At 36.2% G+C, this 144,179-nt stretch overlaps 5 protein-coding genes and 1 long non-coding RNA gene across 9 annotated transcripts; 2 read left to right on the top strand and 4 right to left on the bottom strand.

The window, feature by feature from the left end:
- Positions 1–25,997: 25,997 nt before the first annotated feature.
- LOC310909048 (uncharacterized protein C12orf50 homolog) lies at positions 25,998–39,268 on the bottom strand (the record flags this gene model as incomplete). The annotated part of the gene is made up of 8 exons (XM_083860611.1): positions 25,998–26,060; positions 26,663–26,754; positions 27,327–27,413; positions 32,889–32,901; positions 33,390–33,643; positions 34,841–35,017; positions 37,083–37,206; positions 39,179–39,268. 8 exons carry the CDS (start codon positions 39,266–39,268, stop codon positions 25,998–26,000), a joined length of 900 nt encoding a protein of 299 aa, XP_083716737.1.
- LOC310908885 lies at positions 28,858–32,089 on the bottom strand. Its single transcript, XR_014589966.1, has 4 exons — positions 31,984–32,089; positions 30,676–30,783; positions 29,274–29,381; positions 28,858–29,047 (listed from the first exon to the last, which is right to left on the bottom strand). It is a non-coding gene; the product is annotated as an uncharacterized lncRNA (long non-coding RNA).
- On the top strand, positions 39,252–46,201 carry RLIG1 (RNA 5'-phosphate and 3'-OH ligase 1). Of its 2 annotated transcripts, XM_083858895.1 has the most exons (7): positions 39,495–39,627; positions 41,497–41,614; positions 42,215–42,310; positions 42,683–42,799; positions 43,171–43,365; positions 44,479–44,648; positions 45,214–46,201. In XM_083858895.1, the coding sequence occupies exons 1-7, from the start codon at positions 39,538–39,540 to the stop codon at positions 45,400–45,402; spliced, it is 975 nt and encodes a 324-aa protein (XP_083715021.1). In that variant the 5' UTR covers positions 39,495–39,537; the 3' UTR covers positions 45,403–46,201. The 2 variants fall into 2 exon arrangements, with proteins under 2 accessions (XP_083715020.1, XP_083715021.1); XM_083858894.1 differs by lacking the exon at positions 41,497–41,614 and having other exon boundaries at positions 39,252–39,627.
- Positions 46,202–46,321: 120 nt separating this feature from the next.
- CEP290 (centrosomal protein 290) lies at positions 46,322–99,017 on the bottom strand. 2 transcript variants are annotated; one of them, XM_083858892.1, is made up of 54 exons: positions 98,929–99,017; positions 96,922–96,978; positions 96,343–96,468; positions 96,127–96,204; positions 95,716–95,785; positions 95,446–95,492; positions 95,018–95,161; positions 94,771–94,824; positions 93,961–94,113; positions 93,419–93,601; positions 92,973–93,062; positions 92,775–92,897; positions 90,814–90,937; positions 90,106–90,278; positions 89,547–89,709; positions 88,826–88,926; positions 88,640–88,727; positions 88,066–88,178; positions 87,191–87,275; positions 85,924–86,066; positions 85,589–85,753; positions 84,461–84,610; positions 83,351–83,466; positions 77,557–77,659; positions 75,856–76,086; positions 74,542–74,715; positions 73,262–73,373; positions 72,257–72,462; positions 70,054–70,205; positions 68,955–69,066; positions 67,705–68,160; positions 66,488–66,652; positions 66,155–66,262; positions 65,942–66,076; positions 65,040–65,300; positions 63,850–63,957; positions 63,101–63,291; positions 62,266–62,479; positions 60,973–61,110; positions 60,674–60,895; positions 59,993–60,109; positions 58,380–58,525; positions 57,374–57,529; positions 56,663–56,786; positions 54,301–54,435; positions 53,938–54,024; positions 52,072–52,236; positions 51,625–51,747; positions 51,166–51,326; positions 49,431–49,572; positions 48,437–48,510; positions 48,191–48,294; positions 47,267–47,373; positions 46,322–46,983 (listed from the first exon to the last, which is right to left on the bottom strand). In XM_083858892.1, the coding sequence occupies exons 3-54, from the start codon at positions 96,442–96,444 to the stop codon at positions 46,807–46,809; spliced, it is 7,371 nt and encodes a 2,456-aa protein (XP_083715018.1). In that variant the 5' UTR covers positions 96,445–96,468; positions 96,922–96,978; positions 98,929–99,017; the 3' UTR covers positions 46,322–46,806. The 2 variants fall into 2 exon arrangements, with proteins under 2 accessions (XP_083715018.1, XP_083715019.1); XM_083858893.1 differs by having other exon boundaries at positions 95,018–95,149.
- Positions 55,453–56,316, bottom strand: LOC310908162 (uncharacterized protein; the record flags this gene model as incomplete). The annotated part of the gene is made up of 1 exon (XM_083858897.1): positions 55,453–56,316. The coding sequence occupies exon 1, from the start codon at positions 56,287–56,289 to the stop codon at positions 55,453–55,455; it is 837 nt and encodes a 278-aa protein (XP_083715023.1). The 5' UTR covers positions 56,290–56,316.
- Positions 99,018–99,268: 251 nt separating the features above from the next.
- TMTC3 (transmembrane O-mannosyltransferase targeting cadherins 3) lies at positions 99,269–130,690 on the top strand. Of its 2 annotated transcripts, XM_083859423.1 has the most exons (15): positions 99,269–99,340; positions 106,860–106,965; positions 107,543–107,759; positions 108,796–109,014; positions 112,801–112,900; positions 113,386–113,501; positions 115,184–115,356; positions 116,218–116,470; positions 119,184–119,332; positions 120,921–121,041; positions 121,640–121,751; positions 122,455–122,558; positions 123,754–123,923; positions 124,722–124,948; positions 126,431–130,690. In XM_083859423.1, the coding sequence occupies exons 3-15, from the start codon at positions 107,571–107,573 to the stop codon at positions 127,240–127,242; spliced, it is 2,745 nt and encodes a 914-aa protein (XP_083715549.1). In that variant the 5' UTR covers positions 99,269–99,340; positions 106,860–106,965; positions 107,543–107,570; the 3' UTR covers positions 127,243–130,690. The 2 variants fall into 2 exon arrangements, with proteins under 2 accessions (XP_083715549.1, XP_083715550.1); XM_083859424.1 differs by lacking the exons at positions 99,269–99,340; positions 106,860–106,965; positions 107,543–107,759; positions 108,796–109,014 and adding an exon at positions 111,322–111,338.
- Positions 130,691–144,179: the final 13,489 nt, after the last annotated feature.

Below are 144,179 nucleotides of genomic sequence, written 5' to 3'. Positions count from 1 at the left end.
GTTTAATGTTTAATGCTAAACTTACTTATTTGAAGATATTTCATGCTACACTGGATTTTGATTTAGCAGAGGGATATGACAGAGCAGTGAAATCACAATGCAAGCAGAACATAGCAATTCAGCATACAGTAGGATCACAATGCAAATATGATTCTTATTACTGGGCCTTATATGTTTGTTATGATGGCACTGGGTATCCCCAGTCACCAGGAGAGAATATTTATATTGAATCCAGCTCAAGCCTGTTTCTACCTAAGTTCATTTTATTGCCTGCCTGTTTTTATACCCTATTGAACAAATTACACCTTTCCTCCATGCTAGTCAGGCTAGCTCAAGAAAACATCCACATTCTTCATTAACTTATTAATTAACCTATTACTTCATTAACTTGAGAAGTAAATAAAATAAAATAATCAATTACACAACCAGTTGATCCTCTCAACAGGTAAAGCCAGGTGATCTAAACCAAAGTCCACTCTCCAGTCCTTCTCGTGCTGATCTAAAATCAGCTTTATTTGAAATAGCTGTTGTCACTCCTTGCTTTTCTCCCTGAGCTATATGAGCCAATTGCCTGCACCCACCTGGTCTGAGCAGTCTTCCACAGCAGCATGACTGTTGTTCAGTCACCCCACCATCTCTTTTTCCTTGCCTTCATCAGGAGGGGACCCTGCAGGGGCAGATTTCCAATTATGTCCAAGCTGTGCTCAGATACTGCGAGAAGGTCAGGAGATCACCTGAAACAACAGTTTTCTCTCTTTCATCTCAAGACATGCAACATAATACATGCAATAGATACAAAGGCCAGGAGAAGTTTCTCATTTGCATAAGTTTCTTAAAATTGGATATCTTGGCTGTAAAAAAAACCCCAAAACCCAAAGGCAATAACACCCCACAACAACAACAAAACCCCCACAAAAACAGATATTTAAAAATATTTCCTCATTTCAAAAATCAAAAATTTTATATGAATAGTGATTGCCTCTCTGGAGCTTTTATGGCTTGTTTCATCTATTTAAACTCCACATGCAGCTTTCCAGTAAGCTTCCTCAGTTGTCTTCCTTAAGGCTTTCTCCCTTTCAGCTGAGCAGATTCATCTGTCAAATTGTTTTTCCTTTCCTCATTTCTGTCAAAGGCCACATGAAGAAAAACAGGCAAGCAATCTGGCTAAGCCTTCGTTACACTGAGCAAAATCCCGTTGTTCCCAGAGATGCACCATACAAGGATGTTTTACTTGCTCCTCACAGAATTCTTGGCACTAAGTTTTTTCCTATACTTTATTTGATGGCACATTCTGGATGCCAAAAACTTTGACATTCTGATTATTAATATTTTACTACTCAGAAGCCTAATGCTCTAGCCTTGTAATTGTAACGCTAATCCACAAATGCCAGCTTTAACTAGGTTTATTGGGATGGGGGTGTTTTTTGGATGGTTGGTTGGTTTTTGGGGTTTTTTTTTTACATACATATATCCAGCAGCAAGCAATATCTCCACACCATCTCCACTGGGCTGTGCAGATCCTGAACAGAGTCTTCAAGGCAGGTAATAGGCAGTGCAGCTCCTCTCTAGAGAACTGGAGAAGCACAGAAACTTTGGATTTTCCATGGGACTACAACACAGTTTTATCATGCTTTGGAAAAGACAAGGTAATTTACAGTCTAAATCCAAATACATATCTATCTTTTGATCCTGTACAGGTGCCTCATGGGGTCTACCTCCAGAAGTCAAATCCTTCCCCAGGACTCAGTTACCACTGCCCAGCAGCCATGGAGTTGTGACTGTTCAATCTGCTCCTCACAAGAAAGAAAGGCCACTGATCCTACTATCCTCAATGACCTCACGTAGCTCAGTCACCAACATCATTTTGACTAACAACTCTTATCAGTTGGATCTCATTATCAGCTACAGAGAAAGTTCACTGAACTCATTACAGATAGCAGATAGCAATCACTTGTTCATCTTTCTGTCAGGATACAGAAATGCTGTACAACTCCGTTGCTGTATTATAAGTTTCTCTCTCCATAAAACTACACATTTTGACATGTCTCACTTAAGCTAGGAATTTTTTTTATGTACAGAAATGGATTCTTTTGTTCAAATTATTCCATCAAAACTATCTGTCACCATTACACCGAAGCATTATAAAATAAGAATAAAATAGCCCAGAGCGAACTGTGCTTTGAATCTCTGGTGTATAGTCTCGCAACTTTAGGACTTTTCTAGAAAAACTAACTGCATTAAAGAGTGCTTAAAGAGCCAGTCTTTTCCAGCCTACATTAGGAGAGCATAAGTGAGTAAACCTATTAACATAAACAAACACAAGCAGAGGTTAGTCAATTAGTCAACCTGACTTTCAGTGTTTATACAGCTGTAAGGCAGTAATTTCCATGCATGGATGAAATAATTAAGATATGCTCAGCCAGAGAGGAATGGCCATAAATGTAAAAAAACCAAATATTTGTGTGAAGATTTTGCTATAGTTTATATATGTAAAGACACTGCATTGCCTCATCTGTAGCAATGAAACTACTTTTATTGTATCAGTTTTATAGTGCTGAAAAAATAGCATTACTCTCAAAGTGACCTGAAAAATACTTTCTGTACAGATAAAGTATTAGAATTATTTCTTTTCCAGACTACTTGAATCACAGGGATATCATTTCACAATGGCAACAGAAAAGGGAAGTATAATTTTACCTATTATGATGTGCAAGTGTGGAAAAAATCACAGGAAATGAAAATTATAAAACAGATGAACTTAGAAAATTTACTGACATACCACAGAAATCCAAATGTATCTACAGGGTCTCTATCCAGTATTGCTAAAAATTGTTTTGTCATTTTCATCTTTTCATCTTTATTTGTCCATATCTAGATATCTTTTCTCTGTTTAAGTGATGTATCTTCTATCTACCCTCTGTATTGTCCTCATGCTATAGCCTTATCATTTCAATACAGAAAGCACGCAAGATAAAGTTGATTTTCACCACCCAAAACTAGGATACCATGATTTTTGATGACCAGAAATAAAGAACACATCCTGGAAAGACTTATTTTCAGCACTGAGGAGTTATTCTGGAGCATTCATTCACACATGCACCAGGTTATGTCCTAAAATGCCCTCAAACAGATAGAACTTCACTTTTCTCTCATGAACACTCATCCATATTTATTGCTATTCCAGAAAGTCCGGCAAAGTTCACCCATATCACAACGTAATAAATACTCTCCAGGTTAGGGAACTTGTCCATCTAGCACAGCATTCTGTTTCAGACAATGGCAGCAGGATATTTCAGAGAAGGAGGCAGGCCTGAAAACTTTCTTATGTTTGCTTCCCTTCTACTTTCCCAGAACCTGCAACTACTATATTTATGATACTAGAGGGTGCATCCTTACCTAATCTCTTATTTTCCATTAGAATATCTCTTTTCTATAAATCTGCTAATTTTTTTTTTTTTTAAGCTGGTGATACCCTCCGCTTCTACAGCCTTCTGTAGTAGCAACATTTAGAACACCACTGCCTCATGTATAAAGAATTGGTTTCTTCTACCAGTTCAAATCAACATTTTCTAGTTTAAATGCCATCTAATTCGTTTATTGTGGGTCATAGAGAATAACATCTCCAAATTCAACTTTTTCTCAGCCTTCTCTGAACTTCTCTAAATGGAGGTCCTGGAGGTCCCTGTCTTTCCTCATTGCCTTTTTCTTACTCTTCTTGTCCCCTTACAGAACTTCATTTTTGTCTCAATCTTCATGTATTCCTTGATGCTACTCAAGATCTTGCTGACCCTTTTGATTGCTGCTGCATTTTAAGAAAAATTATTTCAGATAACAGTCCAAAATGACCCTAAGATGCTTTTCCTTAATTGTAAGCATCAAGTCAAAATTTGATACTGTGTCAACCTGGATGGGTTCCTTATATTACTTACTTTAAAGTAGTTCAAAGTGAACCTCAGCTGCCACATTTTGTCTAATGTCCCAGTTTTGTAACATCTTACTTGAAGCCCTCTCCACTGACACAGCATTTGGCTGTCCAGCAAAGTATCTACTGCACTTTGTACAATAAATCTAGCAGCCTTCATTCTGCTGGGGAATTTTTAACTGCTTATGAGTTAAAAATGTATTAGGTTTCAGAATTTCCTATTAATTTAATTTCTCTTTTGAGGCTATGCTTAGGATTACCATGCTTTTACCCAGCTCTACACTGTTTAGGTTAGCTATTAATACATGGGTCATGTCTGATCACATCAAGACAAAAAGAAAAGGCTGAGACCTGAGACATTCTGGACCTTCAACAATACATTTTCCCAGTGCAAACTGCCCATTTTGTGGATCTTTGTTCTCACCTGGGCATAGGAAGGCTTCACCCCTTTATAAAAGTCTTTCTAAGCCTGTTCATACCTTTTTTGCATAGCCTTGAGAGGCAGGCACACAGCAAGCCTTCAGATATTTGCCTCTAGCAAATTTGCCAACTGCTCTTCCAAAGTTTAGGACTGCTACCAAAGAATCATCCTGTGCTCCCAGGAAGTATATACTCCCTGAGTTCTCCTGTACTTCAGGGAGCTCTTCCTTCTGTCCTTGCTGAGCAAAGCTGCTGTGCAGATGGCCTGGTCAGCTATGGTTCCATCATCACTCAGCTACTGCTTTTTATCATTGTCTGAACAAGCTTAATATTTCCCCTTCATTAACTCAGAGACAGGGGAGCCTAGTTCCAGCTATCACTCCTTACTTAAACATCTGCCAAAAATTGATCACAGCTTTGCCATTTAAACTAATTATCATTAAACATTTAACATAATTAACAGAGATATAAGCAATCTACAGCCTGAGGATGAGCTGAAATTTCAGTTTCTAAACCTTCCTTTCTGGGCTGGGTTAAGCAGTGCTCACAATCAGCCTGCTCCACTTCGAAATGTCTTTCAGACTAACATGGTTCACTCAGCAAGGTTTGTCTACGTGATCTTAAAATAAGTGTTGAAAGTTTTCTCAGGATTTATGTCAACCAGGGGCCAGCCATCAGTTTCTGGCTTCCCTTCTCCCACCAACACAGACCTTTTCTAATCAGTAAATACCTGAAATCCATCAGCCTACAAGTCTGCCTACCTGTGTGACACATTGTCTTCTTATAGCACCTTTTCCTTCTGGCACTGTGCATGTAGAAAAGGCCAGGATGTGAGATGCAGAAAGTGAATTTCCAAAGATAAAGGAGTATTATTTCAGGGAAGAAGTAGTGAATGTGCACTAGGATCCCTTTGATTTAAGCACATTGTGAGAGAATAGGTAGGGTCACAGAAAGCTGCTCTCAATGGTGCAACCTGAGAGCAGAAAATGAAAACTCCTAACAAAAGATATTATCCTGAGGAAGTTTTTGTAAATGCAGACCAATGGAAGATTACAAAACTGACACAGACATGTTTTACTAGAAGAGGATTAGAAATATCAGGTTGGCCAAAGCCCATACATCCAGAGGAGAAAAGTCTGCAGTCCGCCATTGCAAAGATGTGTCAGACAGAGGAAGAACATACTTCCAGTTTCTTTCTCATAATCTGTTTCTGTCAAAAACTTGAACACCCAGATGGATAGTTACTGGGTTGCAAATGAAGACAAAATAACAAAAGTTGCCTAAATTTTAAATCACCTGACCTGTTCCCAGAACACATTTTATAAAATTAATGTGACATTTTCTGTTGACTAAATTTTTCACTGAATTTTTCTGACCCACTGAAAGGAAAGTAATCTGCCATGAGAAAGTAAAGGTAAAATACTGATCCCTAGGTCCTTAATTTGTTGATATTTAACTCCATCCCTTACATGTTTCCTAACTGTAGAACTGAGAATTACTAAAAATTATACAGTTAAATATGTACATGTAATATTAGATTTGTGCCATTGTTTGAAACATTTAAAGTCTAATTGAAATTATATTATGCATAGATGTTAAAAGAGAAACATATAATCTTAATTTGAAAGTGCTTTAGGAAAAAAATCTGCCATCTTAAGAATTTGTTTTTCACTAATTTAGGTGAAGAGAGAAGCAGGAAGTGAAGAAAAATAAGTGGTTGTTTTTTCCAGTAAACATTATGTTTTTGAGGAAAAATAAATCAACCAGGTTTAAGCTTTTTTAAAAAACAGTAAAAAATAGATTACTTCATTTTGTTTTCAACTGATTGTGAAATTGATTGATTGATTATCAAAATCTTACAGTTTATTTTGTTCAAATATCTAATTTCATCATGAAACAAAACTTATTAACAAAGCCCTGGATCCTGCAAAGATTTATGTACACACTTATGGTTACAATATTTGGCTATTCACATTGACTTTGATAAACCTTTTCAATATCCAGGATTTTCTGTGTTTACACACAATATATATCTCAGTGTGTGAATGTGAATCTTCTTATATTTTTAAATTTTCTACCTCTCTCCAATGTTTATCTTTCCAATTCTGAAGCTGGATAAGTGTGTGCATCACTTTTGTCCTGCCCCCTAAAACGTTTCCAGAAGAACTAATGTAAATCAGACAAGTAGCAGACAAACAAAAGATAATTTCTCTAGCACTGACAATGATTCAAGAACACTGCTAGCAATAACTATAGGATTAAACAATGCCTTTGTGAGTAAATTCAGCAGCCTAATCATTCTGTCTCAGACACAAAGCTGCAGTCTCCTTAAACTATTAAAAGTAGTATTTATAAAACAACTGCAAACACAAAGATTTTTGTCCTTACTTTTGCAGTGAGATATGGATCTATGGCAGTTAAATATATCTATTATATGTACCTTATAAAATCAGTAGATTTTAGTTCAATTTAAGTCAAATCAATTAAGACTGGATTACAAGATTGGATTTCAGGAAGCGTTTGGACAATGCTCTCAGGCACATGGTGTGATTCCTGGAGTGTCCTGTGCAGGGCCAGGAGCTGGACTCGATGATCCAGAGTACTCAGGAACTCAGTACATTCTATGTCTCTACATTTCTATTTTTTTCTAATTCTTAGTCTGACATGCAAATTCCTTATTTTTTATGCAAAGTACACAGAACTTCTCATATAGAACAGATAAGGCAGAAAAAAGATTCTTTCTTTAAATGTGCAAGATCAAAATTATAAAGGTTTAACAGCAAAAATATGAATTATTTTTAAATATTACCTTAATGAAGATTCATTTAAAGACTTTTTACCACTCCTGTATTGAGAAGTCTGCTTTTGTCTAGTTTTTAAGTGGCCAGCACAAAAATACAATCAGTTGAAAATAAACCCAGATTTTATAATACAGTACCTCTTGTATGCTTTGCTATTCAAGGTATCATTCTGTACCTTACCTTCTCATCATTTAAGCATCTTCTGCATAACACACAAAGATCCACCTAAAGATCCACACAAATAGTTGGACTTGTCTTCTATTTAGATGAAGACGTTTTCTTTTTTTTATTTTCATACTGTATTTTATTTCATTCACAATGAGCAATTTCTGGCAGACATTATCTTCTTCAAGAAAGAAGAGATACTATAACTGAGTCATTTCTGCCAGTGAAAACCTTCTAAGAGATGGTCTGCTCACTAGCCATTTATCTTATTAACATTCTTTGTGGGGTACTTAGAGATGAGGAAAGTCAGACAGAACCACAGATGTCACTGTAACTACCTTCAGCCACTGCAGTGGATCTCATTACAGTACTAGTTAAACTAATTTTTAGGAATATGCACAGCTGCAGTGAGTTTTGGTCGACTTTAGGCTGCAACACAATGATAATTAGATGCTTATTTCAATCACTAGCCCTATATACACACTATGGGATCTGAGCATGAACTACAGCGGAGTAAGAACAGCTGAAATTCACTCCAACAAGATGGACAGTCATAGTAGCAGTAGTCATAGTAATATCAGTAGTTCTCCAGAGCTTTGATGTCTATTTATGTCTGTTTTTTGTCTAATATGTCAAATTATTTTCAGTAGATATTCAGGCTGAATTATAGCAAATTGAAATGAACTGACAGTTGTCTTGCTCTGTAAGTTGCCCTTTAAATGCTTTGAACATGGCCTCTGATGCCAGTTAGAAAGCAATACTAATGCCCAAACAGGAAGACATCCAAAACAGTCAGTGCTACATTCTCAGTATCATAGCTCAGGCACCTTGGACATAATGAAGAGACTTAACCTCTAAGAAGTTATGATTATTACTAGCATCTGCAGGGAAGAGACAAGAGTCACAGCTCTTCATTTGCTGTATGAAAAATTGAAATGATATAAACACTTCTAAAATAGTAAATTATTGCTTCTCTTTTTTTTTTTTTCCAAATTGTTTTGCAGTGACTTAGCGATATAAGAAATCATTCTGCTTCGGGATGCTGGTTTATAACCATCTATTTTATCTGGAGTATTGTATCTGTGAAGTAATTGTAAGAGAATAAAGGAGGAGTAAAGGGCCAGGGGTTTCTTTTTATTTACTTCAGTAGCATTTGGCATTCACTGGGCTGCTTTTTTATGTACTAGACTTTGCAGACCATGTCAAGGCAGCTTGCAAACATCTCATTTTTTATTTACGCAATGTATGCTTAATGACTTTAGTGTCTGAAGTTTCATCTGAATTAAATTTTGTGTAATGCCAGCCTTGGTTTCATTTCATTTGGAATCTGACAGAAAAGTTGCAGAGGGGAAAACAACAAAACCCCACGTTCTTGGTTTATGTCCTTTCTCCCAGCCACATTTGAAGCAGACTATGAATTAATTATGAGTCCATATGAAGCCAATAACTTGGTGACTGAGGTTTTTACATGTTCTGATGTTTTATTACAATATTATACTCTGTGATTGTATTTCCCTTGTTCTTGCTTACATTCAGAGTTGCAAAGATCTATGTGCATTCTCAGGTTTTTTTTAAACACATGAGTTATCTTACTGTAGTTAATTTTAGTGCTAAATATGTCCATTTGGTACACATTCAAGCACTTGCTCTGAAAAAACAAAATTAATAATACCAAAGGGGAATGCTGAATAGCTTATTTAGATCTAAAAATTGCTATTCCCCTGCAGGTCCAAATGAGCTGTGGGAATTAATACTTTTTTATCTCTGGAAATAAATAGAGACCTGTGACATTAATTATGGATATGTCTTTATGGAAAGTATGGATCAAAAGAGAGTATATACAAATAATTATACAGCAAATGTATTCAATACCATCCCAGAAAAAAATGTTAATCACACTGTAACTTCACAAGACAGCAGTAAATAGTAAGAAAGTTATTGTTAAAAAAAGAACATAAATGATTGAATAAATCATCACAGTGCTACAATGTTTGCTACAATACAGAGAAATACTGGAGACCTGTGTCCAAAAACTCAGATGCAGGTTACGTGCTCAGTATACAAGTCTATTTACTCAGAAGGGTTTCAACAATCTTATAAGTAACTTTCTCATTACCAAGACATCTTCTAAAAGAGGTAGCAACAACATTATAAAATCTAACAAGAAGAATATTGAGTTTACATGGGATATCATCATGTCTGCAAAATCAGACACTACTCAGATCCAGTACCTTGTCTCACAGTCAGCTCCTCCTAGGTGAACCGTGATACTGCAGCCCTGCACAGAGCTTCAGCTGATAGAGCACAGCGATGGGGCCAAGGCTTAGGTCTGACAAAAATACTATTGTTAAGATGAAAGAAAGCTAGTGAGCTAAATTCACTTCAGATAATAAAATTTAAAAAAGGAGTGAACTTATTGTGATACTGAGTGGCTCAAGGATTCGAGAGGAAAAATACACACATGAAAGGAGAGATTAGATGTACTTAATGTTTCCTGCCAGCTCTAGATTTGGGCTCCAACTAAACTTGTAATTTTTTAATTTACTTTCTTAAGTTCTTAAGTCCCAACTCTCCCAACACATGCTATAAAGATACCCATCAGCTTTCACAATGTGCTCCAAGACCATGCACCCTACAGTTCAGGATTTTAAGTGTGTGAAATTACTGACATGTGCAGACTGGTTTACTGGGGAGCTGTATGAGGGGAGGCTGAGGTCCCTTGATCTGTTCAGCCTGGAGAAGAGGAGACTGAGGGGAGACTTCATTTTACAACTTCCTTGTGAGAGGACAAGGAGGGGCAGACACTGATCTCTGTGATGCTACAGGACCTAAGGGAATGGCCTGAAATTGTGTCAGGGGAGGTTTAGGTTGGATATTTGAAAAAGGTTCTTCCCTCAGAGGTTGGTTGGGCACTGAACAGGCTCCCCAGGGACATTGCTGGTCACAGCACCAGCCTGATAGAGTTCAAGAAGCATTTGGACAATACCATTGGACACATGGTTGAGTCTTGGGGATGGGCCTTGGGGATGGGTCAGGAGCTGGACTCAAAGATCCTTGTGGGTCCCTTCCAGCTTGGTATATTCTGCAATTCTATGATTCTTTTGGACACAGAACAACTGATGGGTTTTGCTAATTCCAAGGACAAGCTATCAACACTAAGACAAATATATATAGTACACATTAAAATACACATAGATAAAAATGTCTTGAGTAGTATTAAAAGTCTTCTTACTTCAAATTACAAAACCATGAAGGTAAAATTAACAAACAAACAAAAAAAAACCCTGCGGAAAAAAAAAACAACCAAACAAAAACAAACAAACAAGTCAACCCTCTTTATTTCATAGAAATCTTAGATATTTATTACAAATTGGTAAGGTTGAATCACTTGGGGAATTAATAATTAATTAGTAGAAATGTTTCAGATCTCTTATAAATATCAAAGGCTTTTAATAATTACTTTACAAATCCAGATTCGCAGAAATCATGAGGGCTTTAAACATTGTGGGAGGTGGAAACAAGCTAAGAAGTTGAGAACTATATTAATTATCAAAAAATGAATTGAATACTTTTTGATCTTATGCTGTAGCTTTGTTACGGTGGAGATTAATACTAAAAGCAGATCCGGCATGGATCTTTTGACACTTACTGCAATTAACAACAAAGCTTCTCCCAGCTCTAATGATTCAGAACCAGAGATGACACAGTATCGATCAAATACAGTTCAATTATCAATAATAGCACTTCAAAGTAAGGAAGCCAGGAGTTGCCATGAAAAGTAAACTTGCTTTTGAATCTTACAAGAAAACACTTTAATGATTTTCAAAGTACCATTTTATGTAAGCAAATTAATACAACTCTGGAGAACTAAGTTCAACTCTAAAAAATAAAAACCACCCCACTCCATCCCAGGACACAAAAAAGAAACACAATAAACCTCACCATGTATTCTTAAAGAAAAGCCCACTGTTTAAAAAGCCCAACTTTAGAGCTAATGTTGGCCATTTCTAACTGTGAAAAAAAAGACATAAAAAAGGCATTTAAATTAGACAACATTACTGATTTCCTGACAGCTGTTCTGCAGGCACAGTATATCAATGAAGATTTTTTTTTAACTCTGTGAAAAATCAGAGTTTTTCTTTTAATTCAACTACTGTATAAATGCTGTAAAATTTTCTGTTGCATGTATCGATACTGATGCTTACATGATGAAAAACAAAAGTCCCCAAACATTGGAATTGAAAGTCTTTTTCAAACTTTAATCGTTTTATTAAAAACCAAAACTAAATGATCTTTAAAGTCCTCAACCCAACCTATTCCATGTTTCCATGAAAAATAAGCATATATAGCCCCATTACTCTCTCATCAGCAGAAGACAGAATAAATTGCAAATTAGTTCATTGTCAAGGATGTGATTTCTTGTATAATATAGACATGAACAAATTCCTGTGAATCTGTAATGGCAAGAATTGATAATAGATGGATTTACACCAGAACCAGATGACAAACAGATCCTGAAGAGCCAAAGGCATTGTCATCAACTATCCCTCACAAGATATTAAAATCCTATACTCGATCTCAAGTCAAACAAAACACAAGGATATAACTTTCCTGATGTTTTGTGATACTTGCATTTTTTTTGGACATCCAAGAGCATAGGTTATGAGACTTCTGAAAAGGCAGGTATTCCTCAGATAAATCATACACACTAGTAAGTTCAGCGCTAAGTTCACCTTTGATCTGTGCATACTTGGCAAACCTGAAGCATCAGACATACTCAGCATGCAATAAAGAATCTCTAAGAAGATGTGTAGTATATCTATCCCAGCATATAAACATCTTCAGTCAGTAGTCAAAAGGATTAAAATAGCTGGGAGAACAGAAAGGGGCTGGTAACAAGTGCAGTGAGCTGCAGATATACATAAGTGTGAGCATTTATTCTAACCTGGACAATTCAGTCTATTTGTTGCTTTATTCAGTTGCCAAAAAACCTCATTACTATCAAAACACATCTTGTTACAAAAGCATGCAATTATATATCACTTCTTTGCTTGCAAGAGGAGAAGGCAAAAGCATTTTTCTCTACCACATACTGTTACACCTCACTAGTTTCAATTTACACCTAATATTTGGAGTTTATCTACATTTCTTCATGCAAAATTTGTAAGGTGTTAATAAATGGAAATAAAATTTGGACTGCATGCTGTAGTCTGACATGTTTAGTTGAGAAGTGAATGAAATTAACTATAGTATTTGGCATAGATTCATCCTGTGTATTTATTAGGAGGAGGAAGAAGAGAAAATAGAGCTAAACTAAAGTGGCTGGATAGAAAGAAAAATCAATCCTGGTCATATTACAGCAGCAGTACAGGATGCCTCTAACTCTGATTATTCAGGAAAGCCACAGTCTGTGGCCTATCCTAATTCACCATCGATACTGATGGACAAAAGAGCACACTGAGACTTTCACTGAATCAATGGATTTAAGAGGCAGCATTTGGCAGCAGAGTTCATGCTGGTGTCCCCCCACAGCTACTATTTCTGGAAAAGAAAAGGTCACTCTGTTGTAGTCCTGGTTCACAGGAATATGTGGGTTGTCCCTACCTGGTATAGCATGAACTGAATTCTTCACCTGACCTGTCTCTATTTCACCAAAAAGGATGTATTGTATTGATCACCTATTCACTAGATGGTTTTGGTTTTCTTCACTCTGACTGATTTCCACTTTTATTTTCTCTCCATCTGTATTTTGGAACAGGTCAAACACAAGTACCCTACTTTTTTATTTCCCCATAATTCATTAATGCCAACACTTTTATTTCCAGTACATTCCTTTGCCCACTGTGAATACCATGAAATGAAAATTAGAGTCTTAATCTTCTTAAACTCTCAAGCTGACATTATATAACAGCATTCTGGTCATGAGTGATTCATTCATAGAGCAAAGGCTGGCTGGACAGAAAGTAATATAATTGCAATGATTGCCTGTGAGACCTCAAGAGGCAGAACCTCACAAGACCTGAGATTTTAAACTCATAAAAGATAAAGCTGAGTCTTACAGGAGAAGATCAGGCAAGGCCAGAGAGGATTGACCACAAAAGAAATGTCCTGACTGTTGTTGAACAGTTTTCTTTTGGCAAAATGAATATTATTTCTCATTTATTAAGTTCTGAAGAAATGGTGACAGCAGAAATTTGCCAAAAGTTGGGTGCAATAATACTTTCTCTATGTCAGTACAGAGTATCAAGGGCAGAGCATTGTGAGAAAAACTTTGACCACTACTTAGCATCTCAAAGTAAGTGATTATAATAGCAGGATTTGTTTGCATTCAATGACCACAAATTATTAAAAAAATAGTTATGTTTATTCTGTTTCATTTTTTAGCTATTCTCTATGATTTGTTCTAGATTTTAATCCTCTTTCAGAAAGAAACCAGCTTCCAAAAGAAATGGACACATATATTTTGGGATTTTTGCTACCATCTTGTATGAAATACTGTTTTGACTGCCAATAAAACTTGTAAAAGAAAGGAAGAACAAAAGTCTGACAAAATATCAAAGTTCTTTTAAATGCTGTGAAAAAATAGGCAAGCAACTACAAGGGAAAAAAAGATCCAAACTCCTTTGTCTAATTCTATCTCCTGTTCCTAAGTACTTATTATTTCCAAAGAACTCACAGAGCTCCGCAATCTCAGAATGCATTTCCAGGAAAAGCTCTTTAAAACCTCAAGTTGATCTGAAAGCTGAATACAAAAGGCAATCCACAGTACCAAGAAAGAGAAGATACTTCTGGCTTCTGTAATAGGTACAGAAATTCTGCTGCTTTCAGAACATTTCATGCCTAACCAGATTTCCATCCAGCTGCTCCTGAGGACTTCCCCCAATATATTTTCACTGCATCTACATGATAACTCACATGCCTGCTCATGCTTGGGGTATGTATAAAGCAGATATTGCCAAAGGGTCAGGCAGTACATAACTCAATATGAGTTGAGTTATCCTCTGGATTTTCCCCCCAAGGCAAGTCTTCTCCAGCTATTTTGATTCCAGCATTTCCCAAATAGTTTCTGTGCTTCATGCTTGGTCTCTACCTGGCTCACACCTCTCATTTCGGTTATCTTGGTTACATTTCGATTAAAAGGACTATGTTGTGTTTTTGTTTCAGAAATGAGGCTGAATTTTCATGACTTCTGTCCTCAGGTGACTTTCTGATTCTTGTACCCCCAATTGTCTGCTCTGTATGTGCTCTGTGTTGACTTCTGTACCTTTCAGACTGGTTCTGAGAGCAAAGGGGGGGAAAGAAGAAGCACACAGTTTGTTTGCAGAAACTGCACTCACTCCTCCTCACTCCTCTCTGGACTGTGTTGTCTGCAGCACGGACAGACAGTGGGACAGAGATATCCTGTGTTTTTAGTTAATTATAGCTAGCTGAAGCAGAGAAGCTCCCTGAACTGTTTTTTTTTTGTTTGTTTTTGTTTGTTTGTTTGGGGTTTTTTGTGGGTTGTTTGTTTGTTTGTTTGTTTGTTTGTTTGTTTGTTTGTGGGTTTTTTTTTTTTGTTTTTCTTGGGACTCAAGTTTAACCCTGCTCTGGACTGAAACCCAGAAGAGCACCAGGAGCTCACAACTGCAGCCCACCAGGCCCCAGGACAGCATTTTCTAGCACTGGAGGGACTGATAAGAGACTGGGAGAACTGAGCTACACCTATGGCAAGGACTTTCTCAATTTTGCCATCTCTCTTCAGAGCAGTGAGAGGTTTTGTTGTTTCATGCTATTAATTTTTTGTGCTTGTGAACACTTCGTTGAATAAATAGTTTTTTCCACTATGCTCTGATGACGTTTTTTTCCCAGACCAGCTGGGGAAGGCACCATTTGGGTTTGCTTTTCCAAAGGGACCTGATTCGGAGGTTTCCTCCCAAATTTGCCCTAAGCCAGAACACTCCTCATAGTTTGTGGGAGGTTACACTGAGACGTCCCTTCTTTCCCATCAGCCTGAACAGCCCCGTTGGGTACCTCCACATCACCATCCTTGGATCGTGCTCAGAGAGTGACTGTCAGCTGCTGAAGCCTTTGCCCTACCCGGACTTTTCACTTTGTCTAATTTACAGCTCACATTGTAAAGAAAACCCTTAAGACCTGGACAAAAGCAACTGTCCTCTCCCTGATTTCCCTGAGAGTGGTATATCTGTTCTACAGTTCTAAGGGAAATTCCTGGGGCCAGGTGAGAGAGGAGAAACCAGAGAGTAAAGTGTCACTTTACAAGGAAGGTACCATTTACTGTATCACATTTCTACAGTAAATTCCATTAGATAGAGAAAACTAAGCAAAATAAGGAAGTCTCATGCATTTACAACACAGCAGAGAGGCTGAGCAGGATGCTGCCACTTCTCATGCTTTATTAACAAGCTTATTTTTTAAATTCAGCTAAGGTACACCTCAACAATCCTGACTGTACACCCTGGATTAGCCATGGTGCTGTCAATAAATTAACCAGAAGAATGGAGTTTTCACAGGCGTAAGAGAGAAGTTAATTTGATTCCTTCTCACTTTTGAATATTGGTCATTCCTGGGGAAAGTAAAATAAAACAAAAACAGCTGGTAAGATGGGGGAGGAGGGGGTGTTTTTAAATGGGTTGACCATTATTATATTATTCAGTGGTAACAGTTACACTGTATTTACTTCCTTTTGCAAGAGTATCCAGCAGGATGTGTAATCAGGAAGAAGAGTCTCTTGTGACACTTGCTTTTAATCCTTATAGGGCATGACTGAGCAAGTTATAATGAGCAGGCTCTCTCCTGGACAGTACTCCTCCAGGAAGTAATTGAAAGTTAAATTGCAAGTATAACTTGTGTTACTATTGTGTTATAAACGTATGCAAAGAATCATTTCTAGTTCAATGCTTCAGTAGCTGACAAATTTCTTTTATGAACAAGCACTGGCAAGAAGTATTGAGCAGGGAACCAGATAGAAGACAGGTGCTTAATCTGCCAGAAAAAAAATTAATCTGTTTTAATCCTTGTTATTTGTTTTACAAGCAGCAAAATATTATACTACTAAAGCCCAAGAGGGTAAATGATCTCTTAGCAGTTACCTACTAAAGGTAGAAAACTTTTGTCCATGAAATCTAGATAATTTGTTCATTTAAATATCTTTCCAAGCTGACCACTCTAATATTAAACTTTCTCTTCATTTTGGTGGGAAAAAAAATAAATTAAAAATCTCCATGTTACGACACATTTTGCATTTTTTCCCCCTGTGTGTTATTTTCTCTTTATATTTGCCTGTACCAGACAGCCTGTATTGGTTGTTCAGTGTGCTCAGCTCCCCAGTGTGGTGTGCTCAGGTCACAGGATAGTTTGCAGAGAGGAACACCAATTAAAAGGCCATATTAAAGAATAACAAAATCCCAAAACATTGAGCATTTTGACAACAGCCGTGAGGTTAGTTTTTCAGGAAGCCTTCAGTTCCCTTAAAAATAGAATATTTAAGCAAAGTCCACAGAAAATTTTATAGGGCTGAGATAGCAACTTAAATTAAGGCAGTTATCTTGCCAGTTCTTATCCTAAATCATAGTGCTCCCCAGCTATGTATCTGATGATTTTTAGGGTCCTACTAATATTACTTCATGTAATAATTCTTTCGTACATCATAATCTGCAGTAAAAGCTAGTAAAAGCTAGGCTTCTGAGACCTTTTTCTTTGAGAGAGCTAAGGACATGTCACCTCCTCAGTATTCTCTCCTCTGATAACCTGCAGCTGGAATGAGTAATTGTGAGAGCAAGAGTAGGGAGTCACACTGATGATAAAGAGGACAGGCCTCTGTGGGGAAGGCATTCTATCCACGCCTGTGCTGGTGCAGTGTGCTGGCAGAGTCCCAGATCAAATTTCAAGCTGTGCACCTTAGGGGAAGCCTGATTGCAACGCCACTGCCTGCCTGTCTTGCAGGGTTCAGAAATAAAAGCTGGTGATAGACATTGGGAAGAATAATCTGACCTACTAACGTGCCTTATAGGACTCTAAATTATCTGCAGTTGCAGAGGGGAATAAAGGACTTGGATTCTTCTGTGAACAAATCAGTAACAGTCTCTGCTCAATACATGGCATTGATCAAAAGAATGAATGTTAGGATGCAGAATGATGTTAAAAACGGTATTGAAAGTGAACACCATCATAAAAATCAATGGGAGACTTTCCTTTGAACTACTGTTCAGTGCTAACCACTTCATCAAATAGGGATGTAGCAAACTGTTTACAAACAGACAACAAAAATGAAGAGATGCTTGGGCAAACATCGATTATGTAGTGAATGAAATGACTGGGACAGTTCAGCTTTGAGAGGTACTATTTAGGGTGCCACAAATAATGCATTCATTAAATTGAACTTACAGAGAGCTGGGAATTTTCTACTGACCTGCTTCCAGTAGAAAATATGTATTTGTCAAAAAAGTATTCTGTCAGAACATACCATTTCAAAAAAACATTTCAAAGGAATAACAGCCAAGGTTATTCCTTGTCAAGGACTTCCTCCCTTTAGAAAACTGATTTGTTTCCTTCAAGTGGATTATCTGGGATCCCAACTTTCTGTGGCAGAAGTGTGTCACAGATCTCCTCAGGGAAGAGATAATTGAAGCTAAATTATCACTTGTTCTGTGTGAACCTTGCACACAGAGTAAGTGATAATTCAGCTTCAAGACTCCAGGACAAAGCCACTGTAGGGACAACTAAGAATTTCAAACTCAACATTTCCAATGCTCTTGAAGGTCTAGATGCAATAACACCAAGGCTCATAGAAACACAGCAATAACACTGGGCTCGTAGAAAGGAAGATCTTAAATCTCCCCAAGTTAAATTGCTCTGGATTTCATGAGTATGAGTTAACTTCACAATGTCCTTTTTTTTTTTATTTAGCATGCCCCTCTTCATAAAGGAAATCAAGAGGCACACAGAGACCATTATCCATAAGGGGAACCAAAGTATACAGGCACTGGGACTGCATCCTGAACAGTCACTCCTGAAAAGCATTTCAGTTGATCAATGACAAAGTCATGGGGCTAATTTTTGGCACTGTGCCCTTCCACATCCAAAGGTCTTCCTGTATTCATTGCAGGTCATCCCCTCTCCTTAGGAAAATGTTGCCTTACATTTGGGTGTTGCATCACATACTAGACATGATCAACTAGGTGGGATACCCCATCACAGGATAAAACAAGCTTCAACAGATAGGAACTTCCACCTCATGAAGCTGTGCTGGCTGTGACTAATGACTGTGTTGTCCTCCAGGTGTTTTTTCAATACTTCCCAGAATAATATTTTCCATGGTTTTACCAGGCACTGAAATGAGACTAACAGGCCTGTCATTTGTGAGGTTCTTCTTCTTGCCCTTCTTGAAAATCAGGACATTTTCCACCCTTCTGTCAGCTAGGACCTCTCCAGATTTCCAAGATCACTTAAAAATCATTATTTCTCCAGCTCAGGGCATTGAGACTCCCTTGGTCCATCATCCATGTTGAAGACAGAGGCAAAGAATGCATTAAACACCTCTGCCTTGTCTCTGTCCCTGCTTGTAAGACAACCATCCTCATCCTGTAATAGGATGATTATTTTCACACTGCTTTTTGCCACTAATATATTTGCTAAAAAACCTCTTTTTATTGTCCACCACAGCTCTGGCCAGCTTCGTCTCCAACTGAACTTTGGGTGTGCAATCTTTTTTCCCTACAGTGGCAAGCAGCATCTCTATATTTGTGCCATGTCACCTGACCTGGCTTCCCCTGGGTGTTCACCTTCTTTCATTTCCAAATGAAATCCCTGCTCTGTCAAGCTGGCCTTCTGCCTCATCTGCTTGACTTACAACACTTGGGAATTGCCTGCTCCTGTGTTTCTAAGAGGTGATGTTTAAAAACTGAAGAACACTGATAAATGCCAGCACCTGAAAAAAAACATTTTCCCAAGGGATTTCACTCACTAGTCCCCTGAGCAGCCTGAAGTCAGTTCTCCTCATGCCCAAGTCCAGAGTTGAAGTTTTGCTGACACTTTTCCTCCTGTCAACAGAGATTTTAATCTCAATCACTTTGTGGTCGCTGTGGCCAAGAGGGCTGCCAATCTCCATTTTGTTTATGAGATCCACTCTGTTGACAAGCAGTAGATGAAGAAGGGTGTCTTTCTGAGTCAGCTCCCTCAAGACCTGTTCTATAAAGTTGTCATCCAGGTGTTTTAGGAATCTTCTGGCCCAGGATGTGCTTCCAGCTGATTTCTGGCAAGTTGAAGTCCTCCATAAGGACAAGGGCAGTTGCATTGCAAGTGTTCCTTACTTCCTCAAAAAAATAACTTGTCAGTGTCATTGTCCTGGCTGGAAGGTCTATAGCAGACTTCCACAGTGACATCTGCATTATCTGTTTGCCCCTTGATTCTTACCCAGAGGATCTCAACTGTGCCATTGCCAACCGTGAGCTCAATACTTCCTATCCCATCTATTACATACAAGGTCACCCCTGCCTCTTCGGCCCTGCCTATCCCTCTTGAAGAGCTTTTAACCATCCAACAGGGCACTCCTGTCACAGGACTCATCCTACCAGATTTCAATTATTAATATCAAATCTCTGGGACTGGGCCAAAGCATCCTATTTTTTTCTTCATGCCATGTGCGTTACTGTAGCACATATTACGTGTGGTACACTGTACCCAACACCACCTGAAGCAGATTGAGAGATCCCATTAGAAGTAGTTTCCTTCAGCTCCTCAGGTTTTGACACACTATTGCATTGTTCATCACTGGGAAGCCTGGTTTTCTCTCTTTCCCTCCCAAGATAGTTTAAAGTCATGTCAACAAACTCCAGTGGCTCCTGTGTGCACTTTAAAGAAATTTATCCCTCCATCCATCCATCCATCCATCCATCTATATATACATACATACATACATACGTGTATATATACACACAATTAGGAAGCAGTCTTTTCAGGACGTTAGCTCTTTGCTACCACCTACCTGGAGTTTACATAGGAAAGAGGGGGCTTTTCTCAGGTTCTGTTGAGAGGCACATTTAAAATTCTTCAGAGAAGCATGATATGATCTGCTAAGCAAAATTTCTATTTCTATTATGTAATTTAAAAAGTGGCCACTAGTCTAAAATAAATATTAGGTGCTGCTATTCCTTGGCTTTTAAATAAAGATAATGTGTATCATTCTGAGGATTTAAAAATAATGGCTTTAAAACAGCTTTTTTCAGCAAACCAAATGTTGGATCAGTCATTTTAAAATAAGGGGAGGAGAGCCTACTGTGAAACCCTGAGGTGTGTCACTTTAAAATAGTGCAGGGCACTCCAGGGCAAATAAAACAATAGTAAATCAAAAGAGTTCATCTATTGTGGTTACTTATTCTACAGCAATGTTGGTTCAAGCCATGCTGGTAGCTTTTCTAGTGCCTTAAATCAAACAGCAGGTATCTGTGGCCTGAAGTTAAGAAATGCTAAACATCTGCCAGTTTCCAAACTTGAAACATTGCAGCTGCCTTACCTGAAGGATATTTTACTGTTAATGTACCCGGAATTTCTGCTACTGTCATGTGGCATTTTCACTATGAAATACATCATTGTCATTTCACAAAATGTTAAAAAATTCCCTCTCCCAAGGATCAAGTTTTAAGTAAATTGCAAAATATTTTAATTATCATATTTTTCAATTCCTTATATTGGACACAAAAATACAGCAGCATACAATTCAGTTTTACTTTTTAACAGACTCAAGACTTCTCTTGACAGCTGGTAGCATCAGTGAGTAGTTCAGCTGTTCATTCATCCAAACTGTACTGGAACTATTCTTGCTGACATGTGCTTTGGCCAATGAGAAAGACCTACAGATGTACACATAATACAATAAAACTAACAATCCCTCAAAACAAATATTTAATTTCTGAATGTTAATGGTCTGGTACTCAAGAGCACAAACTGTTTAAGACTTCTGTCTTCCCTTCATCATCAGGTACTCCCAATGCCAAAGAGAACAAAGGTTTTGACTGGTACTGGATACATGAAAGAGCTGGTGCAAATCACGTTTTATGTAACTTGCAACTGATTGTTGCATTTCCATGATTTATTGTTCTTCCTACAATTCTCTACTATATTTGCCCAGTTCGCAAATTTTTCTTCTGAAGTTAAAGTCCTGCAGCAGTTCACAATCTCATCCGTCTCCAGGAGCAATATCAATTTGGCAGGCTGCAATGCATAAGGCAATGAAAAGTTTGGAAGACATTCTGTTGTGATCAATCAAAATACACTTGAATCTATGAATATCACTAATTGTGCAGAAGTCATAAGAATTACTGTGGATCATATTAGAGTATGTTGTACTTGGTGCATATTCAGTGAGGCACTATAATCTTCAAAAGGTGGTCTGAAGATTGTCCTGGGGGACAGAATAAGTTGTGAAAACATAAGAAACACATTCTATCCCTAGATTGGAAATTCATTAATAAACTTTGGACTCGGTGATCTTAGTGGTCTTTTAGAACCTTTATGGTTCCATGATCATGGATGAACAGCAACAACAAGCATACCAATCTCTGAAGACATTACTTTTGCCCAGGGAAGGCAAAATGTTCCATAAACCCCCCAAAGTGTCTTTTGTGTATGTTCTCAAACAAACTAAGGAGTGTTGGATATTCACCTTACCTTCTCAAATGGCCCTAACAATTTAGTATCTAGTCTTGTCTAGCAGACTTTTCCTTAGGAAGTAAAAAAATGAAAGAGGGAGCATGATAGTTGTGCTCTCAGGTGCCTCAAATCTTACATATCACAGTAGCATGTTTCTATCATTTTTTCCACTTGCAAAAGATCCCAAATATGAAAAGCAAAGACATTAAAAATATCTAAAATATTTCCAGACTGGAAAGATTAAAGGAGAAAGGAGACTCTCAGTCTGGAAACACCTCTTTACAAAGACTTCTCAGTTTCCCTGAGAAGAAGCTTGTGGTGAGAGCTATCCAGAACAGGAGATAGCAGAAAACACCCTTTGGAAAGTGTGTAGTATGAGAGAGAAGTAGGGTTATATCACCACCCGGTTTTATGATTAAAAAAAAAAAAAAAAAAAAAAGCTATTTAGCAATTTTGAATGTATGTTGTCGTAGTTCTCCCCCGAGCTGGCCATAAGAAGACTATTGTGGTCTTTTCTGTGAATGTAAAGCCTTTGCATAACCCCGCGGAGAGGCTGTAGCTCCGGGGAGGGGACCCCGGCGCACGCCGAGGAAGGGAGGGAGGGTCCTGCTGGGCGTTGTTCAAACCCATTCCTGGGACTGCACCGCCGCCTGGTGGCCGCTGACACAGTGAAATAACTGACAGACTCGGCTGGTTTTTAAATAAATTTATATATTTACATAATGAATTGTTGTACAAGGGAGGTTTTATCAGAAAATATCTTTATTAGGGGAAAACTGTAAAAAATTCTTCTTTTTAAACAATGTCTACAATTCCCAGGGACATTTTATTCCATTTTTATTTTACAACAACCAGTGATTTTCTTGTTCAGGTTCACTTGAGATGGACTTTCCTACCTTAATTAATAAACAAAAATGCGTACAATATCAGTGCTGATGAGATGCTGGGAGTTAATGGTATTAATTTCACCCTACAGCTTTGTCAAGGAATGCAGGATCTCAGACTGGAAGGTTTGCAAACTTTTGTCAAAATGCGGGGGTAGCACTGTTTTTCTATTTACTAAGGAATATGATTCGCCTAGATTAGATGTCTGATGTGCTTTTAGAAGTACCATTTGGAAAAACATTAGCATATTTGAACACGTCCAGGGTGAAAGCAACAAATCACTTATTTCCCCTGGGCCTTCCAATTCAGAAGCAGATTATGGCCATGCATACTTAATACCAGAGCAAGTTCAACTCGGCTTCCGTGGGCCTCTGCCTCTGATCTTTGGCTCATTATCTCAGAGCATATTTTCAAGTACTATAAGTGTAAATCAGTGAGGGGGTCTATCATGCAGTGATTATCTGAAAGTACAGAAATGCAATCAATCTTTAAGGCCTCACTGCATGCATTGCTGAATATTCTCAGCTTCTTTTGTCTCCTCTCTGGGGCTTTAATGAGAGAAAACCAGGCAAGATTAAAAAGTATAGCAGTGAAAGTGTCTTTGATCTGGAAAACAAACAGGTATTTTTATTATTTTAGAGAATCTTAGGAAAAAATGAAGCTGTGAAAGGGAAATCTTAATTAAGGATTTTATCACACAAAGCACTTAATCACTTAATGTTCCTCTGATTTCTGTCAAGAACAGCTAACACCTCATAGGAACTGTAAATATCTTATTGAGCCATATATTTAATGTGCAATGTTGAAGTGTTTTTTTGGTATCTGTGAATTCCTGGGTTGAGCAAGTGATGACTAAAAGAACAGTATTTGTAAAATCTCTACAGGAAGCTCCAGTGAAAAGAGTACTGAAGCTGTGATTTCACAAAAATTGAGGATCAGCTGATTCTCATTTACCTTCATGACCACATCCTTTTCTTCCTGCATTTCCTTGTCATTCCCTTGAGAACAGCCTGACACTTAGCCCAACCATCTGCTGGGATATTCACATCTTAAGATGCTGGGAAATTATTTTCCTTTGTCTTTGGTTTGTTTGGTTCCTTTTTCAGGGTGGGGAGGTGGGTTAAATTGTATCAGGAGATGCCTTGTTCTTTATGATCCCAGTCAGAAAGGTGTTCAGATTCTATAAAAGACCTCTTAAGATCCTGATTTTTTGAGACAACACTAAAAAGAAAAGGAGGAGAGAGTTAACCCTATGATCCTTCAGATGCTGGGAGCCCTAAGCCGAATGGGCCTCTGACAACAGCCCAGCACACCCTGCAGATTCCATCCATGGGAAATTACCCCATTTTGGTCACAGGAACTCTTACAGGATTTTCCCAAAGAAGCCAACTCTATTCCTCATTTCTACTGTCAAACAGAAAGGATGTCCACCTGAGAACTTGTTGCATTGCTAAATAAAAGTGAGGCCCAGCAAGGAGTGAAATCACCTGTACCAAGCAGGAGCTGCTGATTTTCTCCTGTGGTAAGGGATCTGTGTGGCACAAGCCAGCAGGCAGCACGTGCGGCACGGCACAGCCTGCACTTATGCATCCATATAGTAACAATATTAACCACTTGTCCAAATTAATATTGTAATCCTTTTTAACAGAATGCTAAAATCGGACCAGCACAACAACATTTGCCCATGCCCCTTTTATGGTCTCATCAAATTTAATACTATAATTGTGGAGACATTGGACAAATAGGAAATGTAAAATTTATAATTCTTTTATGTGAAAAACAAAAAGGGAATTTAAAGCCTTTATCAAGATACTGAAAAATAACTTGATACAACAGCCCTCTGAATTGAGATTTTAAATCACCTCAGGCAGACAATATGTGAAATGTTGCTGCAAGGCATCATGTGCTACAACTTGAAATACCAATGTCTAATTAGAGGTAGTGGGAACATTTCCAATACACCTAGTCTTTGGTTTTAAAAGGATGCTTCTTGTTTTTTACATTTTCACTTAGCTAAACCAGATCCTCTAGGTTTTTCTACTCTTCTTCAGTTATGAAAAATGATGCATAACTACATACATGTCTATAATCAGTACAGCATGTTCTAACTTAAATGATTAAAAATTAAATTTCAAAATAAAAATTACACCACTATTGAGATAATCAAGTAGGGCAGAGAAACATATGACTATATTTCTCACAGAACAATAGAATCATTTCAGCTAGAAATACCTTGGAAGGTATCTGACCCAGCCTGATGTTATAAGCAGTCACAGAAGAAAAGGTTCCAATATGGCAAAATGCTTTCATTCCTACAGTTACAGGTGCCACTGAGATAATTACTGGATCCTAGCATTACAGAAAGAAGTTTGAAGGGTTCTTTTCAAAAACTGATTATGTTCTAAGAAGGTCAGGTAAATGGAAAAAAAAAAAAAAACAAAAAAAAAAAACACAAAAAAAACACCTGAGAAAAAGATATGAAGTCATGTATATGTAACACTTCAATATGAGGTTTGTTTCTCCAGAAAGCACTGTAAAAGTATCCTTCTCATCAGTCTTCCTCTCAGTCTTTATACAACATATTTTAGTTTGAAACTCATGTAAATACATATCTCAGTTAATTCTGAGAGTTTTCTTGTGAAGTTCATTTAGTTCATAACACAGTTTTTCTGGTTTGCTAAAACTGCAAAATTTCAAGATCAAATTCAGACTGAGTTCCCAGACATCTGGCAAAACAGCTAAACCATCTAGAAATCTGGCTTTTGTACCAGCAAACCACATTCTAGAATGCATTACACTATTGCTGTTTACATTAAAAGTCCTCTGAAACTGCTAAGTATAACTAATAGTATTTATTCATATTAGGAATTATGCCTTAAAACATCTATCAAATAAAATAGAGGAAGACTCTGGTTAGGGATTTTTTTGCTATGAACTATTACTATCAGTCAGAGCCGTAGTCTGTAAAAATAACTTCAACTGCCAAATTTTTATAGTAGATTAAACTTAGTGAATATAGATCTTTATATGTCACCATGCAGAGCATACATTTAAGATTTTTTAACCAATTTTGAAACACTACAGTGTGCTTCCTTCCTGAACCTTCTTTTGGGAATTTGCAGTTCCTTCATCTTTGGACATTCCAGGTGATAATTTTCTTATTTCCCTTTAGATGTTTCTTTTTCTCCTTTTCTATTCACTTCCATGTCTTCTTTACTCTGCTGTCAAAAAAGATATACACAAAATTCTTTGCATAATTTCTTAGAGTAAAACTATATGCTCCATCAGAAACACTTTAAGAAGTAAAACTTCAACATGAAACACGAGATAGAGGTTCTAATCTCAGCTTTCAAGGCAGCTGTAAAATGTATGAACAATCTTTAGGGTATCTTGCAAACCTTTTGTAGCCTGAGTCCTTTCATGGATTCAGACCTCAGCTGGTTATTGTTCAGCCACTGCTGAAGCTTCACGAACAATCCAGCAGAGAAACTACAGATCAAACTCATATGGTCTCTACTGTGTTTGTCTGGTGCCAAAATCCAAAACCTGTCTTATATAGCACTTTACTTTAGAGTACACATTTTGCTTTCATATAAGTATTATTGTAAAAAAAAAAATAGAAATCACAGGTTAGTTATTCAGGCAAATGTACATGAGTGAAAACAAATAAAACTATTAACTGCTCTTTCAGCCACTCAGCATTGATCAGAATCTTGCAGGTTTTGAATGAGGAAGCTTTACAAGCACTTTTACATTTTCTAGGTGGGGAGAGACATGCCAATTCTCCTAAAAAGGTTGAACTGTAACTATTTCTATTAGTTACCTGAGTGGTTGTTTTAAATTTAGAGAACGGTTTTGCTTGTGAATTTCTTTTCCTCCAAGCTGGTGAATTAGAAGATCCTGAAGTATATTTGCCTGTAGGAAAAAACATACACATTGTTTCATAATTTCAGCCACAACTTCAGGAAAGATTTCTTTAGTTTGATATGTGAATTAAATATTGCATTAGCTGAAGTTTCAATGAATGCATTAAATGAGTCAGACATTGCCTCTGAAACACAAGCTAGTATTAAAGGCAATCTCTAGAACTTTAGTTCTCTTCCAGAACTTTAAAGATAATTTGCAATATGGTAGCATTTCCATGAGGCTCATATGATCTTCCAAAGAAGGAGATTCTGCTATGGACATTCTTGGTTTTAACAAAGGGAATGTTCCTGGGCTGAAGACTCTCCCAAAGACCTCAACAGCTTCTGTTTTATCCCTGCTTGTGAAAGCTCTATATAGAAAGCTATATTATGTTTTTGTGCTAGACAGCTGATTGTGCCTCAGAATATGCTGCCTAATCACAAACCATTTTCTAAAAAAATTCATTAAAAATGAATATTATTAATATTCTTATTTAATTCCATCTAAGTGTGATTAATTAAAATTATTAATTTCTTAATAATCCTACAATATTCAGTTTATACACAATGTGTGAATATTACCATGGTTTTCTGTTTGTGTCCAAAATCTCCTATTGGTGTCAGGCTGATGCTTTTGTTTGGAGCCTTTCTGACCATAGGACTCGGGTACTGTGGGAAAGAAAGGCAGCAAAAATGTTAATGATTGTTCTTACGACAAAATTCTCATTCCCATTTTTTCAAAAATGTTCTATCCTTTTTTAACCTGGAATTTTAATAAAATGAATTCTTCACATAAAGGATGTTCTCTCTATAATCCCTATACCACCTTGTTCACATTTAATGAAAGCAAACATTCAAAGAAAATAGAAAAAAGACCTATTTGTCCTCAAGACAAAGCACCAATGTTGGAATTCGTTTCACTTTACTTTATTCACCTTAAAGTAGACATCACTCTGTCTGAAGGAGGTCTCTGTTATTAGAAATTAAGACAGGGAAACATCTCAAAATGGAGAATGAACCCAGCTTAAGAGAGATGACTGAAACCGGCAAGATGAAATCACTTTTATGATTCCTGATTATTTAAATTATTTAAATCTAAATCTAAATCTGTTGACAAAGTGACAAATGAAAAAAACAAATTATCCAGAGAAACCACGGACACGGAAACTGAAAATTCAAATAAAGCCCAAATTATGTACTAGATTAGGTGAGGCTACATATATTAGCAAGATAAAAATAAAGCAAAAGAAGCAATAAATCTGAAGCAGATTGCCAGAAATAAAGATTCAAGACTCAGAATCCCACCTGTAGGTTTCTTGTCAATAATGACATAGCATGTACCATCAATAAGACAGTAGAGTAAGATGAAGGAATGTATCATCCTTTATGAACAGCAGAAAGAATAGATTCAGTCCTCTGTCCAACACAAATAATGTGAAAAAAATAATACTCATGTTAAACACAAAGATTTACACTGCATTTAAATTGATAACAGAAGTGTGAATAAAACCCAAACCCTTGTTTATTCAAGACAAAAAATAATCCTAGATAATGAAAATAAATACAAATCCACAAAAATGAAACTCCAGTGAAATCCCAGTTATGGAAATATATGCTGCAAAGCAAGGTAATTCTTTCATGCCCTACTGGGAAAAATAAGGTTGAACAAGAAACATTTCTTGAGACACAACTGAAATTCTACTACAAAAATACTTCTACTGTAAGTAGTTAGATTAAAATAAGAGCTTAAAGGTGAAGTTTTCAAGGTTTATTAAATATTTGAAAAGAATAAGTCAGATGCTATAACAAGTTGGGATCACTGAATTTGTGCACATCACCACTTCATTGCATCCATGAATTCCTGCTGTAAAGATGGCTCAGTTATTGTTTGTGAATATTCCATCTGACAAATTGTAAAGCTTTATAAATCTTTACGTTCCTGTCTATGGATATGGCGAAAATCTACTTGTGAAAGTTATGCTTGATCAAACTTACTCATGCCTGTATTTAGGCATAAATAACTTATTATTCACCATCAGGGACCCAGTTGTATGTGGCACAATATAGACAGGCATTTTAAGAATTCTGTGTACACAGGAACCCACCTGTAGGTCCATTGAATTTCGGTTTTTGAGTGACAGTCCGGTAGACTACATAAGCTGATCGCCGAGGTTCTGGAGAATTTAAATGAGTGTATCTTCCAGTTTCTCTCCCATACGGACTCGAAGAAACAGTTTCATCATCCTTACTTTGACCCCTTTGTTGATAATTTGGTTTTATTTTGGGGTCTGGAGTGTGAATTCCTAAACATGAAAATACAACCAAAAAGGTTGTCCCATTATTCAAAATTTCACATAGTGCAGGCAACTGGAGACTGAACAAGATTTAAAAAAAAATTCTTTGTAGATAGATCAATGCAAGTATGGGCTGTCCATATTTGACACTAAGAACAAAAATTTACTAGATAGTGTTAAATCATCTCACAGCTTAGTAAATAGAAATGAATAAGTTGATGATTTTTTCAAATACCTTTGCCAGTTACTGCATTAGCTGAATGTCTTCGCTCCTCAGAAATCCTTTTATTTTCCTTTGCTTCCTTACAATGGTGGTTCTTTACCTGTTCACTGTGGTTTGTTTCTGAGGGATTAAAATAACACATATTCACTTGTTTAGAAGGCATAAAAAATGTTCATAGCCAAAAATACTGTGGTATTTTGAAAACGTATTCTCCTGCTTCATAAATAAGTCCCTTTGGGTGGAACATGGTTTCACATGTCAACTATTCTAAAAGTCTCACTCCCCAGAAGGAAAGCAAAAGTGTCTGTATTTTCTCTATCAGAAGAAATCTTGAAGGCAAACTAAAAAACTAACTCTAAATGAAAAAATCAGATCATCCTTTCTCTATATTGCATAGGTGTGGACCTCTGGAACACCCATGGCTGAGCCCATGGAGACCAATCCATGCACTTCAAAGGGTGGCTGGCTGAACTGTGAATGAATTCTGCCTGTAGCATCTGGATACACCCTGGACATGTGCAGTGCATGAACATAACAAAATACTACAAATGATGGAGATAAATTTGCAAAAGCACTGGTTGCATAAGTAAGCCCACTTAAAAACACAAACAGAACTTCACAGGGAAAGTTGCATTTTAAAGTAACCACAGCATTCTTCTATTGGCCCTGCTACTCTTTGGGGAGATGGGGCTCTGTTCTCCCTTTTCCCCTGCTAACAAAAATAAGCACTTTTGGTTCCTCTCATTTCAGGCCAAAATGTGGCAGAAACGCTCTACTTCTGCTTCACTTTATCAGGTAGTTTAAAGACAAAAATCTGTCCTTTTTTTCCCTGTTATTCTAAAAACTGCAAAGAAATAACTGGATAAGCGTCTACTCACAATAACATTTTCTACAATGACAAATTGACAAATATATTCTGGAACTCTCCTGTGAAAAGGGTGAAACTTTAAGGTACTTGGATGTAGGTATTTTAATTTGCTGTATGTGACTAGTTTTTGATAAACAAACTTTATCACAAGTGTTATGCTCTTTCCTTAACTATATTTTTAGTGTTTTTTTAAACTCCTGTGCTCTGTGAGATACTACCTACAATCAAATCTGTTTTACTTGTCTGAAGTGGAAAGTGCACAGCACTCCCCATGATCTAATGTGAGCATCAAAGACTTTGGCAACTCAGGCACTCGTAACTGAATCTATCAGAGAATGCAAACTGGCTGAAAGAAGCAGAATTAAACCATAACATACAACAATTGCTGTCATCTTGGAGTGAAAGAAATCATACTGTTAATGGAAAGTTCACTTCAGATTGGTTTTACACAAAATATTTATATATTCACCACATTTGTTCACCACACTTGCAGAGGAACAAAAGTAATCTAATCTAAGAATTTGCAAATATATAATAATGAAGTACCTTTCACATTGGAATACTTGGATGTAATTGGTTCTTTTTCCCGAGGCAGTGTCTCAAATCTGTTCCCATCAATAAATGTGTTCCTCTGAATCACAGAACCACCACCTCCTGCAAGAAAGGAGTCTCACAAAGTTATCTGTACTCAAGAGCACCCTGAGAAAGGTGAGCAGTGCGAAGAGTGTCCTTTTTAAATTGCATGTTTTTAGCTGGAGTAGAAAAATAAAATTAAAGCAATGAAACCAAATAGCTGATTTAATAAGGCCCACAAATTTAGAGGAAATAATCTGTTAAACAGAGCTGTTAAATAATCTATTAAAAGCTTTAAATGCATATAATTTTGAAGACAGATTCAATTATTGAATTGTGGCTCATTGGTAACTGTTTATACAGACATAAATATCTAAAAAGAAAGATACTTTTGCACATAAAGTTCACAGGAAAAGATATAGAATGTAAGATACATTTTTACTGTGCAATAGAGATAGAAGACACACACCAACTTGCTCCAAGATAGAGCAACCAGCCCTAGCATGGTGTTGCACAATTTTGCATTCATAAACTAAGGGGGAAGAAAATACTACAATTTTTACTATTTTTATCATTCATAAATATTTATGAAAAAAGGGATCGAATACCAATAAGTATTATGCAAATTCAAGGAGAATGGGGCATTCTTCAGCTTTAATGACATGATTCAATATTGAACTCAATTGGTCAAAACTGTGTGTCTCCATTATAGTCAACCAAGTTTATGCAGAAGGATTGGATCCTGTTACACAAGTTGCAGGATCGCAGGATAGCTGAAAAATACAAAGCTTATTCATCTTAACTATGGATAGTCTTATAAAAGTAACAGTTTTTGAAAGCATTTTGACTTCAGACAGTCACAGAATCACAGCCACAGAATATTCTGAGCTGGAAGAGACTCATAAGGATCATGAAGTGCAGCTCTTAAACAAATGGCCCATACAGGGATCAAACCCACGTCCTTGGCATTAGTAGCACGAGGCTCTAACCAACTTGTCTGCATCTCTACACTTATTTTTTCACAGAACCTTTTCTTTCCCCAAACCAACTGTAATCTACATATTTTTTTTCCAGTGCAATCCTAAAATAAGCATAATATATAATCATAAACAATGAGTTTTATTGTCAAAATTAATGGTTCAGCATGAGAAAGAGTGTGTAGAACATAAAGAACATATAATATCTCAAATGCAAAATGGGGAAGTTTAATGCATGCATATTTAGTTATTTTATTTACCACATGACATTCAGCAATGAGAAGCTGATGCTACAGTATATTACCTCCATTGTCAAAGGATTTATGATCTGTTCTGGGAATAGTCTCTATTGATACTCTCCTTTCGGAATTCTCTTTTTCTTTCCTTGTATTATTAAATCTTGTCGGAATTGTGTTACTGTCACCTGGAAAGGCAACAGAAAGAATGTTTAGCTGTATGCAAGCACAGGTAGTGGCACTGACTTTCTCCTCCTCCCACCCCTGTGAGCCATTGATTAGTTTAGTGCAATTTCTCTTAACCTCTCATTTCATAACCTTCTGTCTCTTTTATTAATTATTTGAATCCTGTCTAGTGTGACCGATGTCTCTCTTTCATGCTCTGTAAGAAAATATAGTAATTCATAGACTAAAGAAGACTATGGCTCCAAAGTAAAGACCCAGCTATCAATTACCTGCTTATTCATGAGCTTTTCACTACTCATGAATTATATTTATTAATCCTATCTAATTGAATTCATGGCGTTTTCAGGATGCATGTCATCATAGTACCTGAAGCCTTGGAGAACTCAATTGAAAAACTGTTTTGTGGAAACATAGCTATCTTTTTCTCTTAACATGTCTAATGATAAATAAAGACACTTCTTAAAAGGTATGTTCATACATTTGTCACCGAGTCTCTCATCTCGAATTCAGAAATTAGAAGACAATAATAAATTACGAACCATAAGAACTGGGGAAAATATTTATAAATTTGTATTCCTTTGACCTTAATTATGTTGGGTAATCCAGAATTCAAAACAAAATGTAACTCTTTTGATCTTCTATTTTAAAAGACAATGGAATGAGGTGTTTAATCTAAATTTAGTTATAGAAAAGATTGATTTAACACTATATTTTGGCACCAAGACACCCAAGATAGCCAGCAGAAGTCATAGTGGAAAAGTGGCTCTGGAAAAGCGACTCATCCCACCCTTCGGCACTGCCTGGTGATTCAATAAAAAGGAGATTCATCGGAGTTCTTGTTTCTCTCTATTTTCACCAGAGAGCCTAGATGAGAAACTTTAAACTACATTCCTAACCTTAGGATGGTTAAAATTAGATTGTATAAATCTTTATCATGAAATTATATGAAATACCTATGTTGTGTATGTCAGGAAAGTACAGATTGGGTTAATAGCCCATTTCTACCTTTTTCATCCACAACCGATGCAGGTCATCAGCACAAGTGTGACTATATACATGGCAAGAAAAGAACGAAGTGTTTTTGCAATTTGCTGACACATACAAATATTTTTTTTGTAATTTTTTTTTCACTAAATTTAAAAAGTGAGGAGGAAGTGCAAACTATGCAATAACAGTTTCTCCCTGTCACAGCAATTTTAGAAGTGGTAAATACAGTCCAAAGAAATCACAATACTTGCCTTTCTGCAAGTTTTGTTCACTAGTTTCCAAGGGTATTAACTCATCTTGCCATGGTGAAGACACGGTTTTTGTTGATTGGTGTTTGTAAGGGTTCTGAATCCCATAATACTCTCCTACACATGCCCCAAGAGGGAAAAAAAAAAAAAAAAAAAAAAAAAAAAGCTCTAAAGTTTACTGTATTGGAAGCTTTGCTTCTAAGGAAAGAATGATAAATTTCATATTTACCAGATATATAGCATATATCCCTTATTGCTCTCTCCTCTTCAATATCTAAAACAGTCTTAGGCATCCAGTCAGAAACATCTACAAGAAATAATTGTAAAAGATTACAAGATAACTATAAAAGCACCTTCAATAATTCTTAACAATAAAACATGATAATTACTTTAATTTTTGTCATTGGTTATTTTGGGTTTTGACTGCAACCTGTGCTTCTGGACTGAAAAATGATTAATAACTATTAGGTATTTTCAAGTGTGATGGAATTGCAGTTAAAACACATTTTAGTAAGCAAATGTTTGTTAATTCAAAACTATTCAAAAATATATATCTCCAATATTCATTTTCAAAATAATCTTTCATTTATACCAACCAGAGAGTGCTTGTCACAAAGCTTCTGCACAAAGTTACTATCCTGTAACGTCTGTTGGCAGAGCTGGTGAGGTGAGTATGCCTGATCTGTCTCAGATAAGGCTATGAAGATTAGCAAAGCCCTACTTTCTATATTGTTTAAGTGACATACTCAGGCTGAAACCAAGTTAGGAAGCACTGACAGGCTGGTCTACCAGCCAACCTGATGGGCAGTGGGCAAGTGAAAAGTGGGTTGGGGCAGCACAGCAATTTGCTGAATGCATGCCTGAAAATAGGTCATTCTCTGACTTTTCACTTTCCAGGAATGTGTCATTTGTTCCATCCCTATGAATCTCTTGTCTCTAAGTGAGATACAGTCAATGGCTTTACTGTATTAACATATATGTGTATATATATGTAAATATATAATAAAAACATTCAGTTAAACTAGTGGAGAGTTTCGCATCAATTCTCTTTGCTGGATTTAAGAATAACTTTCTCTAAAAAATAAGACTGCCTACAGAGTTTGGTAAATCAGCTGAAAAATTACTTAAGTTAAAGTCACACAACAATCTTTTGTAAAAAAACTTGTGACTACATGTTCTCTGATAAGTGCATATAGCCCTGGTTCAAAAATTTGTTTCCCATAAGCAAAGTACCTCTTAAACTTGTAATTTCATCCCAAAATTTTGAAGAGTTTTTGATGGCCATTTGAATTAGATCACAGGCATTAGAAAATACTGCATTGCTCACATCTGGTGACTACCAGTCCCAACACTTTAAAGATTAGATAAAAACTATTTCAAAAAACTTTTCAACAGCTCTTTTCTAAAAATGAAATGGTTATTATAACAAATCAGTTGTGAAGTACATTGCAAGAGCTGACAAAACCCATTAAACTTGCTTTTAAAAGAAAACAAAACTGTTTACAGTTGTTTTCCTCGTCATCATCCTCTTCATCGTCCTCTTCATCATCCTCTTCATCACTGAGGTTTATAATCAGAGGAGGGTGAATTGGTACTAAAAGATTCTCTTGATTTCTGAGTGAGTCCTGACGATGGGCTGGGTGCAGAATGCCTCCTTGGACATCCTGTTTCAATGGGACATCTGCAGACAAGAACATTAGATTTACTTTGTTAGAAGGAAACTGAAGTAACACATCCAGGTTGACACCAGCAGGCATACTTCTGAAAACATTTTCAGGATTAGGAATTATCTTGTGCAGAGGTCACCAAGAGAGTACCTTTCAACTCCAGAAAGTATGAAAAACACAGGTGCCAGCTCCTCTGAATGGACACAGGCACTGTTGAATACAGACTTTTGAAAAGAGAAACATTTTCATCATTGTGCTATTTTAAAAAGTTGCAAACATGCTGTATCAACCCCTACAGCATCCATTTTGAAGAATTTAGCAATGCTAAGCACCAGATTGTTCATTTAAAATTTTAAGATTTTTTTACATCAAACAATCTCAACTCTCATAACTAGGTATAAAATGTAGATTTTGTGAGAGAATGTGATGTTCAAGAAAATAATTTACACTTAATCAGAAAAAAAATATTATTTTCCTAAGTAATTTATCTCCACACATAATATTTTCAGCAAAATGGCTTTAGTACCGAGATAACACATTCCAAGAGCCAGGAAATACAATGGACTAAAAAGAAAAATGAAGAAAGATGGCGAGTCTTTGGGTATTGTTCAAGCTGACTGATTTGCAACTATAGTACTCTGTGCACTATATTAAAAATATTGAAGTTTGATATATTTTCCAGTCAAAAATAAAGTGTGAGCATTTTTCTATTATTCTGGTTGTTTTTATTCTTGTGCATCTCTTGCTTGCCTTGTAGCAGCATGTATATCATGTTAAACCTTTTCTCATAACCTGACTGCAAATCAGATTTGTTGTATCTCATGTAAGAGATGTTTAAGATACAACACTAACTTGATGGAGCCTTTTTCACTGTTCAGAACAGGCTATTTTTAGCTCCAGGTAGAATAAGCCAAATCAAACTTAAATTAGTTTAACAAGATTTTTAAGTATAAGAACAAAAAAAAAATGCAGGTTCATTATCTGCAATACTATTGTGGTGCACAGAGGCTTTGAACTTGTACATATTTCAGTAAAAAGTAAAGGATTTAGTCTGTTTTCCAGCTGTGGTTGTGGTTTTCATTGCTCTTACACAGGATACCCTTGCCCACAGTGGCTTTTGGGTACAGTCTCTGACTTGCTCCACAGCCAAAAAGGTGCCTGTGCTCTGTAAGTGGGAGCTGTGTGAAGGCATTATGGGCACTCAGAAAAACAGCACTCCAGGCCTTGCCTTGATCCTGTGGGCTTAGTTAGGCTCCACATGCCCAGATACGGCAGGCTACATTTTCCTGGGGCAATTTCAGGAACACCAGGTTTCATGGTGACTTGCTCTCCTCACTCCTGCCTCTGACATCTGTCTTTGTTCTTTGCTCTGGACTCTTACTTATCCTGTTTCCAAGTTCCAGATGTATACCGGGATTTCGGATAGTCAAGAGCTCCTCTTAGAAATGGATGAGGGAAAAAACACAACTTGTAACAGTGGAGTTTTCCACAAGTAAGAGTGCTGTCTTACACACTATTACTGCACTTCAGGAACATGTAACCAATGCTCAAGACCAAATTTTTATTCAAAACAACAAACTGGAAATATATCTGCACAAACAGCTCTGGAATCTGATGTTCTCTCTCCAAGGGGCACCTCATCCATACATTCTGCTCTATCAACAAATATCAGTGTCCTACCAACCTCCTCCTCCCACCACACACACACATTACTTTTGATTTTTCTTAAATTATTACCTGCATACCAACCATTTGAACTACTAGAGAGATTTAATCCATCAGAAATTCAAGTTAAGCAACATTTTTATTCCATGGATCTCAGCAACCTAAATGTGACTTCAACTTTTATACCAGTAGTAGATATGAAGATTCATAATATGGCAGCTAAAATAATTCATGTGGCAATCTTATTCAAATACATTTTTTTCCCTTAAACTTGCTGGGATAGAAGATCGTACCTGATCGATTTGCCATGATGCATTTCTTGACCTCACTATATATTACATAAGCACTGGAAGGACATTTTTGTCTATTTCATTACTCTAACATACAAATTGTTGAGAAAATATTTTTACTCACTGTTACTAGGTGGCAAATAAAGTCCATTTATATTACGGGGTTTTCTGTGAAAGAAGTCACAGCTTATCCTCCTACAGCCTACGGGCTCTGTCTCCCAGAAACAGGAGAACTTGCTGTAGTTTTGCTGCAGGAGAAAATAGTTTTCAGGTGTTGTAAATATAACAATCAAAATGCAATAAATGGATTAGTACATGCTGTGTGGACATATTGAATTTATGACAGTTCACAGTGCTATAAATATATGACCAAGATTTTGTGGGACCACATTCCTATAGTTTACAACATTTCAAATTATCTTTTATGACTGTTATCATAAGCTTTAAATAGCTCTAAAGTTATTGAGTCAGGTCAGTGGTGTCTGGTGATGTAAAATTGTTTAGAAATTAGAATAGGGTAAGACAGTTTACTTAGTTTACTGCAGACTTTTCATGAGCTGCTGGGAAGGAAAAAAAAAATCTCGTAAGTCATTTAACTGACTTGGCTGAGTTTACTTTTCTGTACAATGGGAAAATCAAATCAATCTCCAACAAAATGTGCTGTAAAAATACAAATCTTGCACTAGTACTGCCTTACTATTAAAGGACATGAATCTATGGGAAAACATGGGCTAAGAAACAAAATCCAGAAAGATTCCCAAAAAAACTGAAAAAAAAATTGGGACTCGATGTTGGCACTGCTACCATTACACTCCTCACACCATCTTTCAGCTGTTTTAAAAGATGACAAACAAAAACCTAATGGGAATAATAGACTGTCTACATGGATTTGCTTAATTATTGTTTCTTTACTCATACTCCTACTGCTGCTATCCCTCTACTGATCAATGTGGCACCAGCTAAAAACTCTGTACAATATTGCAGAGATGGTACTTTCCCAACACAAGTCACTTCTGTTAGTCATACATAAAATTATCGTTCTGCATCTCTGTCTTATCAGAGTTCACAGTTTTTAGCATCATCTCTGATGATGCAATTCACTTATACCTTATAACCTGAGGTATCTTTCTCAAACATATAATAAACTTGTAATTCCAAAGAGGCAAGTGCTCACAAGCTTTACCCTGAATACAAAACTCAAGTTTACATCCTGGATGTGAATGGCATCCCACCTGAGATCTGTAAATGCCAGGTTGAGGCTTATTTCTGAATGAGTTTCTAAGTAATTTTTTAAATGAAAACAAGGCCATACTTGAAAATACTGGACTATTTGGAAGCAGGTTTCTCCCAGTTACAGAAATTAACTGCTATTTCTAAGAGCAGCATCTCCAAAAGCTTTTGGATTGTAGTCACTACAATTGGGCCACCCCTGAGACACAAAGTCCATCTCCCAGGCATTAACCCCTAACTCCCTGACCCTTAAAAATGGATTGAATAACCAAGAGCCCTAAACCCATCCCTGGACTTTTACCAGATGGAGTGTAAGTACTTCTTTGAATTAAAGCTATCAGCAGTCAGGCAAATCATCTTATCCTGAGAGCAGTTTTCTTCCAAATACCAAACCTTCAGAAGAAATTAAACTCAGTGGATAGTGTAGCCAGAACAAAAAATAGCTGAATGAAACATGTGGTACCTTCTCCATGTGGTTGGACTGTTGAACTGAACGGAGAGCAGTTGTTAGCCAGGATGGAATGCTGCATTTTAACAGTTGCCAACTGCTCCTCCAGCTTGGGACATCAGCGTGATGCTGCTACATGACCAGTCCAGGCTGAGCATCCTCCTTTCTCTCCAGTGCATCCAAGTGAAATACAGAGTATCAGATTGTTTCAGAGAGTCATCCATTCTGGTGCTTTTAACGTGAAATGGAATAAACCAATTTAATGAAGCTTAAATAATACCAAACTTCTTGGTGATGCAACTGTGGCCTTAAAAACAAGTCTCGGATACCACAAAGATACCACAGCCTGCTGGGCAACAACAGTCAGCGGGAGAAGTGAGAATATGTGTGGGAGAAAGAACCCTCGGGCACCAAGGTCAGGAAAACAGCAGGGGGAGAAGGTGCTCCATACGCCGGGGCAGGGAGTGTCTCCTGCAGCCCGTGGGGAGGGCCATGGTGAGGCAGCTGTGCCCCTGAGGTCGCTCGGTGCAGCAGAGAGGGACCTGCAGCCCTGGAGGGCCGCACGCCAGGCGGGCGGCTGCACCCAAAGCGGGCCGTGACCCCATGAGAAACCCGCGCTGGAGCAGGGTCATGGCAGGACCTAGAGATCCAGGAGTCTATGGGAGCCTACTCCGGCAGGAGCCGGCGCTGGGGAGAGCTCAGCCGCCCCCGGTCGGGCCGGGCCAGGCCGGCCGAGCGGAGCCACCCCGCCGCTGGGCCCGGTGTTGGGCGGAGGCGGCCCCGCCCCGCGCAGCGGCAGCAGTGGCGGCAGGGGCGGCGGCGGACTCCATTTCCCGTGGCGCAGCGCGGCGGGCCGGCGCAGGCGCGGTAGCGGTGGCGGCGGGCGCGGGCGGCCGGGGCCATGAGGCGGCGGGGCGCGGTGCAGCGCAAGGTGCCGTGTCTGTTCGTCACCGAGGTGAAGGACGAGCCCTCGGCCAAGCGGGAGCGACAGGTGACTGGGGCAGCGCCGGGACGGGAGGGCGGGGGGCAGGCAGGTGGGGCTGGGCCCGTACCCGAGCCCGGGGGAGCTCGCTGGGCCGCGGCTCGGAGCAGCACGAACCGTGTCCGAGCCCCCGGGCGCGGCCGAGGGCCGAGAGGGTCGGCTGTGGATTGACGGGAAGCTCACGGGAGGGGTTTGCAGAGGGTTTTCCCGCTGAAATGCAGGGAAGAAAGGCCGTCTGAGTGCCGTGTCAGCTCAGCCCCACGCTTTTCCTGGCAGGTGCGTACAGGTGTTCACCCCGATGCTGTGTTTGCTTTTTCTGAGTGAAGGCCAGTCCAGCGTGACCGCACGGGGAGCCTGTGAGAAACCAGCCTGCCAATCCTGCCTGCCCTCCTCGTAGGAAGAAAAGAGGGGTTCTATCCCTTTGGGTGGTTTTTTAGTTTTCTTTGGGTTTTTGTTGCGGTTGGTTGTTTTGGGGTTTTTTTCCCCATTCGTTGTTGTTTTCTTTTTTGAAATATCAGTCCTGTGACAGAAGAAAAATGAGGCTGTGAGATGCGGACAGACTGGGGCGGCGCTCACCCGTCTGCTCATGCCGACCTCCAGTTCCCTGGTTTTAATAGCAGCTGCAAAGTGAACTTGAATGCAGCTCTGGGTCACCTTCTTCCATTGGTCATTGGTTTCTGGATAAAAGAGCTGAAATCGTAGCCAAAATGATAGTAACATAATTGTATAACTCAGAGTTAAACCATCTCAGTAACAGTGATGTAAAGATACCTCCTGCACCGGTGATTCTTCGCACAGAAAAACCTGACAGGGTATTAGATCTGGAACTGACACATGCTATTTTTGTTTGGTTGTTTTTGGTTTCAGTTCTTTTGTATTTTTTCGTTGTTGCTTTGATTTGGTTTTTGTTTTGGTTTTTAAAGTTCAGGCAAGGATAAAACGTGGTTATGACTGGTAGGGAACAAAAGGGGTGGTGATGGTGGTAAAACCAATGGGAATGTTTTCTCACTAGTGTGAAATTTTTAATGTAATCTTCATATATGCTGTTTGCTATGGCTACACATCTTATAACTGTAATATGAAACAGTCATGTCACACAAGTTCTCATTTTATGAATTTCACATTCTATTTCAAGACTTCTACAAGACAAGGACGTGCTTTGTGTTTTCCTAGGAGAAAGAGTCCAGATTAAAAGACAGAGTTGACTGGGGAAAGAAGAGGGAGGTATGATGATTATAGAGAGAAAGATTTGAATCCAAACACAACTCATTGCATGTTTGCAGTGAAACTGTTAAAGAAGCTGTACAGAAGTCCTAGAAATTTGTACTAGTTGGCTGTTTAAGATCCTCAGATCCTTTCTTTGCTCTTTTGAAGCACAAAAGTGTTCAGCTGACATTGCTGATACTAAGTGATACCAAGATGCTTTTGCATCCTTTTTGATACCAGGATACCAATTCCAGGATGTTTTTGCTACCTTGCCAAAGCACACCTGCTCTGTGTATTGCACTAACATGGCTCTGTTGACTTTCATCTCCAAACTGAAAGCTGGGGAAAGCTACTTGTGAGGAATTTCTATTGCCACCCTAATGCAGGAAGGTTGATCTCAAAATGCTGCAGTGGAACAGTTCTAGTTTGTAGTGGAAAGCAAAGTCAGCTCTAAATAATAAAGAATAGGAAAGACAGAGAGGCTTTACAAACAGGTTGCTCTGGTAATTCTGTCTTAGAGTACTTAGCAAACTATCAAAGTTTGAAGAAAGTATTAGAAATCAGCTCTATAATGTGTAATACTTCAAGAGCTGGATTTATAGAGGCCAGCTGGAAGGAGCAAGAACCTGTATGAGAGCAAGGCAGTAACACAGCCACTTGTCTTCTTTTCAGCCATTTAAAGTTTTGGCAACTGACACTATAACTGGAAAGGCATTAGAGGCAGATGTACACAATGCAGTTCCTACTGAAAAGGTGGATGGAACCTGTTGTTATGTAACAACATATAAAGGTAATAAGGAGGATGCATTTTCAGATTTCTCGTGCTGACTAGAACTTGTTTTGCTTAGTTTTCCCTTTTTTGTATGATTTATATACAGCTGTTGTGAATTAAAGTGTCATTAAGCATCTTCACCACAAAGTAATAGTTACCATAGTCTTCGAAGGTGTTTCTAAAGTTGTTCTAGTACCTATTCTCTAAAATACATGCAGTATTATTTAAGTGAATATGAATATCCAGGAACTATCCCAGTTTTTAGTAGGTCTTCCTTGCAAACTGGGTCATGTATAATAGAGTGTCTAATTTCCTTGGGGAAGATTTATAGAAGTCCAGAGGTTGGGAGGAGATGGGAAGACTGGTTCATTGACTCACTGGGGCTCATGCCTTCACCTGCAGTTGTAAGGAAACTGTGTTATGCTAGGCAAGACTGTACAAAATAGATTTGGAAATTCACATAGTGTACTTTGAATTTAAATGGGGGGTGGCTTTGCTTATAAAATTTCTGTAGTGGCAGATGGGGATTCCTCTCTTGCCTGTTATGTAGTGGATTTCAGTACTCTGCGGGGTATGGGCACCTCAGTAAAGTGCTGGTTTGTCTTTGGAAACTCCTAGGACAACCCTACCTATGGGCCAGGTTGGATCGAAAACCCACCAAACAAGGTGAAAAAAGGTTCAAACAATTCTTGTATTCACTGGAAGACTGCAAAGGTTAGTGAAGATTTCTTTCCTTCTTTCTGACAATGGAAGTTATCCAGTTAGAAAAACAACTAGGCTAACATGAGAAATATCAGTGATCCTGCTTCAGTTTTTTTTTAACATCACCCTTTGAAGAGCTTTAAATTGGAATAAGTAGCTAATTTTTTAATCTTAATTTTTGAACCTTTAAATGCATCTTTAAACTATCCTAATTGTAGACCCCTTGAGTGTGACAGATGTTGGTGTTTGTACAAAGTAACTGGGACTACTGTCTGTAAAACAGGGTTTAGATCAATGGTATTTTGATAATTGCATTGGAAGACAACTAAAGCAAAGTTGGTTAACAGTTTGCCAAAAAACAAAGTGTTGCATTTATATGTCTAGAATTTGTTTGGAATATTGAAGAGGATTTCAAGCCTGTTCCAGACACCTGGATTCCAGCGAAGGACATAGAGTTTTCTAATGGCAATCCTCTGCCCGATGAAAATGGACATATGCCAGGTACCTATGATGCAGCACAGTAAAACTGGGGAAAGGTGTGTGAATTTCTGAAGTGAATTAGAATTCTAGAGTTAAAAATAGTAGTTAACATATTCAGAAAAAAAAAATTGGAATGTCATTCATTCACTATTCAGAAAAGCTTTGTTCTTCTGACACATGGAAATAATTTCAGTTTGCTGTACACACTTACAGGGCTTCAGCTGAAGGCATAATTACCATGTTTGTATTCTTCTGAGATACAACAGTTTTTCTTTTTACTCTTTCTGTTTGTAGTTAACTGTAGGGGTTTTTTTAAATGCATGTCACAGCTTCTAGTATGCATTTCATAACTTCAGGTATTTAGTTTGGTAAAATGTACTGTTCTCTCATAGGTTGGGTGCCCGTGGAGAAGAACAGTAAGCAATATTGCTGGCACTCATCTGTTGTAAATTATGAGGCTGGAATAGCACTGGTATTGAAACACCATGCTGACCCAGGGCTTCTGGAAATCAGTCCCGTGCCATTATCAGAAATTTTAGAACAAACATTGGAGCTTATTGGGACTAATATCAATGCAAATCCATACGGTAAGTTTATATGGTCTGTTCTTAAATACTTTTTTTCTTTAGTGGTATTTTTGAGTGAAATCAGTGCATTTTCTTTGTGTAAGTTTTTTTAAAAGAGCTTTCCAATAGCAACCTTCTTAGAAAGGAGAAAAAGGGCTGGCTGAAGGAACTCTGACCCAAAAATACTCACCTTAGAAAGCTGAGTTGTCATGGGACTAGTTATGTTTGTGAAACTTCAGTTACTATAAAAATGCATTGTTTTGGTCTTTGAAAAATATTTTGAACTGGAAAAACTGTTGTAAATATTACTATTAAAATACTAGTAATTTTTTTTAAGTTTGTTTCTTGGAGCCTTCACATTTTTTACATACTCTTTTAATGACTTGAAGTAGAAAACTTTATTCAACCATTTCTTGGAGCCCCTAAAGTTAGTCACAAGTTGCAATTTTTCAATTATGAAACAGGAATTTTTTTAAGGAGATGTAGTTTAGGCTAAATTTCAGTTGTGGCTTCTTCCTTTAAAGGCCTTATAACAAGAAACCAATTACATATGAGCACAAGTAAGTTCTAACTTCCGTGCTTTGTTGTTAGGATAACTTGCAAGGATGGATAGGAAAAATAATCCTACCTGGTCTTGAGCATTTCCTCAGGGTGTACAGGAATTGCAACAAAAAGTTCTAATAGCTGTGTTCTTAAATGAAGACTTATGTTAACATAAAAAGGCAATGCAGTTGTTAACAGCCCAGCTCTAAGTGTTCATGAGAAGATATGCCAGATTTTCAGGCACTAAGGTGTTCCTGCCATTGATTGTGATCTGAAGTGTGAAGGATTTAGCTGGTAGCTTTATGGTGACAGAGGAGGTGACCACAAGGAAAAAACAGACAACTGTATAAATCTCTCAGTCATGTTTATTTTATACAAAGGAAGAGGAAGTTTTAATAAATATAAATTAAAATGTGAGGAGACACAATTGCATTTGGTACTTAAAAATGTAATTAACTGTTCTGTTAAAGACAGGACAGTGTTGTAGTATAATAGAAGCTTACCTTTGCAGAGTGCTTTTAAGATGTCTGCAATAAGAAAAGTGAGGAAAGACAGTAACTAGGAGGAAGGTATTTGTTTCTTTAAACATAGGATTAGGAAGCAAGAAGCACCCTGTACATCTTCTGGTCCCACATGGAGCATTTGAAATAAAGAATCCACCTGCTTTGAAGCAAAATGACATACTGTCTTGGTTTGAAAGCTGCATGGAGGGTAAAGTTGAAGGAATTGTGTGGCACTGCCATGATGGGTGTTTAATCAAGGTAAGTATGTAGATGGACATGGGGAAAGCACTGTAATAATTCATAAAATGTGAAGTACTGTATTCATATTTTGTCTTTTTTTCCAAATTCTTTAATAGTAAATGTTCTCTAACAAATGCGATGACAGTAGAATTAATAAAACCACTGAATCATTACAAGGACAACATAACATATTGAACTTTTTCGTTCCCAACATGCCAGTAAAGTAATTGAGAACATATTTTCTTGCCTCTCTCATTAGTTTTAAAGCTTAATTCTTGTATTTAAAAATTAAGTTCTCATAATGTTGGCTAATAGGAAAAGTGTTATTAATAAGAATGTGATTTTTGATTCATTAGTATACAAACAGTAAGCTTGTATTATTTCTGAAGCTGTGGAGGGCACCATGGTTCTAGTTTGCATTTTGCACTTTGTTGTTGTTCATGTAATAGAGATAACGTATTAATAGTTTTAAGTGCCCTGATGGAGAGGATCCTAGAATCCACAGCCACACACTTCCCAAGCTGGGAATTGTTGTGCTGCTCTATCAAAATGGCTGAACTGATCGTCTTTCCTTTTCTTTTAGCTCCATCGACACCATCTTGGTTTACCTTGGCCCCTTGCAGAGACGTACCTGAATTCTCAGCCTGTTGTAATTTCTTTTAACAGAACTAAATATGACTATGACTTTGAACCAAAGAGTTTGTTTCACCGTTTTTCAGTGTTGGATGGACAAAGATTTGACAGACTCAAAGATATCAAGTTTGATGCATGAAATGTTTTTTTTTTTCTTTTAAGTTAACTGTTGCATTCCTGCATTCCTCTTACTTGTGTCTACCGCAGAATTCTTCATGAATACTCTTCTAGCTTAGGCAACAGCCCAGGTACTTACTCTATCATTTTAACTTTATCCTAAATGACTCACGTTAAATAACAGAGATCTGACAGCCAGAGCAGAGATCTAGCTTCTAGCATGTTTATTTAATGAAAAAGCCTTAACTTTTGAACCCATTCCTGGAAACTGTTTGCATTAAGTGTAGGAAGTATGTTTTCTACCACTGTCTGGTCCTAAAAGCTTTACTAATGAATGCAATCAACTAGAAAAGTTACATAGGTTGTGCTTCTACAAATGTAATTATTATGACACTATTGTATGTAGGTTTGAGACTTAGCATCAAGTTACTTAACAGTAAAAGGATATATTTCAGGTGGGACCAGAGTTAGTCCTAAAATTTGACTTTTTTTTTTTAAAGTTGTAACAGTTTCTTACGGGGGAAGACTGGTATCATTTTTTCTTTCTGATATCATTTAACTGTACATTTGCAGCATTATGCTATTATTTAAAAACCCAATTTATCTGTATCCTATAGGCACTTGCACTATTTTGGGACAAAAATAGTAAATAATAGAAAATATGCTGGTTTTATTTTGGAGAAAAAAAGGAGAGCCTTTTAAGTGCAAAGGGACATGACTTGGCCTAGTAATTCCCATCTACAAGTGTGTCTCAATTAGGAAACTTCATCAAGGGCATATTAAGTAAGATAAGGTATATAAATAATAAAGGTGAGACTGAATGATCATTTGAGTTGCCTTTATTTAATCTCTGCTAGAAAAGTATACATCCAGCAATATAAAATAAACAAAATGAAAAATCAATTATCTACAAAAACACCAGCGGTTTGGCTGAAATACCATAGCTTCATTTTCAGTTCTTTGTTCTTGAATGTTTTAACATTGAGGTAAAAATATCCCGGGATGTAAGAACAGACATCCAGCACACTGACCCTGAGTTCAGAGTTAAACATTATGGTTGCACAAGACAACAAGAGCAAATTACATATTCTTACTGTCCTGGGACTTAGCATACTTAGTATGCTGACAGTTTAAAGGTTTATTAACTCTTAAAAGAAGCCCAAGGTTTCAATTTCAGTTACACCTTATTACCCAAATTAACTGTTCTAAATTAAAATATGTTATTGCACAGGAGCTGGGAGAGGTAAAACTCACTTCTCTTTTGACTATTGTGTATAAATACTGACCATGAACTATTGAATAATCTAATTCTGCACTCTTGGTGTGTGCAAACTAACATAACTTTAAGAGACTTGTATAATTCCAAGATAAACACAGACAATTTTATTTTTTGTATCAGTGATGAGGATACTGAATGCTACCCTAATCAACAGAAATGTTGCCTATCTTGAATGCCAAACTCTTCATAAAGCTGCTTCAGTCTCTCTTCTAAGATAATATTTTTTTTTACTTCTTCCTTGTAGTTATATTTTAGATCCTCAAGTTCTTCAAAAAAGGAAGGATTATAGGTTTCTAGTTCTCTTCTCAGCTCTTTTGTCTCTTCCTATTGAAAAGAATGAAGGACTATCACCTTAGCCAGAACTTTGTTAATACCACACAACACTTTTTGCCTTTTTCTTGAGGGATTATATAAGAGAATTAGGATCTTGTCTAGAAACAAAAAACTCTACCCATAAACAGCACCTTCACTAAAAACAAAATAGGCTTTGCAGACAATGTTTAGAAATTGACTGTGTCATTAAATATTAATTTAGCTATTAAACAGCTCTTTCTAGCTAACCATAATTTTGCTTATTATCTTGCCTAGGATGATACTTGCAGCTCACCTTTAATTGCTGTTTTTCGAGCTCTGAAACTTCCAGCTGTGACTGGAGGTCAGCCATTTCTGTCATTAGTCTGTCAATTTTATCCTTCTCAACAGTTTCATTATGTCCTGCAAAAATAATGATTTTTTAATGAAATTTAAGTAGTGAAAATCCATGGCACAAATAATCTTGTTTCAATAATTCAGCATCTCCTGAAAGCTGAAACAAAATAAAACCAATTAACTGGGGTCATCAAACATTGAAGTCACCTAGGCTTTTTCTTAGTTCTTATACAAATTGGGCAGTGGTGTCTAGTTCCTGTGATTGAATGCAGTAGCCAGTGGCCAGTCTGTTAGCAGACCTTTGAGAAATACAACACGTACACTTCCTCTGAATTAAATGCAGGAAGTTGGATATACTGTAAGGATCTTGATGTATTTATTCATAATTTCTATTGGGTTAGCTTGGGGGTTTTTTCCTCCAATCATATGGCATTGTGCTGCTCCATAGTGCTCTGCTTTTCCCATGGGACTGATGCCTGCTAGGTCTTAAATCCTTCACAGAGCTGGTATTCTCTAACATCTTGGAACCCAAAGCAAAAGGTGTAGGAAAGAGGATTTCAATGAATGACTGGCATCTTACAGTTAATAAAGCACGTGGTGGCAAGAACTACACACCTTCTTGTGAGGAGAAAATCATACAAAGTTTACAGCCTCCTGCTCAAAATAATTGATTATGGAGATTTTTACTGAAAATTCTCTTCAAAAACTTGTATATTTACTCAGAAATCCAAGACCGTAATCTGCTTCAGTTTACACTATTTTGGCATTAATCTGCTTCAAATAATTCTGTGGATTTATTATAACTGCACACACGTATTAAGTAAATGTCATTTTAGACCCTAAATACAAGATGATCTTTATTTTTAGGTATTGAAAATTTTACCAGCTGCAGGGCCTTCACTTGTGGAGGTGTGTCTTTCCTGCTTATAATCTTCCATCTGGTGCATGAGTTCTGCTTTTTCTTTCTCTAATTGATTATTAGTTAATCTGGAATATTAAAAAAAATAGAGTATTTTTTAATAAATAAAATATATTAAAACTTAAAATATTTAAGTAAAAATTGCAATGACCAGTTCCTGATCTCATTTCATGTATATTGGCCAAGGTATTTAGTTTAGAATTACACTACCTTAAAAGCTGAAGCTCCTTTATAATGTTTTGCTCTGTCTCTGCACCTTCAGGAAGATGTTTGAGATGCTCAATCTTAAAAGAAAAATTAAAGAAGTTTTATTCTTGAAAACAGTATCCATGACAATGCAGTTCAGATAGACTTCTCTTGGATACAAGATTAAAAAAAGAATGAAAATAATACTAAGGATGTAACCAAACATGAAAAGCTATATATAAAAAAAAAACCCTAAAAAACAAACCAAACCAAACAAAAAACCACAAAAACAAACAAAAACAAACAAAAACCTGCTCACATACACTTTCCACACACAAAGCTAATGCTTGACAGCATTTCTTTCTAGAGTTAGTAAAGATCATTGCTATGTATTTCATGAAGGGTTTATAAGTTAGATTTACAAAGAAAGTTGGATGTATAGCTACACCAACATACTGTATACATATGCTTAAGGAATTGATATGCCTAAGTAATTTAAATGCTTTAAAAATATTACTGATGTGCTTATTTGCATACCCGGGTGTTCTAGTTCTTTTTGAAAGATGGTGTGAAAACCCTGTGAGTTTGCAATGACAGCCCCAGGGAGGGTACACTGACTAGGGGTCAGCTGCAAGTTAAGTTCAAAGAGGTCCCTGACCAGAGAGGGAGGGAGCGTCTGAAAGAGATGCCTGGTAAAGCTGCAGGAGCTCAACAGTGGTTTAAATATGTTATATATATTATATATACATTAATATACAGTTAATGAATGCAGTGACAGTTCATGAATTTGCATGACACTACTGGCAATGAGAGGTTTTGTTCTGTTTCTACATATATATATATATATATAGATAATATGTGTTAAGCCTCATTAATTGGCTAAAATATGTAAATATAGCAACTATGACTGTAAAAAAACTGTAAAAGAAAAAAAAAAACAAGTATTCTGCCACTACAGACATTACAAAGACAAAATCAGCATTCTATTTTCAGAGTTACCTAGCTAAATTTTACTCACTTGTTCTTTTAGATCTTGTAAATTTTTATCAGCGTTGTGTTCACGTTCTGTTGCTTCCTGAAGCAGCCGTTTAAGGTTAGCAATGCTTTGGGTTTTTTTAGCAATATCTGTTTCCATTTCCTTCAGCTTAGTTTCCTGCATTCTGGCAGTATTTTTATTTAGAGAAAAATAAGAGCAAAAGTTAATACGTATGCAGAAACAGATTAAAATATCTTTAGGGAGAATAAATGCTGTAAAATACACCCTAAAATATGTTTGGGGCATTGGCCTTGAAATAACCACTGGCCTTATAAATACAGTTTGCTGAAAGAAGCATAATGAGAAACACATCTTTAATCTTGGAATAAAGGCTTTTCTAGATAATACACTTCTGTGGTTTTCTTTTTGTATCTACACTTTATTAAAAGGGAACAGGAATCTTTTTATGCTATTGCACATAAAACCCAAACACCTGCTGCTGAAAGGATCCATGTTACTGATGCAGGATGTACACTGATTGGATCATACTTCAGTGTTATACCTTTGAAAGTGTTTTTCTAATGATTTAGTAATTTATGGAAAAATAATGTACTGAGAAAAGGGCTAATACAGATGCAGAAGATGAAGACTCCAAGGCCAAAATTATCTGCAGTAAACTGTTTACCCTGGATGGAGAGCAGTCTGAGGAAGATTCTGTTTTGCTTTGAGCTTTACAAGGCTACAAAAAGGTTTGTGTAGAATCTGAAATGTTGGAAGGTACCTCTGGAGGTCACGTAGCCCAGTCTCCCATCTGAATCCATATGGATTTTCAGATAGCAATACAGTGTCCAACACCTTGCTACCTGCCAAAGAGTCTTCTGAAGGGTCACTGCGATGACACCCCTTTGCCCTATGAAACACTTTCTGTTGCCATGTATATGCATTGCTAGATGTGCTGGTGAGGTGGTTTGCATGTTAAAGTAAATGCAAATAGAAGGCTTTATTCACATGAGTTGAAATAGGCAAGGTACAATTAAACATGACCATGGATTTTGTATCTATACAGAACTATGTAGCTCTATCAACTAAACAGAACCAAGTAGAAATGTTTTTCAAAAGAGGTGAACAAAAAGAATAAATGTAAGACTACTACTGAGCTGATATGGCAGCTGTTAAGGGCCTACCATCTGCACTGCATGCTCATATCCTCTCTCTGCTGTGGCCATCAGCTACTTCCGTCCTGTCCTGCAGTCGGGTTTGCCCTCCTTCCTTAGACAAATTATGGTCGCCATCTGACCTTGCATAGAGACATTTTACCTCACTGGACAGTTCGGGGGAAGGTTAAAAGAAAACAAATGGCTTTTTGAAGTCTCAAGCAATGTTTCAGCAAGTATCAGAGTAGCAACAGACTCCTCAAGGGATCCTGTGGGAGTCCAAGACCAGGAATGAAGTAAAATCTTGGACATCAACATGATCTGACCTAAGATGAAATTAGGCAAGTCACTCTCCTGTCCAGCTGATTTTCTGCCCTAATAAGTTTACTGTCAGAGGTTCTGATTTTGTAGATACCTTCCATTTCTATTTATCACTATTAAAGCGTGCTTTGCAACACATCAACTTATTTCACCCTAAAGTAATCCAGGAGTCCAGGAGTAAGTATCTCTTACTACAGGTTTGCTCTCTGCCATCCTTACACAGGACACAGATTGTTTATTTCTCTTAATAGCATAAGCATTGTATCATTTTTCTGTCCCTTTATTACATTCTCAATTCCTACCTTGTTACAATGGACTTCCAGCTTCTGCTGTCAGCTCCATCAAGTTGGCTCTCAGCCAAATTTAGCTTCTTAATTGTTTCCTCCAGCTGTACATTTAACTTCTCATTTAGTATCTCCAAGTTATTCTTCTCTATTCGTAGCTTCTCTCCCCTGTCAGCTTCCTATTGTTCAATAAAAGCAAAGCCTTATGGAATACTTAACCTCACATGAAACATGGTATTATCACAAATGATGGTGAGATAGGGTCTTCTGATGTAGAGGAAAACTGCATCCAAGACTAATAACACTACAACTTCCAAATTTCATCTTGGGCTAGTCCTTGGGTATCTCCTCTCTGCATATAGTGAAAAAAATCTGTCATGGAAGTGTTATATCAATCATTAAGAAAATAAAAACCATATACCATATACCATAAGCAGTGCCTAGCGGAAATAAAAGGATGCACTAAAATGATTATACCTTTTTCAGTTCTTTACGCAGTCTCTCATTTTCAGCAATGAGTTTTTCCATTCCTTTGGTTTTAGATTCATAACGCACACTCAGCTGGCCCTCCAGATCAAGTTTCATTTTTTCCATTTCAGACTAAAGATCAAACAGTTTGTTAAAACACACTTACATTGCTTAGTAGAAGATCTCAGATTTCCATTTTTAAAGCACAGCGTAGTTACAGCTACTTAGCACAGTGAACATTTCATCACATAGTTAAATATATCCTTAAGGTACAAAGTTACCTTAACCCATGCAGTATGTTATGCTAAAATGAAGTTTTGCCTTTCTGTTCTATATATTTCATATCTGGCATTTTCAAAACGGTTTTGTGCCAATCAGTATCAACAGGCCTCCATTTTGTTACTAACTTGCGTATAAACTGTTACCTAAATATAGTTACTGGAGATAAATCCATACCTTTAGCCTCTCATTTTCCTGCTCAAGACCAAGTAATTTCTCATTAGAAACCACAGCTGGAGCTTTTTTCAGTTCTTCATTTTCTCTTTGGACTCTCTCTACAACCTTTTTCATCAATCCAATTGTTTTTTCCAGTTCTGGGACTGTCTTTCCACTTCTACCAGCCTACAGAGCGTGGAAGGAAAAAAGTAAAAGTGAGCAAAGTTCATCTTAGCGTTCTGAGATACTCCGAAGCTTACTTTATTGCTTATTTTACCATTGCAATTCACATTTATAAAATAAAAAAGATGCTTTATTGTGATATGACATGAACCTTAGAATTTCTTGCATACTTATCTCTCCAAAATATCTAATGATTTATTAATCCCCCAAGTCAACAAATCAATTCCTTCATTTTCTATGTTACCCTAAAGAGCTGCAGTTAAGTCTCAAACTCTGCTCAAACTCTACTCGTGAACTAAATGAAAACATTAGGAAAAGAAATCAAATTACTTCTTCATTTATATAGCTTTTCTTGTAGAAAAATTCCCTAATCCAACAGACCATGCAATTGCTTAAATGCTAATACTGTAGGCATGGGGGAAAAATGTCTGGGAGCTTAAGGGAAGAAAAGAGGGCCCATTTTTAGCAACACTTCTGCTAAATTCAAGTGACAGAAGAACTATATATTAAAGTATAAGTAGATGTCCCTTTCCAAAGGCATATATTCTTGCAAAATGATAAATAAATGTGGGGGGAAATATTGTAATTTCCCTATTTTTCTTCTTTCACTACATTAATTAATGAGTTAGAAAATCTTTTAGGGAGTCTTCAAATCCATTTATTTTCTCATCCTCTTTTTCGCAATTTCCTCTGCAATCATAATTTAAAGATGCTGCTGATTTTAGTTCTGGGGCCCTAAGGTACTCCATAAGGAAAATGGGGAGGATTTTACTCCCTGGACTTCTACATATATGTATATAGCAACCAAATTTCAGGAGTAAAAACTACTTATTTTTCTTCTCTAAAATAACTGGAGGGATTAGGAGGTTTGTGTTGGTACACAGCAGAGTTAAAGAAAAACCTGTCACATCTTGCTGCCTGTGAATGGAGAAAGATAAAGAATTTTCTGTCTCTTCGGAACCTTTGCGTGAAACAGTTGTATAAACTGAATTTTCTTGTCCAAGAATGCCACTGCATGAGAGACAGGTACACAAGCAGTCCATGCAAAGCATGAGTAAAAGAATGAAAAATATCTGATCTTTTGCAGGTACCCAGAAGCAGAACTCATTCTCCTTGCATACTGAGCTACAAAGAGCTACAAAGGCACTTAGGAGCTTTTATTAGTTCAGCTTTCTTTAGAAGGTCACACAAACAGTTTGATAAGTGAGCAGCAGGAGACACACTGTTGAATACTTTCTTCTCTTTAACTTTGGAAATATTGTTCTATTAAGGTAGCCGACATTAGCTAGGGTAAAATTTAGTTGTGTCACCTTCCACAGTAGAACAAACTGAAACCTTCCCTAACAGTAACTTAACCTTTCTATATCTGGATCAAATAATTTATGTTAATACATGAATATAATTTTCATTATTATGGCTGTAACTGCTATTTATGGTACAAATATGCTTCTGAAGGTAACTAATCCAAATGACAAAACGAGGCCATGATAGTGCAAATATTTAATAGTTTAGCTCTAGTCTTTCTAATGGTTCTGTTAACTTAATGTCATTAATTCATTATAGCATTTTGTCAATAAAATAAAAAAGAAAAATTCATGGTTGGTTTTGGTTGATTCTAAACGATTTCACTTCAATAATACTTTGCCTTTTTTTTGTATTTTATTTTAATTTACCTATGATGAGAAGTGCTGTTAGAATACTCACACCTCTAATGCTGCCCCGCTTTCGTTCAGCTTCTGCTTTCTCTTTTTTGAGAAGTTCACACATTTCTTTTAAGTCATCTACTTGGTCCTACAAGAAAAAAAAAAAAAAAAAGACACAGTAATAATTTAGATCTCAAACTGAGGTGAAAAACTGGTCAACAAAATTACCGTGGTTTTACTTTGAAAAATTTAAGAGAAAGCAATTTCTCATCTCATTGACTTTTTCCATTATTCCTACCAGCTATTCAACCTCATCTTCTGTAAAAACATGGAAAATTTATAGTATGTAAAGAAAAAATATCCATTTCTTTTTAAGCAATTCCCTGATCTGTGTGAGGGCAAAGGAACTAAAGTAAGATCTTACCTTCAGTCTTGGCAAATCTTTATTGGCCTGCTCTAGCTGGAATCTTAGCTCAATGTTTTCAGATGACAATCTTAAATTTTCCTTTAAAACTTCTTGTTCTCTTCGATACTGATCACTTGATCCTATTCCTGATGTCTTGAGAAAAGAGGGGAAAGATTATTATTAAGTGGTAATGTACGAATTCAATACAATTATGAGTTGTAGCTGATTAAGAGCAATAGAGAATTAGTATTTTTCACCGAAATGAAACAAGACAGTATTATTACCAGTTTTGATCTAATCTGCTTTCATTCTAACACCTCTTACATTTCTTAAACTTGCTTAAACTTTAAGAGAAGTTTACAAATTAGTATAAACCAGTAAAAATTTCATTAAACCTAAACTACTCCACAAACTATTCCATAGAAGTAAACCTCAAAGACTAAAAGATAAAGAAGCTACTGAATGAAGTAAGCTGTGACACTGTGCCTGGGAACAGCATCTAATTTTAAGGGCATACTCTGATAGTTTTTTAAGTAGCACATACATCATAAGAAATTTCAATTATGTCAAACAGATCAAAGAGCAAGCCAGAAACAGTAGTATGTAACTCTCATTTAATCTGTTAGTTCTCAAAATCTTAAGTCTTTATCCATGGAGGATAGTGATTTCAACTACACAAAGATGGTTTTGCATACTTTATAGTGCCAATTGAAATCATAGTGATACAGTAAATTATTATGCCTGACTAGTAAAGAGTATTCCCAAATTACATCAGTAAAAAACCACTGATGTAATTTGGGAATTAAGTGTATGATTCATTACTTTATCACTCATTAGAGGAATCAAGTATTTGCTTCATTAAAGCTTTTTTTTTTTTTTTTTTTTTTTGGTGCAAATAATGACATATAAGTCTCTTAAAGAATGAAGGACATCAATTAGCTCCACGTATCTTTGGGGTTATCTGTAAACTTTCTGGATCAAAATTTTAGAATTCACAGTAGCTTACTTGTGAGCTGACATGCATGTCTATCATGAAAGTAAAAGGTCTGCTCTATGGACCACCTGGCAAATACTTCAATATCCCTGCAGGAAAGCACTGCTTTATCAAGATCAAACTATTCTACTTCTACATGATTTGTACTGAAGAAATGCTAGAGGGCCACTACAGTATCAAACCTCGGGCATTTCAGAAAATTCTGGGGTAGTTTCAACCCCTTCTGTACAGCTTCGGTCATTTTCCTGTTTATTTTCTGCAGTATGTTGATTCATTTCATTATTCATATTTATTTTCTTTGCTTCACAGTCATCAGCTTGATTAGGAGGTTCCCCTGAATCAAACTGATTGCAGCTTATTTTGTCAATATCAGGCTCTTCTACACATTCTTCTTCATCCACATTTGATTGCTTGAAGATTTCTTGCTTCTTCTCTTCTTCTTCGTATTTCTCATTAACTTTTCCATTTTCAGGTTGGGTTATATTTTCTCCTTTTTCACTGCAGTTCTCTTTACCAGCTTCAGCTATAATTTTGGTTTTCAGTCCTTCCCTAGAAATATCTGTGTCCTTGCATTCCTCACTATCTTCAGGGTGCTGTTCAGGAGACATTTCTCCGCTTGCATCTGCAGCAGCCTCCTGGCCTTCATTATGCATGATGCATGTGTGCATGTCTGTCTCCTCATCTACTTCACTGCCATCAATAACTCTATTATTAGTCTGATGTTTGGTTTTATCCCTATTTGAAATAGATTTCTTGTGAAGGAAATTCAGATACTTTTGTCTACTGACAGTGATAGGAACAGACTTGGTCAATTCCATTTGGTCACATGTACTCTGAGTCAAGTTGAAGATAGAGTGAAGCATGAAAGAAAAGCAGAACACAGTAAAAGAAAACAGGAAATAAAGGAAACTAGAATGTACTGTTAAGTCAATTCTTGAAAGATTAAGAAAACATAATAATGCAAAATTTGTAATATAATCAACCTTGTAAAAATCAAAGCGCAACAAAAACATCTAATGTAACTGAAATGAAGCTCAGTATTTCCCCAAACTCTGTGCATCTTGAATTTTTAATCATAGAAGTAGTCTCTCAGTTGCAGACTCATATTTAAAAATATTTTTCCTCATTTCTCCCCATATGCTAGGATGCTGAATATTCCAGCTTCTACCTGTAGAACACAGAAACTTTATATTTTGGGGGTTTGGGGTTTTTTTGTGTTTGGTTTGTTGGATTTTTTTTTAAACTACTAAAAGCTGAGTATTTCATATCCTGCTGTAGAATACTGTCACTTAAATAAAACCAGCTAAGGAACATAGAATACCAAACAGAAAACAAATACTTTTCCTAAGTATTATTTTACATAATATGGTTACATTATTAACTTACTAAGGGTCTTGAAAATGTCTCTCTTGAACATTGTTTCTGCAATGCATGAAGCTTTTCCTGGAGGTACTGATTTTTGAAGTGTAAATCTTCGATAACAGAGTCTCGTGGGATTGCTTGCAGTGTTCTACATCAAAAAACAAAGCCACAAACAAATGGCTATTAATGCACAAAAACATCCCTTAAGGTAAAAGTAACATGAATTCTGGATTTCTACACTGGATTTTTCTAAGTGTTTCTAAGCTAGTCATTCTAAATCAACATTTGCCAAATTTCAACTAATCCCACTGAATGGAAGATACTTGCTTTGGCAAAAGGAATCCACTCTTTTCAGATGTGTACAACTTCCATGACTCAGTTACATTATCCACTGTGATAGTGGATACATTGGTTAAGAATACACTTCCTAACTGCACTTAGCACTTCCAGTAACTTTCACCAACTCTAAACTGTAGTTAAAATTTTTCACAAAGGGAGCCATAAGTCTTTCATATTATTTAGCTTTTTAGAATAATGAACCAATGCTGCACATTCTCTGAACATGCACAACTGTTCCCAAGTTGTTTGCTCATCACAGACTCTAAGAAGAAATTTTAAAATTCCTGTTTTTTTCCTTCTTGAATTATAGTTTGCCTATTAGAGACTATCACATTCCATTTATTTTTTACCAATTTAGATTTCTGACTTTCTGTATGCTTTTAAAAAGTCTCTGACCTCATGTGTGCAACTTCATTTTCTAACTCTAGATTCCGTTTTCTTAGTTCTTCCAATTCTTTTTCAGTTTCTGTGGCTCTTACTCCAACAACACGGTCAACAGTGACACCAGTAGTTTTCAGTCTCTTCTGCAGAGCAATTTTCTCTTTTTCAATCCTGCAACATCCAGTACATTTACATTTTAAAGCTTATTTGATAACTTGCTTTCTTGAGGAGAAAATATTTTCTTTCTTAAATAATTCACATTTGCATTTTATCTGCTCACTGAACCACACACCCTCTTTTCTGTTTAATAAGGTTACTGTATAGACAGTAAAGCCTACCAAAATTGCAACTCAAAGCTCAAAAAAACCCAATGAACATTAAGTCAGTGTCATGCACATTATAAACCACTTGTTAGTCTTGCATGTGTTCTATATGAAATTCAGGCAAGGCTTGCTAAGAATAAAAGGCATTCTGAAGCAGTTTCAAATCACAATTTAGTAATAGCTACAATAATCACCACATCTTTCATCAGTAACATCTTGCCATTACTTCACTAAAGTAAACATAATATCTGCAGAGGGTATGGACATATCGTTGTTTCCTGAAAAGGCTTCCAACTCATAATCCCAGAACTGTCATTACTGCAGTAACACTACAAGTCCTAGTAAACGGATTAAATAACACCATTACGAGAAACAGCCTGTCTTCATAAAGCTGTTATTTGCTTTATAAGAATAAGAGAATGCTAAACCAGGAAGCATATTAAAGGACTTAAATTCATTTTATCTCGAGACACTTTCTTCAAATAAAGGTAGTTGACTTCCACAAGGGAAAGGATACTGGAGGAGTTAGTAGCCCGCTGCTGGAAAATTAACTAATCCTTTTAATCTTAATAGCAATGTCAAATTCTTGCCATCAATCTTATAAACATAACAAACTACAATAATTACTATATGTCAAACATATCTGGATTTCCCTTATTGTCATCATTTTGTAACTGAATCAATTAAAACCAACTCACTTTGTATAAATTTCCTTCAATGTATTCAACTGTTTGGATAAAGCATCTGCTTCTTTTTCCTTTTCCCTTAGTTTGTTCCGCAAGCCTTCCATTTTGATTTGCCATTTTTTACCTTCATCCCATCTAATTATTTCCTCCTTGGAGGACTGTGAAGAACATAAATAGGTTTTATATTTCCCTTTGATTTCTTCTCTTAAAGCAAAAAAAGCAAACACAATAGAGAACTAAGAATGATTTATCCTTCATTTATCAATTTAAACCAGGAAGCCACAGCAGGCATATATTATTTGCCATAGCTAAGTAGCACTTTCTTCACACTTTTTCCCAAGTTCACTTTCCAATTTTTAATTTTTTTTTTCTGAAGCACATCTATCAGATTTTGTTTATCAGCTTTGCTCTAAAAAATTCAGCTAGACACACAGCTGTGATAGGTGGATAAAGCAAATGCAGTTGATTGCTCCTACCAAATTTGTCCTTAGCTTTTAATATTCACTTTACAAAAAAAAGAAGTAAAGCATTTTATGAAATTAGAGGTGCTAATGCAATGTGTCCTTTTACTTCAAATTACACTAGATTCAAATTACATTAGATTTAAGACAAAGTAGGGGTTTTGTATAGGCAATTTACAACAGATCTGTCTTCTACCACTCACCAGGGGCTTGCATGCCCCTGCTGCACAGCTTCTTTTCCCATAAGAAATTAAATCTCTACTTAGAGTTAATAACTCAGCAACTATAAATCATACATTGGTTAAAACCTGTAACTACAGGATCACAAGTGGCTACTGACAAATCACAGTCAGTATTCCTGTAAGAAATTTTTGGTTTGGTTGGGGGTTTTCTTTGTTTATTTTTAGTCGGAATTTTTCTTTTTCTGATTATTCCCTGTACTTAATTTTCTGGTTTTGTTCTAAACAGTTATTGCTGTAAACAATGGAATGAAATGAAAAATGCATGCCAGACATAAAGCAACAGGTATTTAAAACATTTCAAATTAATTGAAAGCATAAGTGCAGTCCTAGAATAGTATTTAACATCATACAAAAAATAGTCTGACTCTCATTACAGAAGTATGCTATAATATTCCAGCATACTTTATAATTAATATGAGAAGCCACTAATTAGTTACTGACATAGAAACACACAAGAAACCAGCAACACTTATAAATTAACACGACTCTGATCACTCAGAACTTCTTCTATATGGAGATCACAATTGTCAAGAATAATCACTTATAGAGACATCATCCCTTTTAAGACTCCCTCTTGCTCCTCAGTATTTTGTGCTGCTACTATTTCATTGATTTCACAAAAGCACATTTGGCAGAACTTATGGAATCAATTTCACTGCTACCTAAAATAAAAAAATCTTTGTTTTTTAAGATTTTGTAGAATTAAAGTCTATTGGAAAAAGGCAGGAAAACATTAAGATACCAGTACTAATAAAAGGAACAGTAAAAAAGAGCATGAGAAACATATGAGAAGTTGCAGCCATGAAACTGCTTTTTTTCTGATCAAGTTTGGCTGGTAGGTTTTAGAAGAAACAAGGAGAGGTGAACAACCTTGGCCTCAACTGATGAGCTCTTTCAAAGCCATGATACAAATACCACATACCTTTTCTTCTCTTAGGCCCTTTTTTTCTGTTTCTTCACACTTTTTCTCAAGTTCACTTTCCAACTTTTTTATTTTTTTCTGAAGCACATCAATCAGATTTTGTTCATCAGCTTTGCTCTGAAAAATTACAAATTTTTACAGCTTCAAATTTAGTGACTACTGAGAGTTTTTTCTCCAGTCAAAAAATAAGGATTTTAATTCCAAATTGGTAAAATTAGTTTAAAACCTAAAGGATCTTTCAAAAATTCTCTTCAAATTGTTATAGTATTGGAATGTAACATTTCCCTCTGAACTGAATAATCAGCAGCAAGTACCTGAATTTTAAAAAATAGATAGATAGATAGACAGACAGACAGATAGATGATTCTTCTGTAAATCCCTTACTTTTCTTCTAAAAGACGAAATAAGGACAGCCAGGAAGAAGACAATTTCAAGAAACTATGAAAGTGGTTATTTGACTACTCAGATTCTTTCAAGCTTATTTTAAGAAGCACGTAATTGTTGGGTTTTTTTAGCTGAGGCAAAGAAACAAGCTAATAGCTTACATGTAACCCAGGCAATGAGGAAAAAATGAATTTTTTAATCAAGTGTAAGATACTTAAATCTTACATCCCCCCCAAACCAGCTCATCTATACAGAAACTTGACCAAGATCAAACATAGTTTGAAAAGTCACTTCTACCTGAATGTTACTGCTTAGCCTCCTAATCCGGTTCTTCAGTTCTTCATTTTCTTTTTCTATTTCATTTTTTTCCCTCGATATTTTAGCAAATGCTTTTTCTTTCTTCTGAAGCTCTTGGTTTAACTCATCCCTTTCATCAGACAATGAAGTTTCCTTGGTTTTACTTATTTTAAGGTTATCTCTAAGTTTTGTAATCTGATTATTCAAATCCTCTATCTGTGTCTAGAAGAAAACAAAAGAGTCAGCAAAGGCCCCAACTCAGGTTGATCAGCAATACAATTGAATTACCTAGTACTCACCGTAAGCCCCTTCGTTTGTCTGTCAACAATCTCTTGGACATTCATATATGCCTCTTTTTGTGATGCAGCAGAAATAATTTGCTGTTCAGCATTGGCAGTCATTTCTGCTCGGAGTTCTAGAAGTGCTTTACTCAAAGCCTGAAAATAATTAATTCAATTTTTTTGTAAGTGAAGATGCTGCTACAAAACAAGTGTCATAGTTTAACATAGCTGCAGAACTCTATAAAAACTCTTTCAATTGATAAAGCTTGAGAACAAATGAACCTATAGACACGAATTCTCTCCTGAATCAGGAAAAAAGAAAAGGAAAAGACATGTTAAAAAACCAACATGGCATACTCAGGTCAGTGAAGAAGTCAAATTTTAGATGGGAAGAGATTGAGGAGATGCCTTAGTTTTGGGCTGAAATTCTCTTCTAAGGCTATGGTGAAGGGATAATTGATCATCATCAGACTTTTTTTCCCTGTAACTCATGGAATGCATTGGGGGGATGTAGTGTTCTAACCACAGCCATGAACAGAGGCAGCCATGCTGAAGCAAGCAGATGTTGAAGTAGCTTGAACAGAAGGAGATGAGAGAAATAAAACATCTTGCCAAGGGAGAGAAGAAAACCTTTGTTCCTAGAGATAAGAGAACTTTTGTTTCTATATTAGAAGAGCTCATCCTTAAAATTGCACCCCAATAAGTTGAAATGGCCAATGTTGGTAGTTGTGGGAAAGCTACCAAATACAAGGAGGGACTTTCACACTGTGAACAGATTTTCCTTTCCCAGGTGGCTGATTCACTGTGACATTGAAGCCACGAGATAACTGTTTCTTGTGGAGAAGTCACCATGGCATGGCAGGAGAGACTCCTCTCCCTAAGAGAACCAAAGAAAAACTATTTTTAATGGTGGTAAATGGACTGAAAATCCCAGGTTTTGTCTCTTTCTGTTCTCAGTAGGAAAGAAAAAAAGGTATGGAGAGAGAAGTGTTCTGAAGGTTTATTCTGATTTCTTACTATTTTTCTTTTAATTCTGTTAAGAAAGTTTTCTTTATACCCTTTTAAGTTGGAGCCTGCTTTGCTCCTCCTCCTAATCCTCATCTCACAGCAAGAAAATGAGTAAATAATTCTAGAAGGTTCACTGGCATTTAGGCAGCACTAGACCCACTACAATGAGAAAAGGCAGTTATATTTTACTTTGGCATGTTATGCAGTTAGATTGTACCTCCTGCTCAGCTATACAAAGAATTCTTAAGCATTACAAAAGATTTGGTATATAAACGACATAGAGATGAATTCTTATTGACTAACTTTGTGCTGGTTCTCTTTTATGGCTAACTGGCTCTTCAGCTGTGCCACCAGATTTTTCATTGTTGCTGTGGGTGCTCTATTATTTGCTTCTTTTTGAACCTCCAGTTCAGCTTTAACATTTGCTAATTCCTTCTCCTTCTGAGATAGTATTTTCCTCAGTTCATTTGCTTCTTCTTTAATTTGTTCCACATCAACTGTGTGCTTTTCTTGAAGCCTAATAAAAAAATAAGCATTAATAGAATACAGTGTAATAATTAAGTAAGCAAAGTCTAAATAAATCACAAAGGACACAATATTTTATTTTAAAAATATTTGGAAACAGCAAAGAAAGACTGACGCAACAAAGGCAGCCCCCATTTAATAAGAGAATTACTCATGGAAGTCAGCAAAATTACATTAGAGCATTGTTTATTTTCATTCCTGGCCCTTACAGGTAAAGAAAGCATCATATTTTTTCCTTTTAGACATGGGTTAAACTTTCATGAGTTTGAACTTGTTCAGCAGGAAACTCAGATGGATGTGTTGTGATGAGAAAAATAACAGAACACAAGCCAGCAAGTAATACAGTAACTTAAAAACAACTTTCTTTTTCATTAAATAGCACAAAGCTAACAACTAAACAGCATTTTTCCAAGCCACAGTATTAGCCCCAGTGAATGGCTACAGATTAAAAATAACTTACAACTACTATACTAATGCTTTCAAGATTTTTTTTCAGCTAAATCTCAAAGTCAGCAAAAACATGTTCAATTTGATAGATCAGTCCTGTAGCAGCAATACATAATTGACTTGAACTGTTCCAATTGTGACTTATTTTAATAGTTTAAAAACTTACTGGGCTCTGATTGTCTCAAACTCATTGATTTTCGATACAGTAATTTGTTTTTGTTTCTCCAAATCAGATGATGTTTTCTTTAATTTTCCAACAAGTGAAGCAAGAGAATTATCCTGTTCTGCTACAGTTTGCTCTAAGTGATGAAAATATTTGCTGAGGGATAGGGACATAGAAGTCTTTCTCCCTAACTCCTGTAAAACACAACAAATGCAAGTTAAACATTTTAAGCTTTAAGCAAAAGATAAGCATTACTGATGCATTTTTACCTCATTCCTACATATAATCAAGCATTAATAGCTACCATTTATTTACTGAGATGTGATTCTTAGATCACAAAGAAACTGGTCAGGCTGGTTTGAAAAGAGTTTTGTACATCTAATGGTCAACAGAATACAGCAGAATACCAGTTTCACCTTATCATAAAGCACGGAGATAAATTTTAATTGAAATGTGTTGGCTTAATTAAGAAAGTAACATACAACTCTCTCCCCAGAATTCTCCATAAATTAGGATGATATGCAAAATGCCCATATATACTGAGGTGGTAATTCTGTTTTTATTACACTTGACTTCTAATGCCTCTCATGTAAAATCTCTCAAAAACAATACAACAATTATATATCAACTACCACTTTATTTTTCCTGTCATCAGTTATTACTCACTTTTGACTGCAAAACTATTCTTTCCAACAACAAAGTAAAAAAATATAGGAGCAACTTCACGAATTCTACAAATACATATGACTCACCAAAGCAGTCTCTTTGAATTTATTAAGGGAATTGTCACTGTACAAATCTAACTTCTGGTGTAGAACTCTTATGTCTTCCTCATGCTTCTTTGCTATTTCCTCTTGTTCCTGTTCAAAATAAAACTCTAGTGATGCACCCTATCACAGAAAGTCATGAAACTGCAGTGCCTTCAAGTTGTTTGTTCACTCATTGCTCAGTATTACTCCCCAGATTATCCTCTAATTCTGTAAGTTTTTCAAATTCTTTTCTTCTAGCTATAATCACCAATTTCCTTTTTACATTACTGGGGGGGAAAATATCAACTTCTGCAGTTTTAAGCTATGTAGCAAGCAGTATGGTGTAACAGCACAGAAGCTGGAGACAAAACAGTTGGTGTTGGTCTTCACCGACAGCGACTATCAGTATGGACAGTAATATCCACACCAGGTACATTTCCAGTTTATGTACTTTGGGCTACAGTGTGATCCCATAGATGGAATGCTAGTACACAGAACACAACAGGCTCATTTTAAGACTGCATTTTCTGGGGTTTTTTCCAAACAAAATCCCTTGATTTCTCCCAAAAGAAATAGCTACATGAGTTAAGCAAAGCACACTAAGTGAAGATAATATAAAGTCTGCTTTGGAAATGTGCTTCTGATCCACACTGAAACAGATGCATATTTGGTCTTGAAGTATCTCTTTGACAAAATGTTTATGCTTTAAAATATACTTTATGGATATAAAGAAAGAAACAATATGAATTATGCTTAAATAATATAAAGTATGCTTAGACACACTGTTTATGCTTTAAAAAATGCTTTAAGAAGAATGTTATCCATAAATGAATGTCTTTCTTGTACCTTCCAAATTCACTACCACATGCAATCCAGAGATCTGCTGCAAATAGAGAAAAATCGCAAAGAAATATACAAAATATACTGAGACCACTGCAGGAGAATTTTCATTTTCTTCATGTCACACTACTTTCATTCCTGGACAGACAGTGTATACATAACCTCTAGAATAAGCAAATCTGCTCTAAAAAGCAAATAAATTCTATATGAACTTTCCACATATAAAGTAAGTAATTGTCTCTCTTCTGTGTGAGATCAGAAACGTTTCTTTTTTCACTAGTAATGAGAAAACAAAGAATCAACTAAAAACAACTTGAAAATGGAAGAAATTTCAGAAAAAAAAGTTTAACTACCTCTCTTGCTTTAGCAAGCATATGTTGGTATCTTTTTAACACTTCTTCCTTTTGATTTAATCTTGCTTGCATATTTGCAATGGTTTGATGAGCAATTTTAATGGCATGATGGTACTCTGAGTCATCTTGTTTGCTTAATTCAGCCATTATTTTCTCTCCTGATGTTGCAGGTAATCGAAGTCTTAATTCATTTATAACTTTGTCTCTTGATATAACATTTTGTTCAGCTTTCCACAGAGCGGTCTCCTTTTCTTTTAATTTCTACAACAAAAGGCAATTTCTGCATTTACAGAATTCAAATACTGCAAAAAGATCTTACTTTTCAAGAAACGTACTAGAAAAATTTGTCTAAATGTACTTATAAACACAAACCACTTTGTACTGAGTTCTGTCTGCATGGGATTACTATTAGATGAAAATGTCCCAGAATATCATTACTGTGTCTTTATATATTATTTTCTTGACCCAAGACACTTAACAATTCATTTTCTCCTACCAAATGAAGAAGATGGTGTTTTACAAATTATTTAAGACCCACAAATTATCTTCTGTAGCAGAGTAGCAATTTAATAACCAAAGATAAAAGTATTTTGTAGCAATTGGTAAATTTAACTAGCTATAAGTCAACTGAATTTTGTACAGCAAGAGGCATCTTACACCATTAAATGGATGACTAAAAACATTACAAAATTCTCCTCTATGATTTGTTCAAATGGAAAAAAATTTTCATCTTATTCATGGTCTGATTATATTATTTAGATTTTCTGAGTGTTAAATATGTATAATTGACATTTAAACCAGGATATTTTTCATGGGAAAAAAAGGTAAAAGAGCATGGAAACACAAACTATAATTTAAAGTGACTTTTGTCACTTTAAATTACAACTTATACATTAAATTACCTCCTCCAGTGATCTGCAGGTTGCCCTAGTTTCCAGGATTATTCGAATATTTTCCCGAATCTTCCTTAAAGCCAACTCAAGTTGTTGTGGGATTGGCAAACTAGGGTCTGGAACTGAGCCTGTAGCCTCTTCTAACTGCACAGAAAGATTCATATTCATGTAATCTGACAGCTCTGAAAAATATCCTTATGTATCTACTTTTAGTGCACGTACCTTTAAAGCTGTGCTAAGTATTTCAGTTTGTTGATGATCATACTGGTCTAACTGGCGCTGCAGTTCTACTTCTCTCTGGTCCCAAGCCATTTCTCTTTCTTCATGAAGCTGTAAAAAATGTTTGATAGAAGTAGTTTATTTATTGAAGGCAATGGGAATTCTATAGACAACTTCAACTGAGAAAAATAGTTACCAAAAAGTAAAACACTCAAATAAGCTATTAAAAATTATTATGAAACCAAGATATAAACATTTGTGTTAAAAAGTTATTAGAAAATCACTTAGTAAAATAATGAATAGGATAATTTTTCAATAGCATGGAGTAATGCATACCTTGTTCTGCTGTACATTTTCTTCTTCCAGGTTACTGATTGTACATTCATATTCAGAAATTATATTACGCAAATACTTCACCTCTTCCTTTTGCTTGACTAATTCTCGACTGAGTTTAAGTTCCTGCAGATGGAGTTCCTCCATTTTCGTGTGCCATTCCATTACCTTGCAATGAATAACACACAGTATATTATAATTTACCACAGGCCAACCAGATGTGGTTTCACTCTTTGGCTTTGAGGCAGGATGGAACTTCTCTAAATAACTGGAAGACAGATATTCTGCCTTTTTAAGCTTCTTCACTTTTCCTGAGTGAAAAAGCATGACCAGAGTATGAAACTGCAAGGGGAATGACTGGTAAGTGCAGCTGTCAACAGGAGAGGCAACAGGTTTCCCTTATACTGGAAAAAGTGTATTGCAAACAATTTTGAAATTACCCAAGTTATACCTTATGTATCTGCCCAGACTGAACAAAAAAAGTATGCAAAAAGTTTGGTATGTATTTTCTAAAAGAGCAAGAGAATTCAAAACCATTAAAAACTGTATGTACTCAAAAAAAAAAAACAATGCACATGTACTAAGAATAACAGACATACTTATATGAAAATGCTCTATAAAAATATTTGAAAACTGACTTAAAACTAAAATGTGCCCAGAGCATTACAACATTGCTTACCTGCAGACAACTTTAGTCACAACATATTATCTAACATACAGTGATCTTGAAGAGAAGTGAGAAAGCTTTCTTAAGATTTCAGGGCGACATTGCTTATGGGTGCAAAATATGCTTAAGCAGAATTACATGAGCATAGTAACATTTGCTGTCTAAATTACTGCCCCTGGATTTTTTTTTTAAAGACATGGATCTGGAGTGAAAATTTCACCACAATCTCACGGAATAAAACTTCAGAATGCTGCTCTGTATTTAATTTAATTTATTATTTAATTAGATTCACAATTTAATTTAATTTAATATAATATAACTGCATTTATAGTTAGCTTCTAGTTTCTATGTGCTTTAATTGGGCAAAAAAGAAGATAATTAGTACATATAAATGCACTGACTTTTACTGAAAACAAAATGTGATAGCTGCCATATTCTAACAGTGCATTTTGAAATCAGTAAGTTGTACATTAAAACATATATTTCGAGGAAAAACTGAACTGAAACTTAATTTAAATGCAGATCAGATAAGCAAAGCTATAAAATCACAAACCTTTTGAGCTCCTCTTGTATCTTTCAATGCACTTACTAATTCTTCTAAACTTTTCAGTTTCAGCTCCAGCTCTAATGCTCTGTTTTCTGCATTTCGACGCTCTTGCTGGGCATGCTGAACTTCTTCCAAGATTTTCAGTTTGTCATTCTGTAGCTGAATCATTGTTTTAGAGAATTTTTCTTGCTGTGCTAAAGGCAGAGCGCCACTAAACTGTCGCCTCAAAGACTGAACCGTCTGTTGTAGATGTTTGGCTCTATTTCTTCCTTCAAGGCGGGCAAAATATAAGGCCTGATCTCTCTCATCAAGCTTCTGCTCTAAACGTAGATTGTCTATCTCCATCTTCTGTAGTTTCAATTTAAACTTCTCCAACTTCCCTACAGCAACAGATTCACTACCTTGAAGGGCTACAATATCTTGATGCAGTTTTGCAATAATTGCTTTTTCATCTGACTGTGCCTAAGAACAAAATTGATAGAACAAATTTATTTTTCATTTTGACACAGAATGTTACCACAGTTTATATGTAAACATAAACAAGTTATGTACACATATATATATATATATATATATATATATATATATATATGTGTATTATACATTGAATGTATTTTATTCCACAGAGTAAGAATCAGCCTCTAACAGGCTTTTAATTTTTCCACTATTACTTCTGCAGCCACATTTTAGAAGTACACCTTTTCAGATGTCTGATATTAAAAATGGTCTCTTTCCAAAATAACAGAAACTGAGGAAGAAATGTGTACTTAAACTTAGAAAATATGGTAATGTAAAAGCTGGCAGAAGTGTTGTTCTCAAACCTTTCTATACTGTGAAACCAAATTCCAATAAATCGTTTTAGCAAATAACAAAACAAAATAGTAAACCTATTGCAAATCTTCATTATTTACAAGTATTTTCTTGCCTTGTAAAAAACTATCAGATTTTCCTCACCATGAGTTTTTCCTTGACCATGAGCTGTTAATGATATAGGAATGATATTATGTAAACAACATATTATGGAAAAAAATCAGGATCTGTAATAGCTGCACAGCTAGAAATGGAATAAATGGAGAAGGGAATAATTAATGTAATGCAGAACTTTTGAAAGGATATGGGCACTACAAGGACTAGCTTGCTAAGATTCTTCTGAAATACTTCTGCAGTTTTTTAATTTATTGCAAAATTACTTCATTTCTTCTCACTCTGGGGAAAAAAGAATCCAAACTGAAGTTTTAATAAAGACTGAATTTTACCTGATAATCTAAAATTTGCCTTCTAAGATATTCCACTTCTTTATCTCTGTATTGCTGGCGTGCCTCCAGAGCTTCAACTTGTGTTTGTGCCACATGAGACAGTTCTCTTAACCTTCCAGGGAAAACAAGAGTATTGTGTCACTTGAAACCACTGAATAACCTATAAAGTTTTTCTACATAGAAGATACTAAGAAAAAAAAAAAACAAAACTTAGTGTGTTTTCTCAAATCAAAACATTTGGATTTCATTCTTTTCAGCACACTCTTCTCTACTACTTAAGAGTTCTCGTTAAGAAAATTCCTCTGTATTGCCTCTCAACTTTTTCACAGGACATTTTCCTACACATTATACAGAAGTTTGCTAGCAGTAAGCTACTCCAGGAAAACAATACTGTGGGTTTTTTTACCTGAACTAAGCATCTCTCTTCTCAATTTCTCCCCTATTTCAGGATATAAATACTCAACATTTTCTAAATGCTCAAAACATTTCATTCTCCATTCCTCTCTCTGCTCCCTCAAAATCTAGTAACTTATTTGCAGTGCCAAAAATCACTGCAAGTATCCCTATAGATTTTGCCGGTTTAGGCATATAAAAGGATTACATTAATTACTCAGATGTTCATATCAACATATCTAAAAAGCTCAGTTTTCCAGTTTATGCAAAGTCAATCTAAGTAAATGGAAAACCTCCCTCCTACTGTACCTTAATCTTTGAGATATGAGTCTTTCAAAGACAGAACTGCTTTTCAATTAATTCTGTGAGATTTTCATACACAGAATGGGGATTGTGGCACAAAAACAAAATCAACCTCAATTAGTGTAAAAATATTACTCCAAGTATCTAATTGCATACTTACCCTATCTATCCAGGCCAGCACTTAATCTCTTGTTCAAATTAAAATGAAACAAATTGCATTCTTTATAGTCAGGAATTAAATGCTTCATTTTCAATGCCAAATTTGGCAAGTATATATGCTCAAAAAAACAGGCATTGAAAATTGGATGTTAGTGATACATGAGTATTGTGTAAGACTAGCATGCCTGGATTTTCACAGATTTCTGAACATAGTGAATTCAAAATTTGTAACTTCAAGACTTACTTTGATACTTCAATCTTGAGCTCCATCTCACGCTTCTCTAGGTCCATAATTTGTCGTCTATCTGCATCACTTACTGCCTTACTTACACTCTGTGACAGTTCATCTCTTAATTCCTGTTCCACTTTCTGTGCCTCAAGATTGATTTTGGTGAGCTTAAAAAAATCAAAACAAAACAAACAAAATGATATCCTAAGCACATAACCGCTCAAACTCTACAATGAAATAGCAGCACCAAAAGTATTTTTTCTTTTTTAGTCATTACAAAACAGTTCAGCTGTGATGAGGTTGTGTTCAAAAATAACTTTCCTTTACTCTCCTTAAACATCTTTTTTTTACAGGATTCCATGCACACAGGAATGGATACACAATTGGACACAGAAAAGGATTCTAAACTAAACACAAATGTTTTTAGTGCATTTTCTTAAAACTATTACTGCAATAACTTGCTCCTAAACTAAAATGAAAAATAAAAAATAAATTTAAAAGACTGTAAACACTTTAGGAAACGAAGTGTCTTACGTATTTATATACTACTTTTATATTGGCATTGGAACACAAACAGAGTGCCAAGACTGACAATAATATTGTTCTTTTATTCTTTCTTAAAAAAATATTTCTTAATTAATTTTTTAAGCAGCCTGATTTTTCAAGTTAATTATCAAACACTGAGTAACCAATATTTCAATTCAAACCAAAAAGCATTAAAATAGATAATCTTTATCTTAATCCTAATACAGAGAAGTCTCAGGACTTAATTAGTACATACAGTTGTGGCCCATTATTCTGATACCACTTCTTCTAAATAAAATAACTAATTTCCTAAACAAACAAGAAGTGCAGGGCATCCTCATGTATCTGGAAAACTAAAAGTAGAATGCTGAAGTTGATTTATGACTTAAGAAGATGTATGGTAGACTTCCAGTTATCAATTCTTAAGCTGGTATCACTTACAACTTTCATTAATTACATCTGCACAATCTTGTTATCTCTTTCTCAAACAAAAGAAGCAATTATACCATGTTAGGAGGTATTGACAGCAGGGCTATATGAAACAGAAAATGTATGTCCTGAAACTACAGAAATGAGGCAAAAATGGATACAGAGGCTCTATTAAGAAAACATGGCATCAGCAGTTCATCAAATCAGAATGAAAGAAGACCATCAGACCTAAAAGTATCACAAGACAAATAATATATACAAAAGAGAATATGAAAAATGTGACACTAGGGTGCATCACCTAAAGCATTTCTTATAGAAATAAAAGAACCCATCCCATCAGAAAAGGCTTTAGCAGTATTGCTGCTGAAAAGCTTTATATTCAGTTACTCCATCTCCCAGACTAAACAAAATCAAAACAATGTAACAAACATTACTAAGACAACAGAGAAACAAGAAGTCACACAACAGCAATCTAAAATAGTTAGATTACACTCTAGCAAAGGACAAGGAGTGGAAATTAATACAATCCATCAGCATTCCTATTGATTACTCTCTTTCTGCCCTTGTGCTTAAATTATAGGCCAGCAGTCACAAGAACAAATCTCTGCAATTCCTATAAATAAATTTATTGTAGAAATTATAATAAAGCCTAAAGTTAGAGTAAAAAATAAATTTCTATAAAAAATTCAAATATGAATAGTATGGACAAAAAACCCTAACAAGTTTAAGACTGATAGGACAGGAATACTATGGTGCATCAGCTTCAATGGCACATGACTTCTATTTCTGTACTATAGACAATGTGTGGCATAGGACACAGCCAGTCTGTAACAGTCATGACAATATCATTCACACAGGGGATGTAAAGTTTGAACCTTTTTTTGAATAATTTGTAATTATAAAGAAAATATTATAAGGAAAAGAGATCATATGGATTAGAAAAAAGAAATAACAAGTTTGGGACTGACTTTTGTTGCAGTCTGCTGACAAAACTAGGAAACTATCTCTAAAGATGCCCATCATATGTTTTACTACTAATTAACTTTTTAAATAAACTACTGTCAAATTAATTAATTCTGTTTTTACCAATGCATATGCAGAATTGCAGCTCTTAAAAGCTGCAAAACTATTTCTTGCATCATAAGCTTATTTATACACTTATTTATTGACACAAATTGATATTATTGATATAAATAATTTTTGAAAAGCTCAAAAATATGCTTTTAAGATGTCTCACATTAGGTTGTAATCTCAGCAGATTTACCTCAGCAAATTTTGTTTCCAATTCAAAATTACGTTCTTCTACTTGCTTTACAGTACTTCTTAAGTGTTCATACATTCGTTGTGAATGTTCTGCTCGCTGTCTTTCATTTAGTTCCTTCATTTCCAACATTGTGATCTTCTTAGAAATGGACAAAATCTCACTGTTGGTTATTGCTTTTGTGGCTTTGTTCATGGCATTGTCATCCCCTACAAGAAATAAAACTTAAATTAAGAAATACACAAACTGATTCAACTACAAAAATTATTTCCATCATGAAAACGAACACAAGTTTCGCTTTATGTGTGTCAAGTAAACTTTATCATAATATCTGTGGTATTTTTTATAAACTGGAGGCCTGGTTATTTTGCCTTACTACATGTTTGAAAAGTATGTAATTTGAATAAAATACTACTATCAATTATGAATGCATGTAACTGCAATCCTGGTTATTGAGACTGATGACTATTTTCAATGTAGCCTTTCACCTTATGCTTAATACAACTGACAAATCTTCAGGAAATTTAATTTAAAATCTGTAAAAGAAACAGGGTAAATGAGTTCTTCCTGAATAATACGAATGAAATCTATACAAAGAAATCCCAGCTATCAAGAAAGAATATTTTGTCACGAGGCAGCAGAAAGAAATCACTTTCTTGACCACCTCTAAAACACTATGACTGACAATCAAGCTACAACATATTAAGAAAAAAAAATTCAGGTGATGTTGTGTTAAAAGCTTTTAAACCCTTGACCCAGTAACCCAAGAAAGTCACACCAGAAGAGTTTCCAGAGAAAAATACCAAACTTGGTTTTAGTCAAATGAAACATACAAACAAAAAAATTCAGCACAAAAATGGAGACCATTACTGAAAGACCTAAAATAGTTACCATTTTAAAAAAAATCATTATTTTAAGAAGTATCAATTTTAAAATATTTTAAAGTATTACTTTTCTACAGGATATACCACTTGGTGTTTAATGTTGCAGTATAACTTTCATACTTGCCCAGTTTAGTCATCTGCTCCCAAGCTTGTTCTACAGTGTGGAGTTTTTCTTTCGTGATCTCCAGTTCCTTATTCAATGAATTTATTTGTGCTTTCAAGGATTCATTCTCACGCTGTATGGCAGAAAAGTTGCAGTGTAATAGCAAACTATTGAATTGTAGCAGATTTCATGTTTAGTATCTACAAAATCTTTCAGATTAACAGACTTCACCTGTGTGCAACCCATAACCTACATGTATGGCAACACAGAAGAGTGTGTGTTTGTAAAGTGTATATGTTTCATAAGTGTAAAAATGTTAGTCTTTGTCCTCTGTATCTTACTGTCACAGCTAGTAATACTGTGAATATTTACTACCAGTGACTGGATTCCTACAGCATCTAGAATTAGATGAGAAAATCTTTGTCATACTAAGCACTTCATTAACAGTGGGAAAGAAATACTTCTGGAGGATTACTTCACCCCACAAAGAATACTCCATCTTGCACATAAATACCTATTTGAGACAGATCGCACATTTCTTTTAGTTCTTTCAGGCATCTAATGTGATGTCAAAAGTTACTTTTGTAAATGTTCCTTCATTCCTCCAAATAGAAATACAAATTTCCACATTAACCAATAAACAAAACTGAATTCTTCATATTATTTTTCAATTTTTAGTTTCCTGGACATGTTTTTAGTTGATAAATTATTCTCTAGCTCTATGAAGTTGCTGAAATAGTCAATGCAAGTTTTCATACACACAAAATTCCATACAGTAGGTATAGGAGTCCTTCATTCTTTAGCACCCATGAGAAGTCAGAGGTAATACTGTACCTTTGTAGTCAACTTCAACTTCACAGTTTTTGAGAAGAAACTCCCTTCTACTTCAGAATAAAAGTTCACAGCAAGAGCTAAATATGCAGTGCCTACAATATTTTGCAAGCACATTATGTTCAATCTTTGGCCTCTTTTATGGAAGTAAAATTCCAAAGCTTTACTCTTTTTGGAATGTTTCATTCCTGTGAAAGCTGGGAATTAGTAAGAGCACATACTTTGAGAGGAAGCTTTGAAAGTGTTTACATTCATTCTACTTTCCTTACGACATCCAAAGCAGATGATGATAGTAAATGTTTGTTCTGCCAGCCTTGTTTTAGTAATCAAAGAACTAAAAATAATTTCTGAGAGAACATATCCAAAGCTTAGTTTGAAGAGCAAACAAACAAAAAACCAAAGAATCAAAACAAAATGCATTTCTGTCGGCCCATTTTTTCCTTAGGGTTAAAAAGTAACACAAACATTACCTCCATGTGTTCCATGTTTGTTGTCCGTTGCACAAGCAAATTATCTTTTTGTAACATCTCTCTGTATTTAGCAGTTAATGCATTGTACTGCTTATTGGCTGCTTCTAGCTCAGACAATGGCACACTACCATCCAGCACTTTTTGCAGAGCTGCAATCTTAAAGCAAGCCATTTCCTATGAAAACAACCAACACAATAGGTCACTAAGGCCAGCTAGAAATTTAAATATAAAATTACTCCATGGAAAAAGAATAATACTTAGTATAGTGCTTTAGATACTAGTTTATTTTTCTAAATTACCATTCATCTTTTAAAATCACCTGCAATAAATATTGACAAAACTTCTCTGATATTCCAGCTCTCTGGGTAATTTTATCAATAGTTGGCTCTCAAGGCACTGTAAAAACATATATTATAAAATTAATACAGGGCCTAGGAACCTGCATGACCAAAATGTAAGATTTGGTTTCATATGATGATCCTAGAATCATAGAATGGTTTGGGTTGGAAGGGCATTTTGAAGATCATCTAGTTCCAAACCACCCTGCCACAGGCAGGGACAACTTCCACTAGACCAGGTTGTTCAGAGCCCCATCCAACCTGGCCTTGAGCACTTGTCCAGGGACAGGGCATCCACAACTTCTCTGGGCAACCTGTGCCAGTGCTTCACCACCCTCATAGCTAAGAAATTCTTTATAATATCTAATCTCAATCTACTCTTTTTTGGTTTGAAATCAGTTCCCCTTGTCCTATAACCATATACCCCTCTCAAAAGTCTCTTTCTGTATTTCTTGTAGGCTCCTTCCAGATATGGAAAGCCAGATTTAGGTCACCTCAGAGGCTTTCTCATTTCCAGTCTGAATAATCCAAATTCTCTCAGCCTTTCCTCATAGCAGTCACAGTGCTTACAATGCAGCCCAGGACATGTTTGGCTTTCTGGGCTGTGAGTGCACACTGCTGGGTCATGTCCAGCCTCAAACCAACCAAGTCCTTCTCAGCAGGACTCCTCTTCATCTGTTCATCCTCCAGCCTGGTTTGGTATCAGGAGTTGCCCTGACCCGGGTTCAGCACCTTGCACTTGGTCTTATTAAACCACATGACATTCCCATGGACCCACTTCTTGAGCTTGTTCAGGTATATATGCTTATATGCTTATATAAATACAAAGAATATTTCTACAAGATTTATAACAGCAATTAGCAAGTTTTTGGGAACTGCATTCAAGAAACTAGTAATAACTCCATTTAAAAACAAAGTGTATTCCTTTCCAAACTGTAAAAACAAAAATGTGTGCTATTACTACTATAAACTATACCTTGAATCGTTGCAAGTTTCCAATCTTCTCTGTAACTGCAGTCTCCATATGTGTTATTTCACCCTTCAGTTTCTCGTTTTCTTTTCTGAGGTGCTGTTCCATTTCAAGTAAAGTGGTACACTGCCTTGTTAGTGATTTTTCATTAACTCGTAAAACAGTCATTTTTCTGTTATTTTCTGCAAGTATTTTCTTTGTCTCATCAGGATCCATCTGAAGTGCGTCAAGTAAATTCTGTAAAACATTTTTTAACAAGACCCTTGTAAAGAAATATGGTAAAGCACAACTACATACACAAGATTTCTGTATATTTTTTAATCTAGGTGGAAAAAAAAATCTATTAATTTGCTGAAATAATTTCTTTTTGATAATAAAATATATACACACACTCAACTTAGAACATACAATATTCTAAGAAAATGATGAATCTTCAAAACCAGAAGCTAGGTACATTTGATTGATTCACTGGAATTTTAATTAATGCTGACACTTTCAAAATGTAGAACAAGAATGGTTCTCTGCATTCACTGTCATCAGTCTTCCCATTTATACTAAAATTAAAAAAATGGATTGGAACAATTTTTAAACAAAATAGAAGTCCTGTGGTTCCAAACAAACCCTAAGAACATCCCACTTTGAAGGCCAAACTCATACTTGTAAAGTAACCACAGGATCCCTTCCATGGTAACATTTACATGTATGTGTGCACACACGTGTTTGCATGCATGTGTAAATCCCAGGAGAAGTGGTGGGGAGAGCAAACTAAGGCAACTCAGGTCGGAGAAGTTTTGTGAGCTTTAGCTTTGCTGTCACACACATCAGCTTGCCAAGGAGACAGGTAGTAGAAATTGGAGCTGCTGGAACTCAGGTGTCTAAACATCCAGTTACTTTCAACACCCTATGGTATCCTTGCTTTTGTGTCTGCTTCTTTAAAAGGACACATGTAGCTGATGTGCCTTTGGTTAAATTTTACAAAGTTTGGTGCCCAAAGACAACCACAGCCATTTAAAATTGCACTGTGTGTGTGATTAGACACCTGCATCAATTCTAGGAACTTCCAAATACCACCAACACTTTTCAGTTTTCTTAATGTAATACTGAATTCAGACTTGGTGAAGTAAATCAAAAAAGAAAGATGAATTCTGTTTTTCTGAAATGCTGATTCATATACATTAACAGTTATAAATAATAAGATGAGGCTGAAAGTAGTAACCCTAAATCTTTGTGTAAACTAATGTGTTTTCCAAGGGCTTTTTGCATGCTCCTCCTCCCAGTCCAATCAAACTGCCTGGGTAACAACTACTGTTCAGAGAGCAGTGTGACTGTAAATAGTGTGTTTGAACAGAATACGCAAGACTGCCTGAGGAAGCATTTGCACAAAACTGGTAACCTTAAAGAGAAAGACCACCATTAACCAGGACTGAATAGTAACCATAAAATTAAAGACAATCAGGTACCCACATCTCAGGTGTGTGATGTGACCTCTTGGGATGGTTTTTCCACAGTGCATGGATTAGCAGACTGCAGGAGGACCAACGGCACAGGCAATGCTGCAGCACTGCCATGCGTACACGGCACCCTGGGGCACACACAAGACGTGCGTGTGCACATTCTCCCCAGTCTAACAAACTAGAGTACTGCATTAAAACCTCTGTTCTAGGTGCTAAAATCTTTTTGAAAAATGAAAGTAACAAAATTACTTACAGAATATGCCTTTATTTTTGTAGCATCCTGTTCTTTTTGCTCTTCTAGTCTCTTCATTTCCTCTTTAATATTTTCTGATTCTTTTTGCCAGCTTTCTTTTTGACTAAAACAGTAACGAATTTTCATATATTATAATGAAAGACCTGATGATTTTAAAACCTGTAACTTCAACAGCAATTCTGATATACTGCAAACCAAGGTACTTACTTTTACCAGTAATATAATTTGAAAAGCACATGATAAATTTTAGATGGATTAGTTTAAAACAATATCCTCTGTTTAGCCTACAGCTGGTTAAATGATGAAAATAATTCTTCAGTGTTTTATTTGTTCTTCAAATGTGTATTATAATGCAGAGATATATATCCCTCACTTTCCTACTTTTTTGCCTACAAATCTTTCCATTACATTTCTTTTTTATTTCAGATGCTTAAAGGACATAACTTCCCACCCTTGTTTTGTTATTTCAATGAAAACCACACCGAAAACATAAAAAAACCCACAAAAAAAACAACTATAATCTTTCATACATGTCTAATAAGGAAACTCCTATAGACTGTATTGCACAGTTTAGGCTAGTTCAAAAAATGGTTCACAGAATCACAGAATCACTAGGTTGGAAGAGACCTTCAAGATCATCAAGTCCAGCCCAAGCCCTAACACCTCAACTAAACCATGGCACCAAGTGCCACATCTAGTCTTTTTTAAAACACATCCAGGGATGGTGACTCCACCACCTCTCTGGGAAGACCATTCCAGTACTTTATTATTCTTGCTGTAAAAAACTTTTTCCTAATATCCAGCCTATATTTCCATTGGCACAGCTTAAGTCTTGTGTCATCTCATTCTGTCAGTTGCTGCCTGGAGAAAGAGACCAACCCCTACCTGGCTACAACTACCTTTCAGGAAGTTGTAGAGAGTGATAAGGTCACCCCTGTGTCTCCTTTTCTCCAGGCTAAACAACCCCAGCTCCCTCAGTCATTCCTCACAGGGTTTGTGTTCCAAGCCCCTCACCAGCCTCGTTGCCTCCTCTGGACATGCTCAAGTGTCTCAAGGTCCTTCCTAAACTGAGGGGCCAGAACTGGACACAGCACTCAAGGTGTGGCCTCACCAGTGCCCAGGACAGGGGAAGAATGACCTCCCTGCTCCTGCTGGCCACATCATTCCTGATCCAGGCCAGGATGCCCTTGGCCCTCTTGGCCACCAGGGCACAGCTGGCTCATGTTCAGCTGCTGTCACCAGCACCCCCAGGTCTCTTTCTGCCTGGGCACTGTCCAGCCACACCATCCCCAGCCTATAACATTGCAGGGGGTTATTGTGGCCAAAAGGCAGGACTCAGCACTTGGACTTATTAAACTTCATCCTATTGGACTCTGCCCATCCATCCAACCATTCCAAGTCTCTCTGAAGAGTCCTTCTCCCTTCCAACAGATTGACACATGCTCCCAGCTTAGTGTTATCTGCAAATTTACTAATGAAAGACTCAATGCCCTCATCCATGTCATCAATAAAGATATTGAACAGAGCTGGCCCCAGCACAGACCCCTGAGGGACACCCCTGGTGACTGGCTGCCAGCTGGATGCAGCACCATTCACCACCACTCTCTGGGCCCAGCCATCCAGCCAGTTCCTAACCCAGCAAAGAGTGCTCCTGTCCAATCCCTGGGCTGCCAGCTTTGCCAGGAGTGTGCTGTGGGAGACAGTGTCAAAGGCCTTGCTGAAGTCCAGGCACTCAACATCCACAGCCTTTCCTGCAATCCATGAGTTGGGTCACTTGGTCATAAAAGGAGATCAGGTTGGTCAAACATGACCTACCTCTCCTACACCCATGCTGGCTGCGCCTGATACCCTGGCCATCCTGTAGGTGCTGCATGATGACACTCAGTATGAACTGCTCCATGACCTTACCAGGTACTGAGGTCAGGCTGACTGGTCTGTAATTACTGGAATCCTCCTTCCCACCCTTTTTGTGAATGGGTGTCACACTGGCCAGCTTCCAGTCATCTGGAAACCTCACCAGTGAGCCAGAACTGTTGGTAAATGATGGAGAGCAGCTTCACAAGCTCATCTGCCAGCTCCCTCGTCACCCTGGGATGGATCCCATCTGGGCCCATAGATTTATGAACATCCAAGTGTCTCAGCAGTTCTCTGACTGCCTCCTCTTGGATAACAGGGGGACCATTCTGCTCCCTGATACCATCTACCAACCCAAGAGGACAGTTATGTTGAAGAAAAGTTGTCTTACCACTAAAAACTGAGGCAAAGAAGGCATTAAACACCTCTGCCTTCTCCTCATCTGCAACTACTAAGTTCTCTCCCGCATCTAAAAGAGAACAAAGGTTGGTCCTACCCTTTCTTTTACCACTGATATATTTGTAAAAACATTTTTTATTATCCTTTACAGACATTGCCATTTTAAGCTCAAACTGAGTTTTGGTCTCCCTGATTTTATTCCCACATGCTCTAGCAGCCCCTTAAATACTGCCTGAGACACCTGACCCTCCTTCCAAAGATGATACATCCTCTTTTTATTCCCAAGTTCCTTCAAAACCTCATTGCCCATCCAGGCTGGACACTTGCCTCATCGACTCATCTTTCAGCACACAGGGACAGTCTGTTCCTGTGCTCTCAAGATCTCTGTTTTGAAGCATGCCCACCATTCCTGAACTACTTTGTTTTTAGGGCTGCTTCCCAAGGAACTCTCTCTGAATAAGTCTCCTAAATAGGCTGAAGTCTGCCCTATGGAAGTCCAGTGTAAAAGTGTTATTGATGTTCCTCCTGATTTCACCAAATATTGAAAACTCTGTAAATTCATGATCACTGTGCCCCAGGTGGCCTCCAACCACTACATCTCCCACCAGGCCATCTCTGTTTGCAAACAAGTCTAACATTGTCTTTCCCCCCCGGTGGGCTCACTCACCAGTCGCAACAAAAAATTGTCCTCCACACACTAAAAATTTCCTGGACTGCCTCTTCTCTGCTGTATTAAGTGCCCAGCAGATGTCTAGTTGGTTGAAGTCACCTATAAGAACAAGGGCTGACAATCCTGAAACATTCTTCAGCTGCTTATAGAATAAGTTGTCCACCTCTTCTTCCTGGTTGGGTGAACAATGACAAACTCCCAGTAGGATGTCAGCCTTGTTGGCCTTCCCCTTAATTCTTACCCATAGGCATTCAACTTCATCGTCATTAGATTCAGTATCTATGGTGTCAAAAGCTTCCCTAATATAAAGGGCCACTCCTCAACTTCTTTTCGATCTCCTGTCTCTCCTGAAGTGGTTGTAGCCACCCAGTGCAGCGCTCCAGTTATGTGAGTCATCCCACCACATCTCCATACTGGCAACTACATCACAGCTTTGCTGCTGCACCATGGCCTCCAGCTCTTCTTGTTTATTACCCATGCTGACTGCACTAGTGTACATGCACCTCAGCTGGGCTGCTGATTTCACCCCTAACTCAGACTTAGCACCCTTGGGTCTGGAATCAGTGGATGCAGCTGGGCAGTATCCACTTCCCCCTTCAAACCTAGTTTAAAGCCCTCTCAACGAGCTCTGCCAGTTCATGCACTAAAATCCTTCTGCCCTTAATACAGAGATGGAGTCTTACCTGGTTCTAGCAGGCCCAGGTGCCAGAAATGTTGCCCCATGATCAAAGAACCCAAAATTCTGCTGATGATACCAACCCTTGAGCCACTTATTGATAATGTGGGCTCTCCTGTTCCTTCCATCATTTTTCTCTGCTACCAAAGGGATTGAGCAGAACACACTACCTGTGCTCCTGCCCTATCAACCACTTGACCCAGTGCCCTAAAGCCCCTTTAAATTGCCCTGAACCTCCTTTTTTCAATCTCATCACTGTCAGCCTGGAGTATCAGCAGTGGGTAATAATCATAGGGCTGAATCAGCCCAGGAAGTCTCTCAGTGATATCCCATACCCAGGCCCCAGGGAGGCAGCAGACCTCCCTGTGGGATGGGTCTCTTCGACATACAGGGCCCTCTGTTCCCCTCAGAAGGGAGTCACCTACTATGATTACCCTTCTTTTCCTCTTGATGTTAGAGGTGGTGATCCATCTTACAGATGAATTGTAATTGGGAGGCTCACTGGGCAGATAATTTTCTTGTAAATCATCTGGCTCTCTAGATCCAGGGGCTCATACCTATTCTGAAGTGACACCTGGCTAGGGGATGGGGGTTGGGAGGAATTTTTATTATTACCTCCCCAAGCAGGTACCCATTTCCACTCCCCTTCATCTACCAGGTGTCCTTCTATTGCCTGACAGCGGGAGGCATAGGAGTCCTCTTCCCTAGTTGGCTGAGCTCCACCAATCTATTTCCCTTTCACTTTCCCTTATACTCCTTAGTCTTTCAACTTCCTCCCTAAGCTCAGCCACCAGTGAAAGGAGATAATTCACGTGTTCACACCACAGGCAAGTTTCCTCCGCAGGGCCCCTTAAAACCACTGATAAGCTCAAACCTTCTGCACAAGAATTGGTCTGTACAGACACATCCTTTTTGGAGGCTTCCATGTGGTTACATACACTTGTACAAACTACACTTTTGGATCGCGTAAAAACCATTACTAACAGAAACCCCAAAACCAACCAACCAACAGAAACACAAACAACACACAGCAAACCTCACTAGCAAGAAACCTGCCACCCTGCCTGCTTGCCCTGCCTACGCAAACTGCCGTGCCCCACTCCCAGAGCCATGCCCTGCCCGTCTGCCCGCGCCTGCTCACCATGCTCCCTCGAGCGCTCTTTCCATCAGCCGCTTCTCAATGATGGAAGAAGCCCCACCTGGTTCCTGCATGGCTCATAAGTGTATTTTAGAAGTGGCATTTTCTCTTCAAAGAGGTATCAAAGCTTCTCAAAGAATGGAGTAAAATGGAGGAGAATTAAAGAAAATTCTTTGAAAGTGACTTTTAATGGGATGCCAAGTCGAAGAATCTCCTGTAACTTCAGTCTGTATCAGGTTTAGAGAAGGAGCCTGGAATCATCATTTTATCCCTGTCATTGGAGATATCTCACCTAGCAGTAAATGAGGCAGTACATTAAAGCCTTCAATAAAAAAGCTGTCTTTTTAATGCCTAAAAAAGAAATAACATTGTCTGGGAATTTAATTGATTCAAAGAACAAACAGAAGTTTCTGAAAGGTTAAACCCTTATTCCAGAACATTCAGGTGACTGTTCAGTCCAATCCAGAGAGTATCCAACTGACAGTTTGTTAATTGAAAAATCCAAATCATCATATTGTTCCCTATCCTCCGAAAAGATGAAAATATTTTTTTTAATTTTTTTGACCATAAGAATAATTTTATGGAATTTAGGTTCGCTGAAGCATATAAAAGAACTAAGAGTCCAAAAGAAAACCAACCACAAAATCCTGACAACCTGAAATTTTCAGGTATCTCTGACTGTATTTAGACAGCAGTTTGCTTTTTTCCCCTCCCCTCCTCTCGCAAAAACCTATTAGAATCCATACTTGAAAGCAAAAGAAAATGAGGCTAAAGAGTCCATCCTACCAGGTTCTAGTAAAATGTAAGATATCAGATGCAGAAAGAACAATGAAATGCTCATGATAAAATATGCAACATGAGAAGAGTCCAGCAGAAGATGGTTTTGTAGGAGTTTTCTGCATCTTTACAGGACAAAGAAAATGTATGGAGTCTATATCCAAACATGGCAGCACTTACGACATTAACCAAACTACTTCAACACAGCAGCAAATCTTGTTTCAAGGCTGTTAAATATTTAGATAATTGAACTTTCACAATTCAGAAAAGAGAGCAATACCTTTGGTATTCTTTATATAGCAAGCCTTGTTGATGACGAATTACTGCAAATTTTCGCTTGTAGTCCTCTACTGCATCTTCTAATTGTTTAAGTAATTTCTCTTTGTTTTCCAGTTCCTAATTAATATTTTCCAAATAAAAATACAGAAGTTATTAATGTAAGTTTTAAACATGAAAACTAGCAATTTAATCAAAATGGCAGTCCTTTGTGTTTTCATGATAGATGCTTCTGCCATGAACTACGAATATGAAGTATGCATTTTCTTTAGAAGCAACAGATAAAAATATCCAATGAACTTGAGCATTCCCATTAATTGGGAATAGAGCACAATTGCACTGCAGGTTACAGCCTCAAAGTTCAAAACACTATGACTGTAGCTAGCCCACAAAGAATACTAACTGAATGGCTAACTGGCAAGGGGCATTTTCTTCTAATTTTCTCAAATCCTCTACTGCTATATAATCATACAGAGTTGGAAAAATATTCTCTAATGAAAAAATAAAAAAAATTATCAAAGACAGAAAAAGATTAATTAATAATAATAATAAAGTAACTTTTTTTACTCCAATTCTGAAATAGTTCTTCATTACTATAGCCTATGTTTGCTATGCTTCCCATGGGAATCACTGGAATCTATTTCAATGTATTTATGCCTTTATTTACAGTTATTGATGTGTTTTTGACAAATAATGGAATGAAAATTCATATAGTAAATTAATAGAGACCTTAGCTCTATAGGGAAAAACTGTTCAAGTAGGATTTGCATATGCAGACTCAGGTGTGGAATCCAGACAGCAGTAAGAGAGAAATAGTGCAACTGTGGAAGTAGAAGGAAGAGTGGGCAAATATTTATATCAAAATTCAGATTTAAAACAAAAAAAAATCTGAATTTCTGTCCAAAATTTACTTAGCTATTACCTTTCAGGCCTACAGCACAACAAAATACCCACAGCTCTAAATTACAGAATATCCCAAAGAATTTAGCAGATGTTAGAACACTAAAATATTTTTGGAGAGATCTCTCAAGTCCATACACGGAACACTACTGGATTTTAGAGGAATTAGATACATGTTACAAATACTCTTTATTTTAAGGAATATATAAGTTACCTGTGTAAGATGTATTAAATATTCATTCAGAGAATTAATTGTATTAACACTTGAAGGAGCCATTCCTTCTGGAAGATTCACAGTTTGGAAGACAATTTTGGCACCTTCTGACTGATGTAGTAGGCAAATTTCATTTTTCATTTGTTCAATCTAAAGACAGGACACAAAACTATCATAAAGAAGTAGCTCTTGCTATTAGATTAAAAAAAATGATGAAAAATATATTGCTACATCAGTTGTTATTAACAACCTAATAATTTTCACTTATATTCTGAAACATTCTAATACTCCTTAAAATAGCTTTTTAAAAATGCTATGATTTCATAAATCAATAAATGCATAATAAATTCAACCAAATTTATCAAATTACCCCAGCAATCAGGGCAACTACATATATCATCACAGTTTTTTTTCAAAATTGTTTAAAACACAGTGCATTCTTACTCCTTTAGTAAGATTAAGTTTTCCAAAGAATTATTACAGTGGTTGGTTGACAGCTTTTCCAAAACAAATTTTTGCCTTTTAATTTAATATGAAAGTTCTCTGTTTCTATAAGAGTATGTAGAACATTATTTTAGAAGATTAGTTTCTGGCAAATCTTTTTGCATCACCAAAGCTGTCATAAAAGGCAAATTTAAACTCGGCTTCTTGTAAGATAATATTTCATTCCTCATTCCTTCCCTGGAAGAACTATTCCACAGAATAGATTGTACAACTTAAAACAAGATACAGGACTTTACAGAACAACTCATCATTTCAAACCCTTAATTTCTGTTATATATTTATAAATAAAAAATGTAAGAGTCTTGGCTTTTTTGAAGAAATACGTCTGTGAGCTTTTTTGGACACAGCTCTCCCCAGAAGATAGGCATGCTTGGTGTTTAACATGATGGAATATTGCAAGGATAAAGTAACATTAAGAAGAATAAGATCTGAAGTTTAAAAGGACAAATTGTTACACCCAGACATTACATAAATGGTCCACTACATAAATTTCAGGAAGATTTGTACAATGACACTGTTCGCATAAGCTAAATTCACTGTCTTCTAGATCATGTGGATTTTTCTAAATTATCAGAACAGCCACTTTTGAAGTAGAAAATAAATTATAAAAAATAAATTATATACCTTTTCATTTGCACTTGCCAGCTGATTAGACAAACTTGTTGCCTCCTTCTGAGTCTCTCTGAGCTCCTGTCTCAGTTCCTCATTCCGTCCTGTAAGCTGGTCAACCTGGGCTTTCAGGTGCACACTAGCATCAAAGATCCCATCTGAATTCTTTGACTCCATTGCCTAATGCAGTAAACGGTTAATTAACATAACAAAGAAAAAGTGTAGAAAAGCTTCAGTTTTTTCAGAGTAAAATGGAGCCCTCAAGTTTAGACTACATGAAATTAGCAAAAAGCATGACCTTTTAACCCTGTAAATCCTATAAAGCTAAATAATTTAGAAAGCAAGCTTACATGAACTAAGCGATCCAGACTAGGGATTATTAAAGCTGTTTCTCCTCCCTTCATACTAGAATCTTTCTGCATTTCCTTGATGGCTTGCAATATTTCTTTCATTCCTTGTTCAAGTTGTTTATTCTCTTCTGATAACTCTTTTACTGTAATAAAAATTGCAAATCCATTAAAAAGCACTGAAAAAATAATTAAAGGTTTCCTAGGACATTTCATCATACTTGTTGATTTGATAAATTAAAAGAATGTTCATATTATACACACATAGACATAACCAATCATGAAATTAAAATCAAGAGCTGCTAGGAAAATCTGGGAGGTGTATCTTACTGATGAAATATCAAGAAAAATATAACTAAATGCTTCATGAGAACACAACTGACTTCACTGAACCTTCCAGTTTTCAATGTTTATTTCACTTTAAATTTCTTTAATATCCTGTCTGACTTGTACCAGTTCAGAAATGGAAATGTCTGGGTGTAATAATGAGGTATCTAGGAATTGCCTGAATTCCTTCTGCAGAATGAGAAGCAAGGAGCACTTAAATTATGTGGCTGTCAAGGAATCTCAAGACTCCTACCACCTGTATTTTCTCAATGAAATTCCAATTTCAAGCACAAAAAGAGAAGCCTGAAAACTAAAAAACAAGACAAGAAACCTGTGAGAACATTCTCTGCATTCAAACAATATGGCTAATCATCCTGAACACCCAGGAGTGAACTGCAAAAACTTGAGTAGTTTCACCAAGTCTGTTTTGAAAATTCAAAAAGAATTTTAAGAATTCACATTCTCTGGAGAAAACACTAAGCTTCTTGTCCAGAGAAATTAGAATTATTTTTATTTCTGAGCTTTCAAGCAGTGCACTTCAGCTAACACAGATACATATGTAAGCAGCAAGTGGCTCTAACTCTCCAATATTTCCTTTGAGACAGAAAAGCTCTACAATTACGTAAATTGTATAATTGTTACGAGTGGGATTGCCCACACACTTAAAGCCTTTACTAGGTCTGAATCAAGAAGGAAAAACATGAGAGATAATATTTTAATGTATTTAGTGTGAATAAAGTATGTTTCATGTACTATCACTGGTTTGCTAACTATATATGTATATTTACACATACATACAAAGACATACACTAATATAAACTCAAGATTTTTTTAACAAGTCAGATATTTATGATCATAATTACAGAAACAGAACAACTAAATAAGCAAACTATCCACAGGCACCTGATAATATTCCCTAGTTTTAAAATAGGTTATAACTCACGCTTAGATTGAAATTTGGCCATTACAGTCCTGTTCTTCTCCAAATCTCTCTCCCTCTCACGTAATTCAGTTGCAAGATATTCATTCTAAAAGATGAAAAACATTTAAAAAAAAATAGTTTTCCTAGACAAAATAATACACAGACTCTAATTCTAACAGTTTAGTATTTTAGTCTCAGACTTCTGCAAATTTGAAATATGCATTCATGAAAATTTCCCCATCCATATCATGACTTCTTGCCTAAATAGGAACAGAAATGGATTCACTGGAATAGTCACGAGTAGTATCCCATATAACACTGTCCATAGCAAAATATATACTCTTGGGTCATGCAGCAGCTGGAATAGTGGTCTGGTACAAACCAGAAGTCTGTGAGGCTTTGTAAGTTGTAGCTCTAGTGATATGAAAACACCAAGGGCTTCAAAATTACACTTGTATTTAACTAGTTGCCACTCTATCACATAGGCTTAGAATGTAAATGAACTGAAAAAGTATTTCTGCTTTTTTCCAAGTGATCTGAATTCTCACGTATGCCAGAAGTTCTCCTAAGTAGATTTCCCTTCTAAGAAGAAATATAGCGGAAAATAGCCTGTTTTCAGCTGTATTTTTCTCTGTCTTCAGAATTTCAGCTGGTGCTACTCTATCTGCATGTTTCTGCATTCCACATTACATGAGCTCCTAGGATCTATTTACAAAAAATACAGACTATTAACTAGTCTTCTAAAAAATATTACAAATTGTTCATATTGGGATTTTTTTAAAACAGTGAATAAAAGCCCCTACGTAAGTATTTTAACAAATATTTACAAAATAGGTGGTTTTAATTTTTGAAAGAGAAATACAAGAAATCTTCATAAACTTGCTTTATGAACCTACCTTTGCTTCTACTTCAGCAATGTCATGTCTGCTCAGGAAATCCAACTTCCTTGTGTTCTTTCCCTTTTCTTCAGTAAAGCTCTCAGTCATCAGCATATTATCAGCATCCAATCCTAAGTGCAAGTGGATGTACAAGTAATAAATTATTAAGAAATTTTACTTGGTTTCCAATCAAAAGAATACATTTCATTTATTATATCTGAGTTCTATTTTTTTCTACCTTTCCATCTGAGCATTATGGTACCCTGAGTGGCACGGAATTGAAATTTTTAAAATTTTGAAACACGTGAATTAAGTAGATTTACTGGAAATTTCACACCTATTGTAAGGCAATCACAGAAGGCTCAGTGATGCATTACAAGTCATCACAACTCAAGAAGATACTGGGCTGTAAATTCAGGAAATCCAAAACCACTCACCTCTTCCTACAGATTCAATGCAAAAACATATTTAGCCTTTAAATTTAAACAGATGAGTAAATATAACATAGCTAAATTAACTATGAACAGAATGTTTATGCTTAAGTATAAACAGAATATTTTTGAAACAACAGTTTATATTAAAAACATCCTACCTATTGTTGCAACTTTTCTTCCTTTCTCCTGAGCCAACTTACGAATGTGTTTTTTCAGTTCAATTCTTTCCTCTTCTAGTCTTTCAATCTGCATATTATTATTCAGATATTTAGATCTGTATTTCATTTTGTTCAAAAGCATTTTTATTACATAGCACTTACACAAAAATAGGATTTATCACTTACCTCTTGCAAAAGAATCTGGTTTTCAGCTCTATATTGCTGCTGCTTCAGTGCTTTGCTGTTTCTAAATTCATTTAAATCAATAATTGTCTTTGGCTCAAGACCTAAAACAAAGTATATCACAGTTATTCATTAAGGAGGAACTTTAATGTTAGGTAAGGCAGTTAATTTATGTAAGAACATAACTAGAGAAGTAGGGTTAAAAAAGGAATTTGTTGAATTATAAAAATATACAACTACCTATAGAACATAAATACACATCTTATACTCCATGTATTAAAGCAGAAAAAAGATTAATTTTACCTCAGTTCTCAAAATCCAAAATGCAATAAAGGGGCAGCCAAAATTAACTTTATTTACGTTTAAATTCTTCTTTTTAAAAATAAGCCTATCTGAAGTTTTCTCTGTGTGTTTCATCTAGCATTGCAACTTCAGGATGCTGCGGTTTCCAAATATCATCTTATAAAGTTTATTACGCAGTGTGTGGTCAAAGACGAATCAAAACCAAAAAAAAGAACTTATTCTCCTACTTTGTTCAGTCAAAGGAACCAGTAAGCCAAGTTAAGTCATGCAGTTTGTCCAAATTAATTAAAACTACTTGGAAATATTGGCAGACTGTAACAAATTATTTCCAATGACTTGGTATAGTAAAAAATTTCCACTATAGAATCCTATTTCAATTTTTACACAACAAATAATTGAACATGTACTGGATACAACATACCTAAGCGCTCTCTGAGTTCTTCATTTTCATCAAGAAAGTCATTTATTTTAAGTTCAAGTTTATTGATCTCCTTAATTAATGACTCAATCTCATGTTCTCGTATTTTGACTTGCTTTCTTAAATCTCTGATTTCAGCAACAGCTTCTTCCAAGCCATATATTCCCTGTAAAAACCCCACACAGGAAGTAAGAACAAAACAACTAATAGAAGACTTACTGAAATAGCTCATGACTCTACACAGACAAGAAAAAATGTTTTTCAACCTCTATCACTCTTCTGCACTATGCTTAGTGAAAAAAGTTACTGAATAAAAAGCAGATCCTATAAATCTGTCCTTGACTACAGAGGAGCCTGCGTACTTCAAAAGTGAGTCTTCCAACTACATGATCCTTTGAAGAACATACCTTGAGTGTTCAATTACTGTTCAATAGGGAAGAAGAAAGGGGAAGGGCATCAACGTAATTTATTTAGTTTTTAATTAGAACAATTAAATAAATATGGGAGGACAAAACACTCTAAAATATGATTAATACCCTCTTCACTCTGACAAACTGCTTACCAGTTCATAGTCTCTCAATCTTTTCAAAGTCTCAACAAGCTCTTTGTCTTTTTCTCTAGCATGTGCTTCTGCCAATTCTGCTGATTTCTCAGCCTCCATAGTTCTCTCTTCTAGCATTTTTAACTTTTCTTGCATATCCCAAATTTGGTTCTGCTGAGTAAGAGATGAGGGACCTGGAAAGAAAAACCTGGATGTTTACAACTCAACTAAGAATTCTTGTTATCTGCCATAAATCAAGACAGAAACACTTCAGAAAAGATTATAAAGGAGATTTTCATTCCCTGCTCTTTTTAATTAGGAAATTGCAAACACTACATATAAGAGGTTGGGTTTTCTTCCTGTGCAACATTTCCTTCACACAATATTTATTGTAAGTGAGTGCACAGTAGAGACATCAGAATGTATTTGGAATTGCATGCTATTATCCCTTTTCAATTCTTGATGGAGCTGAGACCTTGTATGTTATGCCCTAACTTTTACAGATCAGGTATAGTTTTATTATCCATAAAACCCAATGAGGTAATCCGGATAAATTTAAACTCTTTACAAACATTTAATAAAAGAAAATTAAGAAGAAGGATTAGAAACTAAAATTACTCAAATACTGCAATTTTTTTCCCTGTACTTCTGAAAAAATAAAGAATGCAGAGTAAATTTGTGGTTTCTGATTTTTCTGATTTTGACATTAATACAAAATGGTCATGTTACCTTTATCTTTTTGAAGATCATCTTTTAATTTCTCAATAATAAATGCATTTTTCTCCATTTCTTTTGTATACTGTTCAACTTGCTCAGTGAGCAATCTTATCTGTGCATCTCGCTCTTGCACACCCTAGGCATGCAGAAAAAAGACACTTCATTAAAGGATCCTTTTTTACTGAGAGGCAAACTACCAATACAGAACACCACATTCAAAATGAAGAAAGTACATGTAGCTAATACAAAACAATTTACAGAACATCAAATATGCTATACTTACAACAGAGAGTTCAGATATTATCTAGAAGTTCAGTATATAAATGCAAAGCAGGAAAAATAAAAAAGAAAATAAAGCCCTCAAACACAGAAGAATAAGCAGTATTTTAGTATAATGATTTTAAATGGAAACAGTACTCTCAGAGTTTGCCAATGTTAGACGACAAGTTTCAGATGATACGGGTTTCTTGCAGTTTCCTCATAAACATTTGCCATTGGGAACTGAGAGATACGAGCTCAAGATTGCAAGGACAAACAATTCATCATACATTACACATGAATTGCAGACAGCCTTTCAGCAAGCCATCTAACTTCTAAAAATTCCTATTGTATCTTGTTTTGGATGAATACACATTCATAGGTACACACAGACTGTGGAAGTGACTTCAATGTATACTATCCTATTTCTGGACTCGTACATGAACTTTAGAAACAACACAGAAAGCTTAATGCTATTTTTTCTGTGATAAACAAAAAAAGTGGTAAAAGATAAAGCGACTTTTAAAAAGTTACAGGCATTAATAGTAATAAAATATAAAATAATAATAATGTAATTTTTAAAAATGCAAAAATCTCAAGGTCCTTACTTTATACTTTGGATACTTTATACAATGTTCTGAAAAACAACTTTCAGGCTTTCTAAGAAACATAACCACATTTGAAATCTAAAAGCAGAGAGCTTAGGAAAACTGTAAAAACCTAGATATAACCCTTTAGAATATAAGCATACACTGAAGGTAGCAAGCTCAGTCCATTTTGAGCAGTAATCTGATTTAATTTCTAAACATCTGCTTAAAATACATGCTTATTCCACAAAACATTTCAAAATGCCATGCTAACAATGCTCCCTTTCTCCCCACCCTTCAAAAAAAAGCAACCTCTACAGCCATCTAATCAGCTAAAACCAAGCAGCTGCTTAAAGTTACTTTCAGCTGCGTTCCTCTTCGGATACCTAAGGCTGATTTGTACTTTAGGGTGTTTTTCTCTTGAGAAGCTGTCACTAGGTTTGGAAGACAGCATAAGTGTATCTCACCATACTGCTCAGTTTATAAGAACCCAAAAAGTAACATAAACGTCATTACAATTTACTTTACAAACTTGAGGCAAGGCAAAAAAATCATCCTGGAATCAGAGAGTATGCTTTCCATAGAGACTATTTCAGGATTCCTAATGGACCACATTATTTTGGGGGGACAGTGAGGGAGTTCTGTTTTTTAAGAAAGTGGAGGCATTCAAAATCATGAAGAACTATGTAATTCTGCGTGAATATGAAAGGTACACAAATTCAGCTAACTCTATCATATGATGAGCCACAGAGTCAATCAGATGAGACAAATGAACACAGAAAATTGACTACTAAGTAAGACTGTTCCTCAACTAACAAATGTAGTGGACAGAAGCTAAGCCATATTTTAGAAACACTACATAATAGTTAGAAAAGATAAATATGAAAGTAGCAGAGCCAGCTACCAAGAGCTCAGGCCATACATACATACATACATAAGCACAGAGAAGTCTTCTTCGTACATTGTCTTTTAAGCTAACTTTGCAGTGGAATGAATATACCTGTCTCATAATTCTCAAAATTAAGCATTTTGTATTTGCAAACTACAAAAGACTAAATATATATTTGGTCAATAGCATATCAAGTTAATGGTGATCTCTATGTGTGCAATATCTCACATGAACTGTACCTGCTGAAGGGACAGTATACTGTTCCTGTCTACATCAAGTTGGACCATTTTCATTTTCTCTTCCAAGTTAAATAACATTTGCTGATACTCTAGGAGTTCATCATCTTTTGAAGCTAAGATTTTCTGAAAAGAAGATAAAATACCATCAGAACCTTTGAAGTAATTCCCAGAAAGGATTTTAAAAGTACTAAAAAATACCTTCCATTCTTCAACTTTTGCATTTACAGCTGCCATGAGTGGATCATCCTCCTCATTCTTTGCTTTCAGCTGGTCTGACAGATCCTGAACCTAGACATGACATTTGGATGAACATCACATTACAAAAAGGTTTGGGTCTAACCTGCATATATGTAAAAACACAGTGTAGTAAGTACATAATATTTAACAGATTATTATTACAACAGCAAGGGAATGACTTTTGAGAACAGTGCATGACTAATGTTCTAGTAAAAAAAAAAAAAATTGTGATCTGCAGTCAAATTTTAAAATCTGTACCACATTCAAAGATCACACTATTTTAAAAAGCTTTACTTTAGAGGAGTGTGTGGTTTTAACTGCATAGACAGAAGGTTTTAACTTAAGCTAAAATATGAAAACAGTAGAAATCTAAAAAAAATTATACTAAATAATGAGTCATTTCTTACTTGAAATTTGTACCGATCTGTCTCTTTTCTCAACTCATCCATAATAATATCAGACTGTTGCACAATTAGTTTCATTTTGCTGTACTCATCAGTCATCTTCTCCATTTCTTGCACTGATTCCTCAAGGTTTTTCCTCATTTCTTGGTTTTGAATCTCTAACTTCTCATTAGCTTCAGTCAAATTCTGCAAAAAAAAAAAAACAAACCCAAAAAAACCCCCCAAAAAACCTGCTTTTAGAAAGTGCCCATCTTAATACCTGCGTAAGAACTTGAAAGTCTTACACAGAATTAGCACAGAATATAGTATTTCCCCTCTAGGTTATCAACTTCAACAGATCCAAACAGCAAATAAGACATATCTCTCTCCCTGTCAGTAACTTCATTACCTCTGCCAAATTCATAGATGCAGACCGTATGTATGACAGAACCCTATCATATTATAAATTACCTTACTCCTTTGTCTGTAAACTGACAGAGTGTCATGAGAGACACTACGGGCAGTAAACCTCCCATAGCTACTCAACAGAATGCATAGATTTCTACCTGAATTTCATCCAAATATTGGACAAGCTCAGAGCTTCTTTTGGACAGCTGTGATGAGTAATCAGAAACCTCTCCTCTTCGTAACGGAATTGCTTCTTTTTGAGAATCTATTTGCCTCTGATAGTCAACTATATCCTGACGCAATTGTTCATTCTGCACAAAAAACAATTCAAACATAAATCTATTTTTAAGAGTTGAAGACAAACTTGTTGCATTTCTAGTGAGCTAACACAAAGAGCTATGACACGCAAAACTCATCCAAATTCCTACAGTCTGCTTTTAAAAGTCTTAGAAGCCTCACCTTTTTCTTTATGCGCTTTTTCTTCATATTAAAAAGGAGAAAACAAGACCAAGAGAACAAAGCATGAAAAATATTAGAAATTAGCTTTGCTTTTGGAAGACTAAATATTAATCAATATAGAGACAAAATAAAATAGCTTTTGTTATACCTCTGCATGCACATACATACAGAGGAAATCATTTTGACAAATGATTACCGAAGTTTTACCCCAGGACAAGAATTAAACAAACCTACTTGCCAATAAATATTTAAAGAAAAGTATGAAAAATTCAAAATCCAAAACCCAGACCAAGCTAATGCACAGTAGGACTATTCAAATTGAAATGTAGAGACTGCCTGACCTCAATTAACTATGTTTCATTGGAGCAGAGGTACTACATATTTACTTTGCACTAGTAAACAGAAAATGTTCCAAAATTAAACATAACACCAAAAATTATAAATACATATTTTAATATATTTATTTTAAAAGTTCAAAATACAGTAAATCAGCAATAATTTTTGCTAACCTCTCTCCTGAATCTGATGTTTTCATTTTCAGCATCTTCAATTCGAAGAGCAAGCTACAAGACAGGAAACCTTTATATGCATTACTGACACCACAAAGAATTCCAGAAACAAAAAAAAAGAAAACAAATGCACAGCAATCCTATTTCATTAGTGGTTTCTTTGTTTTTAATTTCAGATGCTTTTTTCAGAACATCAAAATACTTGGCAGAACAGCTTCCAGAGATGTCAAGCTCAAGTCCTTCTTACCTGTTCATTCACTTTCTTCTCCTTTTCCAACTCTTTTTCCATATCTGTTAACTCTCTCTCTTTTTGTTCCAATTGTTTTTCCAGTTGGCGGATCTCATCACGCAAAAAACGAGTATCACGACCACCTGCAGACTTTTGTGCCATCTTATGAGCATTAAAATAACATTATAAATATAGTACATACTCAAAGTAGAAAGAATTTTAAAAAACAAAGCACACACTAACACTAAAATCAATGGGATTTTTCAAGTATAAAATAGTCAAGTAATTATTCATCCAAGACTGGTGCATATTCAAAAAAAGCAATAAAAAGCATTTGCCTAAATGTAGAGCTATTTCATCACTTTACAAGACATGCTAGTCTAAAAAAAAATAATTGAAAGATCCTACCAGACCACTCTATACACTGACAAAATTTTAAAACATACCTCTAATTCATTTTGAAGTTTCATCAGCTTGGTTTTAAAATTATTTTCTGTTAAAATAGAACAGATATAGTGAATTACCCAATGATGTAAAAAACACATAAAACAATGGTTAACCTTAGACTTTAAATATTTGGCTTCATTGAAGCAATTGACTTTAGAGCAGTTGATATTTTGTCTCTAAAAAAAAAAAAGCCACAAAACAGCAAGAACAAAAACCTTAAAAACATATTTAACAAATCATTTAGGAACAGGATGAAAAAGCTTGCTTACCACATCTGGCTTGCTCTTCACCAGCTTTTTCAACTTCTTCTAGTGCCAGTTCTACCTCTTGGGTTTTCATCTGAAAAAAGAGCCATAGCAAGCAAAGAAGAAATATTTACTACTACCATAAATTAAAAGATTGCTCCACAGACTTCATGTTTAAAACATATTTATTTTTAAAAATTTATTTGCATTTTCCATCTACATATTATTCCAATTCACTTCACTTCCCACTACTAAATTCCAACACCTACACAAGAAGGCACTCTGGTGTAAGCATATATTTAGCATACAAATTACCTTAGGAGTAAACAGTATTTTCAGGAACAGGGGAAAAAAGAATAATGATGCTTCTATCTAAATAAAAAAATAAACAAATGTATCTGCAGAATTGAAGAAAGTAAGCCTGAAAATACAAACCTTTAGTAGTGACTGAGTAATTTTAAAAAGGTGTATCATTTTTTCTGGAGTTTCAGTTTTTAAGTCTTTCCCATCAATCTAAATAAAGAGACAAAAGTGGTTTTACACTAATATCAATGAAATCCACAAAATAAATATTTCATGTATGTGAAGGACCAGAGACAGTTTAGGGAAGAAGGAATAACAAAACCCTCATGTTCCCTTTTTCTCAAGCACCTTGAACATGATATCCAGCAATGTGTCCGCTAGTTCCTCTTGATGAGGCAGAGAATCCGGATCAACCTTCATGAGCTTCTTCCAACTCAAAATGGGTGCCATATTGAAGGTATGACTTTTCGGTTCCTGGAACAAAGATTAAAGTAACGTTATCAGGTATTATCAGTGCAAACTAATTTTAGGTCAAATGATTCTGTTCACATTTTGATCTACTGCAAGCTAGGAGGCTATACTAAAACTGTTTCTTCTTTATGTTAAAAATTACACCAAGCATACTCACTAACAGTGAAGACATGAAAACGGAACCTGTATTTTAACTTCAATATCCTTGTTTTCTTCCCCATCTCTTAATGTGGTATTTTTATGCCAATGAACAAATACAAAAATAATTACTTCTAATATTTAAAATACAACCAACACCTTCTTTAGTTTGATACTGTGAGCATCTACTTTTTTACTTTGTATTAAACATAATTTCTTTTTAATTAGAATACTTGAATTGACAAAGGACATTAACCAACGTGGAAACTTAGAAAAATCTCATCAGAAAGTGGTGGAAAGTTTTCTTCTACTGCTTACCTACTGGTTGCTGTGGGCCACAGTGATTTCTCACATACCTGAAAGTCAATGCAGTATCTGAAAAAGGCAGAAGGGATTGGAAATCTTGGGTTATTCTGTTCTTTGTAGCTGTCTCTAGACTTTCTGATCAAAACTTCAAAAAGCAAATTCTGACAGGTTTAGAACAGATCATTTTTAATCTACTAAATTATGAATATAGTATGAATAGTTAAGAAAAAATAGGAAAGAAATAAAGCTAACTAGAATAGTAAATGCAATATTATTCAAAAAACTAATGACACAGGCGGGGTGTGTATTTTATAGAAAAAGCTCAATGTTCTATAGAAAAGCTCAAATGCTTTATGCTGAGCACAATATTTTGAGATCTGATCTATCATGCACCCTGTTCCTCATGCAACAGTTAAAAGACTCAACAACTGAAACCTCCTTCCTTAACAAAAAGCTGAAACTGGTATTACGTTCCAAAACTAATATGCCTGAGCATTCTGAAAGAAGAGCTGCCAGACTCAGAAATACATGCTTAAGGGAGGATAAAAATGACATTCATCTTTTCTAACTATGTGAACTACTTGAAAGTTCCCCTATATTTACTATATTTCTTCAATGTTTGCTAAACATAAAACATGCATTACTCTCAATCCATGACTTCACAGGGATAACACCCTATATACGTTATTGCTTTTTTGTTTTGTTGTAATGGCAAAGGATAATACAAGGAGAATACTGGCACTTTGATTTATTCAGTTAATTGAATACTACTACTTGATTACAGCAACATACTGTCTAAGGAACAGAGTTCTTAAACATATTCATTTTTTCTTAAACAATGAGATGTAGAATTTAGGAGTTTTAAATGCTCGAAAATCAAAACTATTCTAATAGCAAAGACACAAACTTACTACTGTCAATCCCTTCCTACCTTCCATCTCTCAGATATCTTTTTCCCTTAACTTACAAAATAATGTCCTAAGAAAATATCAATCCTAAATTTTATCCAAAAGGAGAGATATTGGTATATAAACAACTGAATCCAACTTGTTGGAGACCACCTATAGTAAGGTAGGGAGGTACAACCTATGCACAGAGTATGTTCCACAGTAAATACATACTGTGAGAGAATTTAATTAATTGAAGAGTTTTTCATCATTTCACTCATCCATTGTCCTTAACTAAAACCTGTCGTTTCAGTAAACAGATGATCTATGCGGTGAGATGCTGAGCTCGTGGGTCTACAAAACTTTTTTGGACTTACTCAAGGAATCAAATATGCATAAAATGGCCAGATATTGTAAAGTTCAGCAGACTCAGATAGAAAAGGAAGTCTGGAGGGTATGTTCAAGTACTACCAGCACAACACTGCCTGGTCTGACTAGAGGAAAGCACGCCGAGGCGGCCAAGCTCACACGGTGGTACCAGGACAGTGGGATCAAACACCACGGAGAAGAGCAGCTCCTTCTCACCACGGTGTGTATAATGGGCAGCGCAGAGTCTTGTGCGGGCACTCGAGGGGGAGTTAACATCGAGAAACCACAGTCACACTGGGTGGGAGATGTGCTCTGCTAACTCCGTGTTTGTTTACATGGGGTATTCCAGTGTAAGTTATTTCTGACTCTCCAATTGCATCTACCCGGAGTAGCTCAAGATCCTAATTACAGAGCCCCAGCCAAGAGAGGATGTTTGCAGGGTTCCCATTCTCTCCTGTTTGCCACAGGACACAGTGACAGCCCAGGCTTCCTCCATACTGCTGAGACAATTTTGTCCAGCAATTTAGTCCGTTTCATTCCAGCTCTGCCGCATTAACAAACGCCTTGTTTTGCAGCCGCCTTCGCACCGAGGCGCAGCAGAGGAGGCAGCGAGACCGGACACAGCGGGACGTTCCCGCTCCTTCCCCGGCCCAGCGGCGCCCGGACGCGCCTGTCCGGCCCCGCCGCCGCCCCAGCCCGGCCGCTCCCGCCGGGGCAGCTTTGGGTCTCCCAGCCCGGAGCGCCCCCCGCCCCGGGGCCTCACCGCTCCCGGAGGATGGCGGCGGCCGCTGCCAGGCGACGCCATCAGACTCTCCCGCGGACCCGGATACTCGTGGGCGCAGGGAAAGCCAGCGCTCCCGGGGCACCCACAGACCAGTCCCACGGCGCCGAGCGGGCTCTCTCAGTGCCGAGGGGCAGCCAGGCGGGCAGGGCGCGATCCCGCCGCTTCTCAGGGGCAACGGCCCCGAGCACCGCCCGCGCCACCGGGCGGGCTCCCCGAGACTACAGCTCCCGGCATGCCTCCGGGCCGGCCGCACCGGCCACCTGTTTCCCGACAGCCTCTGCGGGAGGCGAGCGGGGCGGTGCGCGTGCGCTGTGTGCGGCGGCGGCGGAGCGCGCGGCGGGTGGCGGCTCCGGTGTCGGGGCCGCGGCCCCGCGGGGTGTCCCGGCCTCAGGTAGGGCGGGCACGGCGCGCCCCGGCCGCTCCTGGCGGTGGGCTGTGCCGGGGCCGGGCTGGGGGGAGGGAAGGGAGGGAATGAGTGCGTCCGGTGTAGCTGCTGCCCACGGTAGTGTCGGTCCACTGGCTGTGCCCGCCGTGCCGTGACGAGGTGAGCCCTCCGCCCGCGGGGCTGCGGGGCGGCCCCGGGCCCTGACTGCGCCGCCTGAGCGGTGAATGGGACCGCGCCCCGGCCCGGCCGCCTCACACTGCCCTTACCTCGCCCCGGGGCTGCCGAAGGCGTGCCGGCTCCTGTCCGGCCGGCGGGAGCTGCGGGACCGCCCGGTACGCCACTGCTTTGGGGGTACCTGGGGAATAGCGGGGCCGGAAGGCACGGGAAAAGCACACCTGTAAACTAGGCACATCCATTGGGTACTACTAGCCAGCGAGTCTGAGTTTTGGTAGTGGTCTGGTAGCCGAGAAAGTTTGGGATCTTGTGTTTTAGTTAAATGGGCGTGAAGACGTCTTTTCAAAATGAAAAAAGAAAACTAGTAACCATTCCAGGCGTGATTATCTCTTCGTATTTGTTTATTCAACAGCTGTGGAGAGCTGAAGTGGATTTGTTCTGTTTTGTTTTTAATGGTAAAAGGAAAGGTGGTTATAACGTTATCTTTGTACTTTTGTCCTTGTTTGGGTTAATAATTGTTTCCATTTTTTTTGCTATCTCTTGATCAGTGATGATATTTAATGAAGACTGACAAGATGCAAGATGCCTTGTGCTCCTTATAGTTACGCAGTTGCTCCAGTCACAGCACAACTCCAAAGACTTCTATATCTCAGCCAGGGGTTGGTTAATTATAGTTGCATATTGGGTGCAAAAAGCAAACTGTGTAGTTAGGGAGGGGAAGGAGACTGGTTTATATTTAATGAATGGGTAATGTTACTAAAAATAAAATTAATTGTGGTTAAGTGTAAAACAATGATTTCTTAGTAAGTAGCAGGGACTTTTATAGATGTAGGAAGTGACACAGAAAATAATGGCACCTCAGCCACAAACTAAGCCTTCGGGAAATGAAGCCTTCTGTGGTAGAGAAAATGATCCATTGATGCTAGAATGCATCTGTCCAGGAGCTTTTTTTTTAAATCATCATCTTAACAAGCTGTTTATGCTAGTATAGCTGTTTAACGTGCTTTATTTGATATGCATCAGCATTTCTGAGTGTTCTGTTGCAGAATCAGCAGAGAACACGTTACTACATTTACCGGTAGTGAAACCATGTCTGGGTTGTTGTAATTGCATAGTGCAGCTGGTAAAGACCATTGGCACAGAAGTAAAAGGTATTTGGGTTTGAGGTGGGCATGGGAACTCCAAAGTGAGAAAAGAATAAAACAAATTGAAATATTAACCCTACACAAAATAAGAAAACATTTAAAATACAGTATGACTTGGGCCAGGTAAATTAGTTTTTCTTATGTTTTGCATCACCTCACGTGATGAACTTTGTGTAAGTGAATCTTTTAGTGGGACACTTATAGTCCTGGAGCCAAGAAATTATTTCAGCTTCATGGTGAGCAGTTTGACCTACTTTGATAGAAGAGTTAGGCATACATGTTAAATCACAGCTTTGATAACAGTGTGCCCTTGCAAAGACCTAATAGAAACACTGCACCGTGAAAAGCCTAACGGAATGTTATTTAAAGTATACAAGAAATCATATACAGACCCAGCATACTAAGTGAGGACAGAAGAGCAGAGTCTAAAAGCTGTGTTTTCAGCTTGTACCTCACATGTAGCTTTTGTTCATTTATTCTTTGGAGTAAACAAACGTGCAGTTTCTGCTGTTGCATTTCGGGAACAGGGAGAGTGGTGTTAAGTGTTATTTTAGAGACACTATTTCTGCATTAGCGAGGCCGCAAAAGAACTTTCATGTAGTTACTCTAAGTACAACAGGTATTATTTTGTTACTGTTTGAATGTAGCAAAACCCCTAAAGAGTTGACACTGAAATGTGAGATTCTCTTACTGATTTAAGTTTTTAAGTTACGAGGTACAAACTAGACCTGTGTGGTTTGTATTTCAACTGACTTATACCAGTTGCATTGAAAAAATTGAAGCTAAACCACCAGGTAAACCAGTATCTTCAGCTCACCCATTTTAAAATTGTGTTACATTTTGGTCCTTGTTTGTGCCAGAGTAACCGAAAATGTCCCTGGTGTTAGTTCAGCTGCTCAGTTGCCAGCAAGTTATTTCCCCGTGGGAAATCTTTCATCTGGCCTGCAACACGTGTTCAGACTTTGTATCAGAACCGCCAGTGCTCTTCTAGTTAATCCTTCAGAACCACACCAAGAGAAGGCTGGAGGCCATTACCTTCCTGTGCAATGGAGAGTGTTTCCTAGTGGTCCTATGCCTCTTGATCTGGTAGTAAAAATCTTGCAAAAGAAAGTTTTCACAATAAAACCTTTCTTGTTATATTTATCCTGTTTTAGGATCTCAGCAAAATGAAAGGGGAATCTAGGCATGTTTTGTATTATTTCTCCTCTCATCTTCCCAAATACTTACTACATTCTAGATCAGATTCAAGCCCAATCATTTAAATCTCATCTGTGCATCTAAGTTGTTTCATATTGGAGTTGTACTTTGGACTGGTATTTTAAAGAGTAGATAAAGACTTTTAAGACTTTGTTGGAAAGGCAAAACAAAAAATTATGATCTCTCTCTCTCAGTAAACACTTGTAAATCAGCAGAAAGAATGTTCAGTTTAAATCAAAATAAAAATAAACAAAGGTTAGCAACTAGGCAATACAAATTAGGACATTAGCAGAGCCTCAGAAGCGGACTTAAAATGCTATTTTTAAGTGACTCTGCTACTGGTTTGTATATATCTCTGTTGATATTCATCAGTTCAGCTACCAGCTCTAAGATGAACTAGTTGCTCGCCTGTTTAAAAATAAAAATAACCATAGGAATGGTTTTAACAGCTCTTCATTTTCTTCCACCTTTGATAATTTGAAGATTTTCTGTGTGAACTGTAAATAATGTTCTGAACAGTTCTGAACCTTAAGTGATTAATAAAGTTTATGTCTCTAGAGTAAACAAATCTCCAGTATTGCCTAATTGTTTTAGTAAATTGGCATAACACATTGTTATTAACACATTCCAATCCATGAAAGTGCCATAACTCAGTAGAAGAAAAAAATTTATATGTATGTTTAAGTTTCTAAAGTTTGATAGTCAGATGTGTCTAATGGACAAAAACGTATTTGTTCCTGCAAGGATCTTTTAATGTAAGGTGGCAGGTAGTTAATTGTGGAGTGCTAAATAGCTTTTGTGTGCTTATGGGATTGCAGCTGTATTCTTGCCAAGATACACACTTGCCAATTTTTTTCTAAATTCTAATGAACAGAAAATGGCTTCTGCACTCCTAAATTTCCCAACTGAGAACACCATTATGCATTTTTTATTTGTGACAGAGGTTTTATTATGCAGCATTTGATGTGCCAACCTGTCTGTAGTGTCATGGATTTAATAGCGATCATTGAGAAATATTTTGTTTTCTTACCTTCTAAAAGTACTTTGGCTCTTTCAGTGGTTGTTACTTGGTTTTTTGTCAGTGCATTTTTTCAGTTTTGTGGGAGTTTCTTATGTTTTACTCTTGTCTGTTACTGAAGACTGGATGAACTATTAGAGGGATCTCAAGAAGCTGGAAGAGGAAAACTGTGCCTTATGAGGCAAATGGGCTTGAGAGTTCTGGTTCTCTTCTGTCTTTTCCACTTAATGGCTCTGTACAAATGTGAAAATGGTGCAGTGCAAAGTGAAGATTTCTGTGCAAAACACCTAAGAAATTTAGTCCAGTGATAGTCTGTTTTGCACAGCCTGGCTATTCTTTTTTTTTTTTCAGTTGGCTCTCCTGACTATTGTACAGTTTCTGACTCTCAAGGCTTACTTTGCTGTTCATTTTTTATTATTTGTTTTCAGCTGTATATTCTTCATGACATGGTCAGATATTGTTGTAAATTAAAGCATCCAGCATAAGTCTTTGTTATAAAGTATGTGGAGTACATGTCTGTCCTGATTTCACCCAGTCAAGTTGTAGCTCTGTGGCTGTGCACTGGACCATGAGCTGGCAGTCATACAGCCCAAGGGGTGGTTAAGGTGTCTGAGGGGAGGTCTTAGAAGCTGTGGAAGTAGCAGGTAGGTGAGATGAAAAAGTAACTTGAGGGATGGTCAGTCTGCATTTTTAGGACTAGGTAATGATGTGGTTCTCCCTCACAGCAATTCTGTTTTAACAAAGTTGTTAGGCAGCATTTTGCAGGTGTTTATCAAATACATCCATCACTAGGAGTGAAGTATTGGCACTTGCAAGACCATACTTGGGTCGACATGTCAGTTGGGTAAGAAGGAGAATATATCCACACGTGAGCAGCTCAGTCATACCAAGGCTTCAGCAGCCTCTTGCACATCTGTGAGTTGCATGGTTCTCAGTATTATATACTCCTTACGTGGCTTCTTACTTTGCAACATCAAACTGATTACAGATGAGCTGGCGTGAAAGTAGTTTTGGTTGCCAAGAAGCAGTTGCTGTTTTCCAATGAGTTTAATGGCAGGCATACTTTTGCCTGGCTTACCAAATACAGATGATCTTTTATAAGCCTCTGCTTTAGTTTTGCATTCTCAACATGTTGATGATCATTGCAGGTTTGGAGTTCAGAGTGTAACAGTGGACCCAGCTATAGTAGCAGATAAGAAGTAGTAGTTCTGATGGCAAGATTTCCTCAGAATCTGCATTGTTATGCTAACATAAAGGACTACATTTTTTTTTTTCCATACTTATGCTTTAAGTCAGGAAGAGCATTAAAAGTACCCTGTAATCAGACCAGATGGAAAAAAGTGATTTTCCTCACTCTCTGTATCTTTACTGTACATTTCAGGAAAATAAGGCCTTGAAATGCCAGAGTGCAAGTCAGAAGTAATGAAGTACCTCTGCTGCATTTTTGTGCAATCTACAGGTTGTACGTGGCCTTCCATTTTCCATTTTTCTCTTTGTACTTAGCCTGGAAGCAGAGTGCCTGAATATGGGGACTTTACCAGATTTCCATTATGCCTTTCTGTTTTCAAGACTCGGAGCTTTAGCGCACAACTAAAATTTGAGAGGGATAGTGTGATGCTTTAGAGGCAACTAAGTTTGGTACAATTCAAGCAGTATGGTGTGTGACTCGCTGCTAAAACCAGAACAGTGCATTTCATTCCATATATTCATTGCTTATAGTGAATTTAGTAAAACTGGTCAGGATTGCCTGGATGGTCTGTGATTCAAATACTTGTCTTGAAAGACCAAAGTATAGCCATGTATTTGCATGGAGTTGTAATTTTATCTGTGATTGAAATGTGTATGTAGAAGTGAAGGTGAATTGCAGTAAAAAATTTCAGTGTTAAATGTGATTATTTTCTGGACTTCTCTGAAAAGTTTCTCTGATGATGGGCTAACTATTAAAATGTGAACTTTGGATTTATCTAATATCTGAATTTATTTATGCTTCACAGTTCCCTTTCATTCAAATGAAAATATTTTCCCTACAGCTGACATGTAGGGAAAGTGGAGCTCTGCCAGGGAGCAGCATGGTCAATAGTGGTGCAGTGTGGAGTTCTGAGTGGAAGGAATACTAGAAATGAAGAGCAAAATGAAAGGCTTGTTGAAAGCATCAGAATCACCTAGGATTAAGGGATAAATAAAATAGATATTTTGACATACTTTTTTGTGTCTGGAAAAGCGAAAACCTACTAAAAAAATTGAAAGAGCTAATAATTAAAGCTGGTTAAGCTTTTCATTTTGATAAGGCACAATACTTAGGATTTTTTGCTAGTTGGGTAACAGTAGCTGTTTCTGGGTAAGTGTTGGTAAAGAATTGGAAGTCACCAAAACTTGACTGACCTAACAATGCCTTTTCTTAAATTCTTCTTGAATTTAAATAAATTTTACAGTTGGTTCTGTGTGGTAATACTATTTAAAATAATAAAGGCTTGTATGTTGGAAAATCCTGACATGTTTATTGTAGGTCCTTTTCAGATGTCACTGCTTTTCAGTAGAATTAGTGAACTTCAAGAGGTAGGAAGTGTGCTGTTCAGAAGCTGTTGCAAAAAAGGAATTTCAGATTCTGGCAGGGTAGAAGCATATGTTTAATATCCACTTTCTTTGAAGGGGGAACTAAAAAAGTGGCAAGTTCATAAGTGGGCTGTCATTTCATGTATTCTTATTGCATGCTTTGTTTTCTTTTTAAAATAAGACTTCTCTGGCTGCCAAAAAGACCATAGATAGGTTCAGTTGTAAACTTAGCTTAGTGTTTTAAAGTGCTCGGATTGAGCCCATGGCAGGGGGATTGGAACTAGATCATCTTTAAGGTCCCTTTGAACCCAAACTATTGTAGGATTCTATGAAAAAGATGTAGAAACATCCTTCAACATTGTGGTAGGTTTTTTACTTATTTTTGTTAATTACAAAGGTGATGGCAACTTTAAAAAAAAGGCCTTCTTGGTTGAAGTAACATCAATAGCCAGTGCTCCAAGTACTACAAAAGTAAAAAAAGCCCTTAACTGCCAATATGTGAGGAATGCCAAATGGTTTCTCTGAAATTATCTGTCTTGGTTTCAAGTGTAGTTACACCTGCATCTTGTTGCACGTGTATTCCTTCCTGTACCCACCGCTACTTTGCCACTAGTTGTGGTGATGAGTGATTGTCATGCTCTCAGGTCCACACTGCAAACCACAAACAGGATCACCTGTCTAGATCTCTGTGGCTGGTTTTTAAAGTTCAGGAAGCATTTGGACAACACTCTCAGGCACATGGTGTGGTTCTTGGGGGTGTCCTGTGCAGGGCCAGAAGCTGGACTCAGTGATCCTTGTGAGTCCCTTCCAGCTCAACATGATTTATGATAAATCTGAACACAATTTTTAAAAAGCCCAGAAGACTACAAATTTAAAAAAAAAAAAAAAAAAAAAAAATCACCAGGATTTCAGGGTTTAGGACAATAAAGCAGACTGTAGCTTTCAAATAGCTCATCAGCTTTGATGTGTGAACTGTGATAAACATAAGGCTGCAGTTATTACATATTCATGCATCTGCATTATCTGGCTAGTATTAGCTGCCCGGTGTCCTTACAGGTGCTCCTCCTCTACAGTTTGGGAGAAAATACTCTTGTTTAGTCATGTCCATTTTCTCAAAATGGAGTCAGTGTTCATCTGTCTGTAGCTTTTCAGTGTCTTTGGTCCCAGCAGTGGTCTATGCAGTGTCAACCAGTGGTCAAAAACAATGCCTTTGACCTGTAATTGCCTTCTTATTCGTCCAAGGCAGAGCGGTATTTTCAAGCAACCCAATACACAGTAATTTCACCTTTTGATCAGTTCACCCTTATAATATTTTATAAATAATCATAAAACTGCTGATTAATAATTTCTAGAGCTTAGGAAGTTTATGCAAGATGAGAGAAAATAATATAAGATAATTTTGGTTTCTTTTCATGCTTTTTTTTTTTTTGGACCGTAGTCTCATGAACAGTCAGTGACACCAGAGCAATTGGCAGAGTTGAGGACAAAAATGACCTTTTTGTGAACTACAAACAATGTAAATGAGCCTAGTGTGACCTTCAATAGTAAGTGCAACTTTTTGTTATTATTTGTTGCCTATACCTGTCCTTGAACCCCTGTATTTATGAAGTTCTACAAGTTTCCTGTTTGTTCATCAGAATGTTTGTTTTAGTTACTTTTGGGATAGTTTGAGAAACACTTTTAAACCTAAACTCCATAAATAATTGACACAGTATCTGTTTCTTTGATAACTTAGAATTTTGCATGTGTTAAAATACTCAGGGTTCCAAAGAACTTGTTTTTCATAGTTTACCAGTTTGCAGCACTCACTTGAACTGCATAGCTGTCTGCTGCATCACAATTCCTTATCAATGCTCTTTATTCTTTCCCCACAAGTAAAACATGAAAAGTAGCAGTGTATCCACCTTGTGTAAGGCTTTTAAAATGTAAGATACTTGAATGAGAGTATTTACTTTAAACACTAAACCATGTTATTATATGTGTGATTAAAGGAAACTTTTCTATCTTATTGATTTTTAGGTTGGAGTGTCATTAACTTCTAAAGTATTTGGTGTCTTAATTTGTCTTTGTTTATTAAGTTTAGTAAGCAAAACTACTCAAGTTTCTCTGTGTATATTTCAGCTTTTGTCCATGAGACCTCCTAGAGAAGATGGCTGACGTAAGCTTGAAGGAAGCAGCACTAATAGTTGGTGTGGTGGCAGCCTGCTACTGGAACAGTCTCTTCTGTGGCTTTGTTTTTGATGATGTTTCAGCAATTTTGGACAATAAAGATTTGCATCCTTCTACTCCATTAAAAAATCTATTTCAGAATGACTTCTGGGGCACTCCAATGTCTGAGGTAAATGGTTTGTGAAACACTTTGAAACATTTAGGAAATTGAAAAAGAAGTTGCAGAGTGTTTTTACACTTCTTTTTCCTGATGTGATTTTAGCAGAATAGCTTGGATTTGATGGAATTTGGTGATATTAATGTTTTGTACAATAATACCAGGAGTACATGTAGCTTATATTCTTTCCCTTTCTTCAATAAAAGAACTGGTAAGAAAATAAAGTTGTACTGACAGCACACAGCTGCAAGATGTTATTTCCTATGTAATCGCAATATCAAAATTGAACAACTCTGACCAATTTCTTTTCTCCTGCAAAAGTTAGTGACATATAAGGGTATTTATTTTTGAAGGAAAGATAACACTTAAACAACAAAGCTTGGAATTAGGATATTGAATCCTTTAAATTAACTTAAGTATATATATATATATATAAATGAATTCAGAGTTTTTGATTTGTAGCCCATATAGAGTGGCTATGTATTATCTGAAAAGCTGCATTGGCATTGAGGCTCTTGATAAATATTGTTAAGTGGCAATGGCTAAAGGATTTTGATATAGTTTTATGTCACATGGTGTTATTACTGAGCAAATGAATAAAAATTCTCTCCCATTCATACATTCTTTGCTTATCAAGGCATTCCACTTCATAGTCTTTCCTTATGTTCATAACCTACAGGGTTAGTTCCCTGTGACATACTATTTGCTAGCTCTACAAATGGACTCTGATCCATCATTTTCATATAACCCTGTAACCAGAACTTCCAGATGGCATTTCGTTCTGTATTCATTGAGGGTTAAGTAGGTTCCTAAATCCCCCCAGTAAAGTTTCAAATAGTACTTACTAATGTGTTTTTACTGAAAAAAATCCTTAACCATGTCTAGTGGTTCATTTTTTTTTTTTTGTGGGGCTACTTCCTTGTTTTGAAGGTAGATGCCTGACAGTAGGAGGGGATTCACATATGGATAGGTGTTTAGAAAGGTAATTTGGAGTGAAAGTCACTTTGTAAGTTAGTGGTGACTGATTGATTTATTTATTTTCTTTCAGGAGAGGAGTCATAAATCTTATCGTCCCCTCACAGTTCTAACGTTTCGCTTAAACTACTTGTTCAGCGAGTTAAATGCAGTTTCTTACCACTTTCTAAATCTGGTCTTTCATGTGGTGGTTTGCATAGTCTTCCTCAAGGTCTGTAAGCTCTTCCTGGACAACAGGAGCAGCATAGTTGCATCCTTGCTGTTTGCAGTGCACCCAATCCATACCGAAGCGGTAGGTACAACTGTAATGTACTTAATTTGTTTGAGCTATGTTAATTAAACTTGAATTTTACAGTGTTTATATCTGCTTTTATATATATAACTCCAGAAAGTATGATTTTACTTGTACTTACTCCTCTCTTTCCAGTGAGTGGTGGAAGTGACAAATTTTCATGCTCAGAGTTGTTTTATATTATTAGCAGCTACTGGAAAATAATTAAAGAAACATGAATTTAGTTACTAAATAATTTAGGCCTCTCCTATGCGCATTGGCTTTTATGACTTCAGTTTACGTAGACATTAGTGTTCTGTGATGATTCCTCCAGTATCCTATTTTGCAAATACTATGAATGCCTCTTAATTCATTTCCAGAATCCCTTGTTGCTAATCACCATGTCTATTCTGTCTACTTTCCTTTGTGTCAATGTGTCTGTCTCCATGAGACCTTCTCTAGGATTGTTGTTGCTATGCTATAGCCAGCTTAGGCCAAGTTCTGTTTGAATTTTCCACTTTTTTAACATATAATATATAAGGAAGAAGTACATTTCTCTACTCTTTTCTTTAATTCTGAAGGAATTCTTCATTGTTGCTTCAAAAAACCCAAAAAACTTACTTGTACAAGTTTTCTGATTATATGCTTTTTAATGGCCAACCAGGCTTACAGTGTTGTGGAGGAAATGAAGTCTTGTGATCACCATTTATTAGATTTAGTTCTGCCAGAAAGTCTGATAAAATGGATTTGTGGCATTTTCTGCTGTTATTTCTGCTCCCCTTTAATTTGCTTTCCTGTATTTCAGTGCACAGGTGTTGCAAAGTCCTGCCTCTTTTTTTTTTTTCTTTTTTTCTTTTTTTCTTTTTTTTTTAAATAGTATTAACTTATTTTCAGAAAAGTGAAAATGTTGGAATCTTTTGCTGCTTTGGAGATGATACTACTTTATTCTGTGGGGGGTAGGGAAGGGGGGGTAGAGTCTTTTGATTTTAATAAAATGAGAGGGGTTTGCTCTTTATGTTGTAATTTTTTTGGTCCTGATTTGTTGCATAAAGAGTTTGCATCTCTGTGTTATTTACTAATAGTACTTTAAGCAATAATTTAAGAAGCCTGCATCCATGTATTTTGAGCAAATTTTACAGGAATTTAGTTGATAAAGTTGGCTGTTATTTAAGCTACTAGTATGTCTTTGCTAGAAGTTAATGCAATGTTTAAAATGCAGAAGTTAAGTGCCTAAAAACTTCTACTTACTCCAAAGCACAAACCCCCATAAAAACTTGGATAAAATACGGGTTAAAAAAAAAAACCAACGTATTTTTACGGGTTATTTCATTTGCTTTTATTTTCTTTTTTTCATTTGCTTCTCTGGTTTTTTGAAAAAACTTGCTTTAAATTGCCAAATTTGGCTTTGCCTCTTTGTAATAAATGTGTTTGCAGGAGCATTAGCATGTTAGCAGTGACTTAGGTTAGTGGCTCACAGGTTAGATGTAATTCTATCACTTTCATTCCAAATTCCATTGATTTTCTATTATGCCTGAACTTTCAGATACTGCCCAAAATAGCAAGTAGCACAGATGCTTTTAGTACTGTGCATCAGAGTTAGTGAAAAGTACCGTACAAGTCCCGCAGCCCATTGTGTAACAAGAGGTAATTGCGTAAGGCAATGTTGCGTAGTTCTGGGGCGGTTTGGCCCAGGGTGTGTAAGGCCTGCCGAGGGCCACGTGAGGGCGCTCTAACACAAGGATCCCTACAACGTGGGGCTGGCCTGGAAACGCTGCCAAACTGCAATTCTGACTGAGTCTCGCTGCTGTTGTACGTGGGTACTCAGTGAAGAGTCAGATAAGGGCTTGTTTTCTTCTTACCCTCGCCTCTTTCAGGGTGTAAAGAGAAGAACAAGTGGAAGTTTCCTTACACAGAAAAGAGGAGGTAATGATGAGATGCATGTTAGTACTAGGGATTTCTATATCTTTTATAATTGAAAGGTATCTGGTCTTAATGCCTTCAAATTAATCTCCTATTATTTGTCACCTGCACAAGAGTTTGAAACAGCAGATACAGTACATAAATATTTCAACACTTTGCCTATCTTACGATAAACTAATTTTTCCTGGAAAAGTTATCAGAGCAGGATAAGTAGAAGATCATTTTCTGCTTCAGTTCAGAAAGAAGCTCTTGCAGTGGTAATATCTGTTTTTCTGAGGAAGAAGTTTTTGGAAATGGATAACAGCATCATAGTTTCATTTGTCCTTGTCTTTACAATTCCAGTTCAGTCTTCTTAACTACTTTGCTACTGTTCTGGCCAGAAGTATGTAAACCACCTTTATAACTACAGGATGTCAACTAACCTTGTGAGTGCTGGAATTTTCTCTCATAAGTCACGTTTGTATCCAGAAATAGAACCTCTCTTTTGTTGGCAGTCAACTGTGGAGGCACACCAACATGCTTTATTAATGTTCTCTTTCAACTGATCTACAGATAAAGTTCTCTTTAATGTTTCAATGCTAGACAGTTTTGGAATCCAGGCCAGGAATCTTTGAAACGTCTTAAGATATTTTGGAAACAGATACTTAGATGTTCTTCAAAACATTAATACGAACTGTGGTGTCTTACCAATTGTGAAACATGCTTTGCCTGTGCGTGATTCAGTGAATCATTTGGTAAACATACAGTAGTCCCAAGAGAAGTACTAGTGTATGATTTCAGATTCAGATTAGAATGCTTTTCTTTACACTGTGACCTTGGATACTGAGTTACTTTCTCATTTTATGCTGTGCTGGATCAATCATGCTTGACCAAGAATGTACTAGCAATAAAACTTTCTAGCTGGATCCGGATGGTAAAATGTCAGTTTTCAGCATCACCATAGTTAAATCATGAGCTATGCAGTTTCCTTAGCTAAATATGACCATCTGCCTCAGGACAGCATGCCATTTTTCAGCCATGTTACTTATAAAAAAATTGGAAGCAATCAGAGGCACTACAGAAAAGGACAAGTGAGGAAGAATGGTAGTCCTAGAAGGCAATACTTAGGAGGTAGTCAACACAGTGGCTAATGCAATAACTATGACCATAATAACCTGCCTTCCATATCTGGTTGTTGGTTTCACCTTAGTGGTTTTTGAAAACACTTCTTGAAATGGGAATGAATCTGTATTTCCTTGGGGATTCTGAAACAGCCCTCTTCCATATGCGTTTTAACGCTCCTCTGAATTTCATAAAATCAACTCCTCTCTTTGTCATCAAAGGAAGAGAGGTTACTATTGAACACTGAGGCAGAAATGTTGTTGAGTACCTTAGCCTTTTCCTTGTCCATTGTTACCAGTTTTTCATCACTGTTGTTGTGGGGAGGTACACCTCTAACATTCCTTTTCTGGTTAACTTACCTGTAGAAACCTTTCTTGTATTCTTTATGTCCCTTGCCACGTTCAGTACCAGCTTTGCCTTGGCCTTCCTCACCCCATCTCTGCATAACTGAGCTTCATCCCAGGTTATTCTTCCCAGGTTACCTGTCCTTATTTCAGCTGCCTGGGCATTTGCTTCTTTCACTTTAGTTTGACCTGCAATTCTCTGCTCAGCAATGCTGACCTCTTGCTTTCCTTACCCAATTCCTTGCTCCTGGTGATTGATAACTCCTGTGTTCTATGGAACAATTCCTTAGAGATTTGCTAGCTCTATATAATAATAAATATCTAGTAACATATAAATAGCATACTTAGATTACAAATAAAAACTCAACAAAAACTATCTTAAAATATCAAATTATAATAAATACTTAATAATTATTAAGGCTTTTCTTCTTTTTTTTTTCAGGTAACTGGAGTTGTGGGCAGAGCAGAGCTTTTATCATCTATTTTTTTCCTAGCTGCTTTTTTGTCATACACGAAGTCTAAAGGGCCAGATAATACCATAGGTAAATGATTGACAAAGAGAGATATAATTTAATTTCTTTATCACGTAAAACCATAACAGGCGTACTGGTTATTCAGCAAGTGTGTACCAAAACCCCTTCAGAGCTAAGATATCCATGTAATACTACTTTGCATTATAAATTGCATTTTCTCTCCCAAGATTTAGGTATTTCTTTAATTAGTTTTATAACCTACCCTAGAATATTCTTGCACTGACTTTTATTATTGCAATGTAAGTGGAAGTGTGTTGAGGTGCCTCAGATGGTCAGTCACAAGTAAGCTGCAAAGTTTCAGTGCAGATGGAGGCGGCTTTCCTTTTTGCCAGAGTCAGATTGACATAGTAAGAAGTCATGACTCCCTATAAAGTACTCCATTTGAAAAAGTGCTCTGGTGATTTAGGAAATACTGAGATATTTTGTTTTACTTATTATTAATTAGCCTTTTACCCTTCATTTATTTATTTCAATAACACTTTCTCTATTTGCAGTGTGGACTCAGATTGCAGTGACTGTATTTCTAGTAGCTGTTGCAACACTATGTAAAGAGCAAGGAATAACAGTGGTGGGGATATGCTGTGTGTATGAAGTCTTTATTGCTCAAGGGGTAAGCTGTTGATAAATAAAGTGAATTTTTGCTATGAGACATTAAATACTTTGAAGCATCATATTTCAGCACTGATTTTTCCCAGTTAAGTTCTTTTACTTTTTTTCCGATTTTGGTTTTTTTTTGTTTTGTTTTGTTTTGTTTTTAAGTCAGTTCATGTTTGATGATTCATGGTGAGGGAATCAAATTACTTCCAAGTTGTTCTTTACATGACATGCAGAGATGTTAGCAAATATACTCAATAAAGTCTTGAGAGGTCTTAGTGGAAGCCTACAGTTTTAGCTGGCTGAGATTTGCAAATCTTAACCTGTGACAGTCTTGATTAAAGTTTGAGGTGCATAAAGGTGGGGAATTATTTGTTTTTAATCCCTGTAGTAAAAATAGTATATATACGTAGTATATTCATATATATGTATAATACTATATATATATATATACATATTATATAAAAATCATTTCATCATTTTCTATTGAGAAATCAGATGTTTTAGAGTAGTCCTATTTGAATAAGTAGCTGTTTGAAGAATGCCATTATCTGATATATTTCATTTTAAACACTGATAACCTGTTAAATTAATAGCAACTTTTCCTTACAGAAACAAGATTTTCCTGCAATTAAATAGTTCTAAATTTTTAATAATCAAAATAAATGCAATTAAAAAGTAGCATTGCATATTTTAAGAAAATTTTATTTTATAGTTATTAGTCCTTAATTACTTGCAGGAAAATTTTACAAAAAATGCACCAATAAAAGCTGAAGGATTGTCTATCTTGGGGGCACATAATCAAGACCAAAATACCAAAACCACATAGATGTCTGTGTAACTATTGCCTTTGCAGGTCTAGTGAATTAAAATAAAGTTCTCTAGCCAGATTTTTAAGGAAATCACAAGTACATGACTGGTTTTCACCCCTCTCTTCCTTTCTTTTAGTAACTTTTGATCTCATCTTCAATTTCACTAAAGTTTAGAAAGATGGTGTAAGTCAGTTAAGCAGGAAAAATAAAATGCAAACTGAGGCTTCTTCTGAAAGCACAGATGTCACATGAACTTAGTTTTACCAGTCCTCAAAAACCTTTCAGTTTCTGTAGTTTAGCCAACTGGTATATGTGAAACAATAAATCATCACCAGCAGAAGTCACGAAGACAAAGGGAAAGAGGTACACAGAGAAGAAATTAGCTTATGTAATGGGAAACTGTGCAAGATTATGATGTTCATGAGGCGAGGAGCGATGACTTGCTGCCGTAGAGGCAGAAAATAGAAAGCCAGGGCTAATCAGGAAGTGAATACTATTTCTATCATTTGTAAGGGATTTTGTTTATAGGGCAAGTTTTCAGAGGGGCTGATAATTCTGAAAAGAGTGATTTTTCTTCTTAGAGAGTTTATTTCATGGTTTTGATTCATTTGTTCAAGCTTCTGAAAATGGTACAATTTTTTGATCTGTCAGCAAAAAATAGCTACAGATGTACAGGTTCAGCTGTGATAGTGTTAGCAAGAATACTTGAATAATTAGTTAAAATAGAGAACTTATTTTGGGAACTTGTCATGAAGGCACTAAGAAGCTGAATTAAATAACTGTTGGGAGCAGACCTTTAGAGAAAACCAAGGAAAAAGGTATTAGCTCATACTTATTTAAGGGAGTAATGAGTCTATCTGATTATAAACTATTTTTTAATTTGCAGTACACCTTCCCAGCATTGTTGGACACAGCCATACAGATTCTTCGAGGGAAGGGCAGTATTCCTTTCTCTATGCTCCAAACACTGTTGAAGCTCATAGTCCTAATGTTCAGTACACTCCTGCTTGTAGTTGTCAGAGTCCAGGTTATCCAGTCTCAGCTTCCAGTGTTTACAAGGTAATAGTGAAGTTGTTTCTTATTTACAGTCGTTTATAAAGAAAATGTGGCTTAATGAAGTCAGAATGAAATGACCAAAAATGTATGAACTTAAGTGTTACTCACCTATTTTAATATTATTATTCAGTGTCTGTACAATATTGCATTTTTTTTGTGAAAGTGCTAAATGGTACATTTCAGCAACTGTTGACTAAAATGTCAAAAATATTGAAGTGTCTGAGCAGGCAGCCATTTTAAAATGTTTGCAGTTGATAGTTCATCTTAGTAATCCAAAAATTAAATGTCTTATTGCTTAAGTATTTTTTATTGTCTCTGTATTTGAACCTTGGCTGAATTCTCCAAACCTCTTAAATTTTTCCTCTTCAACATACAGAATATATTTTACATTTTAGGTATGTACTATGTGGAAAACATGGTTGTCTTCAGATAGACTACTTGAAGATACTGTTTATGAATGACATTAGAACTGAAAAACTAATTTATCTTAAGTTTGAGCAATGTAGAAATACAAGAATCTAGTACTATTCCTGAAAAAATTAGACAAACTATTAAAAACATGAGCAAGGACCACTGAACTCAACTTGAAGTGTAAATCGTTCTGTTTCTTCAAACAAAATGATATGTTGATTGGGATATGTTGATTATATCCCAAAACATTTTCATAAACATGGAGGAGGCTCTGTCCCTCTCTTCAGTGAATCATTGTGCATGGTTTCATACCTGACAGATGCAGGAAGATTAGGATATTTTACATGTCTGTAATTAGTAGTTCTAGCTATGACTCTAAAGTTTGCTACAAAGTGAATCAAGGCCGTATCTTTCTTCATTAAAAGCTCCTTTTTCTCCTTTCTTTTGCTTTAGGTTCGATAACCCAGCTGCTGTTAGTCCATCCCCAGCAAGACAGCTGACTTTCAACTACCTCCTCCCTGTAAATGCTTGGCTTCTTCTGAATCCCTCAGAATTATGCTGTGACTGGACAATGGGAACTATTCCTCTTGTAGAGTCCTTGTTAGATGTTAGAAATGTTGCCACCCTTACCTTCTTTTGCTTTCTGGGATCTTTGATGGTCTTCAGTCTCCGATACCCTGGGGATTCCTCCAAGACAGTATTGATGGTATGAGTGATACACTGTTTTTGTCCTTTTGTTAAGAGTAAGTGGCTCAGTTGTATGGTCACATGTGTAATCTGCTGTGACCCAGACATACTATATGCATCTCCTTTTGGGCTAGAATGAACACACAAGAGGAAAATTGTCTAGCAACAAAACTGCTAAATTGCAATTAAGTATGTGATTCTGTCAGAGATGAGAATAAATATGCCCCTTGTTAGGTATTTGTAAACTGTATTGCAGTCCTTCTCAGATATTCAGAGGTCAACTGGTACATGGGGCTTTCAGTGGAATTTAAATGTGTTTCAAGCACCAGAATGCATTTTCATCCTGCAAGCTGTCTACTTTATTTAAATGTCAGTAGTTGTGATGTGTATTTAGCAAGAGATTTGAATTTCTTTCTCATAGGTGTAAAAGAAAGGACATATTTTTGCATTTAGGAATAAGGTTTCCACTTTTGATATTGTTGGTTTGTTTTTCTTCTGTAAGTTGTTTTCATATTAAAATGAAAAACTAATTTTGTCAATCTGTAAGGTCAGTTCCTGTCTATTCACTATTATATATGATCTTAAAACTGAGATGAATTAACAGAAAGGAGTATTTTGGAAGAAATGGGAAGAATCAGAGGAACTGGTATTTTTATGAAGAAAAACAGTCATCAATTATTGATTCCATTACAAATTTTTACAAGCTGAATGATAACCTGATACCATACTTTTCATTAGTTCAGTAGTGCAGTTATGTGTACAACAAACCTGCATGCATTTATCTTAGTCTGCTTCAGAAATAATGTATTTTTTTAGTATGTTAATCAGCCAACAAATGTTACAGATGGGTAGAAATATTTATGCATAACCTAAGATTTAGTAGCTCTTTGCTAAGCAGCTGACAAATTTTGATTCACTTCTAAAAGACCTTGCATTGTAGGTCTGACTCATATGTCTTTTCATGTCTTGTCACTGGAGCAAAGCAATATATTTCACTAGAAAACCAGTGCAAAATGATATCTAGGATTGCTGATGGAATGTCTTGTCCTGAATTTGGAAACTGTGTATGAAGAGAAGAAACTTAGCTTATTGATATCATAAACATGCAAGGTGACATGCTTGAAAAATAAGTTTTACAGCACTTAAAATACACAAAGGAGCAGTTGCGTTTTCCTCCTTATATAAGCTGAGGCATAAGTTTTTCTCCTCTGCGTTGTTAGCAGGAAAAACATGTATGGAGAGTGGTTCACTTTTTTATAGGACAGCTCCTGAACTTTAAGGCTGTTTATTTCCCTGCATTTCTGTTTATTCCCTACCCAGTGAAGCTCACAAGAGGAAAGGGTTAATGGGTTTGTCAGCATACAGCATACATTGGTGTAAGTCAGTTTTGTTTGAAGGTGGCATTTTTGCAGTATAGTCCTGGTTTAATGCAATTGTTTTCCTTTAATCTATACCTATGTTGTATGCATAACTTTCAATATGATGCTGATTTTCTTCAGCATTGACGTGCCTGGAAGCTAATTTCATAGGAAATAGGAATGCAATATTTTATATTAAATACTAATTGTTATGTACTGCAAAATGAAACAGTATGATAGGCCAAAACCTATTGCTGCATTCCAGTAAGTAATTATTATCCCCGTTATAAATGTACTCTATATTGTGAGGCTCAGTTATGGTTTTGTTTTCATGGACCTTACTGAAGTGCTGTGGATCGACAGCTGAGCTCTGTTAACCATCCATGTGCATATTCTTGAAATATCCTTGAATTATGAGATAAAATCTTACTTGAAATATTAAATCAGTGTTGTGTTTTTATGTATTTAGTACTAAGTTGATTCTCAAACTGGATTATTTAACTCTTTTAGCATGGAAGGTGCAGTTAATGTCATGCTTAAATCTAGACAGCCAGTTGTACTGAAAATTCCTCTTTCTTCAAAGAAACATTCCATTTCTGTAGGTTTGTTTTTGTGTGGGTTTTTTTGTAACTTGGGGGCCAGATGTGTTGAAATAATTTTTATGTCTTTTCTGGAACCAGAGATTTGAAAGCCACTACTTAACAGTCACCCAGGACTTGAAGCAACTGGTCATGTCCACTTTCTTTGCAGTAGATGGATTTCTTTGTCTCTTAAACACAATTTTTTATAAGAAGTCAGTCTCCAACCTAGGAACTACAATTGTGCAGTTCTTAAGTTCATTGTAATTTCAAATACTTTGGGTGCTCTTAGTGCTCTGTCCAAAAACTGATGTTTATTCAGTGACTAATTCTGATTTTGTTATTCACATTTCTTACAGAAACACTGAACAGACTCTATTGTACTGCAAAAATAGATACTTTATCCCTCAAATAAGCTGATAGGAATTTTTAATTATATATAGATAATGCCCAAGGTTCTTATGCTGTCTTGTTTCTCTATCTGGAACGCTTATTAAAACATTGTTTTGAATTTAATTCATCCTTTTATCCTATTGATTTGTCCTCTTTTTGTAGTATGGAAAAGCAAATAGACTTTCAAGCCCTTAAGTGAGGAACAGAATCATTTGCAGGTTTCTACTTGCCATATTTAGAGTGATTGCCATGTAAAACAGATCTGAATATTTAAAAAAAAAAAAGACCAGATATCTACTATGCATGTCTGGTTTTATGGGATTATTTTTTTAGTTTGTAACTTGGGTACAGTTTGTCACTGCCAATATCTTGATTATTAATGTTATTTATATTTCCTTTCTAGGCTCTCTGCTTAATAGTGCTGCCATTCATTCCTGCGTCAAACCTGTTTTTTCCTGTTGGATTTGTAGTAGCAGAACGAGTGTTATATGTTCCTAGCATGGGATTCTGCATTTTAGTAGCACATGGATGGAAGAAATTATCAAATAAAAGGTAAATAAATTCATACTGATAAAAGCCCTAAAGGGAAAGCTTGCATAGCCATAAATATGATTATCTTCCATGAAAATAAGAGGTGAGTATAAATCAAAATTTGTTTAACTTTATTCAAAGTTGATTACTGACTGAAGTTTATACAATGCATGTGTGTCAGCAAATTAAAGTTTCTGAAAATTTAATCAGTAAAAGATTAAATATTCTGAAATGCCATGCTAGGAATGACTATCAGAGCCCTCCAGTATTTGTTAAAAAAAATGATTCTTTGGTTAACAATTTCTCCTTAAAAATTGTGTCCTAAAAGCATGTTTTGCACACGCTTTTGTGTTTTCTGATATCTTCTGCATGGATCTGGACATACCTCCCACTGATCTGGATGCTTTACCCTTCTTAGCCCAGTGGCATCCTAATGCCATTTCAGACAAATGGAAGGGCAGCAATTTGCAGACTGTGTTGTCTGCTATTGTTAGAGATGAGGTCTTGCAGTAACATTTACACTAACTGGTGCTACTGAAGCAGACAGCACCTGGATAATGAGAAATTAGTGATATATTGTGGGAGTGTGGTTTTCTCACAAATCTCACTATGAGGCAGTAAAAATAGAAGTGATGTGAAAGGAACAAGGAGAGGATGGCTGGGGAGAGAAATTAAGCAGCTAGTGTCATTTACTACAAAAATATTGGAAATCAGTTCTCTAAAATGAGGAAGAAAAGGCTCCTTGCTTTAGAAATGTGTGAAAAGAAAAAAAATTTCTCATAATCCTGATGGACATACAGATTACTATATATGCCAGTTCTCATTGATCACTTTCGTAGTGTCGTAGAATTATTCTCTTAATTTCCACTTTTTTAGTACTTTTAAAACCAAACATGGTAGTCAAAACATGCATTTTGTTTACCGTAGAAGTCAGGAGCAAAAAAAAACCTTGCAGTTTTTAGTAAACCCCTGTAAAGGAGGTAGCAGAGTGAAAACTGTTCCATAAGTCAAGTGTAATAAATAGCTGTATGTCCACTCAAGAAAGAGATTTTTTTTTTTAAGAAAACAAATTATATTCATAATTGTGGGAAGGTTATTGAACGTTTTGCATCTTTTTCATAACTAAATTAGAATCCAGAAACCAAATGATCAGCATGTTAAAATGTATGTTTTATATCTGTCATGTTTAAATTCCAGAAAAATAAACTGCACAAAATGAAGATTATTCCTGACAAACTTGTCACAGAGAGTGATATTTGCCCCAGTTTGCAGCTTTAAAAATGAAATTGCTAGAAAGACACTGAAACTTTCTCCTGCTTAGATATTACAGTAGCATTAGGACTATATTTCCTTATGGAAGACTGGGGAGTCTCCCCAGATCTCTCCATTAAGATGTGTTTTTATTAAGGGAATTATTAAGGGGTATAACAACAAAAGCAGGTAAACAAAATTAATTTTAAATTGAACAGTATTTCCTTTCAAACCTGTGGAGTGTGCTAATCACAAATGTGGTCCTTTGTTTGCCTTTTAGCATATGAGATACTTACTCTAATAAAAATTAGAATTGTTGGTGTGCTTATGACAAGTCTTCGTTTGTTTTATTTAATAGTGTGCTAAGAAAAATTTCCTGGGTTTGTTTGGCTGCGGTGCTATTCACTCATGCCTTAAAAACACTGCACAGAAACTGGGATTGGGAGTCAGAGTACACTTTGTTCATGTCTGCTTTAAAGGTATGGTATTCTGTTTGGAAAGGATAATGGGAAGTTCTTGTTGCTGTTGTTAAGAAGCTGCAGTGGAACATGATAAAAATGATGCTTGTTTTGGCACATTAATTTCTATATTGAGAGTATTGGCATCTAATTAGTTGCTTTTGGGAATGCTTTAAAAGCAGTGTGATGCACACTTAGAAGTTCATGTGCAGAAAAGAGATGATAATTTTTCTTGTGTCAAAGCAGTTGAATTTATTCTCTTGTCTGGATGAAAACAGGATACATTTCAGTACAAAAATCTACAGAAAGTTTGTTGCATAGAATTATTTCTTCTAAGTTCATGATAAGGCAGTTTGCAAAATATCCCATAATAGTTAAAATGAATTTTTAGATGTTTGGTATTTCTAGGGGCAAATAACTAAAACGAATTGGTGTTGCCACAACAAGATCAGTGTAATCATTTTGCATGTAGTGTTTTTTTATTCTTTGCATTTAGACGCTTGATGAAATCTCTCATTCACAGTACATTTTTATGTGTTATGATATTGTTAAGAGAAACTCAATTTTTAAGTAATTTCAACTTAATGCCATATGTTTTGGTATCTTTTTCTGGTTTTAGGTAAATAAGAACAATGCAAAACTATGGAACAATGTAGGGCATGCATTAGAAAATGAAAAAAATTTTGAAAGAGCTCTGCAATTCTTCATACAGGCCACACAAGTGCAACCAGGTAGAGCTTTGACTAGTTTCCATCTCTGCATTCCTATTTCAGTATTTTAGTATACTTAGCTTACTTAACAGCTTCTCAGTGGAGTGTTTTGCTTCAACTGAACATCAATGTCGTATAGTAAGTTAATTGATCCGGGATTTTTGAAAACAAACTAAAAAACTCCTCCAGAAAAGATTTCTATCTATAAAAAACTGTAAATACTTTCAAAACTATTCCTTGTATGACATTCTTCATGAATTAACTCAAAATGTTATTATTCTGGGGTATAAATATTACATTTTTTTTATTCAAAACTATGGAAGTGTGTAAGAAAATAAAAAGAATGGATAATATCAACATCTAATCTATTTCACATATTGTTACAAACGAAGTTCTAGGTAATACTGGACAATCTTTCCTTTTAGAAGATTAATAAATAACCTTCAATTTATATGCCTCTATTATAGCATGAAATAAGCAAATATAATAGGACCTCAAACTTTTTACAGTTTCCAACATAATTTCATAATCCCTTTTGAAGTTCATGGTTAAATTATTAGCTTCATGATTAAGATGAAAAATGATAAACTTGCTCTCTTCTTTTGTTGATGGGGATGTTCTATCAGAGTGTCTGTACTTCACACTACTTTGAATGCAGAGCTGTTTAATTTCATGATACTTAGTGCTTAAATATATTTTAAATTTCATTCTTTTCTTTATTAAGATGATATTGGTGCCCACATGAATGTAGGAAGAACTTACAAGAACCTAAACAAAACTAAAGAAGCTGAAGAGTCATATATGATTGCTAAATCATTGATGCCACAGGTAATTAAAAACTTTATTTTATCTACCACCACAGGACAGAACCTGTATTTGTGATACATTTGTTGTATTTTTCCTGTGGTTTGTGTGGCTGATACTTTAAAGTTTTTCAGTGTTCTTTTAAAAGCTATCTGTGAAAACAACAGGCTGTATACACTCATGACCGTTAAAAGAATGCTGACTTGGAACTCTGTTACAACTGTTTTAATTTACTTTTTATACTGCTGTGTTGTGTTTTGGTTTGGTTTGGTTTTTTTTTTTCTGAAATTGAGGTTATAAGAGAAAGCAGCAGCCAAAACCTACAGTTTCTAGTCACAATTGGTTTATTTTCACTTACAGCTAATACATTGATGGTGACTGAGTTTCTGAGCCCTTCAGAGAAGGCTTAAACACAGCATTGGAGGTTGGAGAAGGTAGCCACAGCAGCAACAAAAAAAATTTGTCTGAACATGCTTTTATAAACGTATTTTGTTACCTTTCCTATTTGTTTAGTTATATTTATACCTAGGAAATTTTACTTGTTCAAGCTCTTTAGAGAAAAAGAGACTAGTATTTTGAAGAGTGTGAAGGTAATAAAAGCTGTGGTGAAAATAAGACGGGCAACAAAAATGAGCAGCCCTTTGAGTACAGGCATGGCATTTAAAAGTTTGTTCTGTGAAATGGTATGGAGATTCTAAACGGATAAAGTATAAACAGTACAGCAGTTGCAGTGTCAAAGCATTTTCATCTTTCCTCACTGCTTTTCATTTTCTATATCAGTTGGCAAATTGGCTGTAAAATCTTACTTGCACTTTTTTTAGACTGAAGGGTTATAAAAAAGAATGAAAATGTCTGACAGAATGTCAGTTTAGGCTTTAGGAAATACTTTTGTCTAACTGGAGAAAGTTTTGCAAGGTCTGTTTGGTTTCCAATGGCTATCTACATGAGCCAAAATAAGTAATAGCAGATTTTAATTAGCTGGTACCTTAATTATTGTACAAGTTATTTATGTTTATATAGAAATAAAGAATTAAAAGTATTCTGTTTATTTTTTCAGTATTATTTTTCTGGAAAAGAATTACTGCTCTTTGTCATTATCTAGAGCCTACACACTAATGTCCAGTAGTACCCTAAAACAAATGTGGCTCTGTGAAAAGGAGTTCTGTGCTGATCATCTGTCATAGTTTTGCTCATCTGTGTTTGGTATTCTCTTTGACAGATTATTCCAGGGAAAAAGTATGCAGCAAGAGTTGCTCCTAACCATCTAAATGTTTATATCAATCTTGCAAACTTAATTCGAGCAAACGAATCTCGCCTCGAAGAAGCGGATCAGTTATATCGACAGGCAATTAGTATGAGGCCAGATTTCAAGCAGGCCTACATCAGCAGGTATATTTTCTAATTTTAGGGATACTTATTCTTGAATAAACATTTTTGTATTTGCAGTACTATGAACAGTATTTAGTTCATACAATTCAATTAGCTGCTGAAATTGTTTTGTTTCCAGGTGAGAAGATGAAGATTTGGGAAAATAATCAATTATTCATTACAAGCCCTGTCCTTTTCAATTCATGCTTCAAATGGCATATTTCCATGTAGGTTCTGTATTCAAACATTATATAGAAAGACACTTCCATTAGATTTCTTTATGAATCTCAAACTCAAATTTCTAACCTTGTAGTTTAGTTTTGAACTAAAAAGCTTTTGGTTAGTGTGAATCATGGAGCTTTCTTCATATTTTTTTGTTAAAGAAGGTCCAGAAAATGCAAGTCTTAACTATTTAGTTGACATTAATTGCATTTTAGTTAAGAGTAAATTGGGTGTGGGTGTTTAGGCTTCTGTCCACTATTTTGTTTGTTGTGATTCTCACTGGCATTTAGGGAGGTTCAAAGATGCCTGAACTATAGCTTTGCGGTGTAATTACAGAGCCAAATCAGGCACCCTTGATCACATCTTTTTTGTTCTTGTCCTGCTTATGCATTTGTTATATACAGGGTTTTGAGAGCTGAAAGCTTTAAGAATAGAATGTAAAAGACAGTCATGTATTGTTTTATACTTAAAACCAACAAAATAAAAAAGCCAATGTTATCTGACATCTACTGTCTGTAGAAAGACAAACTTTCAAAAAACCTTTTTCAAAAAAACAGTTTTCATATGGGTAACAATAAAAGTATGATTCTTCAACAGGGGAGAACTACTTTTAAAAATGAACAAACCTCTGAAAGCTAAGGAAGCTTACCTTAGAGCTCTAGAACTAGACAGAACCAATGCAGACCTTTGGTACAACTTGGCAATTGTTTACATTGAACTGAAAGATCCAACAGAAGCCCTGAAGAATTTCAACCGAGCACTAGAACTCAACCCAACGCATAAACTGGCGTTATTCAACTCTGCACTGCTAATGCAGGAATCTGGTACGTCAGCTGTCCCTTCTGTGCATGTTGCATATTTGCATTTATAGGAACCATACTATTGATTTTGTTGGGTTTTTTTAACTCTTTTGGTTTTGGAAAGGAGAAATACGTAGCATCATCAAAAAAGAAACTATTATAGCTTTGCAATTCGTAGTGTATGGAATTTGTGCAAAGTGTGCATGCACCTTAGCTGATCAGCATCTTTAATATGAGTGCTATTTTACAATATATCATCTTACACGTTAAAAGAATAGTGTTACTCAAACATCTTCAAAATAATGCCTATATAATCTTTAAAGATAATGTTTAGTAAAATATGTTAACTACCGGGTTTGCATTTATAGTGAGTGATTTAATTATTGACTCAAAAATCTAGTCTACATCTCTAGGCTTAAATTCAACTCTAAAAATATGAATGTTTCTGTGATACTGCTAATTAGGATGAATTCAGTTGGATTTTCATGATTTTGTTTTTTCATATGTATAGTCCTGTGGGTAAGGGTGAGCCCTTACTGAATTAAAGCTGTTGCAAAGAGTATTTGGGAAGCGAACTGCTGAAGTTTGTTTCCTTTTTGTTGAGATGATAGACTGCCCCTAAGAAAGATAAAACAATTGATTGAAGCTGAAGACATTTGAGAATTTTCCATCTCTTCTCACATTGTAAGTTAGGTAGTTCAAGATATGCCTTGTTCCTTGTCTGTAGAAGTACAAACAGCTTCAAACAAAAAGGTAGTACTCATTCATACTAGAAGGTGCAACATTGTTTCAGGGAGTGAAAGAGGGCAGATGAAAGCAGTTCCCACTATACTTCAGTAAGTCTGTGTCTAGAATTTGTTATTAAAATATGTTTACTGTATTATTCAGTACGATAGCATAGACCACAAGCACATCTAGCCAATCCTGGTATTGTCAGATAAAATTGTTTTACTAAATCTTTTTCAAACTTTGATGCAAATTAAAATATCGGGGTTACAGGTTTTATTGTTTTGGTGTTAGAAGATACCTTAGCCTGGCTGCATTAGAAGTCAGCCTCTGTGTGTTCTCTGTCTAAACTGTTTCAATCTATCTTTAATAAAATGAGATCTTCCACTCAAAGATTGCCTCTGTAAGAGCTGGTTTTGTCTGAACTGAACTGCTCTGCATTCCACTTGTTCAATTGTGCATGAAAATAATTTCTCTTAAGCGTGTATAGACACCTCCTGTATCTGTTATACCAAACCTAAATATCATTCAGCAGCTAATCAAGTAATGATGCTGACTTTGGCTAGAAGTCAACTGTATGTAGTTTCATTCTATAAAGAAGATAGATAACATTTGCTTTTGCTGTTATACAGTTATGATAAAAAGTAGCATTTTAAACCCTTTCCCTTTTACAGTTGCATTTTAATTCGTATAAAGATTAGCATTTCATAGTCTAAAAATCCTTCAGAATAAATGTTTCAGGAAATAGCTTGAGAATTAAATGTGCTTTTTGTCACTTAGGTGATGCTCGACTTAGACCTGAAGCTAAACAAAGACTGCTACATTATGTGAAAGAAGAACCACAGGATTCAAATGGTTACTTCAATTTGGGTATGCTAGCAATGGATGACAAAAAAGACATGGAAGCAGAGGCATGGATGAAAAAAGCTATAAAGTTACAGCCAAACTTCCGAAGTGCTTTGTTCAATTTGGCCCTGCTTTATTCTCAGACAGGAAAAGAATTGATGGCTTTGCCTGTCTTGGAAGACCTACTGAGATACTACCCTGATCATACCAAAGGTCTGATTTTGAAAGGAGATATCCTTATGAACCAAAAGAAGGATATTGTTGGAGCAAAAACGTGTTTTGAAAAAATTTTAGAACTGGATCCCAACAATGTACAAGGAAAACATAATCTTTGTGTGGTTTATTTTGAAGAAAAAGATTTAATAAAGGCAGAAAAATGTCTGGTTGAAACACTAGCACTGGCACCTCATGAAGAGTATATTCAGCGTCATCTAAACATAGTTAGAAGTAAAATTGCATCACTTGGTGCTGTGGAACAGTCATCACTTCCATCAGATGTGACTGCAGCTACAGAAGCAAAAAAAAAATCATTTCAGAATTTGAAAGAAGCAAAAAGGGAGAAGACAACCACCCAATCAACAGCTGATAATAAAGAGCACTCAAAAAATAAGAAACCAACAGAGAAAAACAGTGTGGACAAAGAGACTCCTAAAAAATCTACGAAAGAAATCAAAGACATTGAGAAAAAGAGAGTTGCTGCATTGAAAAGACTAGAAGAAATCGAACGTATATTAAATGGTGAATAGGCTTTACTATGTCACAAAAGAATAAGGGGAGAATACTATTTTAATTATTGTTTAATTTGTGAGCCAACTGGAAAGTGTTCTCAGTGCTTTGAAAATAGAAATAATGTTGACTGCATATCACTTATCAAGCAGCAAAAGGCATTACAATGCTCTATGTGAGAAAACCACAACCCTTAAATATGATGGAGGGATGGGTGGGAATTGAAGGATAAGGGGTTGAGAAACATCTTCAATGCAGAATCCTTAATATTGAGAAAATAACACTCATAGAAGTCATTGCTAATCAGGGATATTAAATAATGCTACTTTCAAAGACTCAGTGGGAGAACCGAATGATGAATTACTGGGATAAGCCAGTAATAAGACATTCCTTCTTTCCCCCAACAAATCTGTTTGTATTCTCATTATCTACATTTCAGTTTACACATTAGCTGAAATTTTTCTAGACCTCTGCTGAACAGGAAGACCAGTTTTTCTTTACGTTATTTGTTTCCAGAACTTAACAAAGTCATCAAAATGCTACTGGATGTAGCATAGGAGGATGCAACAATACACTAAAATTTTCAGTTGCATTCTAAATATGGAATGATATATTAACTTTTAGATGTTCTTTATTTACAATGCTAATGGTTTGTACTCTTATGTGGTAAGAAATCTTATGGTCCTCTTAAGATCTTTAGACTCTGCTTTTTTAAAGGAAATGTGTGGGGTTTCTTCAACTGTCAATCATCTGACTGTTTTTAAAAATTATCTTTAAAAGGGTGGTTTCTTCCCCAGTTCATTGAATGCTGATAAATGCACTTTGGTACAGTAACCAGTATGCTATGCAGTAGTCGATTTTGTTGACTTTGTATTAATGGCTGTGGATTGACTCCTTGGTGTAGTAAATTCTGCCTTGTTTATAGCAATCTGGTTTTACTATTTCTGTTATTGCAACAGTATTTCTATTATCTTGACTTTTTACAACACTAATATAAGCAATGTTTGCTCAAAGCTGTGCGATAATTAAACCACTGAATTTAGTCATGTTTAACACAAGGCAATATAGGTAGTATCCTTTCAAATACTAAGTTCTGTTGTTTTGATACCTTGTCTTCGGTGTGTGGTTTTTATTAAATATTTATTTTGACTACTGAAATATTCCCATTTACACTTTTTCGCGAGCGCATCATTTTAATTTCTTACAAGAAACGAAAATCTTTGCAAATTCAGTATAGTTTTTATCCTTGTGCAATGCATATATTTTTGTTTAAATATGCTACTGATTACCTAAACCTGATGTTTTCCTTAATTCTCGGAAAAGAAGTGTAAGAGTTGAGTCATAATTTTCACTGATCATTAAACTCTTACTCTTCATGTTTTGTCTTATTTCATGATGTGGAAGTATTCCTTAACAATTCTACCGTTCAAACTTAATCCTTTCTGTACCTGCTCAGGCAGTAATCCAAGTGTAAGATGTAATAATTATCTCTGTGGGAGAGATCTTAAATGGGTAAAGGGCTTCCTTGCGCAGACATTTTCTTTATAATGTATCATTCTTAGTGTTATCCCAACAATTGCTTGCATGGTAATAACACGGGGGGAAGTGTGTTTTAAAAAACATGATTTACAAGCGGCTGACAGGAACAAGTGTAAGGTATGCAGCTGTTCATCATACAAAAGAATGTTTAAGTGCTACTTGTAAAGAAGTGCTCACAGGAATCTGTTGACCACACCTTGAAAATCACTTGTTTGTGAATAGATACTTGTACCTAAAATAGCGAGTATGTTGACTTTTATAGAAACTTTAACTCGCATAAGTCTTCTTCCTACTCCTTGTTTTGCAAAAGGATTAGCCGTTGTTCTGGGCAAGATGAAGGAACATTCATTTGAAAATGGCAGGAACTTAGTATGAAAAGGTATTCTGATAGAGAAGGTCAGGATTCTCCCCTCTTCTGTATGAAGAGATCCTATTATTGCCATTGCCACACCATTTTTAATTGGTATGTAAATTGAAGAGGGGAGTAAAGGCACACAGTCTCGATCTCTGCATCTGAGCCTCTGTCATGTCTCATCTTGACTGTCCAAGTAGCTCTTTAGGTACCAGCAGGAGCTGTTACATTTATTGATGCTAAAAAATGCCATCAGGTTTAACTAAAATCATCAGATGGATAAAAACTGAAGGTTGCTGGATGTCTTTCAGTCAGTTTTCAAGTTCTATTCCCCCATCATCTTTCTCAAAGAAACGTTAGTAAAAACAAATATTTTGACTAACAAGTTGTATTTATAGTGTTAGGATGGGTCAGCCATTTTAAAATTAGGCTTTCACAAGAAAAATGGTTCAGTAAATTGAAGTAACATAGCTTGTGAAAAGCTATCTAAATAGCATTTCCACATCAGAAAACTATCAAAAAGAGAATGATTTTGGCTCTTTCTCCTTGCAGTTTGAACAGAATAATCAAGAGGTATTTTCCCCCTTCCACTTCTACCTATCTTTTCCTGCCATCATCATGTGCAAAACACCATAAATATCCCTTTTCAGAATTCCCTAATTTCACTAAACATGCAAGAAGTAGGAATTTCTAAGAGTGGGACAGGCATACAAAAATAATTTGTAGCTCTCTAGTCATACATGCAATTGCTGAAAAAATGGAATGGATGTCATATCATCTTTGCATCCATACACAAAATTTTTCCAACTTACACGTACAGCTGCAGAATAAGCATTTTAAGTATTACACATATTTGTACATGTGATTTGAGTACAGATGCATGCATTTGTCAGATTTTTTGGATCTTTAGCAGATGAGTCTATGCATAGACTGATAAACATGGATTAATTGGATATGCATGCATATAGTTGGGGCACTTGGATATCTAAAGCTTGTGCAGTTGCAGAAGGACAATGTGCAATTGTAGACTAACCTTTGAATATAAAATCTTTTTGTCTGTTTTGTACATGAAACCTGAGACTGAATTGCAAGTATTATTTATTTTCAAAATATTCTTTGCATAACAACCAGTTAAAAAATGATCAGTCAATTCTCGTTTCTTTTTTTTTTTTTTTTTTTCTTTTTTTTTTTTTTTGTCTGCTGTTTCTTATCAGCTGGGAGGAAAGTCAAGTACTGCAAAGATTAAGAAAATTTTCCTACCAACAGGCACATACAAAGTATTGGGGATTGGAGTAGAAAGGGTTAAGTGGGACAGAAGTCCTTTCAAGTTGCAGCGCAGTTTGTACCTTGATTAGACAATAGTGAAAGCCAAGCTAGAGTAAACTACCGGCAGATTGCTGTGAAGGGAGGGCCTGGGGGTAGGCAACCTCATGTTCAGTGGCACCTCAGAGCAAAGCACTGGCCTATGAGAAACGGCAATACTCTGGAAGAGAAGCACTCAAAAAGCAACAACTCCTGAAACATTTTGGCACTGACTGTGTAGGTTGCCCAGCTCAATATCTCCGCGGCTTTCCTTTGCTCAGTTGTTGCATAATCGAAGCCCAGGGGCACGGAGGGCAGCTCTTAAGGCAGCTGCCACTTGGTCGTCAGAGGAGGCTTTTGCATGACCTACCTGTGCCTTGTAGCTCACTGCCTTCTTCAGGGGCGTGGATCTTTGGTCTAAACAGGAAGGCACAGGTGCCTGCATTAAGTTTCTTATGAAAAGACTCAACGAAGATCAAAACAGTTCTGGGAAGTTTTCAGCCCATCCCAGTCTCTTGCAAACTTGCGTTGCACTAAAACTCCGAGAAGGGCCCTGGTTTGGGTGAGTATGCATGGTTGGACTTCCCTTGCAAGTTCTATGATTCACTTCTGCCTGGCAAAACGTCTGGAATTGCAGCAGAGCCTGCTGCTCCAGGAAAGTCCCGCTTCAGCTGCTGCCATGAAACCAAAACTGTACTTTGACTTTGAGCCTGCTTTGCTTAGACAGAAACCTTGAAAATGGAAAGGCTGTAAGACTCCTTCCACCTATCCTTTGCCTCACTTTCTTTCCATACAAAAATACAACACTGTGCAGTGTTTCAACTGCAGCAAGAAGCATCTGTCCCCCAAACCTGCAACAGAGCTTATGAAAACACAAGACATTCCTTCTTGAAATCAAAATAACATAGCTTAGAATGTTACAAATGCTGCAATGCTACTTTTTGTTTTATTTTAAATTATCTTAGATAGATATGACATTTTTATAGCTCTGAGTGAGTGGTAGTGCAGTTAATATTCTTAGAAAAACTTTAAAACTGTTTTCTACAGTCTAGTGCCTGTCTACAAACTAGTGTTTCTGCATGTGGGTTATATATCCCTTGCAAACAGCCAGAAGAAATCACATACACATATCAACTAACAAAAAGCAACAATGACAAAATCAAACCAAAACAGGAAAAGAAAAAAATAAACAAACAAATCAGAGAACTCTATGCATAATTATGCTGGTTTGGGAACAACATAATAAATTGTATAATTTTCCTGGGTAGGAAATCATCCCAGAAAAACACATTTAACCTTCTCTGGCAGTCATAATTTAAAAGACTGCTGAAAAGAGAATTGAACTTTTATGGGTACCGTCTACTGTCAACTAAGGAATTCCAGCATAATGCAAACAACTGTTAGCTGCTACATCTTTACCAGTATAAGAAAGACACCCCTAAAAAAAAGGGAGTAAAAAATCCTTTTTCAGCTTGTGTCTTCACCAGTGCTTACAGAACTGTAAATGTCTTTTGCTAAATATCCGTACAGAGGCACTAATATTACAGCAAATTTAGGGGTTACCTGCTTGCATGAGTGAGCTCAGTCTTTTGTGGTTATGGACAGAAACAAAGAAATTAAAAGCTTGGCTTGGTGGGGTGTTGCATGCCTTGTAATTGTGGAAATGCATATATACTTGCCAAAACTTTAGTTACTTATAGATCACTAGCAGGCAATTTGGTGTATTTGATACAGTTTTGGAAGGTGATACAAGATTTACATGAGGCTATGAATTCTGTAACTAGTGAATGTGAAGCCTTGAAGGACTCCACGTAGCACTCTATGCATTGGAATAAAACATGTTGTTCAGATATCCTATGCCTATTTAGCATATATGTTTGTTCCTTACATGTAATTATCAGGGTATTGTCTTTTTAAATAGGCATGGCAAGGTATTTTTAATTATGTGAGTATTCATCTACTCACAATGAGAGTAGGTGGAGGAGGAAAATGCAACAATTACAGGATGTCTTACCAAAAGTAGAAGTCATAAATCTTGATTTTTAAAATACCATCTAGAACATGCACTCACCTTGATTTCATTTGCAGTTGTTAACCCAGCCCTACACTTTAGTTGTACGTGAGCATCATTTGAGCACGATCTGCGGCGCCGACTCCCCAGTACTGAGAGCTGGAAAGAGATTGTGATACCGGGAGCTGACAGAATGGGGGATTAGTTCTTACTACTCCTCAGCCTCAAGCTGAATAATCAAGGTTTGCTTGTTTGTTTGAGTGCACTGCTCTTTTCATCTACAGGAATATCAAACATTAGGGGTCATTATCTCAGTTTGCAAGATACAGTTATTTCTCTGTTGATAAAAGAAGCTTAAAGAGAGCTTCTGAACACCCTTTCTAGCCCTTGAACAAATTTTAAACAGGTTTGGAATGCTGGGTTTTCTTCAACTCCATGCATATACATTTATCAACTTTTCAGTATAAATAGCTGCAAACAAATAAACAAAATAAATGGAAAGGAATGTGACAGCTTGAAAACTCATGAAATTCAAATATTAGGCAAAAAAACATAAAAGAAGCTGAATTCTGTACTGCTTCTTGAGATGTATTTATATGAGAGGGTTTTCATGAAGTTACAGTATAACCTATAACACTATTATTAATATAATTGACACTGTATTTCTGCTCCTTACTTGGGTGAATATAGTCAAAGTTTTAGTAGAAATATTTAGGTTTAAATTTACCATTCCAAGGATAATCCTTCAAACATTTTAACAGATACTGCAAAGCAGCTAATTTACGTGTTCAGGAAAAGCAAAAATAAATATAATTGACTTTAGGGAGTTTTTTCCTTCTGATCAATATACATGAAAAATTACACATTTGACAAAAAAATAGATGTACTGCATAAAGATAAAAGCACCACTGAAATTACAAAGATGCATAAAGATTTTCCTATTATCTGTAGTGGTTTATCTTGTACTAAAATAGATCCTTCTTTCCATTGACTTCCTTTATATTTTGATTATTTTACTGACTGTAAGATTTTTTCCCCTAAATAACGGCTTTTTAAAAATTCTGAGTATAAAATTGACTGATGATCCTTCAGCTTACAAACACAAGATATACTGTAACTGTAGAAAAAGAGAAAAATACATAAAACAGAAAGCAACTGAAATGAAAGAAAGCAAATAAGGGTGATTAGTTTAAAAATTAGTAACAAAATAATGAACACTTAATCTTAAGCTGTTTAGTGTGTGGGTGTCTTAAGAGCCTTCTGCTTGTGATGAAATAAAGCAAACTTTTAACTCATCAATTAGTGACAATCTCAGCTTCAGAGTCTAAAAGCTGTGTCATTTAGCTATTTTTAGTACTTACCCTGGTTCCTTCCTCAGCTCTAGATGAACCCACATAAAGGGATTGGGGGTGAAACTGAATTTCAGTCGCACAGTCTCTGTATTGTTTTTGATGTCTTTAGGTTCTCTTTCCTTTGATCTTGTCTTTTTTTGTTTCTGTGGCATTGATACTTTCTGAAGAGAGGACCTAACTGAAGGATTAAAGTCTATATATAACTAATAAGCATCTTTAGTGTTCTGCTCTTTGCTTTTGATTAAATACATATGAATATATGTATTTATATATGCATATAAATTGTAAATGTGTGGGCTAAAAAAGTGGAACACAATTATTTCAACATTCACTATGAATAATACTCATTTTGCTTCATTATTCAAAACTTTCATTATTGTCCTTGGATTGGCAATGTAGAAAAATACCTACAGGGACTGAGGTAACCTGACCAAGTAACCAAGTTACTGACCAAGTAACTGCTTCAGGGTATTACCCATTATGAGGCAGCTACATAAATCACACAAATAATTAGCTAAAAGTACAGACTTACATAAATCAGTATAATTGTGTAATATATAGAGCATAACACCGCGTGGCTGATTTTTGCTGTTGTGTATTGTGATTGGATTTCTTTTGCTCGTGATCTGGCAGGATTTTGAGAAGGTGGGAGTTTCTGCTTCCAAGGGCAGCAGCTGTTCAAACTGTTGTTACCTGTTGTTCATTATCATTTCAGAGGTGAAACTGCTGTCTTTGTACTTGACCTCTTGGTAAGTATCTCGTTAAAATGTGAAACAGAAGGTTCATTCAACAGGCCAAACTAGAACATGATTTGCATCAATCTGCAGATGAGGACAAAATTAGCCAGAATTGTTCTGTATTTCTGTCCCATGTTCAGCTACTTACAGAATGTTTTTCTCATAGTCCTGGTAGCAACTTCTGTGTACCTTAGGTCAATAACTCTAAATCTAAGCAATAATCCAGCCCATGTTCTCCATGTGACAGGATAAATTGCAGTGCTCTAAATAACACCACTGTAAGATGTGGCCTCTGACCTGAGAAGCTTATCATCATAGAAAAATGTGATGATCTAATCTAGGAAATAAATTAAAAATGGCATTTTCATTATATATTTGGGACTAGCAAAAAAGCATCTAGAGTCTTACAAAGCTTCTTAACTCTACTGAAATATGACAGTCTTTGTGATATATTTTGTTCTTCCTCCAAGCCTGTGATTTTCTACTGAAGAATTTCTTGGTTTTCTGCAACTGCATAATTAAAGAAAAAATACTAATTTGCTTTTCATTGTTACAGTCAAATTCCATATAAATGTTTTTTAGTTTTAATTCAAGATGATTATGCATGGATCCTGAAGCTCATGTACATACAATAGCACCAAATACTGAAACTGCTGTGAATACTGTGTTTGGAATATTGCAGGTACAACATGACTGGAAAGGCTTAAGAGAAATGATAAAAAATGAATAAGATTTTTTGCACACAGAGGTACCATTAGTGAGTCAAGACATGTTTACTCCACAGATTACTGGGTGCTTGAGTATACTTCCAACTTGCTTTACACTTTTTTTAAGCATTTGCTTTCAGATACTGAAAGTGGGTTACGTAGATTGTGATTTCATTTGTCGTGGCTGTCTGAGAGGGAATTCTGCAGTGCATCCAAGGGAGTCAGGGATTGTAGCATATGACGTGTGTAGAGACGCTGAAGCCGCTGACTCATTTCTGCCAGAAGAGACGGGACTTGTAGAGTCTTCTTACTGCCATCTTCAACTCTGGGGTGGTATTTGCACAGAAGCAAATAATTTGAAAAGTAATGAACGCAAGCTGCAGCACGGGAAGTTCTCATTAAATGCAAGAAAATAAGTTCTCAGCATTCCCATTTGCAGATGATCCTGCTATTCAGAGGCTCGTCACTCCCTTGGCATAGTGCCTTTTTCAGGCCCCTCAGCAGTCATGCCCCAGAGAGGACAGGACTGTGCTGGCCAACCACTTCAGCAGAGCCAGAGTGAGGCATTTTGCATGATAGATACCACTGGGGCTAATTCTGGGCATATGTGTTAGAATTCAAAAGCATACAAAGAAAGATAACAGCAACTGAATTAATGCAGAGGTGTTGCAAAGTCATGCATTACTTATGCAAGGATTTTTCAGGGAAGAATCATGCAATGTACAGTACAGGTGAACAGGAAGCGACACTTAATTTTTCTTAACACCGGGACGTATGACTTAAATGGATGAAATTTTTTTTGGTAAAAATAATACAGAACACAATTAAATTTTATTGTTCATTGCAAGATGTTAGGGTTGGTGAGGTATAAAAGATGAGAAGAACCAAATAGCTATGTTCATGAAGGTGAAGGTCTGTAAAATGCCATGCAACTTCTGATTTAGGAAGGTCCTTGTGTGCAAGGACATACCAAGAGAAGAATCCACCATGCACAGTTCCAAAACTTGTTCCTAAACTCTTCCCCTAACCATTTGGCAGTAGAAACAGTCAGGGATTCCATAAAGCTAAGTGGACTTTAGACCTGATCTATGCCATAAAAAATATTATTCTTCAATTCTTCAATAGTATTTCTCTAAAATCATTAGAGAAAAAACCAGAAATGTTTCACTTGGAGTAACATAGAATGAATAATTATCTATTGTAACCCAGCTTTGGCTATGTAAATATAAATTAAGATCTTGTCTGCAATGTTTTTGGCTAGAGAAATGTTTGGGAACTTCAACTTTGTGGATACAGACAAGGAAAAAATGCTGAGGATATGGTAAGATCTGGATATTTGTATGCGTACTGACCAGTCAATTTTTAGTTAGGTTATGAACCTGCAGAAAGTAGTATTATTTAAAATAGTTTTTGATAAAAAAGTATTTATGAAGTTAGGGTTGTAAAAAACCCCAGCATATCAAACCAGGGTTTTCATGAAAAAAAAGATAGGAAAAAAAAGGATTTATTTTAAAATTAAATGGAATCAAGTGGCTGTAATCCATGTCTGGAACTGCAAAAGGCAGATTTTATGCACAGATATACTAAGACAATTCAGTGGACTACAGAAAAAGGTGGAAGTAAAATACTGTAAAGTTCTCAATCTATGTAATTTGAGATGCTATTTTTTGGTTGATTTAACAGATGAATAAAAGACTAGATACAATCTTTCTGAAATTCAGCTCAGGGGAAACTAATAGTTAAACTGCAAATGACAACAATTTATGGAATTATTGGAGGATGGTAAAAGCTTTCCAACAGAGAAAGAGCAGCAGACAGTTTTGCAATATCTGGTAGTTACTAGCAATGTTCCTAAAATAACTTGGCACTGAACTTACTTAATAATGTCAGTTGTGACTGTGGTAGAACTAGAGTAAAAATCCTGATTGTATTTGTTGATGATACAAATATGTAAGCATTGTCAATATAGAATATTGCATAAAAATCACTTATTTCAAAGGAATTAATAGAAATCAGATTAAATTCAATAATAAGTAATATAAGGTGATGCACCCTTCCCCTAAAGGGTGGGTCATTCACAACCCTGTTTCTGGTATCCTGCTTCTGTTCAAAGCTAGAATGTAGCAAAGGAATAAGGTGAAGAAGTACTCAGCTGCCCTACATAACAGCAGGATTACAAATTAGTGAATTCATTTAGCCTGAAAATTATATGATTGTGTTGAAAAGCCAACTCCAATAGAAATAAAGACGCTGGTGATGCCTTATCTGGAATACTTTCTTAGTTTTGATTGCCTATGTCCAAGATCAATAAATTAAAACTAAAATAATTACACAAAATTACTCTGCTGGATAGATAAGTAAAGCAGGAGCAATGTCTTCTGCAAAGAGCCAGAGCTTGTTATTTGAGGCTAAACAAGTCAAAAGGGCATGTCTTTGTTAAGATATTCAGTAGAAGGGTTAAAACTAGAAGAAATATTGTCATTTAGGCTAAAAGCCAATGTTTGTACAAGAACAAAAAGGGAGAAAACAATTATAAATACATTCAAGCTGGAAATGAGGCAAAAGGCCCAGTCTACTGGAACAATGTATTTTGCTACTATCTTTGAAGTAGAATAGTGGGGGAGGAAAAAAAGTTATTTTAAGCTAAGGCTATGAACAGTTTTGAAAGTGAATCCGTTAAATGCTACCTGTAATAATAAAGAAGTAAATTTTGTGATCCAGGAAGTTTATTCTAATTTTGTGCTTCCTTAAAGTACTCTAAGCTAAGAAATGATAGGAATTTGCATCCTATCCTCTGTTTATTTTAGTGCATATGTTTAAATTGGAGGTACTCTTGTGAAAGCAACAATGCCTATTGCAAACTGATGCATTTGACATGTGAAATCATTCTGCACAGAACAATACAGAAATAGATCACATTAAAATGTCTTATTTTCAGTGATTATATTTTTACTGAAATCTTAACGTAGCAGTGAAAAGTTGTCTAAACTAGCATGTTTATTGTCTTCTGGAATTATTTTGCCTTGTTACTCCTTTGTACTGAGATGCTCTCACTACAAGTTAAATAAATGACCTTTCAAAGAACCAGCTCAATGATGTTAAGACACATCCCTTGATATACAAGTCCCACAGTGGTGTGTGCCAAGTTACTGGTGCAATTCATGGGGTAGTACATGAAGTTAACTGAAAATTTGCAGTAGAATTCATTTTTTTCTGAAGATGCAAATAATTTCCTTTTTATATGTATTAGAGATGGTAGTGAAAGCCTTACAAAACGTTGGAGTGAATCAGAATTGTGAAGGTAGAGAAGAATATGTAGTTCTCTGCCTTCCATTTTTTGCTTCCATGACCTCTCCCTAGTAGGCCAGTTTGCTACAAACATTTATATAATGAAAGGTATTTATTTTACATAATAATAATAATAATAATAATAATAATAATAATAATATGATGGTGAAAAATGGGATGTAAATTTTAAAAATTGAAAATATTAATACTGGATTATATTATTGGTTTTTAATATAATATACAATTCTGACTTTATATGAAAAGTAAGTTATAGGCACAGAATTGTTTCCCACAAACATTTAAACTAGTTAAGGTAAAAAAGAATTACAATGCAATTGTAGAACTTACTGTATTTTTATTCACGAAATATGGGGAAAATGGTGGCTGAACTATTTGTTAAATTTCAAAACAAACAAACAAACAAAAAACTGAAGAAGAAAAAGAACAGTGAAAACAAGTCTAAGTTCAGAAGTTAGGAATGACAATCCCAAAGAACATAGAGAATATATCCTAAAATATAAAATGTTGTGTCGATTTTAAAATAATCTTCCTGAGCAGCAGAGGTTTAATCCACAACCTAGGAACATGTCCCAGTATTCATCCCTTGGTGCCTTCTTGGTGTATAAAAACCTCTTTTCCAGAATTTACTTCCCTCTGGGTACAGGCCCCTCTGTGTCTCTACCTGCTGTGCTAGAGCCAAATCCTTGTGTGTTTGTATTCTAAGAAAAAAAGGATACATGTGCTTTGTCATCCATCCCTATTCAACAAACTCTTAAAAGTAAATATAACTTCATTTCAGATTTATATTACACAAAACCAGTTAACTAGACAGTTAATTTAACAATCCAAAGAGGCTTGTTTTGTGTTTACTGTATTATAGCTTTTCCCACTTTTCTCCTCCCTTAAGGATCATATTCCTCTCTTACCTGCAAACTTTCCAGAAAATCTTGGCGGCCTTCAAAACTTATTTCCTAGAATATGTATGGTTTCATCTGTTTCTGAACAATTCTGTACATTCATGTGCTAGACCTGTGAGGTGCTTAAATGTCTGGCATGAGGGATACAGGGCTCCAGTGGCAGTCCTCAGTAACCCTGCTCTGCTGCCCTGCAGAGGTTTCCTCATGCACACACCTCAACAGCACCCTCAGCTCCTGCTTCCAGAGATCTTGTGGGGTGAGGTTTCTGTCACTCCATGCTTGTGTGGTCCCAAGTCATTAGAGGCACCCAAGTGCTCAGTTCTCAGCCATCAGGACGTGGAAACACATGAACTCATGTTCCTATGTTCCTTACTCCCTTGGCCATTCTTAAAATGCACTGGGAAGAGTCAGCTTTGCCAAAAACATAAGTCAAGAAAAAGACATTAGATTTTTTTATGGTTTATGGACTGTTGGGTTGTTTGTTTCTTTCTTTGGTTGGGTTTTGGGATTTTCTGTTGGTGAAGGGGGGTGAGGGGGGTGTTTTTTTGTGTCTAGCAGCTGTTAGTACAGGTTTGCTTTTGTCTTGGGTTGCAATATGTAACCAAAAGTGTGTATTCTATTCGCCATCTGATGAAACAAGCTGGGGAGGTGTTTTCTTTTATCTCTTGTATAACCCATTCCTCATAACTCCAGGGGGGAGGGGCGGGTGTCTTCTGTTAATGGAGCAGCTGTTAAAACCAGGTGGAGCAATATTCTTTAACTCTTCCACAGCCTGTCCTCCCTCCAGGGGGATATCTGCTGTTAATGGGCCATTAAGGCTCACTGCATGACTGATACAATTACATCATCCCATTGTGAGATGCTCCACCCAACAGGAGGAGCCAAGCATTCCTACCCAGATAAAAGCTGAGATTCAGAACAGCAGGACAGACTGTTTCCATTGGATTCCCAGAGGAAGACCAGATCCATCTCACCACCACTGGACTCTTTTACAGGATCATCTCTACTCCAACAGAACCACATCTGTCACTCCAGGAGGATTTATTCAGACTGCTACCAACACCCTGATCAACGGAGTGTCAGATCGTATTCTGACTTTGTCAGGGTTTCTAGGATTGTTGGTTGATTGATTGGGTTTTTTGGTGAGTTTTTTTTGTGCTATTACATTTGTATTTTTAATATTCCTAGTAAAGAACTGTTGTTCCTATTCCCATATCTTTGCCTGAAAGCCCCTAATTACAAAATTATAATGATTTGGAGGGAGAGGGTTTACATTCTCCATTCCAAGGAAAGCTCCAGCTTTTCCTGGCAGACACCTGTCTTTCCAAACCAAGACAGATTTGTATGAAGAAGTTTGGGGTATAAAGGTACCCTCTTGATGTAAGAATGACCTCAGTCTGTAGAGGGGCTACATTCTAAGGCAAGATTCTCATACTCTCTGCCTGAGGCTATTCCATTGAGAGCAGTAGGGATTTAGTTTAGTTCTTCATTAGGACACAAGCTGTCAGGAGTCAGGAATTCCCCTGACACTGGACCTATTCACATTACGTCTGAGAACTTGAATCATCTTTCATACTGCTGAATCTCATCTTCATTGAAAATGACAGTTTGGAGCGGGGCGGGGGGGCATTTATTTAATTCTCTCCCATATTCACAGAGAAGAGCTTGGTTTTGTGTTGTTTTGTTTGGTTGTTTTTTTTTTTTCCTGGCTGGAACGATGTATTTTGTAAGAGGAAAAAAAAAAGTAATTTTTAAACAATCTAATGGAAAACTATAAGGATTTTGCATTTTAAATATCTCTGAGTTCTGATCTACAACTACTAAGTGCTTAATTATTCTGCTTTGAACTCAGATCCCATACATGAAAAGAATCTTGATTACATTTTTCCTGAATGTGGGATAAATTAGGTTAGTTGTGGGAAAAATGTTTCCTCCTCCTCCTGTCACTTCTATTCCAGAGTACGTTGGGTTTTTTTTCTCTGTTCTGTACTATGAATCTGGTGAAGAAAAACTCTTTTGCTTTAATTTTCTTTTTGGGAAAAATGTCTGTTAAAATAAATGCTTGTAAATTTTTTTCATACTATAGAAGAGATACTTAATCTAGGAAGAAATTGATCCAGTTTGTGAAGATTTGTGTTCTTCTGTAATTATAGAAAAACATGAGGTAGAGAGAGATGGATTGGATATGGGCAGGCATAATCACTGAGCACATTAAGGTTGGCATCAATGTGAAATGTTAAAGGTAATACAAGGATAATGATAAAATAGGGCAAATAAGTATCAGGTAAATGCAACTGTCATTAATCCACTGAGTCATTTTTACCTCCAAAATATCCTTGGAATATAATTCAAAAGGAATATGTTAAAAAACCCCATTGGGGTAAGGAAGAGGGGAAATTATACATATATACATATATATTATATATGTATATGCAATATTTGTATGCACCTACATATACTATTAGATATTGGTATATAATATTGTCTACTAGTGATAATATATAATGTATATGTACTTAAAAGTTTTCTGGCTGTTTTACCACATTGTTATTCATACATTTTAATGAGTTTCTTAGGAAGGAGAGTCTATGCCTGTATGTTATTTTTCATAGTCTACTAGTTTATCTTTTTCTTCATTTTCTGTTTTGTTTGTTTTTAAGGCAAAAAGCACATTTTATCAGATCCTTGGGGGTGTGCAAAATTTTCAGAAAGAGCTGTATTGGCTACATGGATAAGCTAAGTATGACTGAAGTAGGAAATCTAGTATGATTGAATAATTATTTTGCAGTGTACTCACTGCATCCTAATTGATTGTGCCCACGTCTTCATTCCACAGTAAGTGAAAACAATGTAACACTAGGCTGAAGGTGGTAGTTTCCAATCAACTAATGCATTACAGATTCATAGCCTGCCTTTTTCTCACAATAAGGGAATGAGAGCCAATAACAGTATTGGTTACAGTATTGTCAGCCTGCCATATCACTCAAATGAGTAAGTAAATAGCTATGAAAAATGTTGTCCTAGTATTTCAGTAGATGTGTTGTGCAAGATATGATTTGATTAAGTGGAATTTTGTATAACGAATGTGGAATTTTCACTGTATTCCCTATTCAAATAGTATTTCCAAAAAGATTTCTTAAGTCATGATCACAGCTATTCTCACAGATTTTTTTTTTTACTATGTAAACACATTGAAAACATTCAAAATGGAAATTGTGCTTCTACTTACACTTTGGTTGCTTCTTTTATTCCTCTTGAATAATTACACTTGGAAGTAATGCTATCAAAATAGAACTCCTTTAATAATAGAAATCTCTACACATATTTTCAGGTAACCTGTGTAAATATATCACATAGAGAAATAAGTGAAATCAGATGAGAAATAAAACTGTGTGGGATCTAGAGCAAGAGGACTTGAAAGAAAAGGAGGTTCTGGGGTCAAATCTGCTCTTTCATAACTTTCACATGCTTATAAAGTGTTCTGCTCTTAGATCATAATATTTGTTTGGATTTTTTTTTTTAATCTCTAATGAATTAAACACATGAAAAAACACATAAATTCAAAAAAAACTCATGTGGATTTATGATACTTTGACTATGCAGGTCCCTGAACATTAGAGTAAGCAATGAATTAGTTTAACTTTGATGTAAAATCCTGAAAGATTAATTTTATCATGAGATTTTAAAAACATACGTAATGTGATGGAGGGATTATAATTTTGATAAGGTGAATCACAAATTCTGTAGACTTGTACTTCAGGATGTGGGATCTTTGATGACAGCAATATTTTAAAAGGAGAATATTTGTTAAGGCTTTAATAATACAGTTTTCTGTGTATTGGAAGGTTCATATCAGAAATTAAACCTAACAGACTGAGTTGCAGAGCAGTGGTTTTCAAAGAGACCCAAAAGATGAATCCCGAAAATCTCTTGGTTAATAATTTGTTGTAGTTAGTCTGTTAATAACTGATGTTTCTAATAGTAGGTATTTAATAGTATGCAGAATGTTTAAATCCTCAGAGTATCTTAATAATTCCTCTGTTTATTTGACCTTACGGAGATTCAGCTTCTATTTTGCATTTGTGGAGATCAGCACTTCTGATTGCTTACCAGACCATTTTTCTAGAAGGTCTATAAAATCTCAAGTTATTAGAATAAAGGCTTTTTCTGAATGATCAGAAGAAAACACCGAAGATATGACCCTTGGCTTTCTTTCTTTTTGCATTTTTATATGATTGAAATAAAAATTCTTTGCTTTTAAGATCAAAAATATATTAAAGAATTAATATGAAATACTGCCTTCCATGAAAATTTTGGTGAAATCTATTCCAGTAGACTTATCCTTGAAATGCTGGCTAGTGAACTGAATGAAGTCCAAATTATCTGTAGATTCTGACCAGAACTGAATTCCATGTAAATATTGTGTATATAACTTGCATGGAACACTTTAAAACTTGTACAAAAAATGAAGTTGTGACTTTGGCTTCAGTGAATTTTTAGATAGAATTTTCCAACTCACAATGCAACTAAGGACCAAATAATTAAATTCCAAAGAAATCTCTGTGGTGTCAATAACCAGTGGTCTTTCTTTCTTGGTGGTAGTGATGTATGTTTCTATCTCAGAGAACAGATACTGTGCATGTGTTCTAAAGGCTGGTTTTAAAATACTCTGTTTCGAACCCAAGGCACCACCATTATTACTGGACCACTGCCATCATTCAAGAACTGATATCCTAAAATAATCTTAGGAAA

This window comes from Zosterops lateralis (genome assembly GCF_965231275.1).
Source record: "Zosterops lateralis genome assembly, chromosome: 4".
NCBI classification, from domain to species: Eukaryota; Metazoa; Chordata; class Aves; order Passeriformes; family Zosteropidae; genus Zosterops; species Zosterops lateralis.
Note: the sequence above shows the minus strand (reverse complement) of the source record. Positions and strands in the feature narration are given on the sequence as shown.

Coding starts and splice junctions, on each gene's coding strand:
- RLIG1 (XM_083858894.1), top strand. CDS start 39,267: ATGGCAGGACCTAGAGATCCAGGAGTCTATGGGAGCCTACTCCGGCAG. Junction 42,800..43,170: donor TGAAAATGGACATATGCCAG/GTACCTATGATG, acceptor GTTCTCTCATAG/GTTGGGTGCCCGTGGAGAAG. Junction 43,366..44,478: donor TATCAATGCAAATCCATACG/GTAAGTTTATAT, acceptor CTTTAAACATAG/GATTAGGAAGCAAGAAGCAC.
- CEP290 (XM_083858892.1), bottom strand. CDS start 96,444: ATGGCACCCATTTTGAGTTGGAAGAAGCTCATGAAGGTTGATCCGGAT. Junction 95,162..95,445: donor AACTTCAAAATGAATTAGAG/GTATGTTTTAAA, acceptor AATGCTCATAAG/ATGGCACAAAAGTCTGCAGG. Junction 73,374..74,541: donor CAAACATGGAACACATGGAG/GTAATGTTTGTG, acceptor TCTGCCATACAG/CGTGAGAATGAATCCTTGAA.
- TMTC3 (XM_083859423.1), top strand. CDS start 107,571: ATGGCTGACGTAAGCTTGAAGGAAGCAGCACTAATAGTTGGTGTGGTG. Junction 112,901..113,385: donor AGGGCCAGATAATACCATAG/GTAAATGATTGA, acceptor CTCTATTTGCAG/TGTGGACTCAGATTGCAGTG. Junction 124,949..126,430: donor ACTGCTAATGCAGGAATCTG/GTACGTCAGCTG, acceptor TTTGTCACTTAG/GTGATGCTCGACTTAGACCT.